Source organism: Xyrauchen texanus, chromosome 16 (assembly GCF_025860055.1).
Source record: "Xyrauchen texanus isolate HMW12.3.18 chromosome 16, RBS_HiC_50CHRs, whole genome shotgun sequence".
NCBI lineage: Eukaryota > Metazoa > Chordata > Actinopteri > Cypriniformes > Catostomidae > Xyrauchen > Xyrauchen texanus.
In genome coordinates this window covers 23,415,227-23,559,405 of record NC_068291.1, presented here as the reverse complement: position 1 = coordinate 23,559,405, position 144,179 = coordinate 23,415,227, and the positions used below count along the sequence as shown (strand labels likewise).

At 36.9% G+C, this 144,179-nt stretch overlaps 4 protein-coding genes across 4 annotated transcripts; all 4 read right to left on the bottom strand.

Moving 5' to 3' along the window:
* Positions 1 to 43,738: 43,738 nt before the first annotated feature.
* On the bottom strand, positions 43,739 to 45,121 carry foxg1a (forkhead box G1a). The gene has a single exon (XM_052145891.1). The coding sequence runs from the start codon at positions 44,993 to 44,995 to the stop codon at positions 43,739 to 43,741; it is 1,257 nt and encodes a 418-aa protein (XP_052001851.1). The 5' UTR covers positions 44,996 to 45,121.
* Positions 45,122 to 48,424: 3,303 nt separating this feature from the next.
* On the bottom strand, positions 48,425 to 95,025 carry sptbn5 (spectrin, beta, non-erythrocytic 5). Its single transcript, XM_052145220.1, has 70 exons — positions 94,903 to 95,025; positions 89,986 to 90,153; positions 89,644 to 89,760; positions 89,052 to 89,209; positions 88,622 to 88,850; positions 83,643 to 84,277; positions 82,426 to 82,564; positions 82,031 to 82,254; positions 81,524 to 81,677; positions 81,173 to 81,373; positions 80,869 to 81,075; positions 80,046 to 80,187; positions 79,812 to 79,948; positions 79,494 to 79,697; positions 79,222 to 79,374; positions 78,892 to 79,022; positions 78,481 to 78,732; positions 77,973 to 78,260; positions 77,656 to 77,899; positions 77,413 to 77,552; positions 77,185 to 77,284; positions 76,827 to 76,997; positions 75,657 to 75,821; positions 75,264 to 75,490; positions 74,883 to 75,069; positions 74,172 to 74,372; positions 73,955 to 74,068; positions 73,713 to 73,870; positions 73,275 to 73,407; positions 72,826 to 72,971; positions 72,525 to 72,639; positions 71,233 to 71,343; positions 68,659 to 68,838; positions 68,288 to 68,491; positions 67,825 to 67,974; positions 67,346 to 67,450; positions 67,070 to 67,261; positions 66,839 to 66,994; positions 66,510 to 66,701; positions 66,167 to 66,262; positions 65,602 to 65,720; positions 65,385 to 65,499; positions 64,965 to 65,078; positions 63,989 to 64,110; positions 63,622 to 63,784; positions 63,305 to 63,493; positions 63,097 to 63,174; positions 62,807 to 62,979; positions 62,629 to 62,719; positions 62,360 to 62,506; positions 62,087 to 62,224; positions 61,630 to 61,886; positions 61,220 to 61,406; positions 59,104 to 59,316; positions 58,760 to 58,956; positions 58,318 to 58,522; positions 57,307 to 57,483; positions 56,721 to 56,876; positions 56,336 to 56,553; positions 56,053 to 56,242; positions 55,357 to 55,533; positions 53,851 to 53,958; positions 52,407 to 53,176; positions 52,245 to 52,305; positions 52,017 to 52,100; positions 50,682 to 50,773; positions 50,478 to 50,591; positions 50,256 to 50,359; positions 50,046 to 50,153; positions 48,425 to 49,806 (listed from the first exon to the last, which is right to left on the bottom strand). The coding sequence occupies exons 1-70, from the start codon at positions 95,023 to 95,025 to the stop codon at positions 49,661 to 49,663; spliced, it is 12,162 nt and encodes a 4,053-aa protein (XP_052001180.1). The 3' UTR covers positions 48,425 to 49,660.
* A 2,096-nt stretch (positions 95,026 to 97,121) lies between these two features.
* LOC127656884 (EH domain-containing protein 4-like) lies at positions 97,122 to 120,000 on the bottom strand. The gene is made up of 6 exons (XM_052145410.1): positions 119,605 to 120,000; positions 117,050 to 117,226; positions 115,176 to 115,273; positions 107,074 to 107,486; positions 102,374 to 102,538; positions 97,122 to 100,078 (listed from the first exon to the last, which is right to left on the bottom strand). The coding sequence occupies exons 1-6, from the start codon at positions 119,832 to 119,834 to the stop codon at positions 99,521 to 99,523; spliced, it is 1,641 nt and encodes a 546-aa protein (XP_052001370.1). The 5' UTR covers positions 119,835 to 120,000; the 3' UTR covers positions 97,122 to 99,520.
* Positions 120,001 to 120,874: 874 nt separating this feature from the next.
* Positions 120,875 to 143,962, bottom strand: LOC127656883 (TNF receptor-associated factor 3-like). The gene is made up of 11 exons (XM_052145409.1): positions 143,695 to 143,962; positions 128,376 to 128,632; positions 127,409 to 127,460; positions 127,170 to 127,274; positions 126,480 to 126,644; positions 125,973 to 126,053; positions 125,764 to 125,838; positions 124,779 to 124,871; positions 124,406 to 124,546; positions 122,891 to 123,074; positions 120,875 to 122,528 (listed from the first exon to the last, which is right to left on the bottom strand). Exons 2-11 carry the CDS (start codon positions 128,627 to 128,629, stop codon positions 121,957 to 121,959), a joined length of 1,722 nt encoding a protein of 573 aa, XP_052001369.1. The 5' UTR covers positions 128,630 to 128,632; positions 143,695 to 143,962; the 3' UTR covers positions 120,875 to 121,956.
* Between the last annotated feature and the right edge of the window lie 217 nt (positions 143,963 to 144,179).

The following is a 144,179-nucleotide window of genomic DNA, read 5'->3' as shown; positions in this document are numbered from 1 at the left end:
AGTGTATATACACTCCCCCCAGTTTTTGTATCCACACGCCTCCGCTTTCTACACTAAGGATGATTAAACATGTAATTTAGAGAAGGACCATAGCTTCTTATGTAGCAGAGGAGGCTGAGAATCAGAAAGACATCTTTTCATTGAATCACTTGACCACCAGCTAAATGAGGGCACCATAGGTTACTCTATATGACAGCATGTTATATTTATATTTTCAGATAATAAAGAGAGTACACTGAACAAGTCTGGAAATGTGTGCATTTATATGTACTGTACATGAATTAAAGTGACAAGGAATCACATCTCCCACCTCTCTGCTATATCTGTGGTCTGTATGATGATCACATATTATCTAGTTAGTAAAGAAGAAGAATGAGTGATTAATTGGTTAAGCTTTGAACTGGCAGACATTACCTGCATATTGATACTATGGAATAGAATGTCATAAATAACATGAATATTCATTGACTGAAGGAACTGTAAAAAGAATGTGGGTGCTAAAATAATTGTATTCTTTGATATTCTCATTATCGATATGTTCATTAAATTCATATCATATCATATCATATAAATGATTTATTAGAAAGGCTATATATAAATACATGAAGCCTTTTCTTTACAGTGAACAGTGTGTAGGCCTTTCCAATGTGTTCTATGTTAAAATATTACAGTATTAAAAACTTCCCATTAAAAAAAGCACAATGTACACAATTTGTTCACTTTTGAATGCAAATCTGTGGTGTGAGAGACTGGAAATGCCAGGGAGATGAAGATTTGTTAGTGATAATGCTTTAAAAGTATAATATTGTGCATAATCTGAGTTTCCACTCCTACTCTGTCACTATCAAAAGGGCACACATGCGCTGTCAACCTCTGAAACGTACTGACATCTACCTGAAATAAACTAACTCTGGAACAAAATCTACTCCGGAGCAGGTTATGTTCAGAGATCAAGTTGCTATGGCGACTAACATACCCTGAAAGTTACCTCAGTGTTTGGAACCGAAAGTTGAGGTTATCCACTTACTCTGAGTAAATTTACCCAGGTAAGTCGCTTAACCTGCTTTCTGGAATACCCCCAACCCCCGAGCTTTCTCTTGGACCTTTTGTTATTGCTTAGACTTAATTGCATTTGCTTATCATTATATTCCCATTGAAAACACATATTCTATAGTAACTAAAACATTAAACCTTGCTAAACTAGTACTTAAAAAAAAAAACAAGTTTATTTGTCTTTAAAAGATAAAAAAAAAAAACTGCAAAGTGAAGTTATCACATCCCTCTTAATCTGGAAGCACTGCTGGCCTTTTTGCACAGACATTAGATCCCTTGCTTTTACGGATAAGGATTATGAATGCTTTGCCAGGTTTTTTTTCCTGAATCTCTTGTATTTTTGAGCAGGAGAGATTGAGCATTAGACAGAGTGACAATTCCTGCAGGTGAAATGTGTGTCAATTCTCCAATGCTCGTGTGTCTCCCTTCACTCTCTATCCTCTCTACAACCCCTCTCCCAAAGGTAACAGGTATCAGTAAGAGATCTCTACATATTCCCCTGTAGGCTTTACTTTAAAGTGCATCCTCTTCAAACGCCTCTCCTATTCAGACAAATCTTTCATCTAAAGCATCCACTGCAGGCTATTATGAACCTTGACACTTACAAAAGATGTTTTTTTTCTTATCACATCCACCTGTGTGTCAAAGAAATGTGACACACATTAGGGACTGCATCTCTCTCCATATCTGGGTTCCTGTCTCAAAGGGTGAAGGGAACACTTAGACAGAATTCAGAGGTGAATTTTGCAAGGTAGTGTGTCTGGATGATTCATTGCTATTCTGAAAGTGCTGCTGTTTGTTGGAGGGTTAGTTTCTTTTCCTTCCGAATCTTATTCCATCTGTCAGCGTGTCTGTGAGTGTAGGCAGGTACACATATAACCAAGGTCGCCTCGAAACTCTCAGAATGTATGAAATCTCTCTACTTTCTGGCAATTTGGTGTTCTTTTCTTTTTTTGTTGCAGAGAGTGTGAGATCCATAACACGATATGAAATACAGTCTGCGGTCACTTGCCTGAACTCTCGCATTCCAGGTGGCCCCTACGCACTTTTCGGCTCAGCAGTACGAGGCTTTTTAGAGGCATTGTCTTCCCCCAGACACAGATTCAATGTTCAAAGCATTATGAAGAGGCATGAGTGAGATCTCACTGTTATCGCCTAACACTCTTGCTACCGTAATTAAATAGAAACGCAAAGCACAGTGCAATTTGGGACCCAGTGAAGGCTGGATAGCCTATTTCCTTTAACAGTTACAATTTAATTGGACCATATCAATTTATTTCACATTTTAAAATGTCATAGCTTTGCAAGAACTAACAAAATTTGCATCCCGCACAGAATGTTATTGCACAAGAGCGAAATAAATATATAAGTCTAAATGCCAGTGTAAATGCCAAGTATTTCGAAAGCCGCTAAAGTAGGCTTGTAAAAGCACAGCATCCACTCTCCTGTGTCTGCTCTCTGCAAAGTTTGCCAAATGCTTTCAGTGCAAGCAGTCAAGCTGGCTTAAAAGGATAGCAAACCAAGTCATGCCATTGTTAATGTTTTGACATCTGTTTTCAAACTCAAAGAATTACTCATCCACACAAGCAAGGAGCTACAACTTTGACACACAGCCAATGAGGACAAAGGACTACCAATTTGTCACATAACAAATTATAAAATACACCAGAAGCCACACTGTAAATTAGCCAAGGTCTTTACATGGCTCTCCAATAATGAGATAAAATGTGCTGGAGTAATTTTAAGAGGATTTTAGATCATATGCTTTCTGTTGCTGTCATTAAACTGTAACCCCTTGTGTGTGTTAGACAGAATTCTCTATTACAAACTGTTAAACTAATTTAAAATGAACATTTCGGCAGTCTTTCTCAGTCACTTTCACTTTAAAAATGTAATCTTAATCCTGTACATGTTTAATAATTCAGATAACCTAAAATAATAATAATACAAATAAATGTATTAACCGGCTTTATTCAAGCAATACAAATAAATGTTAAACATTTATTTTTTTAATTTTCTCTCCAATATGGAATGCCCAATTCCCAATGTAGTTAAGGCCTTGTGGTTGCGTAGTGACTCGCCTCAATCCGGGTGGCGGAGGATGAATCTCAGTTTCCTCCGCATCTGAGACGTCAATCCACGCATCTTATCTTGTGGCTTGTTGAGTGTTACCGCCGATATGTAGCGCATGTGGAGGCCCACGCTGTTCCCTGCGGCATCCACGCACAACTCACCACGTGCCAAACCGAGAGCAAAACCACACATTATAGCGACCACAAGGAGGTTACCCTATGTGACTCTAACCTCCCTAGTAACCAGGCCAATTTGGTTGCTTTGGAGACCTGGCTGGAGTCACTCAGCACGCACTGGATTCGAACTCTCAACTCCAGGGGTGGCAGTCAGCGTCAGTGGGGCTGAGCTACCCAGGCCCCAATGTTTAAAATTTCTGATTAACCTGACTACATTAGGTTACACCAACAAAACTAATATTTAAGGATTAGTTCCAGTAGACGTAGCTCCTTAAAGTGATAGTTTACCCAAATAAGAAGATTTACTCAGAGACGTCATAAGTGTGTGTGAAAAACAGATCAATATTTAAGTAATTTTTTACCATAAATATGCACTTTCACATTCAGAATGTGAAAGTGAAAATGGAGATTTATGTGAAAAAAAGGAGTTGAATATTGATCTGTTTCTAACCCACACCTATCATATCCATACCTGTCAACACTCCCGTTTTTCCCGGGAGTCTCCCATATTTCACACCCATCTCCCGCATCCCCTCCCGTTTTGTTATTTCTCCCTGGAAACTCCAGTAATTTGTATAGCCCAAACCTAGTTATATGAATAAGCACATCAATATATTATTTCAAGGTTGTCCAGTTGCCAGATCTTGTATGAAACGCATCCTACTCACAAAATTGACACATCATACAAATTTCAACCCATTTGTGACCTCAACCTGGCAACCTATATCCCAGTTGCGCTGTTGATATCTGCGCAGGTAGTAGACACAGTAATTTGAATCAAGCATCACTGGTAGATGAGATGAGAAAACTCAGGTGGTGCTCCGGCAATTTTTTTTTTATAAATATAAATGTAAAGTTAACAACAGCTGGACAGAAGAATTCAATTTCATATCTCGTAGCCATATCGACAATGCCCAAGCCTATTGCAAAGTGTGTCGCACTGATTTTAATATCGTACACGTTGTGAAAATTTATGTTACTCAGTACATTAAATCACAACGGCACAATTTGTATTTATTTAGCCTGCCTCTGCCATCCAGCAAACTTAACTCCATGTTACTCCTGGGGAATTGTCCCTGTAATAAGTGCACTGTAAGTCGCTTTGGATAAAAGCGTCTGCCAAATGCATAAATGTAAATGAACGGGCACGGCTCCTTCCGTTCCCGGCGGACAGCAGTGGTGAGGACTCCACAACAGCGTGTCCCTTCTACTTCCGTAATGGGTAAATGATGGGTAAGGAGATTTTTATTTTAATTTTTTTTATTTCAAAAAGTCTGGTCATCATTTACTTGCATTGTAAGGATCAAAAGAGCTAATATATTCTTCTAAAAAGTTTCATTTTTAGAAAGAAAGTCATACACATCTGGGATGGCATGAGGGTGAGTAAATAAAGATAATTTTCATTTTTGGGTGAACTCTCCCTTTTAGATAACATTTGCAGGTTAGCACTTTTTACACTCTGTAATTCTAATCTTCTATATATCTTTTTCATGCGTTTACAACATTATTACTATTAATAATAATAGATCCTCAGCATTTAAAAAAACATGATGCTATTTTTGTAATGCTAACATAAAATGCACAAAAAAACTTCATAAGCTTCATGTGGTAAGATTTATATGAACTGATTTATTCAAGTAAAACATATTTAATATCACTACATCAACCTGAATGCATTAGTGTTTACCAGCAAAAGTCATTCTTAAGGGTCACATCAAGAAGAAATATCATCTCACGGTAACACACAGTGTAAGACAGGTTCATATTTGGTAAATAGCCTTAGATACAGTATGTTCCTTACAATTTACAACTCTTGACCACAAGACTCTCTTTCAGTCAAGCCTAATGAATTGCTCTCTGACTCACTCCTTTCTCATATTCCATCTGTTTAGAGCACTCTCGTGCCTTCTCTTAGTTTGTTTAGTCAGTTTGACAATTTCATCATCTGTGACCCCAACTTTTCGGCAATATTTCAAAATCTTTGTGGCAAAGAAGTCCTTGACAAAAAGCAATGTTGTAGACTAGAGGAATGTTCCAGGTTCAATACACGTTAAACTCAATTGACAGCACTTGTAGGATAATGTTGATTTTTGGATGCCTCTTTTTTTTGTTTTTTGTCTATGTATTGGCAATGACTTTTATGTATATGCACTTACATTTATACAAGTGTTAACCTTTTTTGCATTCCCAGTAATTCCCAGTTGCAAGGACGCATCCTTCCAACGTGACACAGCACAGTCAGCAATTACCAACAGGTGAGGACAATTAGATCATGACAGAAGTTCTAGATTGGCTAGCATGTCAGTTTTTTAAACTTCATTTAAAGCTTAAAATATAGTCAAAAAGAATAATCACATTGCACATAGCAAGAAACACAAATTAAAACACTGTAGAGTTGCATATAAATGAAGCAAGTAAAATGTCATATTTCATTGAAAAAGTAGGGAAATCTGATGAGAAATTACTCCAAACAGCTTTTTGTGATCAAATAGTTGCTTTAGGGCCCTTATGAGGTGTTTCCTGAAGTTTGCACAGATCTGTGTTGACATTCAGAATTCTTCATTAAAATATTTGTTTATCTCTTATAATGTGTGAAAACATGTTGTTGTGATGCATTCTGACTTTTAATTCTCTCTTTTGCCATGCATAGCTTCATTTGAGTGATGACATGCTTCATTGAAAAATAAGTTAATTCTAGTGAGATGTGACTACAAACAGCTTTTTGAGGTCAAATGTAGCTGTTTCAGGATGTTTGCACAGTTCTGTGTGGCTAGTAAGAATTTACAACACAATAGTGAAATTTCAGTACCAACATTTTAGCTCATGCGCCATCATTTGTTCAAGACACCCAATAAAACAATTCAAAGACAGACATTAGCATCAATGAATGATATCCACAATACAACAAAAATCACAATTTTAACATGTTTTTTTTTAAACATTCACCATCACTAATTCAAGACATAAAAACTGCAGAAACAGTTTAATTCAAAATCAACATTTACGTTTTTAATGTGGGTGCTAAAATAATTGTATTCTTTGATATTCTCATTATCGATATGTTCATTAAAATGAATGGTTTACGTGGAACCAGTTTTTAATAGATGTATCGAAATGGATTCTCGTTTTAGTAAGATTTTATCTAAATCTTGTTGATTTCCACAAAAAAAATTTTTTTTTTACTTACAATGGAAGTGAATTGGGCCAGTCCATAAACATTCAAATGCATACTGTTACAAAAGTATGGCCGTAAGATGTAAACATTTTACGTGTTAACATGTTTTTAGAGTGAAAAAAGGGATTTACCAGTGTTTACCATATTACAAGGTTTACGGTGGTACACCATCATGACAACGAAGTTGTATTGTTGGATATAACTTTACACATAAGATTTGTAAGCAATTTTATCACACTAAAACCATGTTAACCTGTATAACGTTTATGTTTTGTGGCTATAGTTTTGAAATAGTGTTTATTGTAATGTTAATGGCATGGCCCCACCCACTTCCATTGTAAGTGCCTTGCTGCAATGTTTACTGTTTTTGAAATAAGCAAGGGACTAGTTCAAATTATTTTTATGGTGATCAACATTATGCCACAAATGTTGTTGATTGAGGTTAACTTGTATTGAACCTGGAACAGATTCTGGAACTAGTTTGTTGTTGTTTTTTACTCCCCTTCTGGTGTCTTTTTTTAGTTTAATTATGAATCCAGATTAATTTATTTCAGTCCCGACTATGCTATTTTAAATGGGTTAAAAGAGTCACATTGGCCTACTCTGGACAAGGAGACAAACCTGCCTGGGAAAAAAAACTGCCTGTTCAATGAGGCCTCAAATTCCAAAACAATTTATCACCAGATTAAATATCCCTGAAGAGGAGAAGGACTTGTCCATGGGCTGTTTGTAATTCAATGCAGCAGCAACATTGTCAAGTGCCAAGGCTGAACTAAGAGACTTATTACTCCTCTGTGACAAGTTTAGCCCCCGGGTGTCTGCAGAAAGCCTCTTGTTTCACGTAAAAAAAAGTACCCCCCTTGTAAAAGTGTTGTCTTTGAGTATTTAAAGTCATTATCACACAGTATTTACAAAACATCCCATCAGAACAGTTTGACATTTGACCAGCTATTTTGCTGTTTGTGTACAATAGAGGTGTCATGGCTCTCAAAAATGCCCTTTGGAATGTGTACAAACTTTGGGAAAAGTTTAGGTTATCATGTAGCTCTCAACAGAAATGAAGACGTGCTAAAAGAGAGATAACACAGAAAGCAAGTACATTCTCTCCCACATTCCTTACCTGCACATTGTGGTAAGGAACCAGTTCACTGACACATGATGAATTAGCTAGCTCATTACCAAGGACAGGAGTTTTTATTTCTAAACAGAGGAAAGGGCTCAGAGCATCAGTTTTTCAGGCCTTTGTCACTGGCTTAATGACTCTGTTGAAATGTGGAAGTACATACTGGTAAAACAAATAAGCTAGCACAGGCAACAAAATACCAATACGAATGAAATCCCATGTTATTGTTTGCATTTCACCATCATATTAATGTGTGTATATGTGTGTGTTTAGATGTGAGTATATACACACTATGGCCTCACAATTTGGACACTTATGACTTTTATCAAACCGAGTGACATTAAAGAAGCACACTTTTCAACCAAAACAAAGTGTGTACGGTTTTAATTAATAGACGCACTGTGCAAAACGAAGGCAAAAAAAGGTAATTACTAAACTTTAGTAGAACAAAATATGGTCAACAAAATATCAACATGATCTTTAAGGATATTTGTCTTCATTTGAAACAAATCTTTCTGTAGACTTCAGACTGGACTGTTTTATAAGAGACTGCACGATAGCTATGAATGGAACCCATTGTCTTGAATAATGGCAAATAACACTTGCAACTCAGCGTCTTATCAGTTTTGGTAGTCATCTCAAAGCTGTGTTTAGCAACAATGGCGTGTCAGGATCATGCAAGAAAGGAAGAAACAGTTCAAATATACCCTGCATCTGTGAAATCCATCTGTTTAGAATTAGGCTTGGGATTTAGGAGGCAGTCAGTCATAATATTTGGCTATCTTGGGTCTTTTTCGCTGGAAGACCTCCCCCACTCTGTCCTGGGAATCACCCTCCATTTGCTACTACAAATAAACTTTGGATTCATTCACCAAGTTTGGTGACAATTGGATGTAAACTGTTTTCATCACTTTGAAAGAGAGATTTGCCTCCTCGCTCTCTAGTGAAAACACCTTTTGACTTGAACCAACAGTGCAAATTATCATGGAAAAACAAACAATATGGGAGGGAGCCGACCTCTTTGTTTTGCTGATAGATACGGATGAAAAGCCCCTGTTTTGGCAGATAAAGGGATGTGGTCACGGACATGGTGTACACACCTGTTATTCCGTCTCTCATCCATTATGAACACCTTCACGACAACAAAGGTGCTCTGAGCAAAAGACACCGCCCATTCTTTCATCCACTGTAGTGTTTTCTCTACAAGACTGAAAACCCCATTAGCACCTTTAGCGTAATTATATCCTATCGGGTGTCGTTTAATGCCTACACCTGATGGGTATTCAAGTCTCGCTGTCAAGTTTTGGAAGGTCAAAACCCTTCATCTGACGTCAAAGAATGGGGCATTTGCATTTCGATGAGAAAGTAAATAATAGTGACAGCAATAATTTCAGTGTTTTAATTTGGGTGCAGCCAAGGAACACATGTATTATCATACGCACACGTATACAGACATGCACATACATTGTGAACCTGATCCCAGTCCTTGTTGTCATCTTTGTTTCCCTCTCTCTGACAAAGAGCTCCTACAAACCATGTTTCACCTCCAGAAACACAATGTAAACAAGCGACTGATGTCTTCTAATAATGAATGTAAAGAGCCATTGTTCTGTGTGGAGTCATTGCCTCATGTAAAGATTTAGTGTCATGCCTCAGGGTAGCTTGTCTCACTTTTCCTCATAAACATCAAAGTGAGGTTGTCTTCAAAAGTCACAATAAAGCATATAGCTAGAGCCCCTGAATTTGCAGTGCTCATTCATCAGACACCCACTCATGTCATTGTGCCGATGGGTAGATATCTTAGATGTCAGGGGATGCCCTGCATGGTTTGTTTGAAACAAACTCTTGAGCAATGCCAAATCCCTACAGGACAAGAAAAGGTTGTGTGTTTGTTGATGCAAAGAGGGTTTGCCTTTTGTGGAGGTAATTATCCAGTGTACAAACAAACTCTTTCAGATGCTGTTTGAACACAGATGTGTGTTTTGTGTGCGTCTTATTGGTGAATATACAGGTATGTAAGGATTTCCGGAAGGTAGACCAAGACACAGACCTGAAGTTCAGAAGTTCATGATTTTTAAAGGTTACTGTAACCTTACAATTTTGCTCTTTATTAGTTCTCCTAATTATAGATAAACACACAATTTTATCGTCATGGTTAATTTTGGTGCACTACACGGTCATATTAAAGTGAGTGGATTATATTTAAAGGGTTTTCTTCTCCATTTATAGAGAATAGGTGAGGACTTTAAATGCTGTGAAGGCAAAAACGGAGGTTGTGAGAGCTCACCTCTAATATGTGCTTTTGAGGACAGTTGGCTGTGGGGGCTACTGGTTTCCATGGCAACCACTGATAAGGATCGTTAGTGGGGTCACTGGTTACTAAGGAAACCCATGAGGTTGTCAGCAGGCAGGGGGCAATTGGTCAGATTCATGCTTCGGGAGCAAAGCACATTCTGCTAGAGGTTAAACATGGCAGAGAATGTGATTGTTGGGGGTCAGAGATACTGTCAGTGGTGAAACTGCACCCCTCTTTGCAAAAGTGCCAAAAGAAAAGCTCTGATAAATAAGCCCCAACAAGCAGCACACTTGATACCACTCTTTGTGGTGGTCTATACCTGTCTAGACATGTAGATCACAACAGGGGTCTGATGCTAACTCATGAGCAACCTTAAAAGTTAGCATTTTTTAAATCTGTATATCCTTTTGTGCAGGTTATCACTGGGGCTTATACAGTAGACATTTTCATATTTCTTAGAGAGGTTTTAACTTAATCTCCCTTAATTTAATCAATACTTAAAGGGATAGTTCACCCAAATGTTTTATTACCTTACAGTATGTCATCCCAAACTCGTATGTCTTTATTTTATAGAGTGTATGAGTTTTTTGTCCATATGATCGAGTTGAGTGAGAAACGGATATAATTGTATGTCTTTATTCACTATATATCTAAAAAGTTTGCCCAATTGGAACACATTGCAGGCTTTAAGAAGGAAATTCTGTGATGCTGCAGGCTGTTGTCAGGGACTCGGTATCCTTGTACATCAATGAGTCAAGAACCTTTTGGTGAACACGGTACATTTGAAAAGTAGTCCAAAAACAGAGCATTTCTACATATTCGAAATAGCCCAAATGGGCATGAAAATCAAGTACATGGCAATACTATGTCTGGTTTGTGTACAGCACTCTTCACATGCGTCAAGCACGAAGAAGTGTGTGAACGAGCTTCTCTCATGCCAAGGAGACTATGGATATCAAAATTTATAATGAATGGAACTTACATTTTGGTCTGTTTAAACCATTTGAGTTATATGGATTACATTTATGCTGTCTTTATGTCCTTTTCACAGCTTGAAATTGACTTACATTTTATGGGCAAAAATATCGAATGCATTCTTAAAATAAAAAATTTTGTTTGATACGCAATGAGTTTGGTATGCAATGGGGTAAGTAAATAATGAGAGAATTTATATTTTTGGGTGACCTCGTTTTTTAACAGTTTTGTGCTTTTTAATGTGTTTGCTTTGAGAAAATTATCTTGAGCTGAATTTATAGTCTCACAGTCTTTCCCTTAGAGTTGAATAATGTTGCACTGAATAAATATTTGTCCAATCAAATGCTATCTAGTATGAGAAGATCCAGTGTTCAAACTTCAAGTTGTGCCCTGACACAATGCAAAATTTGGAGTTAGATTTTTTTCAAAAATTCTGAACACGCCGGTTTAAAGTCCTCAGACACAATTCGAACACTGAGAATATCCTTACCTGACCCCAATAGATCATCAAGTAGTAAATCAAGGTTCATGGCTGTGATGAAACTTAAGACAATTGGCTGATTTTAAAAAGAAAGCATGTTAACACAGGGCAGAAAACTGTGTTTGTCAAGTCATTATATGGGTTCTTTAAATTCACAGCAATACCTATATTATATAGAGGAAATATTAGCATAATTATTGTTATACCACTGCTTTAATGTAATATAATTTTCTTTCTGTGTAAATAATTGCTATTTTATTGTTAATGTAAAAATGGAAGATGTGAGGTTTTGTGCAGAACTCAAATGCACGGAGGACAAAATTGTTTGCACATGTACAGAATATTGTCTCAACATTTAATACTCTGTACTAACTATAATGTACTACCAGTGTTGTAGTTTTTGTCAGTATAAAAAAGCATTCATCAAACCCTTTTTTTCTATTAATTTGAACCATAAATGGATTTTCTCATGACACAGAGCATGCAAAGTTTCCATGGTGACGGAAGTCACTGCTCAGCATCTCCTTAGTAAAAAGCTACCATGATTGACATGCGGTGAATGCTACTAGAATATGCACATAGCATTTACCCTGTGACAGCTCCCTGATGTGTTAAACCACAATTTGCCTCAAGTTGGGAAAGAAACAGACTATGTTTTTAAAACATGCACCCACCAAACTAGCCATACGTGATAAGAAAACTGATTAAACATAGTTAAGCCCCTGTTTAGAATAGCTACAATCCACCAAGACATTTGAAAGCTTTTGGAAGCACACATTACAATGCAGCAGCTAATAATCATGTTTATTCATTGTTGACAAATAGATATGAAGTGTTTGAACTGACAGCATTACCATAGATTTGTGACACTCCTTCAGAGGATTTGTAACGGACTGCATTGTGAAAAGTGTTATGTCCTATTGTGAATAGCGGGAAATGCAGATAGTCAGTTAGTATACCATAGATGTAGAATAAATCACGGAGCTTTGTGCAATCACTATCATGACAACACCAGAGCATGTGGCCATGATGGAGAAATGGCCCCTGCTGACTGCCATCTTGTCTTTTTTTCCTGGGGGACAAAGACTGTTGTAACTTTCAAGGGTGATTTTAAATATATCCCGTTTCACCAAGCGCTCTCTCCCACCCATTTGTAAAGCCAAAGATCATTTGCCTCTTAAATTACGTTCCTCCTTTACTTCTTTTTTCAACAGCACAGTTTTTCTCCTCTCGGTGACACCTAGACAAATTAAAACATGCTGCAAATGAGATGCTGTCTCACCATCCACACCTTCTCGTAGTGTTTATTTTCATTCAATAGCAGGGATTATTCTGAGGTCTCTTTCTCAGGCAATCTTTTAAATGGTTGCTTGTCTTTCAAATCCGGTTTGATATAGCCCTCTGAAATGCCACCCACGTAAGGAAACAATATCAGCATTTGAGTGATCTGCTTGAGTTGTAAACAATGTTGCGTTGATAATCGGATAAGAACCCATTTGATTACCAGCAGTGTAGTTTGGGCATGATACTTCATGAATGGTAGCTAAACTAAATATTTCAAAATGTCACTTGCAGGGCCGTTGCCAAAGCACAACATGACCAAAACAATGTCCACACCACAATAAAAGACAACATCTCTAATGAAACCATCTCTGAACACCATAGCACCATACAAACAAGGTGGTCCTGCCTTCAATAATTGCGATAAAATAACAAAGGACACCACAGTCTATTTGAATTTATGTAAGCCTTTACACTTTGTAAACATAAATCGCCACATCTAAAGCTCCTCAATTCCAACAACATAATATTAAAACAACAATAACCGGGGGAAAAAAATCAAATCAACACCACTATTGTTAGTGTTCGTGATAGCATGCCCACATGCTGCTCTGTGAAGGAGTGTGTTTACATGCACGTTCTTACACAGATTATGGTTAATAAGTCGAAAACACGTGTGGTCATGTAAATGCAATAAATAGCGTTCCTTTATCGGTGTACGGTCATAAACGGTGTAAGAATAACCGGTCGACACGGGTACATTTTTGTCCATTATACCGATTTCGTGTGGCATGTAAACGCCTTTACCGGTGTTCTCACTGCCTTATCCAATGTGCGCACGTGTTGAGTGCATGTCACAGTTTGACATTAAAAGCAGAGATAACGCGATTATTCCAAATCTCATGTAAACACGGTTTCTTTTATCAGATTTTTTTAATATGCTGTTTTTTGGGGGCAATCAGCATATTGGTGTCAGCATGTAAATGTGTTCAATGACGATGTCTTGAGTCTCGTTAGGACTATTTCCTCCTCCTGCTGCCATGTCTCCACTCTGATTCACACACTGTTGATGTTGGTTGAAGTTGATGGTGGCTCTTTAAACCACGTTTTAATACCCATACTGCTGCTACGCAGGGGTGCATTTCATTGTTAGCCAACAATGGTTGCAAGTTCCATCGTTACCAATATAGTTTAACGATTTGGTGTTTCCCGAAACCAGTTCATACGAACATTCGCTAACAACATTTCTTTACCGGTGGTTAGAAGCATAGTTCCTTGTTAGTTTGTTGTGTGGACATCATATCTTTCATTACATATATTGTATCTCCTACCTTCTGTCAAGACTCTGACTACGTTTACATGTATGTAAGAAAACGAGATATTCCAATGTTTTTCAGAAAGCGACGTTCTGAAACGTCTCTTAACTTGTTAAGAGAAAGTGCTTTATTACACATGGTTTCTGTCAGAGAACACAGCTATTATGTGCTTATGTTAACACATAAGTGGCATTAATATGATTTTTAAAAGTATGTGTGTGCATATAGGAACACCAATGTCCAATATCCAAGGGTCTAAGGGAAAGCCCTCTATTACAGCGCAATGCATCTGTCACATTACAAAGTGCATGCCACTTTCGTGATTTCAGCAGCATGAAAATGCTTTCTGGTGTACGTGTCGATGAGCTAATATAATAAAAAAAAAAAAAACATTTATTATTTTTTTTTAATTTGCGGAAGTTATTACTCCACTCCGTGAGTAACGTCAATAACAACAGCTCTACCAATGTAGTTCGAACAATGGATGTGCAACATAGTTACTAAGGTTTCGGGAAAAAGTCATGACAAGCTAGTTAATTTCTACAGTGATGCATCAAACTATGGTGGTTACACAGTGAGTTACGTTGTTGTATGGCAAACGCTCCCCAGAATCGTTGCACAGCATAGCCAAAAGTAGATCTTGAGACTGCAGCTTGCACAGAAATCACGGAAACAGGAAATAAACTTATTATAAGGCCTGCTGCTGTTGATTATGCTTTGGGGCTAGCCATTGGCTGTTGTATTTGAATCATTAATGAGGCAGGTATGTGCAAGGTTTGGGGACTATTTGGGAAATATATTAATTGTCATGTAGAAGTAATTTGTCAAGTTCCATTAAATGTTAAAAATTCAATTTTATATTAAATGACAATGTGTTAGTTTAAGTTACCCTTGGGGAGATCATTGTTCCTTTGAGTTATGTGTAAAACTGTTGCTGCAAAGTGAATGTTTAATCTGTAAATATTAGCATGTCAAAGCAAAGAGAGGAAAAAGCTTCCAAAGACTAACTTGCCTATTGATCATGTCTTGTTTTGGGCACGGTGTCACCTGGGGGAGAGGGCACTGCCCCTAAAGCCCGCCCAGTTGGCAATGAGCCTGTGTGGCAGGGCGGAGGGCGGGGCCGGGTCGTGATCCTACGCACCCGGTCCCGTATTAGGCTAATCAAACCTTGATTAGCCTAATACGGGACCGGGTGCGTAGGATCACGACCCGGCCCCGCCCTCCACCCTGCCACAGCCTGGTCACATGCTTTTACTGTGTTTCTCCGAGTATTTGCGCATAGCAAATGTGTAAGTCTAGTAAGTCAAAATTAAGTAACTAGTATTAGTTACTCCATGTTATATTTATGACCATAATTCTTTTATTAGCTTGTGCAGAAAAAAAAAAATAAATAAAGTTGGGTAGCTCTTTTCAACTTCAAGGTATATATATATATATATAAAAAGAAATGTAAGCGCAGCATAGTTCTGGCGGGAAGACTAGCAGCTGTACATCTTTACACCATTAGCTGGGTAATTCCCAGCCAATCACATGTAAGCCGTTGCTTTATAAGTCTGTTCACAATCTATGACATTGGCATTTCAGAGTGCTAACACGGCAGCCTCCACCACCCCACCACCACCAGTTGAGTCCTGTCCTGCATGGGGGTAGGCTCCTCACCCCTGCCTCCTATCTCCGGCAGGATATGACGTTCCGAGTAACTTCTTCGGACCGCCAGACGGGGCCTATGCCAAAGAGAGACATTACTTTTCTGTTTTATATTCATCAAATAAATGTCATCTTAAATCTCACTGAAGTCTGCAAGTCTTCCTGATAGAAAGTAGTTCCCTGCGATAAAATTGTACTTGTTTTAAAAAAAACAACAAAAAAAAAAACAGAGTCAACTGAATAACAGAGTTAATTATTTGGTTATTACTAAGACATCTATTACACGTTCCCACATGAACTATGTCCAGGAAAGAATAGAACATAAAGAATGCACATTTTTTAAAAGCAGAGACATTCTTCATAAAATGCAGTGCATACTCTGACCGTATGCAAATTCAGACACAACTTTGGTCTGCCTTGTAATGTCCAGTCTTAATATGATATAAGTGAGATTCAAACCTGCTGTATGTGCTGCTGTAACTTGCTGCATTGCTTTGGCTCCCATACGTCCAACTCTAGACCAAACTAATGCTGTAATTTTTTTAATCATACCAATTTAGGTCTTTCATTTCACAGAGGTGAAGTTCAATTAGTGACTTGTTTGGCCCATAGAGGAGCCATTATACTTGTTTACTGTGCCTGTGCCAGTCCTAGGGTCAAGTTGTTTTCAGTTGTTGGTGCCAAGGCAGGTGCTAAAGATTAGTGCTGCCAGGTTTCTATACTTTGAAGAGGCAGTGTTTTATTTGCAAACTGAATTGTACTAAGTCTTATTCAACACAAACAATCGGACATTGCAGTAATACTAAGAGGAATTTTTTGTTTATATTTAAAGCCATAATCTAGACCATTATGAAACCAGCCGTAGCTGTGAAATCATTTTGCTTTTCAAAACAAAATCTAAAATAACATGATGGATGCAAACATGCTTTGTAAAACTAAATAAGAAATGATTTGCACTATTCATAAATTGCATGACCTTATTTGCTGTGATTTTAAGTTCTGGAATAAAAACAAATAATGCAAGATATATTTTTTTATGAGGAATCTGAGGACCTAAGGTAGACCGTGGTAAAATGTAAACATGTAAATATATTACCAAGTGGCATATTCTCAGAACTAACTATTTTCAATTTCTGTTAACCAACTGATCTATATATGATTTCAACAGATAAACAGTATGAAGCCGTTCCCACAGGTGTCCTAACAAAATAACAACACGTGTAGTTCATAACATTAATAATGGACATTTCCCACAAAGTTTGACAACCAAAATGAGTCTAAATACCAAAACAATATATTGTTTAATAATTAGAAATATAACAAACTTTTGGCTCCTTTTTGAAAGTTAAGTCACTTGTTTTGATATTTTGTTATAAAATGCAAAGACCTTTTATAGACATAGAATCGTGTTGCCTATGTGTCCACATACTTTATGGTGCCACTGTGTGTATGTTGCAACATAAAACGCCACTTCACCTCAGTGAGTTTGTGGGCTCTCTAAGGGTAGAGAGAGAGCCAGGTGTTCTTCTCTGATCAGATACTGTATTTCTCAGTGAGACCTGAGGGACTAAGGCTAGCCTTTGACTCTCCACATGGGACAATTATAATGAGCAGCCAGTTATGTTCTCTTGATTTGTGATGTCTAAATTAGTTGTGCCAATCTCTGCTGTATCCAATACTCACCTGTATAATGTGGACAGACACTCTGATGTTCCCCCAAGTGGAGATTACTTAAGCTTTCTATTTAATCTCTTCGGTTCTTTGTTTATGCAGCTGTACACATACACTGACTAATAAAAACAAGGTCTCATTATAAGGCCAATGTTTAATGAAATCAGTGAGCTCTGATTAAAATGCCATACATTTGCTTATTAGTATGATTTTCTGTTCTGTATTTTGTCAATAAATTATATTCAAATTAAAGGACTACACTGAAATAAAAGTTAATATAAAAATGTGCTTTGTGTGGTAACATCTAAATTAATTGATCAAAATAGTATTTACCATGTCTGAATCAACCTGACTGCATTAGGTTACACAGACAAAACAAATTTGAAGGGATAGACCAGGTAAACAATTGTTCCTAAAGGTACAAATTAAAGCAATAGTTCACCCAAAAATGAAAATTCTCTCAAAATTGACTCACCCTCATGCCATCCCTTTCATTCTGCTGAACACAAATGACAATTTTTAGAAGAATATCTCAGTTCTGTAGGTCCATACAATGGAAGTGAATGGTGGCCATAAATTTGAAAGTCCAAAAAGCACATAAAGACAGCATAAAAGTAATCCATATGACTCTAGTGGTTAAATCTGTCTTTGGAAGGTATATGATAGGTGAGGTTGAGAAACAGATCAATATTTAAGTCCATTTTTACTATAAATCTCTTTATAAAACTATACAAAAAACAAATCTTTTGTTTTTGGCAATTCACATTATTTGTACATGTCACAACTTAATGAGCAGGGAGGAGAATTTATAGTAAAAAAAAAAAGGGTTTAAATATTGATCAGTTTCTCAACCACATCTATCATACAACTTCTGAAGAGATGGATTAATTTGATGCTGCCTTTATGAGCTTTTTGGACCTTCAAAATTCCAGCCACCATTAATTTGCCTTGTACGGACCTACAGTGCTGAGATATTCTTCAAAAAATATTTGTTTGTGTTCAGCAGAAGAAAGAAATTCATACACATCTGAGTAAATATTAGGGGTGAACTATCCCTTAGTTACCACTTTTTACAGAGAAGATTATTAATGCATCTTATTACTAATTGCAAGTTATTAAATGGAAAATTCTCTTAAAAATGAATTTCTATCATCATTTGCTCACATGTTTTTACAAACCCTTGTGGCTTCCTTCCTTCTGTGAAACACCAAAGGAGATCTTAGGTTGTTTTGGTCACCATTCACTTTTGCTGGATTTGTTTTTCCATATACTAAAAGTTAAAGTTGACTTATACTGTAGGTTTGCATTTACTGTTTTACTGAGTACATTTTAAAAATAATTAATAAAATGTTGGTGAACAAAACCTTTGAGAGAATCTTTAGCCCTTACACTGTTTATTTTCATCTTTTTCCTTTTCTTTTTTTGAGAGAATGGCCCATTCTCATATCACATGCCTAAAGGATTTGTGGGATTTGCCATCATGGTTTTGCTAATGAGCACAGAAGGAACTGAAAAGTGAGAGCAATAGATAGGGCTAGTGCCCTCAAGCCATTCTGTAGAGGTGGGGGGAAAGACTGCCTCCTTGAGGGAAGTGTGTGCTCATTGGAGTAGATCTATCCTTTGCTCTCGCTGTCCTTTCACCCATACTCAGGGTAGACAGGCTCAGACCTCGGCTGCTTCATGGCCCTGAATGACAGTGTCCCTCTCACTCTCACAAAGCCAACAAAGCTCCCGTCTGCCCTTACCACCCCTCCTGACCTAGACAATTCAGGTAAGGATAACGTCACACATTCATCGGGCCAGCCTTTACCCCCATAGGTCAAGCCCTCTTAAGCCACATGTTCCTCCTGTGTTAACAGCAATTAACTTGCAATGAACCAATTTACAAACAAAATGGACTGATCGTAAAGGAAATGTCCTATCGGAGTGCAAAGGGTTGGTAGTTTGGATCACACCACCATCCCACCTCTTTGCTCTCACTTTCCTCAAAAAGAAAGGACTCCTCAAGCTGTAGAGGAGTGTAAATTAGTTTTCCCTTTCTCCTTCCTGGTTTTTTCAAAAAGCCAACAGAACACCTCTCACCCCATTCCTGCTGTAATGAGGCAGGCTATACAAAGCTTTCAAAGTCTGTAAAGGTGCCATGTGCTGTTTAATAGTAAAAAGAAAAAGGAAATGTGAATTTTTTTATTTCACAATTTTGTGTGTTTTAATTTTAAAGTCATTTAATTATTTGAAAATAGTAAACTTATTATAAATCTATTTTGTCATGTTGTAAATCTAATCACAACTGACTAAATTAAATCATTAACTGCTTACTGTGCACTATATTATGGCTTTTAAATGTGAAATAAAATAAAAATACAAAATAAAAGCATATTTTGTGTCACAAAACCTGCTTTGCTTCACATTTGTGCACTTTGTGAGTGTTTTGAAACATCATTAATTGTTGTCACCTTTTCTGATTCAGTGTTCACCTGTTGTAGAGATTCTGCTCTCAAAATAGTGGTCTGTTTCTTTCTTTGTGTGTTTTATTGAACGATTTCCATCTTGTCTTTATCCCAGAGGGGGGGATCCATACAACTAGCATCAGGGGTGTTGCCAAAACACCTATCTAGATTGACAGCTAAAACAAGTGAGGCAAGCGACTTGATGCAGTGACCGGAAAGATGTGTTGAAGGGAGAAAGAGTGGGTGATATCTTTAAAAGGAGAAAGTGTGGACTGTGGAAAATAGAGAGAGAAGGACTAGATCCTGAAAGATTTGAAGTGTGAATGTGATCTTAGCTCGAGTTGAAGGCAGTTCACTGATGTCATATTCAGATGCTAACCACTAAATAACTCCAGCTTGTTGTGGTAAGGGGACATCTCCGGAGAGGCTATTAATTTTTTACCTCCTGGTTTCCTCTGTCTGCAGGGCTGAATATAGCATATGCAACTGAAATGTTCACTTTATAAGAGTTAAGAGGCTAATTATTAGATTTTTAATGTCATTCAAATAAACCACTCATTCATTTTCCATGGAGTATGGTATTCCATGGCGACACATGTTGAAGCAAAAAACTCTTAACTCGTGTTAAACATGCATAACATTAGGACATGATAATGCCCGTTCAACTCATGTTTGAAACTCAAGCCCAAGATGACTTGCAAAAATCATGTTAACATTAAAACCTATATATGTTTCCCTAAAATAGGTAGCTGTTCATGATATAAAGTTAACTTATCATGAATTAACTGACTAAAGAAAGGGAATTGCCCTATGGATCTTATTCACACACTGAGAATGATGACGCATTTCTGCATTAATTTAGTAGTGTAAATCTAGCAAACTTTTGTAAAATTATTAATCCTTTTATGTAATTTATAACATTATTATTTGTGTTGTATTACCCTGGCATTATTTAAAAAAAGAAGAAGAAAACTAGTCACACTGCTGCGATCGGCTTTCTCAAACAATTCATATTATGTGATGGCGACATCATAGGAAATCATACCAGGTGGCTCATACAAAAATGTATATCCACGAAATGTATTTTTCATAGAGAAAAATAAACGAACCAGTGAACAATTTATTTACATTTTTTCCTCAGTTTAACCCTAAACCTAACCCTAAAGTCTAACCCCTGACCCAAACCCTAAAACTATCCATGATTTTAATAGGAACATCGCTGTTGTGTACAATGGAAAAATTTTAAACATCAAAGATTTGACTGAGCCTTCTAATAATATTTCATAAGATTATCCCTAACCCAAAACCTAAAACCTAACCAGTATTTTAACAGAAAAATAACCATGAAAAAAAAAAAAACAAGACAAGGGAACGTTATTGACATGCATTTGTCATTTGCATTGCATAAATATGGAATTAGTTACACAGACACAGATTTGTACACAGACGTTTCCTTTCTTAAAATACAGCGTTGGATAGGGGGTTAGTTCAAATTAGATGACTGTAGTGTATTGATTTTAAATTATTTCTGTTGATTAGGTGGTCACTATGGGGATAAAAGACATATCTTTTCGTACAAGCTATAAGTTGTACTTTATTTTTTGATTTCGCCATCTTTTCATGAGTTTTCATGAGACTATGTTGGCATCTTTCTCTATTCTAACTGCCACTTTTTATTTTTGCTCTCTTTTGGAAAGTCACAGTAACGTAATAGTGGAAATGTCTATATTTTCCCACTAAAGTTTAGTACAATGTTTCAAATCCAGAAATGCAAAAAGGGTCAATTCTTGTGTTTGTGCAACTTTCTAGAACATTTGAATTGGGAATACTAGTGTGTAATATCAGATAGTTAAACGCTTAAAAATAGCAATATTGTTGAAAATGTAATATTCTGTCATAATCAATTCTGTCGTTAGCAATACAACATTTCAAACACTATGCTAGAAATCACCTTCAGAACAACTAGATAACATCCTTCTCGTTCCGAATGTGTGCGTACAAACTAGGAATAGTTATTTTCAGGATTAAAAAATGTGTGCAAATATTAAAAATGGAAAATGGCACACATTCATCCTTCCAGTTCCTATGGGGGCAGGGTGATATTGGACACACCACTCTTGTGTCAATTCATGCAGTCCATGCTTCTGTTGCCTCAATTCATTATGATGATTCACTCTGCTGAAATGTTGTAAGGAAAGAGACAAAGTGCAACAGGGAAACATTAATGTCATGTGACTTCATTGTCCATACAGACATCCAAAGTAGAGCATGTTTTAAGCTTAGACAGGTGTCTTAAATGAACACAAAGAGACAAATAATGATTGTAAGGTGTTTGTGTGTATCATAACCCATTTAGAGGCTCCATAAGGACCTTAAAAACAATATTTTACAAATGTACTGGTTTGCTTTAGACTAGATGTCTGCAGGGATTGCTCTGTAAAAGACAAACAGTGCTGGGGAAATCAATGCAAAACCATTTGAAAAGAGTTCATAAAAGAGGAGTTTCTCAGAATACAGTGGAGAATCTAATTAAAACCTAATAAACACAGTGTCTCAAAGCCCACCACAAAGAGAGCAGTGCAAATGGAGCTGGAATTCATACTAAGCCACTCAGACCAATGAGCTCTGATCAATGAAAACAAACATCAGGAGGAGTCATTAGCTTAGCAATATCTCAGCTTCAGATAAAAAGCCCAAGACACCGTCTAACACAAGTATTTTAGCCATTTGTCCATTTAGAGTTTGTTTTGCAATCTGATCAGGTTACAGTCTTTGCTCATCTTATTTTTTATGTGGTAACCAGTGCTGCATGAGCATTTTCGGTTGTTTTCTTTGGTTGAATAATAAAAAAGTATGTCCATGAGCAAAATGTTTTGTAAGTTTTGTGCAACCCCGCGTACACATGCATGGACATTGTATTTTGGCTTCGCTATACGCAGTGCATAATTTTAATTAATTTAAACTGACTGATCTCAGTTCAGAAGAGTAAACTTTCAGTGTACAGATTCATGTGACAAAACAACATGGCGCTGATCACAGCGGAGTTTGTCTTTGAAACAAATGCCAACAAAACTACATCTGGTAAGAAACCTAATTAAGTTTTTACATTGAAACATGTTTGAGTGGAAAGAGTCTTTAATCATTTCGATGTGCCTTTTTTTTATTTGAGGGATTTATCACGAAACACCACACTGTTAAAGACAATGTACATACACTAAAGCTTAGAAGTCCTACTTTGCATTATTACATTGAGAATCAATGGGTTCATCCAAAAGCTGAACATTTTTGCTTTCAGAAGCTTTATATGGAGTTGGGATGGAAATAAGGTGCATGTGAACTGTTCTGAGATCAATGCAGACAGACAGCACACTGGAGGCTGAGTCATTCTGTAATTGCATTCACTACAAAAATCTGACCAAAAGTTCAGTTTCAGGCTGAAGATGATGTTTGGACCACTCAAGATGTTTGGCAGACATGGGACAATGGTAATCAGTATATACATTTAGAATATATAATATACAATTTTATTTTATAGTGGTTGGCAGTGATTGGATGATGCTGGCCATTACTTTGAATCAGAAATTATATAATTATGATAATTTCTGATGTAATGTCTGTAACGTCTCAAAAACATTTACTGAACATAGCCAACACTTCTGGAAACATAATAAACAAATTGATTAAATCAATCAATAGCTTGGTATTATTTAAAATTTCACAACTTAGTCCCATTGTCCACAAATGTTGCCATAACGTTTTAGGAAAACGACATACTATTTGCTAGTTTTTTTTTTGTTTGTTTGATTTTGTTTTTTTAGTTTTATTTGCTGCTAGTTGTTACAAATCAAAAAAGGGAAATGGAAAATGCACACAGCAGTCACGCTTGGGTCTCAGGAGGATAGAGAGAGAAATTTCTCATGTTAGTTGATGGGTCCTTGAGATGTCTTTGAGACTATGTTCTCTCTGACAAAGTCTCAGGAAGTGTTTGTCCTTGCCGAAATTGGTGCAGTGTCATCATAATTGCGAATAATTGCCTAAATATTTTTCTCCTGATCTCAGAATAGTCTGTGACTTAACTCTCTTGACCTTGTCTTCCTCAGTCATTACTTTATCACAAGTAACAATGTTTTGCAATGTTTGGTATCATCCTTCTTCTGTTGCATGATAAATTCCTCCCCGGGGATTTCAAGCGAATACTCTCAAGCACCAGTCCACTCCCCGGCCTGCTCTACTCTATCAACAGCCACTTGTTCAAGTAATTAGAGAGTAATATCTCACTTTACCTCCATCTTCTCTTTCAAAACGACTGTTGTTCAGTGTCAGTCTAAAGTCCAAACCCTGCATTGGCCTAAGTGTGCCCATCCATTGTTTCTTCCATTAGTGTTTATGCTAGAAGTGTACGTTGAGGACTGGATGGTTAGCAACACTGTCTCTGGTCTCTCTGTGATGTTTAAACCCCAAATGCCTGTCATAAGTACTAGTGGAAACAATAAGTGCTCAAAATCTGACCATCATCCTAAATATGTCATCCTATAACTTCAACATAGATTTCTCAATATTTCTTTTAAAAATGAAAGAAAGAAGACTGTTAAGGTGTCATCTAACTGGAATTTCTCTCCAACTCTGTGTTCTTGCTGGACTTTGCACCCTCACACTCTTCACCTCTCCAATCAGCCAAACCAATTGCTCATTGCCTTGTATATAACATCTGGCTTCTAAGGCTAGAGTTGATAACCATCAATTGTACTGAGGTCCAATCTATGTTTAGAAGTGAAACTTAGTGGAATAATTCTTTGAATGCAAGAAGCATACTTGTTTTTTTGGCATTCTGTTGGAAAGTAAAGGAGTTTTTAGTCAGAAATCCGCCAAGGCCCATCCAAAATAATAACAAATATTATTTCTTGACTGGATGCACATTTTAGTCTGTAGAAGATCTATTTATGTCCACTAGATTAATCCAAGTATACGTAGTATTCTTGGATTTTAAGAATAATTTTCATCACTACTATGACATTATATCAGCATAGTCAGTATTGATCAGTGAGGACATGCCCTGAAGAAGAGGCTTTAGAAATATTCAATAATAATTAAGAGCCACAACAACACTATTATATTGACATTTAACAATAACAACTTGAACAGATGAGTCATAAATGGCTACAGTCTTTTTAAAAATCTATATGGAATTATTCAAATACTTTTATTCAATGAACTGAACATTACAAAACAATCCACATCATATATGCATGATAATGTTATGTATGTTTCACTGCTCTAAGCCGTTTCCCCCTGGAAAATGCAGAAAAAACATCAATCCTTTGGCACTTTATGAAAGCAAGTAAATCTGTTCCACTTAACAAACTGCCTGATTGTTCAACTACCACTATTGTCCTTATACTTGTAGGCTTAATTCTGCACCGGTTAACTGTGTACCATTTCAGATCTTTGACTTCTAAAACATTGTAAAATTATATCTTTCAATAGCTGTACTAGAGAAATTCTCAACTCTCTCCTACAATTCCTGATTTTAAAAGCTTAAATGATGCTAATGTGTGCCCTCCCGCGCCATCTGAAACCTATAAAATGGAATGTTACAAAGCAAAACATGTTACGCTCACAGAGGATTCTCACAGTACTTCTGAATTAAGAATAATGTCTCACATCACATTTTTCCTTGTAAAAGAGTCTCTGGTCTGCAAAGGAACATTGGCATAAAATGAAGCTACTAGAAGACACTTGTTCATGTGAAATCTCTCAGAGCTAATGTATATTTAAAACAAGAAGAATTTTCAACATCTTTTGAAACAGAATTATTTTGTGGTGAAAATGCAGAAAAGATACTAAAACATTGCATAAGTTTAAGAGTGAACTTGAAAATATTAAGTATATTCTACATTCAAACATGTAAAAATGAATGCTCTTATTAATAAATATGATTTATGACTGTTTGTTATCTTTTCAATGTGTCATTATGTATCAATCCACAAGTTATTTTTTTTTCTTATTTATTTGCATTATTTTCGAAATTTTCATTAAATGGCATGCTTTCACTTTTTGCCAGTTTATATACACCATTTATGTTGTTGATTTTGTTGTTAGGTTTGGTAACTTCTTTTTTTGTGCAGTCGAATGTTAATTTTCTACACAAATTTGTTCATGATCAAAAAAATTATCAATTGATTGTCAACGTCATCTTGTTTTGTGCACCAAGTGTTGAGGTCTGTATGTGCAGCTCTGAATCTTGTTTCTAGCGCCAGTAATGCAAAGTGATGTTGTCTCATTGACTACATAACATGCATTAAGCTTCCCTGTAGGAGGCTTCCATGTGAAATGTGTTACATGATTAAACGTGATTGTAAAGAAAGTTCAAAATGTGACCAAATTTGACTGTTTATTTAAGTACCATGTAAATCACATTTCTAAGGAAATGTTACAGTATTTACTCAAATGTTTAAGTAAAATTTACGCACTCACTTTAATCAATATTATGTCATGTTAAGTAGGTTTTAGTTCATTTAATACCATTAAGATTTACTTAGAAAAAATGTGTGCACAAACATAAGAATTTAAGTAAATCTTATGCTTTTGTTCAAACTAAAAATATAAAGTACACTGAAAGAAATGAGTATTACATAAATCTTCAACATGACTCACATTAACTCTTAATCTCACAATCTTTCTCAAGCATTGTTTGCTTCAATACCTGGTGGATTACACTAATGGACAAAGCAGTCTGTCAGTGATATCTTTATCTCACAGCTGTTCCCAGGTCAGTCAGGGCACCCAGTCGAGTGGTCAGTGATACACCATTCATGCAAGCTGCAAGGGACATGAGCCCCAGGACATGAGTCCTAAAACTGTGTAAGGCTCGAATATCACCCTTTCCAACTGCCTTTTCGGACGCAAAAGTGTATGAATTTGGACACACAGCCAAAAGCACACCTGTGAGCCAAGTGCAGGTTTTTGCATTTTTTGTTTGTGTCCTTTTGCAGTTTCGTTGTCGCTTTGATGTATTTGCGACATTACTGAAGCAGGCTACATGTTCGTCAGCTTGTTTGTAACTGAGTGCTAGCCTATGGATTACCTCAGTAATGCACAATATTTTTTACAGTGGATTTACATAGCAAAATAATAAGTAAATAAACAGACACATCACATTCAACAGTTGCAATACATTCTATTTTATTGCATAACAACACAATGATGCTTAACTGTACTTTCAAGGTGGGTACCAGAAAGGTTGAAACAGATGAAAACAAATGTTAGTCTAAATTGCACCACAGTTAATATAGTGATACTAACGGGAAATGTACCTTAATTAACAAATATATGTCAAGACCAGGTAACTTGTGTGGGTATGGACATTTATTCACCATTATTCATTTAATTGAAAATTTTCAGTCTGGATGAAAAAAGGGGTTTTATGCATGAATTTTGGTCAACTGAAGAAACAAAATCCACATCCCATAAAGAAAACAATCACCTACGTTGCCCTATAAAGCCAATATGCTGTAACTACGTCAACACTGAAACTAAGAACATTTTCATTTTTTGTCAGTAGTTTTCTCTGAATCTGAGCATAGTTGAGCCAAATCCATCTGTCACAGGACAGAGACTTGATTTCTGTCATAACTCAATTTTGACAAAAATATAGTGTATATTTACTGCATTTTATTATTTATTTGTTTGCACGCCAGTATGGTTAACCCTTCTGTGGATACTCTTGGTAGAATGTCATGTAAGCAGTAATGATTCATCCTTATATTTAATACATGAATGAACCATTTAAATTTAGGAAAATACATGTAATAGTGTGTAGTCAGTGTATATACTCATAGGAGTGTGAGAACCTTTAATGTACAGTCTGTTATTTTAACCTCAAACATGTTCTACAACTTTTCAAGTACTCAGTCTGAAGACAAGCCCTGCTATTATTTGATGGCCCATTTTAGATTCCTTTTTTTTTTTTTTTTTTGCAGTTACAGGCTATTGTTGCTTATTTGGTCTGTTTATTTCTGAACTGTTGGTAATAGTAGACCTAAGTGTAACTGTCAATGTTGTTTTCAGTTTTCATAAATATTCTTATCCTCAGTAAAGACACTCATGGAAAAAAATTCAGTTACACCTCCAAGATGTCAGGTATGTATTAATCTGTCACATTTGGCTTAGAAGGTCCCTTAATTACTCTCTAATCAGTTGTATTTCAGTGGGTGAATGACAGATGTACACCATTCTTACTGATGTGATTCCATTAGTGGTCTTTGTGACATACTGGTCCCTCCCTCCATTACATGCACTAAATGATTGTCATCCCATGATAACCGAACAGGTGCTTTGCTGCAGCAGCGCAGGTGCTTCTTGTGATGATCAGCTAGGGCCATGTAAAAATTGTTGACTGTTGACAACACAGCATCAGTTCACATATAGATAAAATTTATTCTACATTCATAAAAGCAAAGCTTACTGAAATGAAGAAGTTTTGATAACGTTCCACAGTTTGACAACGTTCCACTGGCCACATGTCTTCTATCTGTACCAACCCACACCCCCTGAATAGATCTCCCCCTCATGACCTCACAAAAACTCCAAATGCAATTGATTTATTATTTGTCTCTCCTATTCACAGATTAGCTGTCAGAAAACAGAAACACGTTAAAATGGGATTGTGTATTCCAGCACATCTGTTTTGAATAAAGACTTCTCCTGTGGTCTTGCCCTTACTTAGCAAGACTCTCTGGTTGAATCCAAGTCTAATTTTCTGTATGACACCCTGAGGTATCGCTTACCAGACTTCAGTGGTGCAGCGGCAGCTCTGTGTGGCCAGCAGGTCGATATATGAGAGTGTTCCTGCTGGAGCTGGGCACAGGTGAAAGCAGTAGATTACGATAATGAGAAGAGTGAGGCTAGTCTTTGTGTCCCCTGCACACATTCTGTGGAGAGAGCACGTGAGAAGATGGTATGTGTAGTTTTGCTGTTCTGTCAGAAAGATGTAACATGGGAACAGATCAACGTGTACATTTGCAGGAGATGAATAGATGGGAAAGATTTAGTGTGAGAGGAAAGAGTATTACCAGGCCTACACTATAAAAATGTCTGTAATTTTAACGATAAAAGACTTAAAATGCTAAAAACTTTAATTGATTAACGAGTATTAACTGTAAAATATACAGTAAAAGTTTGTCATATATTTTAAAAGAATAAACGGTAGTTTTTATAATAAAATGTAGTATAAATAAAAATTTTAGATGTAAAAAGTATGATTTTCTTGTATAATTAATGGTAAAAATTGACTTTATGTTTAACAAGAGAGTACATGTACTTTTACAGTAAATGTTTGTTAAAATTACAGTAAAACTATAATCCGGCATTCCCACAATTCCCTGCATGATCCATCATATTTCATTATATTTTATGGGAATAGTTTTGTTTCTTCTTATTTCTAATATCAGTTATGTACATTGGGGTATTCTGTTTTATATTTAATGTAGTTTAATTCATGTTTACCGCATTATTTAAATTTCACAGGTGTTACTCTGATGGTGTTTAGTGTTTGTGTCTCCACATGTTTATTGGTCATTGCTCCTGGTAGAGCCACTATTGGGGAATTTCATGTCATCATGTGCTCACCTGTATATTTACAGTGATTAACAATACCTTATAAAGTAAAAGGCAGATGTTTATAGTTTCAGAAGGTTAATATCAAGTTTATTATTATTTATTTAATAGATTTATTTTTTTTACAGTGCCAGCGTGGTCATGTAAATTTCACCAGTTTTACTGTAAAATGTACAGGTTGTTCTGCTATGTTGTTTACATTTTTACTGTATTTTTACCTAATTATTCTGGCTACCACAGCTGCCTTTTTGTAAAAACAACAGGATTTTTTTTTACAGAGTATGGAGAGCCAATTGAGGATATCATGAAGGCCTTATACATGGATATCAGGTATTAGCCTATATGAGGGTCCATTCTTCCACATCAAAAATACACTAAATTTCAAATGTAATTGATTTTCTCTAATATGCAGTTTGGTTAATAGGTATAAATCCCGTTTTATGCACCACTGACTCAAACTCCACCGCCACCTGCACCACCCGATGCGTCAACCAGGTTAGACTGTTGTCAGTGTAGGCTACGTCTCGCCATCTGAAATAGGGTTGGAAATAGCAGTGGTGTAAGGCCATTTCTATTTCAGCCGAGCACGACGAAAGCCAGTTCAGTGGAAAACAGCTCTCCCTCGTTTTCCGTGAGTCGACAATCATCGGAAGCGCGCGCAACTTCTTAAGTGATGGGCTGCCAGCTGCCGCAACGGGTAAGAGCAGGTTGCCATGGCAGCCGCGTTCGGAGGAGAGCTGCAGATTGGCAGGCAAAAGCGTGTCAACAATTGCCATGTTGCAGCACGTGAGAGGAGTCGCTTCGTTGCCCTGCACTCCTAACACGGCCCCGTGCCTCGCGCCTCAGCCACCCCATGCTGTTTAATAATATCCATTCGCAGAATATGATCGATCTTGGACTGGCTGTGTGGTAAAGATCAACAGTCGGAGACTTTCCATTTTCTTTCCTCAAAATTCTCCAAACAAACATAACTGCCGCAATTAGTAAACAAAGGTCTGTCTCTGGCTATGAAAGCGATTTTAACAGATTTTTAAACTGTGTGTGTGTGTGTGTGTGTGTGTGTGTGTGTGTGTGTGTGTGTGTGTGTGTGTGTGTGTGTGTGTGTGTGTGTGTGTGTGTGTTTACCACGTAGCTAGACTATCTTATATAATATAAAATATAAAGAATTGTGTCTGACATATTTGGTAACAAAAATTGGTTATTTTATCGACTTTTGAATCGAAATTATCCCGCCTTTTTCAGAGTAGCGCCATATTTCATTTTTGACGGAAATGAAAGCGAGTCCGTGCTCTGTAGAATATATAAAAGCTGTTTGTCAACTAAAATTGGTTTTGAAAGATATTTTTCAATGCTTTGTCAGAGCAACACCAGTTTAAAGCAGGCTCGGACTGGCCATTGGGAGAACCGGGACTTTTCCTGGTGGGCTGTCCGCGAAAGGAGGCTGCATGAAGGACATGCCACCAAACGGCGCCGCCATATACGGAATTGGGCAGCGATATGCAGAAAAGGACAGCAACAAATAAGCTCAAATAATACAAAGAAATTAACTTAACTGAAGAATTACTGAAAGTGCTTTTATAAAATGATAAGCTTCACATTTCTGCATTTAAACCAAAACATTTCCACATTCACTTCCATTGTAAGCACCTTGATGCCTGATTTTGCATTTTTTTTATACAAGAAAATGAGGGACCATTTAAAATTATTTTGTGGTAATGAACATTGTGCCACAAATGCTGTTGATTGAGCTCAACTTGTATTGAACCAGGAATCATCAGAAAATATAATTTAAATTATATCTAATTTTTTTGTGTCTAAATTGTCCCCATTTAAATAATTTTCTATTTTGTCATGAGATAGGCCTACAATGCCATCTTCTTTCCTTTTTTCTTTCTGTCTTAATTTTGTTTTATGGGTTCCCAGAGCAACAAAGTCAAACCTGTTGGCTAATGTGGGCCTAGTCAGTGGCACAATACACAACTGCTTTAAACTAGGCCAAAACATATTTAGCAAAAAGTTCTGGCGACAAACCTCCCCGGAATCTGCGCCCCTGCTTACAATCATTCTGGATTTTAACACCTTATAAACAAATTTGACGGAGGATTTGTCCTTTGTGTGCAGACAAGTGCGACTTATTTGCCATACACCTCGTCTCTTCCTGAACACTCTCGGATGAAACTGTGAATTTGCTGTCATCGGTCTAATAACGGTGTCATTGATTTTGCGGGCTCTGGAGCCATTTAGGCAATGCCCCAATAGCCGCACAAGTGCAATTGACTGTGGTCGGAGTATGACAGACTGCTGGTTTATTTTAAGGTAAAAGAGTATGAATAATAATTGTATAAACAACAGCAGCATTGCATAAACTGTTCGGGTGAGTAATTAAGACTAAGAAAATGGCATAGGCAGTGCTAACAGATATTTAAATGGACACCTGTTTTAAGACACAAAAATAATAGATACGTATAGGTGATGAGAGTGTAGTGTGATCATCTATGGCGATTTGTGATGTAGAATTGATCTGTGCCGCAGCCTGAGAGGGACGCTGCGGGGCTGCCGTTTGTTTAGTAAACTAATATGAGTCCAAGTAGATAATTGCTCTCTTTGTGGCAATGGCAGCTTAGGTTCCGTGTTCCGCCCATCAAGAGTAGCGAATGCTGTTTGCATCTCTATTTTTCTAAATGTGTCAGAAACCATCGCAGCATGGGTACAAGGAGAGAGGTGTTTTTATTTGTTGCATGAGGAAGGCCGTTGTGTTGAAATTGGGACTCCCCTCTTTCGCATTGTTAGGGCTTGGAAATCAACAACGACTTTGGGAAGAAGTTACTGATGATGATGCAGTTGTGGGATTTAAAACTTTAGTTTAGGTACAACACGTCATGGGCTATAGATGATTATGTCATCAATTGTTCAGAAAATCATCTCCAATGTGTTTCATACTTGATTTTTTTTATTTTGTATTAATCATGCACGAATAGCGATTTCGCTTTTAAAAATTTATTTAATACATTTCCCACCCAGCCTACTTATTTTAACAGTTTTTCATTGTCTTACAGTGCTGTTGAATCTTCAGTGCTTGTTATTAATTTTTTCAGATTAATAACAATGGTGGTGGTGTTAACATCCTGTAAACATTTAGGCCTACATTGATATTAACAAGATATTATATTTCAATGCATGATAAATTACGTTTTAGACTCAGCATTGTGTTTATTTCATATTGTATATATGTAGTTTGAATTTTAGGACATGACTGTTTTTCCCAACATCTCCATCTATGAAAGCTACGAAAAGCTCTCATTATCTCTTCCATGATATATTTGTTGTCTTTGAATGAGACATGTGTTGTTTACTTTCAAAACTGTAGACAATAAAATACACCCTCAAGATGATATCTCTGGAGACCTGTAATGTCTACAGTTAGTCAAGCCTTTGGGTGTTGAAAGTGTGCTAGCTCAAACCTCTCACATCACATAGGAAAATGTGTCATGGCTGGATACACTTTTCTTTTTCTCAATAAATACACAAGATCTCACATTAATATAGCTGCTGTGAAATTGATCCACTGCATCTCCTGTGTGTGTTTGTATATGTCTATGGACACATTTGTTCAAGGTTTCCTTTAGTTCACAAGCTGCCACACACACACACACACACACACACATCAGACATGATTTAGGCAGCAGTTTCCCTTCTGTTAGCAAACTGGCCAAATATTGGGAATAATTTCAAGAAATACAGAAATTAACTTTATGGTCATGCAAAGACTTTCCTCCATTATGAAATGAACAAAAACAAATACATTTTAATCTCATAAAATAAAATTTACTGCCACTGTCAACATGTATTCTCCTTTACAGCAAAAACATTAGCAAAAAGGGAATACTGTCTCAGCAACAAACAAAATGTCACAAAACATTGCTTGTAAAATATAGAAAATATACAGATCTTCGTATGCAAAGTAAATTGTTGCACAAACACAATGCCAAGGTATTCATATTTAATTTAAATTATAAGATTGTTTAAAGGGAGAAAAATAAAGGGATGCAAAATAACAGTCTTGTTTTTGTTCAATGCCTTTGTTTTCTTTTTCCTTTCTTTTTTGTACTGACAGCAATTTAATCAAACTGTGACTTCATACCCTACTATTTGCAAATTGTATAGCACCTCTAAAACATAAAGGCAAAACATTTCACAAACAAGTTACATGGACCTTGATTACAACTGTAAACATTCTCAGCATGGGTGAGTAACGCATCACAGGGTGGATTCAGGCTACTGCAGCACACACTGCCAGACATCTAGGAGGAAGACAATGACAAATTTAAGACTGTTATTTCTTTTTTCAATTTATGCACATCCCTCTATCTCCCTCCCCCCTCCTTCTTCTTTGGCACTAAAAGAAATGGTGACACAGTAACACTAACAGATGCCAGATCATTCATCATAAGGCAAAATAACAGTAATATTGCTACATTTGCCATATATATATTTAAAAAAGGAAAAGCATATGCCACTAAAAGGAGAATGATAGCATAGTGATAATAGCAAGCAACGGCAAAACATCTTTAATATTTAACATCTGTAAAGTAGGATCACAATGCAAATTAAATTGGACACTTATTTAGTATAAAAAATATACAAAGTATTTTGTATTCAGAAATCAATAAGACATTTACTAGCTTTGCTATATTTTCAATAGATTTAATGCAATTTTATTAACTCTATTCTGGCATTATTCTGTCTTGTCTCCTATAACTGAAGGACATTCTACAACCAATCTCCTTTGTATTATTTAAAAAATATATATTTATTATTTTGTCTTTCAGAAAGCAGGTCTGATTACCTTGAATATGTGATGAAGACCTCACCATGGACACATCCTAATTGTTTTTAGAATGGAAGTCTGCCTTGAATTATAAAAAATGCAATATCGATTCTCAGTGAATTTTAAACTATAGTTACAATTGCTAATTTTTTTATTAATATTGCATCATTTTGAAATAATGACCCATTTGTTTGATGATGCACAAAAAATATTTGCACACATATAGCACCAAAAACATTTGACGTAATGGTAGTTTAAATAAGGTTATGTCTTTCACTATTTCAGATACATTGGAGATTAGCTGACATTACCAAAAAGTAGACCATGTAGACTCATACATAAATAGAATGTGCTTATATAATTTGTCACAGATATATATTATATATATAACAATAAGGCTTAATGGCCTGTATGCAACATATTCTGGTTACACTGAAATTTATTCTGATAAATACATGACAAAGCTGTCTACATTAATAAAAACCTAATGCAAATATACTGAATTACACCATATGCCATAATCTTCATAACAACAACATCTTCATATTAGTCACATCCAAATAATGAGTGTGACTTAATCTCTATTCCTTATTTTTCTCTGTCCTCCTCCCTTCCTTTGGTCCTCCTTGAAGTGCAGTCAATCTGACGAGGATGAATAGTGAAAACTATTCAGTGTGTCACGGGCTTGTGCACAGAACATCAGAGGGACAGAGTTGAGGTCAGTTGGAGGCACCTTAAACACCCTTATTTCTTCCCAGCCTTAAAATCCCAGACACATGGGCTCAGACTTGGACAACCTGTATTATAAAACTCTTCACACATCTCAATGCAGCTAACAACATTGTCCTACCAGACACAAAAAGTGAAACTTAAGCACATATTTTCTCACCTTCCCCATATTTCATATTTCTTTGCAAAATCTTCATTCATTTAAAAACCTCAGCATGCAATACAGGCATTATTGTTTCTTCAAAAGAAGATCTCTTGCACCTCAAAGCAAAAAGCCAGATTTTCTCACAATATCAATACTCTCATTTCCCCCACCTTTATTTAACCTGAAAACTCTTAGAGAACAGTTTCTCTTTTGCGGCAGTGCCCTGGATGGAGAAGGGGTTAAGGGGACCAGAGTAACACGATGCAGCACTCAACTTGGGGTTAAGTGCTTTGCTCAGGTGCACAATGGCAGTACTATACACTAGGACCCTTCTGTTACCCATTCATTCTCTTTGGTGCCCCACTAGGGAATCAAACCCACAGACCCCCAGTTTGTAGTTGGTAGCCCTGTGTGCTCAGCTAGCTACCCTATATAGACAAGCATGCTCCCTCAGATCTTAGCATCTTGCCTCGCAATCCATCCTGCCGAATTCCCCCTTGATCTCAGTCAACAATGCCTTCCGAATTAGAGCGCCATTGGTTTGCAATCTCATCTCAAGTCCTTGTGCCCAAATGCTTTGGGCATGCCTCTGTAACATCCTCAAACAATCAGACATCTTAACACATCTTCCTGTATGCAATCTCCTGCAGGCTGGCAGTAGAAAAGTTTGGCTTGTTTGTTGAGCAGCCAAAGTCTAGCTCAGAAACCGATGCACTGATGAGATAGTCCATGGGCATGAATGACACACATCTATCTACAATCTTTGGAATGATGCCACAACCACCATTTGGGGTATTGTCCATTCATAGTATTTCACAGGTGTAAGGATGATCATCAAGAGCAGTATTACAACACATTTGCATTGCAACTAGGATATCAAACACACCCTTTCCTCAAGAAACCCGAAAAGAAAAATGTTTGTAGGTGCAAAACCAGAACAGACACGAATTGTATTTATTGTTTGTTTGCATTCATATTTGTTTGTTGAATTTTTTTTTTTTAGAATCAAACAAGGAAAAGGAAAATGATCAAGAAAGAAAAGGTGGATACTTATATTTAATGATTGCCATCTGCTTTACAATCGATGAGCAATGCCCTCTCAATTCAGATGTTAACTCTATAAACTATGATTGGAAAGCGAAACACAATAAACGGACAGGTCGAAATGTAGACCTGTATCAAAATGTGCAATCCAACACAATTTCTTAAGTTATCTAAACACTATAATTTGTGTTGCTTGGCGATATATTTGCATGTTGTTTGTTAATATTTATGGATATCGTACGAATTAGCTCAATATAGAAAAGTCGTACGAAACCTGACGATTTAGCCGTGAGAGTGTGTTGCCAAAGCATGTGTTGAGCACTACATGGGTTTGGCACCTGTTTGTTCCATACAGACTCATAGATATCGGTGTAATATATGTGAGAATATGTGTGTGTGGGGGGGGGATTGTTCATTTGCATCTGAGATGATGCCCTATTAACAAAGGAATCAAATTAGTGAGTGCAACATTTTCTTCTCTGGCTGTTGGCCGTCTGTCAGCAGCACCGTGTTCAAGAGGTGGGCCGCGCAGGGTTGTATGAATGAATCTGTGCGACACCATTGCAGACATAGCATATAGTTGTACAAGATCAGAAAGTAATCTTGATATGTTTAACAAGCAGCCCAAAGCGAAGTCTGATAAATAATAAAGAAGCTTTTAGTGGATCCAATTTATGAAACATTAACTGGAGGGGGTATAATGGAGTAATTAGTTTTATCTCACGTCGGATGTTATTGGACACTGCCACACTGAATGACAACTTTATTTTCTGGCCTAACTTTAAAGACAACGGGGAGCAATTTTCTGCACCGGGAGAGAAGGGTGGTCTCTTATGCTTCTGGTGAGATCTGGATGTTGAGGTACAACACTGTGTTTATGTAGTACTCCCAAAAGTGTATCGAAGTTCGGATCCATGGAAATAAAAGAAATGTCAAACAAAACAAGCATTAGACTGCATAAAATAAAGTATGGACAAGGGAAACAGGTGAGGCTTTGTTTAGGTGGCTGAGGTAGATCAATATCTCGGCTTGCAGGCCAGGAATCTTGCCCGTTTTCCTCTAGCACTCTTCAGATCAGCTTACGGCATGTAGACAGACTGTCGCCTACACCTCACTGACAGACAACCTGCCTCACCCCAAAAGACGGAATAAGGGAGACGTCTTCATTCTTTATGGAAAGCGCTGGTGGGATTAGCGCGTCAGTCAAAAATAATTAAGAAATGTACCATAATCGAGAGAAATCAACAAAAAACATAACCTGGAAACTGTCAGGCACGATGTGGCTTCTTCGAGGCTTATTCCAACCTACGCCTGTTTTGACGGGCCATCTTCCTCCGCCTCCCACATAGCATCTTCAATATTTGCTAAATGTTGGTTTTAACATAACAAACATATGAGTTATACGTACTGATATATATTTGAATTCAAGACACCATGTCATGTGATGGTGTAGCTACACTTGTCTGCGCGGAAGTCTAAGGAATCGATAGAAGCATTTGTGCATTTGGTCAAACTGACAGCAAAAGATGATCTATCTCTTTCTTTCACATTGATAATAATAATTAATAATATTATTAGTATCATCGTTGTTGTTTTATATTGATCACCATCTTATTCATCACCCTTCTGCCTTATCATCATTATCTGTGCTCATTCATTTTGTTTTTTGCTGCTCGTTAACAATTCCAGTCAGTTTTAGAATGATGAAAACGGAAATGGCACTATGAGTTCATAGATCTAGTGGCTTCATAAAACCACAAGGGTGTAGGCATACCCTACGTGTTTACTTTGAGAAGTGGGATTGCTCATGACATCTCTAAATAACAATAGATCTAATTCAACAAGTTGACTAGAGTTGCTATTGCATAATAATGTGAAGCACAGTTACACATTAGTAACGTTATTACACACATATGTACATAAAAAATACGGGCTAGTCTACCAGTCGTTTCAGGCGCTTGTTGGTTCCGTTTCGGACACCCAACCCGCACTGGGAGTTTGCAATCTGATAGCACGAATGCTGTGATTCCAGGCTTGTCTCGAGGCTGCTTTTGATAGATAGTCCTTTACAACCGAATGAGTGATGTCAGGCAACAAGAATAATTTTAGCACCTTTTAGTAACGTTTAAGCCTAAAGAAAACTGTTGTTTATTAAATAATACAGTGGAGAAAAAAAACAGGCATAAATAAATAAATAAACAAAAAACACAGGCCATAGTATTTACATACAGAATAATAACTAAATAATAATAATAATAATTATTATTATTATTATTATTATTATTAATAGTAGTAGTAGTAGTAGTAGTAGTAGAGTTTTTGTTCATTAGCCTGAATGAAAGTTATTACATCATGCATCTCAGGTGTAGTCTCCTTGAGACTAAATACACCAGATTAAACATATTGGTTAAGCGCATGTCTTTTATGTGTCACTCAACTCTCCAAAAATGGCATTTGGGTCTGCTATAAGGTCAAACTATCTTGATTTATTTAAATTATTTATTTAGTTGGTTAAAGTTCAGAATGATAGATGGACAGATAAATAAATAAATATTTTTCCCAGACGGAAAATGCAGGTGCAAATAGCTGTAACGTTAAACATGAAGGGCCTGATGCGAAACATAAATGTGCTGGGGCATTTTTACACTTTAGTAGTACCAGGAAGTATGCAAATATATAAATGCATAAATTAAGAAACAAATACATAAATATAATCACTTATATCACACGTACATCAACCAAACGTCTATATGTGTGTTTACGTCTGGAAGACGTATTTTTTAGGTTGTTTGTTCATCGGCAATGTATAGACGCTTCCTCTCAGATGTCCATGCGACATTCAGCAGATGTATTGGAGACGTTTCTGATTTTAATGTGTGGGAAATCTGATCTTTTTAAGGTGTTTAGCAGATGTTAAGAAAGTGATGCTTTCCAGATTAAACGCTCTTAAACAGACATGTCGGAGATGTGCGTGTGCTATCTGGGATGCAGCTGATCAGAAATGGACTTCACCCATCAAAAGACGAGAGCATGAAGTGAAATGGCCGCACATAAATGACTGTTTTCGTTGATTTTTTTTAAAATAATTTACTTAAGCTGGGACACTAATACACTTCGAGAGAGAGAGAGAGAGAGAGAGAGAGAGAGAGGTGAATAAAAGGAAGCATTTCATAATTTTACAGATGCTAAACATGTATGGCATCCTGTGTTTATTTGTGGAAGAATTCTCCTTCGGGGTTACCGTCCATATGGCCTGGGGGGAAAAAAGTCTTTGTCACCTAATTTTATCACTTCATTGAGGTTTAAAAAAAAAAGAATAAATCAAAAAGATATTTTAGACCAAATAATTGAAACAATTATTTAAAAAGGACTGATATTGCTCTTCTTATTACGGGCACCTGTGCCGTAAGCAACACCAGTCACATTTTCGTCACAATACTCAACATAAGCACCAGTTTGATATAACATATTTGATATCAGACTGATAATAGTATACTATTTTAATTCTTAACATGTAAAAAGTGGCTAATTACTCCAATTATTTATTTATTATCTCCACCAATAATTAAATAGGCCTATAGACATAAAGTCTATTTTTAATTTGCGCTATTGTGACAGATATAAAACTCTGCTTTAAGACTGATTGTCATAAACCTACATACACCTTTTAACAATATGGTTAGGCCTACTTTTAAGTAACTGAAAAAAATGAATTCCTTATATGACATATTTATTTTCAGAAAGACCATAGATCAAAAGAATATATTTTTTTTTTTTTTTTTTTTTTTTTGCTGTTTGTTTAACCCGACAGCTCCCTTCACTAAATCGGGAGCGTTACACACTCTCATTAAAACGATTATTCACGATCTGTCGAATGTTTTCTTTCATTAGCAAATCTTTTACTATACAGTATAGGCAGGGGACTGCACTATAGCCTACTACAACCCCTTTTCAAACATCCTTTTGACCCAAAGACAAAGAAGATAAATTGGGATAAACATTTTTGAAGCAGGTATATTGAAGAAGTCTTTTTCGATTTCAAAGGTTTTCAATAAAACTTATGCCCATTTTATGTTAAAAGTAACAGTGCTACTGGTGTTAAAAATATGTATTAATAGCATTAATAGTTTAATGCTAATAAAAATCGTTTACTGCTTCATGCAGTTTATTATATATATATATATATATATATATATATATATATATATATATATATATATATATATATATATATATATATATATATAATATGAGGCAGTAGAATTGTTTGGTGGCAGCAACCTAATTGCTTGATATATATTTCACAGCTTGTAAAGGATGTTACAGTTCTACTTGCCACGGGGAAAACTAAGTATCCGGGTGACAATGTATTTTATAAAGATATGAAGTTAATGTCACTACAGTTCTGCGTCATTCTAGCGCCCTCACTCTGCTTGGCTCGTATTACTTTCAGAGAGGAAACGTCTTTGCATTTAAAGGTTCAAACGTGGATCAGCTTTGTTATTGCTTCGTTTTAAATTATCATGGCGACAGTTATTTCTAAAAAATGACCCTAGTCATAAAATCATGCCAAGGTGATTTATCCGTAATTTGGCGAGAGAGAATGAGCATTATAACAGTGATTTAGATCACTTATTCTGACTTGACCTCTTATAGGCCTGTAGTCACATATTTGATAAGACAACTGATAACAAGCAGCAAGATTAGGCTACATACGCAAGACTGTCATAGGTCCCATGGCAGGACTCTTAAGATTTTTAACATGCGCATTTCATGTGCAAACAGCACAAAACAAAATACGGCGCAAATGTCGCACACTAGACATGCATAAGAAATTGGACAATTTGTTAGTAGGCCTTGCAAACAGCTTAGATATTTTATAGTTCATGTATACCAAATAATTGTTTCAGTGTCATTCGGTTAACAAAACACTTTATTCTCAATTCTCAATTTTATAATAATTATAGACTACTCGCAACCAAATACATTAAAGATGATTATTTATACATTATTATTTGTGTAGGCTACGTGTTTTATTGAACTTTCAATTGGAGAAATACACTAATTGTACCAATTTACAACTGTAATATTATTAATACGATGTGCTTGTTTAACTCTCCTGAGATATATACGTTATATATTCGCATAAACTCTAAAATGATTCTTGTGATTTGATATCTTTGCGGCTGAAAGGTTGTCCCCAATTCCCCTCACACACTCCCTGTGCATCGGGGTAAGCAGAAACCACGCCTTTCGTGGCTAAACCCCGCTTGCAAGATCTTGTGAAAAGAAAAAAAAAAAGGAAAAATAACTATAATTTGCATAGCTTTATTAACGCTGCACAAATGTCTGTGAAATTCAATACACTCGTTTCTTGGGTCCACGGCGTCGAATCGCAAAAGATTTCCAAGCAAATTTCAATTATCAGTGCGATAGGCCTCATTTTATGATTCAGGTATTGTTAATCGATGTGGATTGAAAACTGTAGACCGGAAGCACAATTAAATAAGCACAAAGCAAACAATCACTGCCTGAAACGATAATAATTATGCTGGTTCAGAATCGCTATGAAAAACATGAAAAATAATGCATCATGAAGCTACTTGCGATTACAATCCACCACATGATTTCACTGCTTTCGAAATACAATCTGTTAGTATCAATTATTTTATTGTGAGGGTCTTCAGCCAAACAGCTGAATAAAGTAGAAGTGTAGAAATTTAAAGTACAAAAATTTTAATTAAATGTCAAAATTTAATTTTCAATATTTCTGCGTACAATACACCTCTGTTGTAATTCTATTGTATATAAATTATTATAGGCTAATTATTTTGCATCCGTACTTATATATATATATATATATTTATATATAGGTGACCATATATATGTAGGTGGGCGGAAAATACATTAACTCCTTTACAGATATCTCCAAATGTAGGCTACACCAAAATATTATTATTTATAAATATATATATATTCTTTACTTGTATTTCTACTACAAATAAAATAACCTGCTTCTAAATTCCAAATGCTCTTTTTGCTTTTGTTTTTGAGTGGTCACCCCATTTAACATTTGAGCGATAACATCTTGCGAGGAGATATTGAGTTCCACCGGTCTATTGTATATAGTACAGAGGTTATTGCATCACGGTTGGACACAATTACCACAAAGTCTACTTAAAAAAAAAACAGTACAAATTACTGGACTTAAAGTGTTGAAAGCTAATTTGTTGCTATGTACTGCAACTAATGGCTATTGTTGGCCGAAATACAAGAGCTGATAGTGATTATCAGGCGTTATGCATTAGTGTGTAGGGCCTCTACAACAAGCAGACGTTCGTAATAAATGTGTAATAGCTAAGCTACAGCTAAATATTTCAGAAAATAAATATTTAACACAAAACAACCGTAACAAAGTAGCCCACTGAAACGATCAGTACAAGGGATAATTAAATTTTCTGAAATGTGGCGACAGGAATACCACTGTACAATGTCGAATACATTTATATTATTATTATTAATAATAATAATAATATTTATTGCCCAAAATATTATTTTGTGTCTCTCTGTTTTTGTCTGTTAATTCACCCTCCAAAGATCAATTTGTAAGTTTAGGATTGCAAAACATTAGAAGGGCCTTCAGATACCCGCAAACTGTCGTTTACATGTTTTATAGTTTATAAAATACATAAACATACACTCATATTCAATATATTTTCAGACAGCTAAATGATAGTTCTTCAAAAAAGACAAAATGTTCTTAATAAATGTACTTAACCTACTTTTTTATTTTGTTTGGTGAACATTTTAAGCGACAAAATCACAACCATGGAATTTAAAGACGACATAAACAATCACTCAATATTTTATGAGGCATTTACTCAACACGGGTTACATGTTCGCAAAGTTAACCTAAAGTACAACAGGTATTGACATTTCACTAATTACAAAAATAATGTGACCTGCATGGTGGTGACACAAGCTAAAAGCATTCATTACGTCTGTCCCCAGAACTGTCTGTAAAGTTATGAATACTGAACAAAAAAAAAACTATATTTTGTTATTTGATACCCATTCTTTGGTCTACAAAGAAACTTGTTAATATAAATGCATTATAAATGGATTTATACAGTCTGTATAATTAAAATAACAAAATAACAAGGAGTCACGGATTTGAACGGGTATTGTGCACTTATAGAACATATATATTTAAAAATGAAAATAAATTTGTGAAGAAAATCTCACCCCATATGTGCGCTCATAACAAGTGATAATACTGCAAACATGATGCCTGGATGTTTTGTAATGGTATTAGATATTTTAACATTTAAAATTAGACAAAACTGCAACCACTATTTAAATAAACATTCTAAAGTAATCATACTACCTTATAAAACCCCCTATACTTTCATCCTTTTTACTCTGGTCACATTGCACGTTGTTAACAGTGGAACAGTTCCCCGACACTTGACGCTTGTATACAGAAATAAATGCACGATAATAATAATAATAATAATAATAATAATAATAATAATAATAATAATACAAAATACCTGGAATTCGGCTTGCATTGTCCTTTCTCATTTTTTTTCTCTCATTTATATATATTACAGTGTAAATTGGTGTAAAATGTTCACTTACAGTCTGATCCTGTGGATGTTAGTTAGTGTATAAGTGGATTTGATGTTGACCCTTGATTCTGATGTGTAAAGTAGTCAGAAAGTCCGCTGGAAAGTCCGGAGGAGAAACTGGGTAGGGAAGGCCTTAACGAGTCACACTGGAGAGAGGAGACCGTTTGCGGGGAGGAGGAAGAAACAGCTCGGGAGCTCATGGACGTGGTGCTCTGGGAGCTCATGGATGGGTGAGGAACGTGGGGGAAGAAATAGCTGGTCTGGCCCGCGAGCAGGTTCACTGAACACGGATTCAAAGAGTAAGTCCCGGAGCAGGGTACGGAGAGCCCACATGGCACTGAAGCGGCCAAAGCGGCCGCTGTGAGGTGGTGTGTGGCGTAAGGAATGTCTCCATTCACCAGTCTGTCAACACTCAAGCCATTGGAGGCTGGGAAAGAGTGATTGTTCGCCAAACTGTTTTGAGTCAACATGGTGCTATAGGACATTGGGTGACTAGGGTAACCCGACGATGTGCCGTTGTAACTCAGCGCGCTGCTCGCCCTTGGATGGTGCAGTGAGAGGAACGGTGACATTGGCCAGTATAAAGAGCCGGCTCTATCCATAAATGTCAGCCCAGTGGAAGTTAACCGTGCGCCCCTTTTAAAAGCCAGTTTTGCCCGAGAGGTGGTCGATCTCCGCCGAAGTTTGCCCGTCGTACCGCCAATAAACACATCATCACTAGAGGGGTCAAGCATCCAGTAGTTCCCCTTCCCGGGGTCATCGTAATGCCGGGGCACTTTAACAAAACATTTGTTCAGACTCAAGTTGTGTCTGATGGAATTCTGCCATCCCTGTTTGTTTTCCCGGTAGTACGGGAAATTTTTCATAATGAACTCGTAAATGCCGTTAAGGGTTAATCGTTTCTCCGGACTCTGCCGGATAGCCATCATAATCAAAGCATTATAGCTAAAAGGCGGTTTCTCGTACTTGCCGTTTTTCTTTTCGCCTTCTTTGCCGCCTTCTCCTTCTTTGGAGTCCCTTTTCTCTTCCTGTTTCTGCTTCTCATCCGTGCACGAAGAGTCGTGGGATGAATTCTCACTTTTCGCGCAAGTGTTCTCTGACTTTTGCTCCTGGATTGGGGCAGGTAAAGGAGTCTTTTCCTCTTCCTCATGCACCGTTCTGTGGTGGTGATGGTGGTGGTGGTGCCGGTTGTGGTTGTCGCTTTCGACGGCTTCGGGAACCAGACTGTTTATACTGAACGATGATTTAGGAATCATTTTGACTTCTTTCCTTTCTCCCATATCCAACATCACAAGTAAGATAGAGTAGCAACAACCACCAGCACCAGCAGCAGCACAGTTGGACTTCAAATCTCTTGCTCTGGCAACTCCTCTAATAAAAAAAACCGCACAACTATTTCATGTTCCTGAATAACACGTCGATATGAGACAGCTAGCTACAATTAATTACGGAGCCACAGACACTAAGCTGTAAAAAAAAAATTGGTTGAACCTTTTTAGAGACTGCAGCCAACCACAGCAGCATAAGTATTAACCGTGCAGCCAATCACTGAGCACTTCTTAGAGCCTGTTCCAGTGCGTAAAGATACACAAGATCCACCAATGCTCATGCCCAGTCAACAATGGCTTTCATTACACCTTGCAAAGTCCTACCAAGATTACAGACCACATAACCTCAATCAATTTATATATATATATATATATAATTGTAGAGTGCTGTTTCAACATATCCATGCGTCCTCCATTTGTTTTCATATCGCATAGGGAAAACAAAAGGGACTCCAAGGTTGCCACAAAAACAGGTACTACTTCCTGTATCGAAAAAAATGCCTTTTAATAGGCTACATGCAGCTATATAGAGCATGCATAATCCATAGCTAAATTGCACGGCATTTGCATTGAATGTAGAACGTATATAATATCCATTATAAGATTCATTCGTTCTCGAGTACTATTTATAACAATTTAAGTATTTTTTCTGAAACGTCACGTACGGACATGTAGCAACATAGCTACTGGGTTGCAAGTTTATGTGAAGGATTATAAACATGTATGACATTAATTCATGTTGTTTTAAGACGCTAGCATAATTATTTCTGACGTCATCTTGATATGTTACTATTATTACTCCTACCACGCGATGATGATGATGATGATAATAATAATAAAGAAATAAATAATGACAATAATAATAAAGCGTGTTATTAACTATTAGCTATTTTTGGGCGTGTGTGTGTATATATATAGATGGAGTTATTCATTTAACGACAAAAACCAAGATATGTGTAGTTTCCCTGTTGCTGTATAGCCTAGTTATTCACCAGGCATAGAAGACAGCGTATGTTAAATACAAAAGGTACAAAGTTTAAAAGGTAAATCAGTATATGATATTTTTTTTACAAATGCTCCCTTCCTCCTAAGTGGACAAATCAAAGTACTGATAGTATGTATATGGGATGGGGAGCATATACTCTGGAGTTGGCTCCCAAAACACAAAACGAGGACCATATAGACCAGTGTACTGGTTAAGACTAATAATAATCTTAAAGAAATTCCGAATATGCAATACATTTCTTATTGTTACATTCTATAATGTCAAAGAATGACCTCATTGATGCTGGCATCAGTCATCTGCTTTATATTTACTGTTGAAGTTTCGGAAGGGGTTTATTTGTGCTGGGGATGTTGTAGGGGGCTTGACTGAACAACAGACACACGCACGGCACACACGCATTCATATGTGCAAACAAATACACACGCTCAAGCAAACACACGCAAGCAAACAAACAAACAAACAGACCTACTTGAGTCCCACAAGGTGGAATTTTAATATTAAACACAGGCCTGCATAAGCATCTTAAGTTCTAAGATCAATTGTTATATTGTCTGGAGTTCTTTTTTACTTTTTTTTAAATGATTGCTTATGTCGTTGTCGTTGTTTACTTTATTTATTAATGTAAAGGTTTAATTTATCTTATGAACTCTACCATTAGACTAAATGAATGACTTCATACTTTCTGTGCGTTTGCTATAATCAAACTAATATGTGACATTATTTCCCGTCAAAATGGGGAATGGAGACATTTAGTGGAAAAGAGAACATGTTTGAGGTTTATTGAGTGACCTCTTCCTTTTGCAGTTGTGGTAGCTACAGGCTGTATTAGCTCACTGTTGCCTTACACACATTTTTATTGCATGGCATATATAGAGACTACATTCAATTTGAAATCGAACAAAACTATACAAAATAGTGCACCAGTTGCACAGGCGTATTTCAATTTCTTTCTTTTTTAACTTTTATTTATAACATTAATAATAGCATATTTTCATGATAATTATGTCAACGCACAACGACAGCCCACATGTTGCTTTTAATATTATTTTACTGGATGAAGCTCTTGAACCTTCCACTGGAAATTAATAAAATATGACTGGTTAAGACTTTGACTCAATTATGAAAGTTTATTTTTTTTAAATGGCACATGTTTATAAACCACCATCAGTAAAAAAGTTGCATCATGTGTGCGTAATTAATGTAGATATATTCGTCATTGCAGAACTGTAGATGCAATAATAATAATAATAATAACAATAATAATATTTTGTGTTGCTGAAAATTCAGGCTTTTTTCCGGAGGTCAAACAGACCAGAAATAATAATAATAAAAGTCACAATAACAGTTGTTCAAATATGTTAATTTTAAATCAATGCATTTAATACACGCGTTACAGCATAAACACATTCCTCTTTTGAAAATGTGTTCTGGTCCATTTCAGGCATTGGACTGCATTACTGCAAAGTTACATTTCATTTGCGCGTGTTTGTATTTGTTGTGGTATATTTGACAAATCATTATAAGAAATAAACATTTATTACTGTTGCTCATTAACGCTGGATTATAGGCTATCGATACTCCTGCCCCGTCCATGGGCATATGGATTGTAAAATATAATAAAATATGGGTTTATATAATTTGTTTTTATTTATCTAATTTTAGCAACCTGTATGCATACTGACGTGCAGGGAAAAATGTAGTTTAAGGTTAATGTTAATGGTTGCATAAATAGTACGGCCGTGTTTCATCACCACTGAATAATATTGCAGTACGGTATTCATTTATAACTTCACCTCTCTGTCTGTCTACCAGCAGAAGAACATTTATGCTGAAAACAATACATTAATGACTGTATCTTTGCGCGAGGAATCTCCCTGAAAATCCAGAAACGTTCATGAACGTCGCTTAAATAATCATGTTGTCACTAACCTCAACAAGCATACGCTTGTGTTGAAATGAAAACCGCAAACAGGGAGAAGTTCATTCTGGACTAAGTCAGTCCTGTTAGTCTGTTGTCTTTATTAGTGTGCCCTCTAGCGGCGAGAAACATGCAAGCAACTCATCTTCTGCGCTTACAATTTATTCACAAATTTGGGAAAGCGTCCCAAAAACAGATGTTCTTATTGAAAAATAATACATGGACTTTGAGCATTTTTATTCTTCTTCTTCAATAGACTATTAAACGATTTAAACACAGTGTCGACATTTCAAGACCTACGCACATACTGTGTAGCTCGTAAAACTTGGGCGATTTTTTGTGAAACTTCCAAGCCAAAACACTTTTTAAAAGTCAAATAATTAACTAAACACACATAGCCTACATATAAACCACATTTAAACACAGTTTACATTTAATACTTTTTTATTTGTAGCTATCTGTTCCACAAGAGTCATGTTTTATTTCATACAACAGAGAAGGGTGTAATATTTCAGTCTTCTGTGCCACTGAAAACTTTAATGCTGAAGAAGTTTCTGATAGATTAGGTAAACACAACGTGACATGCACAATTAATATCATATGATTATTTGCTCAACAAACCGTTGCCTAAAATCTGAAGAATTACATTTTGACTTACTCATTCAAAATCAATCATTATTGTGTTGTCTTGCACTGTTTACATTGTTCGTAACGTAAACTTATGGCGAATGAATAGATTTTGCAATTTAGGCCTATAATTTGCCTTTCTATACGATATAAAAAGATATAGAAAAGAATGCTGTGTTTATAGTCTTTACTCTTGTTACCACAAAAGGCGACCACAATAACACGTTTTTACATCGAGATAAAAATACAAACAAAAGATAATTACGTGTTTGTGCGTTATTGGGAGTTTCAGTAGCCTGCATCCTATAACTAATCGTCATATGTTGACTCGAACAATAATGATAATAATTATTATTATTATACATACTCAACAGTAAGTTTTGTTATAATAGTTTAAAGCGGTAAATATGCGCGAGGACCGTGTGGCAATCCTTATTTGTAAATCTTTCACGTGCCCTTTTTTTTATTTTTATTCACAAATGAGGGTTCACTTTTTTCTTCATTAAAATAAGCATCGATTTTTTTTTTTAATAAATACGAACACGACTGCTTAACCATTTTTCTCAATGACTGAGAAATAATCCCAAGTTTTATAGTCTGTAGCGCCATCATGTGGCTCAACTTGTCTTAACACTACTGAATTACTTGACATTTACAATGTATCTTTTTTATTTATTAACTGTTTACATGATCTAAAAAATACATACAACAGCAGCATTTTAGAACGTTTTAACATTATATAATCAGAGGTAAGCATGTGAATTTAATAAATATACTTTTAAGAAATAGATCTAACAGATTTCAGTTTTTAACTTCAGCATTTTAACATTTACCATAGTTGTGAAATGTACTTATTTATATTTTCAAATCCTGTGCACACGTTATTATGAGGTGTTGATTTAAGCCAGGAGTTACAGAAGCAGACTTTATATTTGTAGCATTACTTTAAGAAAATGCAGATGCTAGAATTACAGAGTATAACAACAATAATAATACATTATATTCGATTAACTGAAATAACTCAACTGTCAACTACTCCAACAGTAAGCAAAATATAGCTACCATTACATAAAATTTATTTTTTGAAAAATTTCTTGAAGACACTCTTGTTTTTGGACTTGTCTTTGGTTTCATTCTCTGTCTGGTATTCTGGTGGAGGTGGTGGGGGGAAAAGAGGAGGCTGGTTCCTCAGTAGACTTCTTACATTTTGTGCCCCAGTCACTGAAAAAAAAAAAAAAAAAAGGTTTAAAATGTAATAAAACATGGATAATAAATGTTTATCTGACACTTAAACATTGAACTGATATTTTATTTGGTAGAAACGCCTAGTTGCATTTGAAAATAATTTGTACTTACAAACTGTTCTACCCCAGATACCAGTTTGGACAAATTACATTTAGTTCTTTGGTCTGCGGCAACACTTTTCAAATACATGACTTATAACAGGTATCACATCTCACCCGAGTCTTGGCTCTCTCCTTCATCAGGGTAGCGGTGTTTGTTGTAATAAGTGTGGGGGGGTTTTGGTGGTGGTTCTGTCTCGGTCTCACAGCTCTCCGTGAAGTCTTCTGTTAATACGAATTCATGGTAAGTGTTGAACAGAAACACACATACTCACATTGGCACACACAAAACACACAGAAGCACTCAGGCTCTGTTTGTTCTCTCACCCTTTTCCTGGTTTGACTTTGTGGCAGAAACTTGTGTGTCAGATGTGTCGGCTGGCACAGAATCACACTGCTCTGTGCTTTCTCTACTTGCTTCTGCGTTAATTCTATTTGTAGGAAAATATCATTGCAAGCCTATTAGAGCATTTAATAAATAACATCTCTTCTATTAACTGACAATGCACTGACATAGTACTATCATTACTGTTGTTTGTTTGGTTTTACCCAGGACTGTCTGAAGACACTGCTTGATTTGTGCAAATTTGAAGCTCCTTCAACCACTTTTGCTGTTCCCCTTGAGAGGAGGCGGCAAACAGATAGTGACTGCCGTCACTGAGTCTAAACCAGAGAATGAAATGGAATCATAGATTTCTTAGATGTTCCAGTGAAGACACTTTACGATGGCAGGTGAAAAAAATCATAACTCACATCAGTTTGAAGGTGTGGTTCTTTCTTCTGTAGTAAGGATTATCTTTGCAGATTGCTCCAGCCAAGTTGATAGGTGGCCAACGTGTACAGTTCTGTATTAAATTATAGTTCAACTTGAATGCATTACAATATATGTTTTTGCTATTATTAGGTTGTTATATATATATATATATATATATATATATATATATATATATATATATATATATATATATATATATATATATATATTGATAACACTTTACAATAAGGTTATATTTGTTAACATTAGCTAATGCATTAGGTATCATGAACACACAATGAACTAATATATAAAATATATATATATATTTTCTTTTTTAAAGCCGCACTATGTAAGATTTTTGGTTACAAAAGTTCCTTATTGAGTGAGTACATAAAAAAAATCTATGTTCAAAACCATGTCCTTGTCTTACCCCGATTCACTATGATAAAGCTACAATAATGATTTTTATTTTGAGCTGTCGGCATTTCTAGGAGACAGAATGCATCTCCTTCCTGAGCAGTATGATGGCTGCGTGGTCCCATTGTGTTTATGCTTGAGTACTATTGTTTGTACAGTTGAATGGGGTACCTTCAGGCATTTGGAAATTGCTTCCAAGGATGAACCAGACTTGTGGAGATCCACAATGTTTTTTCTGAGGTCTTTGCTGATTTCTTTTGGTTAAAGCAAAGAGGCACTGAGTTTGAAGGTAGGTCTTAAAATACATCCACAGGTTAACCTCCAATTCAGTACACCTCCTATCAGAAGCTAACTGGCTAATTGTCTAAAGGCTTGACATCATTTTCAGGAATTTTACAAGATGCTTAAAGGCAGAGTTAACTTGGTGCATGTAAACTTCTGACCCACTGGAATTGTGATAGTTAAACAATCTGTCTGTAAACTACTGTTGGAAAAAAATGACTCATGTCATGCACAAAGTAGATGTCCTGAACGACTTGCCAAAACTATACTTTGCTAATATTAAATCTGTGGAGTGGTTAAAAAATGAGTTAATGAATTCAACCTAAGTGTATGTAAACTTCTGACTTCAACTGTATAAATATATATATATATACAGCTTTAATCCAAGAAGTCACCATAGAAACAATGTCTTATTCTTTCTTGTAATATTACTTAATTGTTGTCATCATGTGGTTGACTCACTGATATATGGTTGTCTGCAGAAATAACTGCCCTGACTTTCTAGACATACAGTTTATTAAATATAAATGACCCTCTCATTATGTCTATCATTTTAAAACCTGTCTTTCCCCTTGTTGCGACTAGTGTGTATGGATAAGTGTGTGTGACACTGTGTGTCAGTGTAGTCATACTTCACTGGCAGCATCTTGGTCTTTAAACAGATTGAGTGTCTCTTCTTCCAGTAGTGCATAGACAGTTTCCCAGTGATCCAAGCCCTGTTCCAAGCCAACAGATCAATGTTCCACCATTAAGTGCTCTTATAGAAACAAAACCACACTACAAACAAATAGGTGAAGCTAAATATGTTGGAGAGAGCTTTTTAATTGACATCACCCTTTGGTGTTGGTTAAAAAGCTTACTTGATTTCCTCCTTGTTTCAGTTTAATCTCCAAGGTACCCTCCATTTTTGCATGCTCTCCTCTGATCTAGATATGTACACAAATTATAGACCAAAATATGGTTAAAAAAATAAATAAAAAAAAACTACAGAAAAAAGCAACAGCGAGATGAGCAGTGTTTACCTTGGTGGCAACAGCTGTCTGTACTGGAGTGTCAGTGGAAGACTCCTCAGGTAGTTCTTCTTGCTCTGAAAGGGAAGATGGAGGAGATGAGTGAAGGACTTCTGGAGGAGTAGATGGGGGAAGGTTCTTCTCCTCTGTGTTCTGGTTGTTGATAGAGAGCATCTCTGTGTTGATTTTAGAGGGTTGCTCAGGGGGTATGGATGTAGGTGGGCCCCACTTCTCAGTTTCAAGACTTGATGGTCTCTGACGCCTGGGGAAGGACCTTGGTTTAGGAACAACACCGAGGAGGGTTTGTTAGCTGCATCGATCTGTCTCAAAGAGTCTGCCTCATCTTCTGATGTGGAGGCATGGTCAGTCTTGAAGGGAGTACGTTGATAATGGGATCTGTAAACAGCACTGAAGTTTTCAGGTGAAGGATTTTCAACAGAGGAGGTGGGACTCTTCAGAACGGAGGTGGATGGTTTGTTAGGGGAAGTTACTGTCTCATTACCACTGCTGCTGTCCCTCCTCTTGAGGCCTGATGCCACACGTAATACCGCATAGGAATCCATTTTACCACTACTGTTACTATTCAGGATGGCTGTGGACACTCGAGAGGCTGTGGATGAATTATCAATCCTGCCACTTCTCAGGACAGGATTGCTCAATGAGGGTCGAGGAGGCAAAGCAGGATGCTCAGATGGTTTTCTCTTGAGGGAGGTAACACGAACAGGCTTGTCACTGCTGTCTGTATTGTCACCACTTTGAGTTTCTTTCATCTTCTGTTGTCTCTGAGGGGCCAAAGACAGAGCAGAAAAATCAGTTATTATGAGGTGAATGAAAACTCAGATAAACATGGTTGTTTGTACTCACTCTTCTGTCGTTTCAAACACATATGACTTCCTTTCTTCCATGAAAAGCAAAAGGAGATGTTAGGGACAAGCTCAGTCACCATACACTTTCATTATATGGGAAAAAGATGCAATGAAAGTGAATGGTGAATGAGGATAAAAATTTCCCTTCTTTTGCATTCCACTGCAGAAAAAAGGTCATAAGGGTTTGGAACGACATAAGGGTGAACAAATGATAACAGAATTTACTTTTTTTTTTTTTTAAGTGAACTATCCTTTTAGGCAATCACCTGAAAACACGTTTTGAGATTCGAATTTGAGATCTGTTCAAAGAGAATTTTTCCACAATGAAAATTAAAACAACTATTTATTTATTTATTTAAAAAATGTAACTGAAAATGATGACTGAGGCTAACATTCTGCCTATAATCATTTCTGTTAAACTGCAAAAAGGTCATAGATTTGGAAGACCAAATCATGACAGAATTTTTATTTTTGCCAATATACATGCACATTTTGAGAGCTCAACCAAAATGCCATTATGAGTTTCAGTACATATATGACACATATTCAGTTCAAGTACATTCAGTTCTTTGTATATAAATGCATTTTACCTGAATTCTCCTAGCTTGCAAGCTATTAAATCGCTCACTTTGGGCTTGAATCATGGCCTCCAGATCCTCCTGCTTCTTCATCAACTCCAGAACATCTGAAACGGAGTCCTGTCCAAGAGACAAATTTGATAAAACTTTAGATTTGATGAAGCCATTTTTGATATGAGAGTGAATGATGACTTCAAATTAAGCCTGTTATTCCTACACAGGGTTGGGAGGGTTACTTTTAAAATGTATTACACTACAGATTACATGCAGTAAAATGTTATTTGTAACGTATTTCAATAGATTACTCAAATTCAGTAACATATTCTAAATACTTTGGATTACTTCTTCAGCACTGGTAGATTTTTTCACTTGTTTTGACTATAAAAACTCTGTCAGTACAGTTAGACAAAATACACATGTTAAAAATACATTCTCTGAAAAACTAAATATCTTATGCAGTGTTGTTTCTAAAACACGATCAATCAAATAGATCTTGTTTTAAGGATTTTTAGATATTTTTACAGGAAAACAATACAAAACTTATTATCAAAAATATAATTTTTGCCCTAATATCAAAGTTCTTAATAGAAAAAATAAATTATGCTCTAACGTGAATTTTCTTGATAAAATAATATGATCATGTCTGTTAACATGTGCATGTAAAATGGCTTGAAAAAGCATTTTATCTTAGCGTAAAGCTGACAATTTACACAAGATTTATTTCTATTTCTTCTGCTCCAAACTTACTTCAAACCTTCTTCTCTGTCTGCTCGTATGAATGTAACACATCATAAGAAAGTGTTTCACCACTGTTCAAATGCACTTTTGATCACATAATTTATATGTATAAATGTTTTCCATCTGAAAGGACTAAATATTAAATGAAACAAATGACAATAAAATGTATTGTAACTGTAATACAGTTCAGATTGAAGGGTTATTTCCTTTTAAAGCCGCTCGTAACCGGCAAACTTAAACTCTTGTTTTAGCGCAGCGTGACCGGTGAGGGGTGGTTCTTCACTGCTGCTGGGACGCATACATGACTGATTAGCATTTACACCTCAAATGTGATCTGGTCACAAGCGTTTTTGGCAACATTCATATGTGGTTTTTGTGGTCCGATCACAAAACAATTTAGACCCCGTTTAGACGTGTTTCGGGTGATCCAATCACATGTGGTCAGCCCTAAATACAGATCATAATACTAGGTGGGAACGGGGCCAAAGTGAGTCACTATCAACTGCTTTTGTATGGAAATTAGCAATTGCAACATTCTTTAAAATTTCTGCTTTTGTGTTCTGTAGAAGAAAGACAAATGGGTTTGCAATGACTTGAGGGTGCATAAATAATGACAGATTTTTTATTTTGGGTAAAATTTTCCTTGAAATTTAAAGAGCAATTAAACAATCGTTATTCTGTAAAAATACATAAAGCAATACCACCAAACATCTGCATTTGGATTTTAAGTGTGCTTAGCTTCTGCGGTGTTTGCGTGTGCACATGTGTGAACAGCGTTACCCCATAGTCCTCTGCTCTGAGTGCAGTCTCATAGGTGTGGAGCCAGTGCTCGGCCTGCTCCAGCTCCCTCTGCAGTTGCTGTAGTTCCAAGTCTTCCTGATACTGAGCTCTCCTTTCTGCCCAGATCTGCAGAACCCGCACCTCCAGCTCCTGAAGCTCTGTAAGATGCTCTTCCAGCTGCACAAACATACACATACATAACAATGACATTAAGTAACAAAACAGTGCAAATGCACAGTTTACCTTTAAAATGTTTATTTGTATCTGCTTTGACCTAAAAAATAAAAACACATTTTAGCACTTTTTTTTTTATTATTTTGATTCAGGCTGATTTGCTAATCATTAGATAATTTAGTCTGATTTGTGACACTTTTCAGCCAAATTAACTGAAAAGAACCTACTCAAGATGGATTCACTCACAAATTTGCAAGCAAGTTCTACTCTACACAAACCCTTACCAAGATTAAATATTTTAGAGCAGAGCAGAACTAGAACAATTTATATTCTCTATAGAAATCAATTTCAAATTTTTTATGGTTTGTTAATTTCCATGACATCAAGCATGGAAACCCATCATGCAAGAAGCAAATGTTAAAATCAGCTAGATTTGGAAAGGTGGTAGTCAACTCAGCCAAATATTTCAATATTAAGCAAATGTCACAGGTAAAAAGTTGCAATATGAGCTGAGTGCCATACCTCCTGACTCATGAAGTTCCCCTCTTCCATCAGATGCCTCCCATCATTTTTAACAACTTCTGATTTGTCCAGTTGTCTGTCAATCTGAGTGCGGTACTCATCGTGCCTTTTAATTAGCTGCTCCAAGTCTTTAACCTCACCTCCAACCCCCTCTCCTGTCACTAGGGATAATGTCTCCTTAAGCCAGCCCCTGAGAAAACATTAACATCAATGTAAGACAGCAGAACAACACCTAACATACAGCAAAGAATCATTAGAAAGGCACAGTCAAACAGCAATTTACATCAGCTCTCTCCATTCGGTCAAGTATCTCTGAACGGCCTCTGCCTGTTGGAGTCTTTGCCTGCGCTGGTTGGCCTTCTCCAGCAGACTGCTCCACATGTCCTCAATGTCCTGAAGCCTCTTGCTCAGACTCTCCCTCACTTGTGGACACCTGCGGACCAAATCATTGCCCTCCTCCTTTCGACGAGAAACATCCTTTTCTATCACTGCAAGATCTCTCTGTTGAAACCAAGTGAGTGTTCAGAATTCAGTTGCAGTAGTTTAAAGATTTTAAAGTAGGTAATATATTTGTTTTGGTGATCGTAAATATTCAATAATGATTTTCATTTTAGCTTGGTTTTTACATTATATTTCACAAAGAACCAACGTTCATTAATATATGGTACCTCAAGGCCTTCATGTTGGCGAATGAGAGCTTGGACACTGAGCAGATCACTCTCCTGCTCCTCTGAGTCTAGAGCCACCTCCTTCTCACTCATCCAGCTCCTTAGCTCATCCAAGTCATGGTCAAACTGGTGAACCTCTCGAGCGGAACATAGATTCTGTCAAAAGCATTTGCTGATTACTCTGAGTAAATTCTCAGTCATTAATATCAGCTGCATATAAACAAAGAGCAGTGTTGCACTATTTGATTGATTTGTGGTGACTGGCTATGGTAGCTATTTTTCTATGTATGAGTGCAAAAGTACCCAGTTTTATAGGCATATTACATTTTCATGAAAAGAACTGCATTTTAGTCATGATAACTCCCAGAAATATTTAGCTTGTTAATGCTGGGGCGGTGGAGGGTTTCAGAGAAATTACTCGCAGCGTGCTGCAGTGAAACCGGCCTACTTCAAACTGAGAAAATGTAAATGTTAGGCAAAGAGAGAGTATGCAAGTTGATTGGCTACCTGATTACACATCAAAGGATCTATCAGCTTGCTCCATTCATAGTTGCATGCCTGAAATAAGTCATTTTTGTCCTGTTACCTTTGCTCTTGCTTTCATATTCTTGTTTAAATCCTCCCACAGCGTGAGCAGAGCCTCCTCTCTTTGCTGTGTCTCTGACAATAGCACGGTGTGCTTCAGCTTTTGGACCGTTCCCAGCTTACTTTGACCCAGGGTGCTGACCTCTTCTGCAAAATCATCAAACTTCTTCTGCAGTGCCTAAAAATCAAAAGGTAAGGTATTTCAGTGGCAATGGTATTGTCTGATAAGTACTTTAAACAACTCTTTTTATGAGAAACTATGGTTATTGCATGTGTGTAGACACCATTACTAAACAAACATAGATTTTAGTGCTGTCAGTCGATTATTTTAATCGCAATTAATCACATAATATTTTTGCAGTTAATCACAATTATTCACAGATTTTAAAAGTGCTGAAATATGACACTATATATACTTATTTTCTTGTCAGAATTCATTTATTTCCATCATGTTCATATTCATATTCTTTACAATTGGCATTAAATCCCTCAAACTGTCATTCGCCACAATATTAATCTGCCAGTAGACAGTGGGTATCCGCTTTGTTACAGCAATCGTGAAGCTGCGTTCATGATTCGCATCAGGCCGGCAACTAGAATGTCTATGAAACTGCCGTTTCATGCTATTTTTTGCAAACGCTTGTAGGCTAAACTTGGTAGGAGGGCTCTGGCGCTGTGTCTGTTTGTGGTGGGTGCATCAGTGTAATGACTTCAGGCGATCAAATTACAAAGATTCTGCCCTTCACATCAGTGTTTCTGCAGTATTAACAGTAAATGTTTTAATCGCGATTAAGAAAAATTAACTCATTCAACTTTTTAAATTAATTGCATGCGTTAACACGTTAAGGAAAATGCTCTTACAGATTTACATGATATATAAGAACTTCTAATATCTTATTGCAGTGTGCCATGTAGTGTGTCTTCTAACTCAACATTTCAAGATATTAAAATTGTGTTTACTATCTTAGCATGTTACAGATCTCTTGGCAAAATACATTTGAGTCAATCTTACCTCAACCCCCTCCAGGTCTTTTCCACAATCGTCAGATTCTGCGATGGTCTTGCAGGACAGAATCCAGTTCTGAAGATCTCTAGCTTCTCTCTCAAATACATAGAGATTGTACTGGTTCTCCAGCTTGGTACGACGTTCAGCTGACAACTTCAACAAGGTCTCAAACTCACTCTGCACATCTTTAAGGCTTTTACTCACTAAATGGCTGCAAAGGCAAAGTGTAATGTCAAAAACATTCCATTCTTTTGCTTTCCAACTTTCAACAAGACCATTCCACGGAATCTACAATTCTACCTTCAATTAATTTTAGATTTTAAAGCCTTCTTTAATCAAAATGACCACAGTCATTACAAAAATATGATTTAGTGTATTAGTATTTAATTAATTAATCAATGCCATCTGTTCTTGTAATCTTGCAATGAATCTGTCCTTATGGCTGCACCTGTTGGGATGTCCACACTTTTCTAGATGAGTTCCAGTTTTCAGGAGTGACTCTACTTTCCCATTCTGGTTCTCAAACTCAAGGTCAACTGTGTCCAGTTTCCTGAGGAAAGCTTCAGTGGCTTCTTCGCTCTTTCCGTAGTCTCTGGATTCTACTACAGGTCTCTGCTCATCCATCCACTGCTCCAGGTGGGAGACCTGGGAAGGGTCAAAATAGGGACAAATTTTAGACTTTATTGTAATGTGCAATTTTATCTCTATACATATTATTTTATATGCATATGAATCACATTAAAGAGGTTTTGGAATATCTACTGATGTCAAAGATATGAATTGGTAACCCACCTCTGAGAGGAAGGTCTGAATTTTCAGTGCTTCATGAAGCAGGCGATTTTTCTTTTCTGACTCCTTCTTCAAAGTTTCAAAGTTCTTCTTTAGCTCAGCAAGTCTCTCACTGATCTCATGTGATGCAAAGTGCCGTCCCCGCACCAGGTTCTGTCCTGCCTCCATTACAGCCAATATCAGAGGGGTTCGGCTCTCAATTTCCTGCATCACAACCTGTGAGGGAAGGTAGGGAAAGTTTGCTGTAAATTAATGTGAATATCAAACAAAAATCCTCAACTCATTCAAAGAATAAAGCTAAAGCATACTCAACATGAAGCACTGTGGTGGTACCATAGCACAGTGATGGTAGAAGATGGTAAAATCATGGTAGGTTAATTTTTTTCCCATGTACAGAATTATTAAAATATTTGTGTACCATGATATTTACAGTACCTGGTACTCAAAAGTACTTCAATGAATACCATGTTATTTAAATGGTACATGTCCATAAAACATTATAATACCAAAGTACATGAAAAAGCTTTTTACTGTTCTAAAAATAAATAATTTCCATTTAACATGTATTGGCTCTAACTAAATATCAAAGCATGATGATTTATGTGAAAAAAGGTTATTTTGTACTTCTAAAACATTTTTGCACAACTTAGGGTTGGGGAGTAACAAAATACATATTTAAAATACAAAATATAAGTAACTTTATTCCACTACAGTTTGAATTTAAATAATTGTCATTTAAAATACAGTTACATTCAAAGAGTTTTTTTTTTTTATTACTGAAGAGATTCATTTGCATTTTATTGTCATTTGTTTCATTTAATATTTAGTCCTTTCAGATGGAAAACATTTATACATATAAATGATGCGATCCAAAGTGCATTTGAAGAGCGGTGAAACACTTTCTTATGATGTGTCACATTCATACGAGCAGACAGAGAAGAAGGTTTGAAGTAAGTTTGGAGCAGAAAAAATGGAAATAAACCTTGTGTAAATTGTCAGCTTTACACCAAGCTAAAATTATATTTCAAGCCATTTTACATGCACACGTTACCAATCATAATATTTTATTAAGAAAATTCACATTAGATCATGATCTCTTTATTTCTAGTAAGACCTTTGATATTAGGGTAAACATTTTATTCTTGATAATATATTTTTTTTGTTTTCCTGTAAAAATATCAAAAAATTTGATTTATCTTGTTTTAGAAACAACACTGCATAAGATATTTAGTTTTTCAGAGAATGTATTTTTAACATGTGTATTTTGTCTTACTGTACTGACAGAGTTTTTATAGTCAAAACAAGTGAAAAAAACCAGTGCTGAAGAAGTAATCCAAAGTATTTAGAATATGTTACTGACCTTGAGTAATCTAATGGAATACTTTACAAATTACATGTATTCTGTAATATTTAGTGGAATATATTTCAAAAGTAACCCTCCCAACCCTGAAACAACAGAACTCACATTTTACATGTTTGTACTGTATATTATTAGAGCCTCACAAATTCATATTATGCATATTTTGGGCAATTCCTCGGAAATGTCAACAACATCATGGAAAAATTAAATGTTTTAACTAAAGGAACAAAACCCCCTTTTGCCGTCCAGACTTCTAGAGGGCGCCACTTGCTTACACAGTGCTGATTGCAGTCTATTTTTAAATGCAGTGTTTCAAGCTTTAGCCATATAGGAACAGGACAAGACCATATTGAGATTTAAATCTTAACTCAATTAATAATGCAGCCTTAATGGATACCATATAATGTCTCAGAAGTCAAAGTTTAATGGTTTCAAAGCGTTTTTGATAGTTTTACCTTATCATATATAGATAAGTCCCACTTTCACAATGGTCATGTCTGTAACAACAGTTTTCTCTCATTATTGTGAAAACGAGATTGATAAAAATTTTCATATTTCATGTTTTTACTATAAATTAACCACTGGTTTTTCATATTGGCATTTTCATGCTTAAAACCAATTTGGAGATGGATAAATATCATCCATTAAATATCGGTGTCAGATGAATCGGTGCTTCTCTAGTTTGATTCCCTTTTGATCGTCTCATCACCTATTAATAAGCATAATAAGTATAGTGACAGATTTCTACACTGGACTAACCATAAGTTTTTTGACTATGATTTGTGTAGTCTCCAGGGAGGTGCCCCAGTCTTTTGTAGCTGTGGCTTGCAACTTGTCCTGAATCCACTCCAACTCATCCTCCAAGTCCCTGTAGAACTGGAACAGCAGCTGCCATGACTCCAGAGTTTCTCTGCGGGCCTGCAGTGGCTCAACAAGGCCATTATACCTGAGATAAATGTTGAAATATCAATGTTTTCTGTACATTCTTCAGTAAAGATAGCCTGCCAGTCAGATTATTTAAAGTATGCTACAACCATAATGTTTGTTGTGTAACATCACTTCCAGTAAAAGACAAATGTCAAGGCTGAATTAGAACTGAATTAATAATCTATAGTAGGTCCACCTATGAGCTTTTTTCCTGGGAAAATGAGGGCTGAACAAAAACTTACCTGTTGACGACCTCCCAGACCCTCTCCTGGATATTTTCTGCAAGGAAGTTGCCTTGAGAGCTGAAGTCTTTGGCTGTGTCCACTAGCCCCTGAACCTTCTCCATGTGCGCATCTACCATTTCCTCCAGACCCTGCAGGGCCTTAAGCAGTTGGCTAACTGAGGCCAAATCGCTGCCATAGTCTTCATTTGCCAACTCTGCCTCCACTGACCCAAGCCAATCCTCGATGTCATCCAAAGAGCGCTGGAACTGCAATGCCTAGAAAACCCGATACAAACAACAACAATATAACATGCAGTAAGATGATATTTTAGACTAGTGTGTTCTTAGTGACGATAAATCAGAATCTCAATTATTTATCACCAGAGAACAAAGTGTAAATTGTGCATTTACATGATATCAGTCATCTAGAATCAGGAAGAATGTGTACATTGTTGCAAAGGGTTATAATTCTGTACCTGATATGCTTGCTGTAAACGTGACTTCTTCTCTTTACAGTTGCTCAAAAGTTGCTCCCAGCTGTCACTGACATCTTTTATTCTTGGTTTTATCTTACTTTTAGCAGGATGACCGGATACCAGCATCTTATCACCCTCCTGAGGAAAAATTTCCTGTTTTAGTCCAAACTCTGTTGATTCTAATCCTAGTCTCATTTAAGTTTGAACTTCATTCAAATGGAGAAAGATAAAGGGATATTCAGAGCAATAGTCTTAACATTCTTAATGCCATACTTTTATGAGGGCATCCACTCTGTTGCGGTTGGCCAGTGTCTCAGCCTCAAAGCTCTGGTGTTTCAGTAGCTTAGCCTGCAGGTTGATAGGATCTCTCCAGCACTCATCAACAGCCACAGAGTTCTTCTCATACAGCCAGGAAGATACCTTAATAAGCAAGGACACATTGCCTTTATTTTGTGAAAGGACAGAGGTATTAATGTGTAACAAACCTGACTAAAATGAAAGGCATCTCTTGACTTATTTGCGAGTTTTTTTGCTTTACACACCTCATAGCTTCCTTCTAGGAACTTATGCAGCTGTAGAGATTCTTCCAAAGCTTTTTGTCGAGCTTTGCTCATCTCAAGTACTTTGTGCTTTCTTTAATAAAGAAATTAAATGATGGATTTTACTTTATTTATTTTGATCTATGCTGTTGATTAATTATTTATATTGCTTCCTGCATACCGGATCAGAATAGCTGTAGTCTTCTTCTTGATGTTTTCAGAGTCATAGTGTTTGGCCTGTATGAGCTGCTGAGCATATCTGTCAACTTCTTTCACCTGCTCCATTTGAGCTTCTAAAGAGTTTTCAAACAGAGCATGCTTCCTCTGAAGAGCCTCCACCTCTGACAAGGATCCCTATAATGCCAATTAGATACATCTATCAGCATCCACTTCCAAAGTTACAAAAGACTTCAAAGATTATTTTGTAGTTTGTTGAGCAAAATTATGCTATGACTAAATTGGAGCACGTACCCCAAGATCTTCATTGATCAAGAATACCTCCCTGTTACTCATCCAGTTCTCACTTTGCTCAGCATAGCCCAGGAATATCTGCAAACAATAAAAGTCCCATTATGCCCCACATCCATCACCAAACAAATGTCATTGGCTTGAGTTAATCTAGTATAAACAGTAAAAAAACCTCAATGAATCAAAGTCATCTACTGTCATTGTATTTTACCTGAAGCTTCAGTGCTTGATCCAGAGTTTTCTTTCTGTCCTCCCAAGCTTGAGCTAGCTTTGCCTTGGCATCCTCAAGATTGCGTAGGGCGTCTTTAATTTCTGCTGAATCGCTGTGTCCAGATTTAACAAGATTCTGTCCAAAACTCTTAACTGAGTCTACACGCTCAGTGCGGGCATCAATCTCAGCCTAAAATAATTAGAGCCACATTAGTATGTATGTTAGCTTTGTATTTTGTGACAGGGTTAGACAATCTGGCAAACTACTAGCAATAACATTCAGCGGCAGGAGGACAGGAGCTGAGAAGTTCATATTACCTTCCAGTCCTGGTGCTCTAGTATGAAGCTCTCAGCCTCAGTCTTATTCTTAGGCAGGCCCTTCTTATCAATCTCATCACTCTGCTTCAAGGTCCAGTCCAGATGGAGGCGCTGGTTAGCTTTAAACAGCTGCAGCTGGTGAGATTCCTGCAACCGTTCCTTCCTACCAAAACACATTTAAGAAATAGTAAAATAGTTTAACATTGTTGTGTGAACTATCACTTTAAAGTAAGTCACTGTTAACCTGTTCTCCAGTCTGATCAACCATAAGGTTTATTTGAACTGTTACATTATGACTATTACTTTGATGTACATATTAATGTTATTATTGTTCAATTCAATAACATCGCAACTAATGGATTCATACCTTCGTTTGACCTCCTTGTCCAGCTTCACTAAAGCAATGTTAACCTCTTCCTGCTTCTTCTTAAGATTTTCAGACAGGTCAGAGTGCCTCCTTAACCTGTCTTTTGTCTCCTTCTCCAGGTCCTGTTTGTACAAATTCGAGACATTGTTTCCCATGTAACCCTTCCCTTAAGCGGAATAGCTTTAGTGATTTACATAAACCATTACTCTACAACATTTAATACACCATAAATGCTTTATTTAAAGGGCTAGTTCACCCAAAAATTTAATGATCTCATCATTTACTCACCCTTAAGCCATTCCAGATGAGAATGACTAACTTTCTACAGCAGAACACAAACAGATTTTTAGAAGAATATTTCAGCTCTGTAGGTCCATACAAGCAAGTGAATGGTGGCCAGAACTTTCAAGCTCCAAATATAACATAAAGGCAGCATAAAAGTAATCTGTATGACTCCAGGGGTTAAATCTGTCTTTAGAAGCAATATGATAGGTGTGGGTGAGAAACAGATCAATATTTAAGTCCTTTTTTACTATAAATCTCCAATTTCATGTTCGCATTCTGAAAGTGATAGTGGAGCTTTATAGTAAAAAAGAATTTAATTATTGATCCTAAAGTGATCGCATAACTTCGGATGAAATATATTAAACCACTAGAGTTGTATGAATTACTTTTATGCATCCTTTATGTGAGTTTTAGAGTTTCACTTGCATTGAAAGGACCTACAGAGCGGAATTTCCGTTTGTGTTCAGCAGAAGAAAGTCATACACATCTGGGATATCCTGAGGATGAGAAAATGATGAGAGAATTTTATTTTTGTGTGAACTATCCCTTTAAAGGCTTTTGTACATACAACTGTTACACTACATTGGAATGTGCCAAGACATTCCTATAATGCATTTAAAAACAAAGATAAGTACACAATATACACTGTATATGAAGTGCTCTGTGTAGAACCGTTGTCCAGTCTACTCACAGTTCCTCTCTCTTGGATGACTCGAGCCTCCCTTTCCATCTCCTCGTGTCTGCGAATGAGGTTCTCCACACTCTCTACATCCACTCCACAGCCTTGGCCCTGCAGCAACAGCATCTACACCCCAGAGACCAACATTGCTTTGTTTGACTATCCTGGTTCTTTTTTTCTTCAGAATTATGATTCTGGACCATAGAGATGGAGCACCCCCCCCACCCACACACACAGGCACACACAAACCCAGCTGGTTCTATAAATTCTGAAATAAGCAATGCACCTTTTCCTGAACTCTCATGTTGGGTAAGAAGTATCCAAGCCACAATATAAATAAATATATCACATTCGATTTTCCAGCACAATTTATCAGTGTAGAAATGATTTCAGATTTAAATATTTTCAGATTTAAATACCCCACTTTCTCACCTTTTCTCCAGCTCTGTCTCTGACTTCCTCTAACTCTCGGATCAAAGCATGGACCTCTAGTGCTGCCTCTAGCTTCCGCTTATAGCTACTCAGGTTTCCATGGAAATTACTCCATCTGTTATAAGTGCAATAATAAAGTCAAATGAAAATGTGCTAGACAAAATGTATTGTCTAAAAATAAACAATGTGGATCTCAATAAAAACAAATATAATGGACCGTTCATTGAGCTGCTGTCTACGCTTCCTCACAGTCACCAGCTCATCACTGTTCTTTCTTTCTAGCCGAGCAGCCAGAGTGTTGATGGTCTTGATGTGAGCATCATCCACAGTCACATCCTAAGGGATAAAAGCTGCTTAGTGATAGAATAAAGTACTGTGCTAAGCTATATGCGGTTACAGTGGAATACAATTTCAATGTCGACTGAGTTAACACACACTAATGTTTACAAATGTGCTTTTTCTTTGCTGTTTTAAGTTGATGTGTTTAAAAAAAATTATCGTATCCTAGTTTAATATGTAGAATCAATTATAAGACATTTGTAGGTTGATTTTACCTAAAACTGTAACACTGTTGAGCTAAACATTGCTCTGTCTCTGAGTGGCCTACTCAGCCCAACACAGCAACATTGGCTCGGCCTCGGCCAATGGTGCGAGTTTATGGCAGTACGATCAGTTTGTACAACCAATGGAGGGCACCGCATTCCATATGGCAGCGTTGGTAGTGCCGAATTTACACATTTCAGATTTAAAATGTTCTAGATCAAGCAGAACACAAGACTTACTCCAGAGCCCGAGCCTCTAAATTCACTGAGCTTCTTCAACAGCTGCTGACCGTGTTCATAATCCTCCCCAACATCACCAACATTTATCATCACCTCCTTTACACCAAAGAAACAGAGGCCAATTAAACCAAACATTAAATCAATCAATTCTTGTGGGATAACCACAGAGAGTAAAGCAATGTCGCTGATGTGTATGTAATAAAATAGAGGAAAAAAACAATAAATATCAGTGTGCAAATGTTTTACTATTAAATATAAAAATATTAAATATCAGCATGTGGATACCCAATTTAGGTTCTTCTAAAATGTCTACAATGGAATGGAATAGCTTCATTTTCTTTACCTTTTGTCTTATCCAAACTTCAACCTGTTCCACTTTCTGCAGGAACTCAAGAAAATCACGGTTATCCTCCAGAACTTTTCCACGAACCACAACGGCTTGCTTTAGAGCCTCCCAATGAGAGACCAGAGCTGAAACAGTCTGCCGTACTTCCTTTGATTTTGGGTGACGTGTGGTCACCAGCTCATTTCCAGCCTGGCAATCAGCGTTGTGACAAGTCAAAACTATGTTAAGTATATTAATGAAGACCAAAAGGTATAACACAGTGATTAAAATAGGATAATCTCTGATGGACTACTAAACCACTTTGCTTCTTCAATGCAGGGGCTCACCTTCTGGACAGAATCAATGATCTTTCCATGGGCCAGAATCTCTGCCTCAAACACCTGATGCTTCTGCAGTATTTTCATTTTGGCCTGAAGGTTGCTAAGGTCCATCTTTGAGTCTTCTTGAATCTTATTCATACGGTCTGTGATCCATTCCTCTGCCTAAAATAGAAATAAACCAATTCATTTATTGACTTCTGGGTTTATAAAATCACCTAGATTTGATCTGACAGGTACCTCAGACACATCCCGGTTGAAGATACATAGAAGCCTAGAGATCTCAAGATCCTCCTGGCGTTTAGCAGACAGATCCTTGATGCGTTCCCTCCTGTCCTGGAGAGCTTTCAGTTTGTTCTTAATGTTGCTGCTTTTTTCTCGGTTCAAACCTTCTGCCTTTAAACGCTCTGCTGACTCCTGAAGAGCCATCATCTGCAATACATTCATTGAGTTTTTCTTAGTCTGAGTACATCAGTGCATTTTTAATACTTCAGGCCATTCTATAGGCTAGCCCACCTTGTCTTCCTGAGAATTAAGAAGTTTGTCAAAGGCTTCATGGCGTTTGATCAACGTTTCTGCATCATCCACTGTTGTTCCCAAAGCACTGTTCTTAAGCTGGATCTGCAAAATAACAGATGTTGTTAGCTTTAATAATATGAATGTCTGATGACAAACTTGAATGAGCTTGTGAACTTTTAGTCCAGTCATTGTTTGTAACTAAATGGGTGATAAGTAACGCTGCCTTCAATTAATGCAAGCTTTCCACAAGCTTTACTTTTGTAACTGTGGATATGCAAACAAATATGTTATAATTTCATATAAACTAATTCAAGTTTTGGTTGACAATTCTTGACCCTAACCTAACTGTTAAAATGAAATTAACTGTTAACCTAAACATCTAACACTATAGGGATATTTTAAACATTTAATAAGTCATCAGTTACATGTCGCAATATAAACAAATGTCACATTTGCTAATTTACAGGAGCACAAACCTCTTGGGAGTTAGTGATCTTTTCCATGTATTCTGCATCTCTATAAAACATCTGCTCAAGATAAGTGTTCTCCAGCCATTTCTGCTTGGTCTGCCAGTTATCAGTCAGCTTCTCTCTTGCTTCTTGCAGAGCTTTGAGTTTCTCCTGGATCTGATGGTCACACAAAATGTTTATTAAATATAATTTATATTTAATGTTTATATATGTGTCATTCTTTTCCACTGTAATTGCACCTTAGATGATGTCCTCAAAGTTCCGAGCCTATATACTAGTGACACAAGTTATTTTAAGATCAGATGCCCCAAAAATAATAAAATCACATGTTGTCTTTGATGTACATTTTTGGAAAAATATTACAGTTTGCAGTGTTGTAGTTTATGCATCACATCTTAGTTGTGTGGTATAAATTACATTGCAGTTTCTTTGAATTTTTCTCTTTACTGATTACACAGTTTTTTTTTACCTCTCTAGCATTAGATATGTCCTGCTCCAGCAAGTCCTGGCCCATGGCTACAGCCTGGGCATATGTCTCCTCACGCGCCACAATCTCAGCCCAAAGCTGCTGGTGCTGGAACAACTGCAGATCACAGGTGGCAACATCTCGAATGGACTCCTCTGCCTTCATCCCACTCAGCACCTGGCCACACCAGAGAGAGTAGTCCTGTGCCTAGAAATCAGAGCAATGCATAATGGTGTTAAAATAGTTCCTACCATCAATATTTAACCAAGAAGTAAAAGTTTAACTTCTTAATCCAGGTTCTTTCTTGAATTGCTACCTTCATTGTAAATTTGCAACTCTAAGCATTATAATCTGTGTGTTGATGTCAGGTGTACCGTATTGAGGAACATGTAACGGTCCTTAGCTGACCGTAGCTCCTCCTCTCTCTGCTCCATGTGCATACGGAGCTTCTCCCAGTTCTCCACCACCTCCTGCTGCTGCTCCTGCAACTCCACCCGTAGCTCTGGAGAGCACATGTCCAAAATGTCATCAGCTCCATCCAACAGCTCCTGCAGCTGTAACAGGCAATAGATAAAACAGTCTAAAACACTGCAAACTGAGAATAATTTAAGTAAATGACAAGTGTGTGGAAGTGCTTATGCTTAATTGCATTGAATTGAGGGTTTTTAATTGCATACACAATTACATTTAGATGATAGCATGTGCAGTTTCTAATTTATTTATCCATTTATAAGAAATGTACATCCATAATTTATAAATAGAGAATACTTTGAATATAAAATTTTCATTAATTAATTCAATCATGCATTTGTTTATTTATTCATCAATTTATAACAAAGGTTTATTAAGAATTTATAAATAAATAGAATACTTAGAATATATGTAGAATTTAAAACAAAATTACCACAGCAGATAGAAATGCTGTTGTCAATATTATGCAACAGATGAAAAAGAGATGGGTGCATGAATACGAAGAAAAATAATTATATAGTTGTCGAAAAATTATTAGAAATTTGTATTTTGGCAGTATTCTGGATGTAGAATGGACGATATGTCACAGAGTCAGGTACATTTCACAAAATCTATACAATAGTTCTGTAATTTCGAGTAACACCACAAACTTTATCCAGCGCCACCGAGAATACTAATAAATGGCTAACAGAACTGAAAGGAATCACTTAATGAATTAACCACTTGTCTGCTAATCTTGAACATGTTTAACACTAAATAATCCTTTAGGATTAAATTATGTGTGGGGTTTACTACGATAAAATAAAATCAGTTTTATAAGAGAAGATATGGACAATTTTGCGACAGGTAGGGGTCTGTTTACGGCTCCTCCCATTCGTGTGAATGGTATCCTCAAATGGTAACTTACTGTCATAACACAATAGTTGACTGTTACGCTTTCTCCTATGGTAAAAACACGGAAGTTATCTCAGTATAAAAGATCTCTATACCAACTAGCATCCCGCAGATTTGTATTTAAAATTAAAATATATACCCTCATATACACTCACCTAAAGGATTATTAGGAACACCATACTAATACTGTGTTTGACCCCCTTTCGCCTTCAGAACTGCCTTAATTCTACGTGGCATTGATCCAACAAGGTGCTGAAAGCATTCTTTAGAAATGTTGGCCCATATTGATAGGATAGCATCTTGCAGTTGATGGAGATTTGTGGGATGCACATCCAGGGCACGAAGCTCCTGTTCCACCACATCCCAAAGATGCTCTATTGGGTTGAGATCTGGTGACTGTGAGGGCCATTTTAGTACAGTGAACTCATTGTCATGTTCAAGAAACCAATTTGAAATGATTCGAGCTTTGTGACATGGTGCATTATCCTGCTGGAAGTAGCCATCAGAGGATGGGTACATGGTGGCCATAAAGGGATGGACATGGTTAGAAACAATGCTCAGGTAGGCCGTGGCATTTAAACGATGCCCAATTGGCACTAAGGGGCCTAAAGTGTGCCAAGAAAACATCCCCCACACCATTACACCACCACCACCAGCCTGCACAGTGGTAACAAGGCATGATGGATCCATGTTCTCATTCTGTTTACGCCAAATTCTGACTCTACCATCTGAATGTCTCAACAGAAATCGAGACTCATCAGACCAGGCAACATTTTTCCAGTCTTCAACTGTCCAATTTTGGTGAGCTATTGCAAATTGTAGCCTCTTTTTCCTATTTGTAGTGGAGATGAGTGGTACCCGGTGGGGTCTTCTGCTGTTGTAGCCCATCCGCCTCAAGGTTGTGCATGTTATGGCTTCACAAATGCTTTGCTGCATACCTCGGTTGTAACGAGTGGTTATTTCAGGCAAAGTTACTCTTCTATCAGCTTGAATCAGTCGGCCCATTGTCCTCTGACCTCTAGCATCAACAAGGCATTTTCGCCCACAGGACTGCCGCATACTGGATGTTTTTCCCTTTTCGCACCAAACCCTTCTTTGTAAACCCTAGAAATGGTTGTGCGTGAAAATCCCAGTAACTGAGCAGATTGTGAAATACTCAGACCGGCCCGTCTGGCACCAACAACCATGCCACGCTCAAAATTGCTTAAATCACCTTTCTTTCCCATTCTGACATTCAGTTTGGAGTTCAGGAGATTGTCTTGACCAGAACCACACCCCTAAATGCATTGAAGCAACTGCCATGTGATTGGTTGATTAGATAATTTCATTAATGAGAAATTGAACAGGTGTTCCTAATAATCCTTTAGGTGAGTGTATATTAAAAACCTTTGAATAAACCAGGGCTACTGTATCACTCATTGTCTAACACATTTACAAATAATAAAAAAAAACTTCTGCTGATAAAGCACAATTTTACTAAAGTAAAATATATATATATAGCATCTATCTTCCAAGTAGTTTCTGAACCAAAACCTGCCCTACATACTATGTGGTGTGTGAATGAATGCTGTCATTCTCAGTACCTGTTGCTCTGTTCCAGCCAGTTCATGTACAAGAGCTTCATGTTTCCGTAGTTGTGACAGCACCCCCTTAAGATCTTTAGCTATATCATCTGGAATGCTTTTGTTCCTCTCCTGTTAGGTAAATGACACGTGAGCACCAGCGCAGTTATGTTTTATATAATATTTCAGTGTTTCCCCAAGGATTATTTTCAGCAGCGGTGCTGTTGTGCGTGCATCCACAAGCCCTCAATGCTGGACCCGTGTTAACACGTGTTGGTCGAGGAATAGCTTAAAACAAGTGTGTCAAACTCAATTTCATCCTGGGCCACATCAGGATTTATTTGTACCCTCAAAGGGCCTGTTGAAAATGTGGCACCAGGACATGCTTTGGTTTGGTAGCACCCATGCAATTACCAATAATATTACATATTATGTGCATTGAAATCCACATTTTTATATGGCTATATTGAAATATTCTGATAGTGTGTCTAAGTTGGGTCTCCATTACAGATTCCTTTTATCAAGCTCCTACTGATTAAACTACAGTCATCTCTTGGAATATCTCAAGACAAACAAAACAATCAGAGAGCATTACACAAGAGAACACATTTTATACAGTTGGAAAAATGATAGCATGGTCCGTAATAATTATGAACATTTACCATAATACTCATAGTTTTAATAATGATATTTGTAATAATTCCATGGTAACCATAGGTAAAACCATGCACGGCTCGTCACTACATGATTAGTAACTATGGTTTCTATATAAAGAACTTTGGCATTTTTGTAATGAAAAAAACGGCAGTCTAAATACATTTAGAAATCTTTTCTGCCACAGTACAGTAAATGCAGTACAGTTAGTGTTACTACAGTAAATCCATGTAACATTTTTGTAAGTGTTGTGATTTCAGAATTTAAAAGCTTTCTAATTTATGTTAGAAAGCTCTTTGTCAGTGCTGTTTAGAATATGTGGCTGTTTGTTTTAAACTAGTTTCATCACTGAGACATACAAGTTTTGCAACAGACAACTCTGTACCACATTCAAAAGGGTTTTGTGATCCCCGCCATTCATCTAACTGGTATACAAGCCCATTTAATATAGTCTTTAAGGTTGAGGCCAGTCCACAAATTACCTCACCTGCTATGCACTCGTGCTGCTTTATCCATGATTGAGCCTATTGATAATTGACCCATGTAGCACTGTTTCATTCTGCTTTTGAAGCGAGCACAATGCGGCGGCGCTGCTGCAAAATGCATATAGGGGAAACACTGTATCTGCTAGACTTTGAAGCATGCCTGGACTCCAATACCTTTATCTGTTCAAGTGAATCAGTCAGGTCTTTGTAAAATTTGTGACATTTTTCAGATTTTCGTAGCTTCTCCTTCCGATCTTTGGATAAATCCTGCAGCTCTTCCCATGATTTTCTGCCATAAAACAATAGGCTTAATATAAGTATGAACTAACAATGCTATACTCAGCTGTAAATTTATGTAACACAAGGAACTGATGCATCATAAACACAATCCTAGCTATTGAATTATAATTTATACAAACATAACATTTCTCTATTTATTATTTTATAATATTTTATGATTTGAACATGCTGCTACCTGAGTTGATTCTGTGTTTCTTTAATGAAGCGGCTCTCAGGGTGATTATTTTTGATGAGTTTGTCAGCCAGCCCATAACAAGTGTGCATCCTCTCCAGTCCCATCTCCAGCTGCTTTAGGAATACCTCAAATCTCCCACACAGTTGCTATCATAAAACAAGAGGAGCTTAGGACCAATCCTAATCACAGAATGCTTACACAGTGGTTTATATTATACTGCATAATGCAAGATTAACTTTTAAAATTATTAAAACATTTTAAAAACATTTTAAGGCATGATACAAATGACAAATTTTTTTTTTTTTATAATAATCTTACTCAGCCCAATAAAGTGTAATTATAATATTGTATTTAATTTAAATATTTTAACATTTAAATGGTAAATATATATAAAAAAAAATGGTGACAAATCTTTGGATAGATGGTCTGCCACAGATCACCAGTCTTACCAATACATTTTCATTATCACTCCCAAAGTCATTTGAGGCGGCAATCTGTGTCTGCTGAGCAATCCATTCCACCAATTCTGAAGACTCACGCTTGAATTCATGCAAGTGTAGAGTCTCTCGAAGCCTCTGCTCTCTGTTGTAATGAGACATTTAGAAATTGAGAGTTTTTGTATGTATGTGTTTGTGTACTCTGATCTATACTGCTATGTGAAAACAAAATACTTTGAAAATACTTTATTCTCTAAAGCAAAAACGCTGTAACTATGTGAAATATCAAATATACATAGTCGATAAATCTGAGCATAGGCGTGCCAAAGCCATCTGTCACAGGACAGATCATAGTCTAATTACAACCCATTCCAGTCATTATACAACTCATATGCAGTTACTGTGTTTTGCCTTGGTATGGTAGTAATGTTTATGTTATTATTCATTTACCTGACTGTTGCTGACTGCTGAACCTCACATAGCTTAGATTTAATGTGGTTGTAGGACCTATTCAACTCCTCTAAACCCCACGCACGTACAGCCTGCTTTACGTTGGACTTGAGTTCATCTACCTGGGCAGTAAGTACCTCAATCTGCCCTTCCACTGCCTGGAAAAACAATCATTAAAAAAACATGTGAGTGTTAATGTTTACCTTAACCTACTGCATTAGCCGACTCCAAAGATTATTTACCTGGTGTTGCTTCATTAGACTTTGAGTGGCTAATTCATTCTTGCCATAATCAGTGCTGACCAAAGCAGATGTTTCTGACAGTTGGGTCTCCAGATCCGTGCAGTCAAGCAAAATCTGAAATTAGAAAAAATAGAAGAAAAAAAGAAAAAAATAACTATTCATTGCATGCATAATTACTGGGTCAAAAAAAATAAATGCAAACACTGCAATGTTTTACCTGCTCCCGTGTAACTGCCTTGTTTAGTTCGGCTGACCGTTTCTCACAAGTCTCCTCTAGCCCCTCCCACTCCGTAATCAGTTGCTCACACCTTTGCTCCACCTCCTGACCATTCCACTGATTGGAGTGGGCCATGACTCTTCCTCTGTCCAGTATTCGTTGCAGGTACTGATTGTGGGCATTCACCTCTGCCAGTAGGTCCTAGAGGGGGGTTTGGGAAGGATTAACAGCTATACTGTTCACCAATACATGTACAGTTATTATTAGATTAAAGCAGTGGTGTAATGGTGACTGAAGTGGTGGGCATGCTGTGAATTTATCAGAAATACCTGCGCTGCTCTGTGCGCATATAGATAAAATCTCTGTACACTTTTTAAGATTAAAAAAAAAAATGACAATTCACTCAATGGTGCTGTGGCTTCACACCAGTAGATTGAAAAGTTATGGGTCAAAAGCCTATTCATTGTTCTGCCGATGATATGTATTATCTCTCATTTTAGGTAAGCATAGGCAAAATCCTTAGAAAGATAGGTGGGCATACCGCATATGATTGTGTATGCACTTGACTACACTACTGGTTTAAAGGTATGATGAGCAATTAAGTAACAATGTGCAACACTATGAGACCTGTAAATTACAGGCCTCAGAGAACACCGACACCTTTTTGAATAGATGTTTTCATTACAAGCACACACTTAAATCTGACCCTACCTTGTGTTTCTGAAGCAGATTAACTGCCCCAGCCAGGGATCTTTCATAATTTGTAGTATCAGATACAGGGTGATGCTCTGATATCCAACTTAGCTCTAAGTCTACATCATGGTAAAAGCTATATAGTGCAACATCTGCCTCTAGCTGGCTTCGGCGATGATCAAGAGGTTTTTGTAGAGACTTAAATCTGGGAAATAGAACAGAGGCAAAGGCTTTTTAAAACGTTAAGAGTTGCAGCACCTTATAATTATTTACCGATTTATGCTTGCATATACATATTACTGATAATCCATTTATTGGCCATTCTGTTTCCTTAAAAACAATTGAAAAACATTTGGAAAATATGGAGAAGCCTTTTTGTGAAACAAAATGGGTGCTAACAGTTTCAGGTAAGTGTCAGTCTCCCTGAGAATGCGATGAGAGTCGAAATGGTTGGTGGCCAGGTGTTTGGCATGGGTGACAATGGAATTTATTTTTTCAGCGAGCTCCTGTGCTTCCTCCTCCAGCTGCTTGTGTTCCTTGAAGAGCTGTCGGCTTGAGCGGAGGTCATGACCCCTTATAGCATTCTGTAACATTCTCTCAATAGCCTCAATCTTCAATTTTGCATCCTGAAAAGGAGCACATACTTTTAAGTATACAAAAATGAAAGCATACTTAATTTTTTGTGTGCGTGAGCAACAGACAAAAGTTTACAAAGTGGTGAAGTAGATTCAATCCTTCTTCCAGTGCTATCCTACAGTAGTCAAAAGTATAACAGAGCTTGAATATAAGTACCTGGAGCAGCTCCATGAGTTGCTCCTGCTGGCCAGCCTGTCGTAGCTTGTCCCCTCTTTCTGCCATCTTTCTCTGGAGCTCAGTCCACCTATTGCGCACCTCTCGAGATTTCCTCTGAATACTTTGGCTGTTGTAGTGATCATCTGCTAACATATCCTCTCCAGCCTAACCACATGAAATCCAAAATTGACAAATTCATGCAAAAACACACTTGAAGAATAGTTGCAGAGACACAATTTTGACTATGGACATAAAGTGAATTTTTTTTAGGGGTGTAAAGGAATTTCCATTTCGAAGGACCATGTTAAACATTTGGGGGATGTCAGGGAATTTTGGATTGTAGGGGGATTTTTGCAATGGGTCAATCAAAACACCATGATACGTGCCTCTATTTGCATAATTTATTTAATGGCCAATGCCAGTAACTTCACAGATTGAATCATTGCATGTTCAATTGGTGGAACAGTTTAATATTTCTGTGAAGTTATTGCTGTGTGGTTGTTAATGGTTGTGGCTAAAGATGAGTGGCTGGGACTTCCAAGGAGGCTAAGGAATGAGTGGCTGGGACTACCAAGGAGGAGGCTATATGCTGAATGGCCAGGACTATGGAGAAAGCCAAGGGCTGAGGTCTAATGGCCGGGACTACTGAGGAGGAGGACAATGAATGAGCAGTCGGCACTACAAAGGTATGCGTGGACAGGACTACAGAGGAATCCGAGGACTGACCGTGGAGACATAGCGCATGAGGAGGCTTCATGTCTTCCACCACAGCATCCACACACAACTCACTTCGTGCACCACCGAGAGCAAACTACATTATAGCATCCACAAGGAGGTTACCCCATGTGACTCTATCCTCCCTAGCAACCGGGCAAATTTGGTTGCTTAGGAGACCTGGCTGGAGTCACTCAGCACACCCTGGGATTCAAACTTGCACACTCCAGGGGTGGAAGTCAGGGTCTTTACTCACTGAGCTACCCAGGCCCCCAAACAAATTCACTTTTAAGGCTGCCATCTCAGTAGTGGCAATGCCTAATAGCTGTTCATAGTGGATGGGGCTGATTTTCTACATAATGTCTGGTCTACATTGTAGCTTTTTCTGTCAAAGAGCCACCCAATTTAGAACTGAATTACAATGAAATGGTAAACAATACATATGTGGCCCTGTACCTCAATCAGTCTATCTATGCGAACTTGATTGGCATGCATCTCTTTTTCTGCTGCCTCATGTTTTTTGAGCTTGCGAAGAATGTTGTTTGGATCTCTGTACGATTCATCTTCAGCAATCTCAAACTTCTCCTCCATCCACAGCATCATCTCCTCTGCATCCCTCAAAAATTCCTATGAAAGGGAAAATAAAATATTTGAAACCTGCCCTTTGTATTGAGCATATTTAAGTTTTCTTTTTTTTAGTCTGGTACCTAAACATTTTTACTTTCATCAGCATTTGACATGGTACTACATACTGTACAAAAACTAAAGGTCCATCAATCAGGCCACCACATTGCAAAATAAACTAAATGCCTACCTGATATTTATTGGAAGCAAGTAACTCAAGTCGCCTTAATTTACAACTTTCTTTCAGGCTCATGTATCGATCTTGAATGACATTTGATTGCTTTTGAATCCTGGAAAGGTGAATACCAGTTAAATACCTTTTCTTATCAAGACAAAATCATATGTAAGAAACTAGCTATTATAATTATCCAATAATGCATTTACAATATGGATAAACAAGTAGAAAGGGTGTACTCACTCTTTGGAAGCAAAGTTACGCTTGCTGATGAGCTCCTGACTCTTGTCTTGAAAGAGAATGATGGATCGTTCAAGAGCCCCAAGCAAAGCCTCAAGCTCTTCTTGTCGGCCCAGTAAACTGTGAACACTGTCCACAGAGTCCTGCACAAGAAATACTTATCTCTTACTGTCAGACCAAATTGTTCTTAGAGGCAAGAAAATAATAAATGGAATTTATTGTAACAGCATCATCTCTATTATTTACCCCCAAGTCTCTGACTTTCAGCCTGGCTTCATGACCAGAGATTGTGGCTTCCAAGCGATCTGCTTCCTTATTCAGCTTTTGAAACTCCAGTGCTTGCTCAAGTCTTCTGTTTCGACTAGACCACAGATTGTTCAGCTGGCTCCAATGAAGATCCAACTTTGTGACCATCTGCTGAACATCTATAGCCCCTTTCTTTCCAGATGGCATCTCCAAAGACTCACCAAGCTTCTTTATATCTTTTAATCTGAAATAATATTATTATCAATCCTAGGCACTAATTAATTACTATAGCAAGATAAAGACGAAACGCAACTAACTTTTCTGTCTGCTGCTCAATATCCAGCTTCAGATCCTGATTCTCCTTCAGCAGGGCTTGAACAGATGCTACATCAGACCCGGTCTCCTCTTCCAGAAGGCGCTCCTGTATTGCCTCTGCCCACAGCAACAGGTCTCTAGTCTCTTTCTGAAAGAACTGTAGACGCCGTGCTTCATCCAGTTTTTGTTGTCTCTGAATGGCTTGGGCCTTCACCTGCTGCAAGAGTTGCTCCAGAGAATGTACTTCTTCCATAATAGCGGCACTCTCTGCAGGATTGCAGTCCTGTTTCCTGTATCACAGCCATGAGAATCATAGTCAATAGGCTAATTATGAAGGATGGTAGAATTACTGTAATAAGTGGCGATAATGCCATTTAAACCAAAACAGAAATTCTCCTGCATTTTTTGTAAGTAACTTCAGATGTGCCAGGAATAAGCAGTCCTAATTACCAAAGCATATAGACAATCAAAGAAATCTGGTGTTGTAATATTATTTTGTAGCAAACTCACATTTTGGCCACACTTTTAAGGTAACCTATTTTTCTTTCCAAGGCATCTATGTCCCTCTCAGCTTGGGCTTGTCTTTGTTCCTCAGCCTGCAGGGCTGATGGTGAGTTGCCCACATCAGGTGTGTCAAGTTGGGCTAGCTTGTCCTGGAGCTGAGCCTGGACATCCTGGCAGGTCTGCAGAAAGGACTTCACATCAGCAGAGCTTAGCAGCTCGTGAGCTATCTCATCCTTCAGTTTCTGAATGTGTTCCCACCTGGTGATGCAAATTAATACCTTTAAGCATAACAAGTACATATAATTTTTTTAAGAGGCATACACATGTTTGGCCATTTTTGGTATTTTGGCCTAATTATGCTTTAAACTCAAGCTGTTTTAACAGCCCTACAGTATGGTGGTATGACAGCCCTCATACCTGCGTGTTATATTCCCATGTCGGAGTTGAATCTCTCTCTTCTTGCTGTGTTGGTTTTTGACAAGCTCCTCTCTGAGCTTGGTGATATCATCAAGCTGCCCTCTACCACTGGCTAGCTCGGTAAGAAAGTTCTGTGTGGAATTGAGAAACATGCCTTTAAATCAAAACACCAATGTGTCAGACAAAGAACATGAGCACATTTATTCCACTAAACAATACTGCATAATATGTCAAATAATATCATTATGATATGGTCTGCAGGTGATTTATGTTGACTTGCAGAATATTTGTAGGTCTGCTCAACATGTGTTTTCAGAATGGTGGACTGACCTCATATTTGGCTTGAACAACCTCTAAGTTGTTGGAGTTGGAGCTGAAAGTATTGAGGACATTCTCCTTGTCTCCCATCCAGGACTCAAACTCCTCACAGGCATTATAGAACCTATGTAGTCGTGCAGTCTCATCCAAGATTTTATTTTTTGACTGGTAGGAGAAAATACAACTTACAAGTATGGAATACCTTTAAAATCCTCTTAAAGATAATGAATAGAGCTCTTCACAAGTTCATTAGAGCAATGCCAGGTGAAGGCTTGAATGTTTACCTGTGCTAACAGATAAAGGCTGTTGAAGTCCTGTTCCAGACTGCTCTGTGTGCTCTCTATGGTGTCTTTTTGGAAATGTGGGTCAGGCAATGATGAGGTTGAGATTTCAGCTGTACCACGGCGCATGGAACGAGCGCGGCGAGGACGACTCACATTTCTTTCCGGACTCTCGGATACTCCATTTGTTGGTTCTGGTGGTGCTTCCTGCATTTGGTTGAATCAAATCAAAAAGGTTTTATGGCTCATGAGTTGACCCGAGATTTGAAATTTAAATGGATTATTTGAAGTTAGGCATTGTCTCATAATGGAGAGTCTTACAGAAGGCAGCAGCTCCTTGATGTACGTGGAAGACACTAGTTGCTCATTTCCTTTGTTGTCTCTAAGAAGCATCGTACCACCTTTCTCCCTGCTGACAATTGTCAATATTTCTCCTCGGTCCCAGGTTAATTTTTCACCTGCAAACCAGTCAAAATAATGAGCAAAACCAATTGTATTCACAAAACCAGACCAGCAGCATTTATACATTTTTAGCACTAGAGGATTCTTGTGTACCTCTATATTTAAACCTGATCATTGCTTTTTCTTGTTGTATAGCCTTGGTAAGGACTTTGCTCCGATTGTCAGCTCTTTTTTTCTCATCTTCACCATCTGATGAATCACTGTAGTGGACCATTCTACTCTGCTGGAGTTCAGTCTTAAATAGGTAAAACATAGTGTTAGTGCAATTTATTAATCTTACTATAATAGGGGCCTTGGTAGCTCAGCGAGTATTGATGCTGACTACCACCCCTGAAGTCACGAGTTTGAATGCAGGGTGTGCCGAGTGACTCCAGCCAGGTCTTCTAAGCAACCAAAATGGCCTGGATGCTAGGGAGGGTAGAGTCACATGGGGTAACCTCCTCGTGGTCACGATTAGTGGTTCTCGCTGTCAATGGGGCACATGGTAAGTTGTGTGTGGATCGCGGAGAGTGGCATGAGCCTCCACATGCGGAGTCTCTGCAGTGCCATGCACAACAAGCCACATGATAAGATGTGCAGTTTGACTGTCTCAGAAGCGGAGGTTTGAGGTGAGTAACCGCACCCCCATGAGCAGCTGCTAAGAAGTGGGAATTGGGCATTCCAAATTGGGCGAAAAGGGGATAAAAACAATAAAATCTTACAATAATAATAATAAACGTACAAGCTGAGGATTCACATTTATTGGATGGATACATGGAACTATGACATTTCTTCACTATTACCCTACACAAAGCAATATTAAAAGATGATTCAGATAGACTTAAGAGTTTAATTTCTGTATATTGTTAAAATAATCTTTATATTTTACATAACAAGCTCTGTATGTAAATAATGTTATGTTTTGATGGTTACCCACAGTAAGAGGAGCAAGTTGTGCAGCACTCTTGGCCTGCTCCCCCAGTCGTTTCACTTCTGAGGCGTAAGCTTCCATTTCCTTCTCTAGTCTCTGGTTACGCTGGAGCAGAGCAGTAGTGCTGGCATCATCCTTTCCATAATCCTCATCAATTAAAAGGGGCTTGCGGTCAGCAAGCCATGAAATGGCTTCAGTAACATCAGCAAAATACTGAGAGAAAGGAAGAATCCTGTTTAAAACAAATTTTTATGGAAACCTATGCTGGGATCTACAGTACACCAAGTTCTCCTGGCTACTGATAGTAAACCTGTTTAATGACGTTGGCTGCATGCAGTCTGTTCTTTCGGATAGAGACTTGGTCTTTAAGTTGCTGCCATTGCTTCTGAAGAGTCCGAATCCACTTTTGGATGTCTCTCTCATTGGGATGTCTTCCTCTGCATAGTTCTTGACCTCTGGATAAAACCCCAGAGCACAGAGATTCCTGTGATTGTATCTCTGCCTCCAAAGCCTGCCACAGACATGAAATGTTTGCAAATATTAGTAGCTTTGATAGTTTAAATATTTGCAATAGATTGTTCTGAAAAAAATTGGACAGTAATGGGTTTGTTCAATAATACAGTTTGGTATTTTTATCTTCTGTTGTATGATGGCTGTATACCTTGTGTTTCTGAATGGCCTGCTGAATCTGACTGAGGTCTCTCCCAAGAGGTGCTGCCTGTAAGAGGACCCATGTTTCATAGATCCATGCCTCTACTTCTTCACAGTCATGGAAAAACTCAAAGAGCTTCAGCTGTCCCTCAAGGGATTTTCTCCTTTTATGACAAAAAGCAGACAGTATTATTCTTGTATGTTTCTACAGTGTTTTTTTTTATACCTCTATAAACCTAGTATTTACTGTAAATTCAGCTATATACAAATACTGTCTGCATTTCTTGAAGATCACATTTAAAACACAATGAGAAGCACTTAAATTATATGAAAGATAATTATATGATACTTTCTGAATTCATATTTGCAACCGCTTTTACTATAGTCTTGCAATCTACTGTCTAGCTAAATCTGTGTCTTAGTGCAGAGGTCTTGCCACAAGTGAGGTCAAAAGTTTAATTTTTTGCCATGTGAAAAAGGGCTAACACATTTGTACAAAGAAAATGGAAGAGTTTACCTGTTCCTGCTGAGAGACAGTAGGGAGTTGTACTGGGCATTGAGACCTTGAAGTTCTCTCTGGACTTTTGTGGCACCTTTGTGTTTACACTTTAAGGCACTGCTGCTGATAGCGTTTAAGGTTTCCCCTAGTGAAATGATCTGAGTGTCTAGCAGGTCCTGCTTTTGCAGAAGAGCCACTACCTCTGGCAGCTGTTTTCCAATGTCAGATGAAACTTCCTGTGCCTAAGAGCAGGGACATTAGACTGTTACGGCCTGCATTTTTTATACATTCTGAATTCATAATGCTCATAATATCAATGTCTACTTGGTGAATTGTGTCTTTCTGTGCAAAGACCATTTACTGGATTTATAATTTTTTAAACTGCTGATTTTTGTGAAATGATCCGTGTTCACCTGTAATTCCTTAAGGTCCTGGGAGATTAACTCAATGTCTCTAAGGACAGTGAATGTATTTACAAAATCTTCAACAAGCTCTCTGCGCTGCTGCAGCAGCTGAAGTAAATCTTTCCATCGGTTCATGATATCCACCTGCCTGTCACACACAAGATAACAATGAAACAATAATGAGATAATCACTAAATACGTCCACATCTGAGATTAACAGTGAGTTTTTACTCTGAAAACTTTGAAGACTGTTTCGACACACACTTTCCTAAGGACTAACAGATGTTTAAATTCAGTTTCACCAATGGCTCAAGCCCTTTATGCTTAACCCTTGTGTTCATTAAAAACATTTTATATAAATATCCAAAGAGCTGGCACATTCAGTTGAAAGTTACCTTCAAATACTTTTCTCTCAGAATTGAATCAGTAAGAAACCACAACGCTCAGAGGGGAGTGGAAAACATTATGTCTCAAACTTATATTTGACACGTCTCTACTAATACTAATGTAATATACAAAAAAGTAGTACGGGAGAACAGGGCTAGTTTTCACTTTTTGTACTCTAATTCCCCCCATCACAACCACTAAAACTATAACTTCACCTATTATTGGCTTTTCAGCTAAATTTAAAAAGTAAAGTAATTGATGCACAAAACAATTCATGAAACAACAAAATAGAAACGGTAACGTACAAAACAATATCAAAACATTGTTTTGGCCAACAAATTGTAAATTATGAATTGCGTACATTTATGACATTTAAAAAAACATGGGACAACCTGCCCTTTTAAAAATGTGACCACATGCCTCAACCTGACTTTCATAAAAAATACATTTGTCCTAAGATCACTTTTAAACCTTTAAATCTGAATACTCTCATAATATACAGGTAGGTGTCCCTTGCCTAAATGCATGCCAGTGTTGTTTGATTATGTTCGCTTATTTACCCAAGAGCTATAAAAAACAAATATGAAAGTGAAAATATACTTTGGAGGGTAATTGTCACAAAAATTATTCTAATTTACAAGGGCTTTTAACTAGCTGTTTAAAACCAACATACAAAACCACTGTTAGAGAAAACTCACATTTGGACTTGTGACTCAAAGTTGTATTGTTGCAGAGATATAGCCCTCGTGATAACTTCCCTGTGTGGCAGCTAGCTTCAGTCTTCCCTATATCAGTCAACTAATTATATATTATTACCTGCAACTCCTTTTCCCCCTCACCTGTGAATCACTTGCGCCTTGCTGTGGTAGTTCCCCCTATCAATGACAGCAGCCATTTCACTTAAAGCACGGAAACGTGGCTCACGAGCAAGCACATCCGTCCCCAGGGCCTCCAGTCTGTGAACTGTAGTGTCTGCCTGCTCTAGGCTCTGCAGGTCTCCCAGGTCTTGCTGTTGGATCAGTTGAAGAGTGTCCTCTAGGTAGCTCTCCCTCAGCGTAGCCTTGCGGCCAAACTTATGGGCCAGCTGTTCCAGCTGCTCCAGCCTCATCAACGCACTCTGTAGGTCCCGATCTCGATGGTGCTCCGCTCGCTCCAGCAAGGTCCAGTTTCTTTCGATGTCCCCCAAGGTCTTGAATTCCGGAGGAATGTAGTCCCACTGGTTGTTTGCCCTCAGCTTCGTTCGCAAGTTGAATAGGTGGGCCTCGATGGCTCCTCGCTCCTGGTATTTGGGAGGCTTCTCAACAGTGCGGTATGTCTTAAAGGCAGCCACCAGATGCTGCATGTCTCTCAGGGAGTTGGGGAAAGAGCGGTCATTGAGCTCCACCACTTTGGTCTTGATCCAGCGCAGTAAGTCTGACACCATGCTCTCATACTGGCCCTTCATATCATCCAGCTCTTTCAGAAGGCCAACAATCTGCATACAATGGGGAAGCTTTTTAATATAAACAATCTTGGTTGAGGATGAGGGTTGATCATAGATAGCTATGTATGTTACCCAACCACAGCAGATGATGGAAATTCATACTGCAGCACACAGTACTTTTAACAGGAGGTTAGTTCAGCATTAAAGTAATAGATTTTGTCCTGAACTTTATTCTTAACACCTGCTACTTTTGTATATGGAACAGTTGTGAATGTAGAAGTCATTGACGTTGCAAATAAATCATAAAATCCTTTTGTAATTACAGTAAATGTGTGACTAAATGTGTACTTTATTTCTGCACATGCAAAACTTTCATATTTTAAATCACAACTATGAATTTCTACTTCCTATTTGATGAAATGTTGTTGTTGTTAATTATCATAATAATAACTATAAAAAACAGTATTACTAATAAATAATAATAACAGTAAAATACTGAGTGAATATTAATAATGAATTCCATTGAATTCCTCCATCTGCTCACCAGAATCACACACAGTAATGTCCTTCTACAGTTTGGTAGCAAACCTTTGATAGGTTCTCCACAACAAATAATATCTATAGCAAATTAACAGTTCATCACAACTGACACTAGGTGCAGAAAAACATCCAGTCATATGTGAATGCTGAATGCAATGCAAAGGCAGCTTCAGGAAATACATGAGGGTAAATAAATTATGACAGAATTTTTATTTTGGGGTGAACTATTTGCAGCAGCATGAATTTATTTTAAATTATTTATTTATTTATTTATATATTTTTTTTTTTTTTTAAATAGCACAACTGGAGGTTACAAATCAAAAAAGCAAAATATATGAATATTTAACAAACATTTTTTTATTTTAGTCAACAGTGGCTGCGCTTTTTGGCTCCTGACCGGGATCTCCACATATCAGCACACATTGTAAAAAAACATAATTGAATTTCAGTTGTTGATATTTGAATACAAAATGTTCCTACAGTATGTCATATATCACTGCGCATTTATTGTTACATATAAAAAGGATCTTTACAATTCAACTGAAACACTCTCAAATGGCCCAAGATGCATACTGACACAATAACACAAATAGTAAGCTATACTGTATATAGTGTAATGAGAAATGACAATAAGTACCTATTTATTGTAGGATAGGTGACTTGGGAGCACCTGTTTTTCTTGAACTACACTAACTGTCAACATTTAGCTACACGTATATCTACCTACTTAATACACACCTTTCCCGCAGCTAGCACACTCCTTTGTGGCGTAATTATTGTGTGTCTCATGTTCTGCCATCTCAGCCACTGACTACTGAAATGGCCACTGAAAGACATTGTCATCTGGTAGCCCAGTAGCGTCACACCTGAGAGCTGGAGGTCTTAACACAAAGTCTCACCATCTCACAGCCTTGATGAGTTCTATCTATCCGCTGCTCCCAAAGAGATGTCTGTCATTGTTTAATGCACTTTTGTGACAGCTAACAATGTTCCACATATGTGACCCATTCAAAACACACTTGCAGTTCAATTCACACATGTGGAAATGGTGAGTGAAAGTGTAGTACTGCACAAGCAGAACAGGACAGTTCACTCTGCTGTCTCTCCAGGTATTCCTTGCAACCATGTTAATGGCCTCGATTCATCTCTGACTGAATCTCTCATCTCTGCTGGATCAACACATATTCTTCCTCCATAATGCCAACATACTCCAAAAGCTGTTTCCTCACTATGAAATGCAGCTAGCGAACTTTCTTATTAAGCAGCATTTACAGCAACAGAGTTTACTCTGATCTGATTAAGGCCAGGGCTCCTCCTTTTGCCCACTGCAAAATCCAGTAATCCCACGGAGTCATTTTCCAGATTAGAACAAGCATAGGCTACCTGGCTGCAGTTTGTAGAACAGGCTGGGGCAACATATGGGGCGGGGCTACTCGTGTCGCTCCGCCCAGAACTTACTCTCATTGGCTCGGTCATATTTTATATGCGTATATGACTGGAATAGCGTTTTAAAATAGTTCATCCCGATCATTTTGATTATAGTGCTGTGGCTCGTAAGTGATATGAAATTGTTTTGTACCTCACAGTTATTTGCAAACAAATGTAGTTAGAGTCAGACTGAGCATGCAGCATGTTGTTGTTTTAGTCTGGTTGAAAACACGAGCGGAGGGCAAAATTACTAACCCTACTATGGTGAAGATTCAACTATAATATTAATGCGGTCGTAGTCAGTGTTACAATTATTTAGCATGATAATTTAGATTTTAGTGCTATATCTTTAGTGTATTAGAATTTTTGTAATATAAACATTTAAATATATATGACACATACGCACACAATTGTTATTGCGTTGTTATTATTTCTGATGCAAATGTACCCGACATATGGGTTATAAAAACCAACAGTAGGCCTACCATCTTCTGCAAATTAAAAAAAAAAAAAAACTTTTAAAGATGTAATGATTCTTAATATAAACGTTTTTTCAAATATCGTAATATTGAGGGATAGAACACAAATACACATGTTGCTCGTTCATTCATTCGTTCGTTCGTTCATAAGGCACGTGCTTGTATGCAATTGGCTATTCTCGAAAAAACCGAGAGCAGTTTTACATGCACTTTTACTCTCCCGGATTCTGCCACAACAGCTCATTATCATGAGGGATTATTTTGCATAATTATTAATAGATTCATTCAGGGACAGTTTGCTTTAAGAACGCCGTCTGTATCTGCTCGATCTATTACGCTGTATTTTAGGAATTTAGACATTTACATTTCTGCCCTCAACAATAGTAAACAAGAGGCTGATGAATTATTGTAAATTGTCCATTCTTGAGATAGTTTCGGTGCTTTCGCTCGTATTCTATATTGATTCATATTAATTTATTTAAAGGGTTGTAAACTATTATCTCTCCTTCTCGCTCCAAAAATGTGTGCTCCGTTATCTCGTCAGTCTAAAAATAACTTTCTAATTGACATGCACACATAAACCAACAGCGTGAATGCAGTCTGCTACAGCAGAAAATAAGGCATACTGCATGAGGCATAAATACTGTTTATACTGTACTGACGGTGCATGAGCTCAAAAAACACATGCGTCATACATGCTTCTCAGTTGGCATTTTTTAAGAATATTTTCACGTCAGCTTCAGCCTTTAAATCCCGATTTGTACGAGACATTTAACGTATGATACAATTCATAACATTTAGGATTTAATATCACATACAAGTAAGCAGTAGCCTATAATCAATTTGTTTGACTCAACTATTACATTTCTCTCAAACAACGATAACACCGGCAACGATGACATCTCCTATCATGTATATCTATGAAAGATGAACGAGCCAATGAGAGTATGTTGTGGGCGGGGAGACATTTGTAACTCCGCCCCATATGCAGCCCCGCCTCATGATGTCTATGGCTGCTGCCAGGTGCTTCTCGATTAGAGTCCTCATTCAACATTGCAGTATCGGCAGTTCATACTTTCACAGACAGAGGGTGCCCATGCGTCACACATGCCCTATGTGGGCGTGTAAATGTGTCTTCAGGAACATGCTCAGGTGACATTGGCTTGTCCCAGTGGACTAAAGAAAAGTGGATATCTTTGTACATAATCACGTTTATTACCAGCCCAGTATTCAAGAGACTGGAAAAGGCCTTAGCGAACAAATCTTAAACCACTGATGCTATATAGGCTCTAAAAAAGGTCTAATCACTAGCCACTATAATTATAGTTGTTTGCGGTCACAATTTCATGGCACTCTGGAAACCTTTTTGCGCGGTGTGTATGAACTCTGTGTGTTTTTCAGAAGAAAAGTGGTGCTTTCCCATACATAAGTTTCCTTAACGATAATAGGATGTTGTCAGTAGCTGCAAGGGCGTTACTACAGTGTGCGGTTGCTAGGCTGTTCTGAGTGTTTTTTTGTTTGTTACACATTGCAATGCAGTTTCTAAGGTGTTGTGGGTGGTTTCTTAGTCAAAAGAGCTCACACCATTGTCTGTAAGATATTCTGGTCCGTAGCTATGGATTTGGTCACTTCTTCAGTTAAGTCTATGTTTTGCCTATTTTATCATACACCAGGTTAAAATTGTATGTCCAGTTGCTAAGAAAGTAATTGACTATACACTCAACAAGCTGCATGATTTGCATGAACTCTATGAATGAGCAATGGTAATAGTGATGCTTGCCTTAGCACCACTGACAATAATTATAATATTACAAATTTTATATTTCCATCATTGACCATTGTCAATATTGCTTAACTACCATTTTTTTTTTCATGTAGTGGCAGTTTTATCATTGCGACTGCTGATGTTTTACCATTTTACATTCTCTAAAAGTTTTGGCTAACTGACCTTAGCTATCCTTTTCTGGATGGTCTGGCCCTGCTTCATTTTGGAGAAGTAGTGGTAGTACAGAGAGACATAAGTCATGATGGACTTCTCATCAGGATGGGGCACCATGACATCTTCCACATCCAGGAGCTGCATAATTCCAAACTCGTCCTCCGCCAGACTGAAAGCATGGGTTAGGTTTCTCTTTGGATCATCCTGCCGTAGTCGGTTGTAGTCGAAAAGATCAGGCCTGCACAAAAAAAAAAAAAAAAACACGATGAGAAGCATTGTAAAGGGAACAAGACACTTGTTGAAAGTATTTAGGTTTAAGTCCTAAACTACAATACACTTTGAATAATTGACTTCTGCAAATTTCTTCTGATTTTTAAAAGAGGTCTATCCAGTCAAAATACTCTGTACAAGAATAACTTAATACACAAAAGATACCTACCGGTGAGCATGAATTAGAGCATTGAAGGCCAGTCCATCTCTCCAGCTGCCTGAGAAGTCTTGCACATCTACATTGGCATAACCAGCAGTCTTACGCTGACACCAGATCAGTAGAGCTTCTTTGGCCGAGCGCCGAGCACCACTGGCATCACCACCAGCCTGAAACAAAGCACACTCTGGCATTATCTCTTAACGGTGGCAACACACCTTATGCCATTAAGGGTATCTACAGGGGCCACAAAACCTATTTTCCACCATCGGGCCGAACATGCTACCGTTGATGACTTCGGCCATTCTGTATTGTTCCAGGTCTTTTGGCATGGTTACAGTTATTTATTTCAATGCAAATCAGGATAAAAATGAAATGGCTGGGTGATTGACCAATCATGAGTCGCCACCTCACTACAGCCGCTCCACATGCACAGTTCCCTGTCCTAAGAAAACCAGACTGGGAACATTTTGTAATCATAATGTACCAAACCGTGCTCAAATGGAAATGCAGCTGAATTCTTTAACATGCTCAGAACCATTTGGCCCAATGGTTAAAAAGAGGTATAACGTTTACTCCATGTTGTATTTAAGACCTTAATTACTACCTCAAGATTGATGACTCCGATCTGAAAGCGAAGAATAATGATCCAAATGAGGCCCAGGATCAGGGTTCGGTCTCCATCCACAACATTTTCTGGACCAATCAAATCTACCCGGATCTATGGGAAGATAAACAGACTGAAAGTACCTAACTTATTATCATTATACGTAAAGTATACCACCAGTTTCTAGTTTCCATTCAGTTTATTTGAATCACTTTGAAAATATGGAAGTATTAGAGGAAGTTGCATTGTTGTAACAAGCAGTTTTAATAAGCTTTACATATTGTTCTCTACTTTCAGCTGTATTTCTGTCCTTCCATTAATTTATTGTTTTAAGTGTACCTTAGTTTTAAGGAAGGTAATGGCAATGCTGTTGTTTTCCAAACAGTGAACTCTTAGGGTGCGTCGACTTGGGGTGGGCAGTTTCTCCCCAGAGATGTGTTCCAAGAGTCGTACCAGATGCACACCAGTTCTCAGGTCAGTAAATATATCAGTCAAGGCAACCTTCTCCTTTAATGTGAATGAACATTGAGCAGTTACACACATTTCCATACACTCTCACACAATCCACCCCACCCAGTTTATACAATAAAATAATCATAAATTGGGAATAAAGTGCAATGGCTATGCAGTATGTAAACATCTGTGCCAGGTGACTGAATTTTATTTCTTTCTTCATTTTTTGCAATTCATATTCTAAAACTTGCATTCGTTTTATTCATTATATAGTTTGGGTTGAGCAGGAAACCAGCAGCTGGCTTTGTTTTAACGTTGTGCTTGGCTAATAGCCACTGTATTTCTCTATGGGGTGACTCATTCGCACTGCTCTCCATAAAGCAGTCCTGCTCTCAGCTTTCAAACTAGAGCCTTGCAGCCACTCCCTAATCCATGTGCTGTGGGAATCTAATGTCTCTGAACAGATCTGTATTCTGCCTCCAATAGGCTCTGCTTACCCGGGGAACAAACTGAGGGAGTTTACACTGCTCCTCTCTTAGGTCTTCAGAGATGTAGTTCCCATGCACATTTATCACACAAGAGCAATGATAAAAATCTGCCTGCACTTATTGCATAACTATTTTTTTAGAAACTAAAAAGACTGATTGTCTACTGCTGGACCATTAACAACATATAACTGATAAAGGACAAAGGGGTACATCAGTTAAATCATGAATGATGAAGAATATTAATTTTTGGGTGAACTATCCCTGTGTTTCCCAATCTTTTTTGCTTTAAGTACCTCCACAACACCATCAGTATGGCTCAAGTACCCCTTCATCAATACAAAACCAAAGATGTGTACCAAAGAATAAATATAATTTAATGTTATATTAATATTATTATTCATCACTCAGTATTGGTTTGATCTATTGGCATCCCTAATTGGGCTTGGTATTGATAAACATTTCCTGATTTAATTCTGATTTACAAGCTCTCAATTTCGATTCACTTTTTTGGGTGTATTTCAGTTATATTGTCCATTTTGTTTATATATGTAACAATTATATTTCAGGTAATGCTGTGAGGCTAATTGTACAGATGGCAACTTAACTTGGTATACAACTTCATATAAAGTATACATTAATATATTTGTAGTATTTAAAAGTATTTACATTGATGTCCAGAACACTTGCTAAAACGGTGCTGTCTCTTTAAGAATGGTGGCAGTTCTGCGGTTTGTAGCGTATCTCACAGTGTTTTGGTTGAGCTAACCATAGTGGAGTCCCATGACTTATTCCATGCTTTGTGATTAGAATTAAATGTTTCTCTTTAATTTTATTTTTTGATTAACAACTGAATAATGTCTCTTAATTTTTTTTGTTTTTGTTCTTTACTGTCAAAGACAAATGGATTGAGTGAATCTCATATTTGGACTCGCAATTAGTTTTTTGCTGGTTTTACATATGCCCAATATCTGTAATAAATGAGACCGTGTCTTATGGCAGGGGTATTCAATGTCTTAAACAGTAAGTCTGACCCCCCCCATCTGACTTTGATAACCTTAAATTCAGTCTAACAGAATTGTACGTCAATGCGTCCGTCATACTGGTGCATGATTAACGACTATAAAATATGAAACCTAATTTGTTCATTTTTTCTAATGACATTGGGATTTACATATCTTTACATAAGATTTACATTTACATACCATTTATTATGCTGCAGTTCCTAAAAAAGTTACCAGCCAAATGACAAGTTGATTCCTCAAACTCAGGTATTGTTTCTCCCTTAATAAACCACGTACACAAGTCAGAATATTGATAGAAATTAACAGATGCAGAGCTATACGCCATTATAATAGATTTGCGTGTGCACAGGACACATTTTGAGCACTCTGCGAAAGCAGGGACCAGTTTTGTGCGAGAGCAAAGGAAATTTGATTGAGAGTGGAGAGATTCGTGCAACTGGCATGTGGATGTATATTTAGTATTATATGCCATAGAACTACAGCCTATTAAACTGAACTATGGTCTGTTAATATATTACTTTTCACTTATTTTCACTGTTGCCCCCATTGGCTAAAGCGGGAAATGTTTTTAAAGGTAAAGGAACATGTGAGTTCCAGTTTCTGAGTGAAATACCCACAGATGGGCACTAGAGTTGTTTTATCTGTAAAGGATGTAATACAGTGAAGAGGAATGTATATTTGATTAACTCTACACCCAACCCTAAACCTAACCATCAGTTGTGTACAAATGTATTCTTAGATGGAAAATGAAACCTCAGAATGGTGCTGGCCACTGATAATGCAAACGTGATTACTACCCAGTTTCAACATGGGAGGAGAACCCAGGTCTCATACAGAGCTGATGCTAAGCACTTCCAGTCGCACCACAGGAGAAGGTAAACACAGTGATGTCTGATGGGAGATGCCACTTGTCAGTAACTCTGCATAATGGGGTCAATTTCAAGGCACTGGAACATTCTGACTTCCCCTGTGATCATGTTGCACTGTGTAGTTTATTAAGTACTGTACATTTGCTATTTTAACAGATAACAATATTTAGTTATTTTTAATCAGTGTGACCTTTTTTAATAAACATGTTACGAACAATGCTGGTTTATACAGAACAATACACAGGAGCAAATGTGGAAGGGGAAAGGGAAAAGGAAATGTTTAAAACATTCTTTCGGTGAGTCGCTTGTACACAGCTATTATTTTTTATTTATTTATATATTTTTGCCTTAACAAGTTAAGGAAGGTTAATGTAGAACCACTTGTCTGTTTGAACATCTTCCTGCTGTAATGATTAGTGTTTATTATGTAAGTTTCTCAGAGGTTCACATAACATTGTTAGTACTTTATCGAGACTAGGATTCTTATGGCTTGGGTTATTTGTCATGCTGCCATGTTCTACCATTGTTAAACACACCTCACATATGGAAATGTATACAGTGGATATGTATCTGTCATAAAATACATTTTGTGTGATGGCATTCGAGGCGGTACCATTTCCTTCCTAAATCTAAATGTGATGTTGATGTAAGACCATACATTATGGTAAATCTTTCCTCCTGTGCTCAACCACCAATGGTTTGTATAACAGTGTCTGAAAATTAACTATTGAGTTCCTGTGTTCCAATGCAGTGTTCATGGATTATTACTCAGTCTGTGAGTGCCTGAATTGCATGAGAAAGCAACTTAGTATGTTTGTCAGCTTATCATAAGATTGGCACATAAAGAATATAGATGGTAATAAACAATGATAAAAATAATAATGGCCATAACTGGGGTCAAGGATTCACATCTAAAGGCAATTATGCTTGACGGAGCACATTCCATTGGGAAACTAAAGTAAATCACAAGACAGGATTCAGGGTAGCTAACATTATATTATACTAGATATCACCATAAGTTATTGTGACAAAGTGAATGTTTGTTTAAACTGATTACTGCACTGTCGACAGTTATCCATCTATCTATCTACCTACCTATATCTACATATTTAACTACACATCTACCCATCAAATTACCAGTCTATAAACATAACTAACTACCAATCAACTTATCTATTGATCTGCATTCCTATCTACATATTTAACTACCAACCCACCTATTACCTACTGTACCTACCTACCTTGCTACATACCTACTTAACCTATATATCTACCTGTTAAACTACATACCAACATATATACCCAAATACCGACGACCAACTATAAAATAAATTATCTAAAGTGGATTTTCTTGAAAAAAGAAAACTAAAAACGCAAAATGGCTAAAAATAGCATTTTAGCTTAGCATAAAGGTAAATGTTCACAGGTTTATTATTTCTATTTCTTTTGCTTCAGACTTACTTCAAACTTCTCAGTCTGCATGTATGAATGTAACACATCATAAGAAAGTGTTTCACCGCTGTTCAAATGCACTTTGAATCGCATCATTTATATATATAAATGTTTTCCATCTGAAAGGACTAAATATTATATTAAACATATTACAATAAAATGCTAATTAATCTCTTCAGTAATTAAAATACTTTTTTAACATAACTGTATTCTGATATTTAAAATATAACTGTAGTGGAATACGGTTACTAATATTTTGTATTTTAAATATGTAATCCCGTTACATGTATTCCGTTACTCCCCAACCTTGCCTATATATCTACCTTCCTATCTACCTATTTAACTACATAACTACCTACCTATCTATCCATCTACCTACCCAGCAACATACCCATCTGTCTACCTACCTATCTACATATTTACCCATCAACCTAACTATAGTACATACATACGTACATAAAGTTCCAGTCCTCTAATATGATTGGACAGTAATATAGTTCTCATATTTACTGTAACCTGAGTTTTCAGTGTTCTAGACAGGCTGCCAACTGTTGATTCCATTTTGCACTTCATTTAAAACCATTTATGCATTAACAGAACAAATCAGACATGCAGTATTAACTGCATATGGTGGCAGCTTATGTACTGAAAATATACAATAAATTGTAAATAAGCCAATAACTAAGAGTTGTTGGTGCTTTGTGATGTGCGAATGTAACCGGTCATATTCGACCCGCTCAGAGCGGGATTCGAACCAGCATCTCTGGCACAGGAGGCGGCTGCACTAACGAGGAGGCTAAAGGCTACAGCCTGTAGCGTGAGGCCAGAGAAGTGAGGTTTACACACTGCATAGCTACCTACCAGCTGGTTACCATTACATAAACAATGTTTTGAAGCAAATATTTTTTCTCTGAGCTTGTTGCCTGAACAAGCACTGTAGTTCAACAATGTTTTGGAAGGATTTGTTCATACCCCATTCTTTGAGAAGACACTGTTCATCCATTTAGTGTAGGTCTTCTTCTGCACCCCCATCCGTTGCTCCTGGAGCTCTCGGAATCGGCCATCCGACTCCTCTCCATCTCCATGTCTAAACATCTCTTGACTGTGTTAGCTCCTTATAACAATGCATGGACGTAAATGTACTAGATCAAACCAACATGTACAATCAATTTATAACTAATGTGATTGGCTTTAGTGCAAAGTTTAAAGTAGAATCTCCTATTTAAGCACCTGGTGGTCTCATACCCTTTGGCTTGTTCGTTTACAATAAATACCCACACAAAATGGGCTTAAACATTAAGCCACACACATGATTGGTGGGGCCTGTGCTGGATTTTTGAGAATTGTATTTATCTTCTGGAAAGCTAAAATAAAAGAGGATACTACTAGAGGAAATGTCATTGTAAAAGTGCAAAATATATTATCTGAAAGATGTAATTTTCAATTAATTAAACTTCTACTTTATTCTCTGGCATTCATAAGGAACTGAAAGTATAAGGGCAATCACGCCTCACATGCTGACAGAGTAATTATGTACAAGTCTGATTATACAGACATAAAACTTTAAATTGTAAGGCATCGTAAAAATTCCAAACATTTCCAAATCATTGAATCAACCAAATTAAAATATAGTTTTTATACTGTAATCTACAGATTAAATTGTGATCAAGCATGACATAAACAAAGGTAGTGAATGGGCTATTTTAATACTTTTCAGATCTTATCCACTGTGTAACAACATCTTAGTAGCATTTTTTGTGCTATAATATACAGTACTCTATATAGGACCAAATTTGAACTATAGATCCATTGACACCTTGTTTAATGTTGTTTAAACCAGTAAAAGCATGTGTACTGTGATATTTCACATCTTTGCAGGCAAATCAAACATGTGAAACTAGAATCAAATAAACTCTCCATTTTATATTTGTATAACAATTGTATTCCATAACAAGTACTAGCACTTTTCTTTTACACATTTTAGTGATTTCGTCATTTGTCACAGCTGTTACAAATGCATCAACAAAGTATGCAATTATATTATGTATGTTTAAGTTGACTATTTACTTTGAATCAAGTCACAGCACATACAAGAACACAACATACAAGAACACAACATACAATAAACTTTGAATTCACTTACCCTTTCCGATTTTTAGTTTCAGCTCTAAAACAGTCAGTGTGGAATTGGCATTACGGAGTGAACTGAACTTTGAAGCTGTTGTAAGTAACAGAATGAAAGGGAGGGTAACACTCACTCACCTTACAGTGTGCTACTAGAAGGTTAAAGGTTGCAGTTATATTCAAGATTTCATGCAATTCAGCAGCACACACCTCTCAACAGCCCAATCCAGGTACATCCGTGCCAGAATTGTAATCGATTCAGGGTTAAAAACTGCTCTGATTCAGTCCAGATTAAAGTCATGCCCACTTACTTGTTTTTCATATCACACAAAGTTTTAGAGGCAAAAAAAAAAAAAAAAAAAGAATTTGAAAGAGTATTTATTTAATTCCCTTAATTGCATACAAAATGTTGAAGAAAATTGTCATCTTTTTACAATGAATTATACATTAACAGGTGGCATAAACTTCCACATACTTTAAAGGCTTGTTAAAGCAAATGTGGAAAACACCTTAAAGCAAAGCAAAGTCTAACATCATTTATATAAATGTAATGCCCCAAGAACGTGAACAGTATGGCTGTAATAACTTTTTAGATTAAGATTAATTTAACCAGTTTCTTGCTATAGCACAAAAACACACTGATCATTCTGCGGATTAATAATGACCTAATCAAAAAGTCACAGCCTAGTTCTTGTATTTCACCTCTGAGCTGACAGAAGCAATCTATAGTAGTTTAAATTTACATATGGTTACAGTGACAATGATTAGCATACAATTACATTCCTCACCATTAAAGTATATACAGCATACAATGTTCATACTGAAAACTATTTGCATCATACAATAAAAACTTTTTTGCACCCCAGTTATATAAAGCATTATGTAACAAGCCTCCTTTAATTTTATCTTATCAAGGAAAATACCTCCATTACTGTCAATGCATACATTTTCTCTAAACAAAAATTCTTATATTAAAAAGGCAGAAAATACATTTAGTAGTTTGATTTAGTTGGGTTAGTTTGAGACTAATGAAGAGACCAATGCCTGAATACTATGTATGTGTGATATATATACACACACACACACACACACACACACACACACACACACACACACACACACACCCCCATCCATCCATCCATCCATACACACACACACGGCCAAAAGTTTGGAATAATTTAGAGATTTCGCTGTTTTGTAAGGGAATTGGCATTCAACTGATCACAACAGCGCAATCACTATTTGAAAAAAGTCATTTTTGACAGCAGCCATCACTCCAACACCTTATCCTTGAGTAATCATTGATAATTTGGTACTATAAAGTCAGGCCACAGTTGGAAGCTATTTGGTTCATTAAATGAAGCTTAACATTGTTTTTGTTTTTGAGTTGCCACAGTATGCAAAAGACTGGCATGTCTTAAGGACAATATTAGGTCAAAAATGGCAAAAAGAAACTCTCTCTAGAAACTCATCAGTCAATCATTGTTTTGAGGAATGAAGGACACACAATGCTTGAAATTGCCAAAAAACTAAAGATTTCATACAAATGTGTACACTACAGTCTTCAAAGACAAAGGTCAACTGGCTCTAACAAGGACAGAAAGAGATTTTGGGAGGCCAGATGTACAACTAAACTAAAGTGCTGGACAAGAGTCTCTAGTTTGAGAAATAGACGCCTCACATGTCCACAAATTCATTGAATTCTACCTGCTCAACACCAGTTTAATGTACAAAAGTAAAGAAAAGTCTCAGGGGGGCAGGCCTTATGGGAAGAATTGCAAAGAAAAAGACACTTTTGAGTTGAGTTTCATTTTTAGAGTGTTATGGATCTTAACCCCATTGAGATTTTGTGGGATCAGTTAGACTGTAAGGTGTGTGAGAAGTGCCCGACAAGACATTCACATCTATGGCAAGTGCTACAGGAAGTGTGGGGTGAAATGACACCTGAGTATCTGGACAAACTGACAGCTAGAATGGCAAGGGTCTGCAAAGCTGTCATTGCTGCATGAGGAGGATTTTATTGAAGAAATATTTGAAGTAGTTTAAGAAGTTCTGAACATGGTTTCAAATTGTAATATTCATTTTTTACATTATTAATGTGTTGACTATACATTGTGATCAGTTGAATGCCACTTTGGTGAACACAAGTATACATTTCTTTGCATAAGAGAAAAATCTGTACATTATTCCAAACTTTTGGCCACCAGTATATGTGTGTGTGTGTGTGTGTGTGTGTGTGTGTGTGTGTGTGTGTGTATATATATATATATATATATATATATATATAAAATGGTTTTTTAAGATGTTTTTATTGTAAGTGTTTGCTGACATAAACCATTATAATCCTTCACAACCTATAAATGGAGTGCTTGGCAGTGTCAGACATAAATATTATACAGACGATAACAGACGATATACATATACTGATGGTAATTTAATGTTATTTCAGTCAGTGTCATGAAATTCAATTCAGTCCATAAAATATGTAGCTAAAAAAAAAACATATCTAAAACTTATAATATTAATTGGATCATATAAAACATATTCGTTCTCGATTTCCCTGCATAACAAAATATTAATAAAAGGGGTCAAAAACGCCCAATTCAAAATTATGATAATGCAATTATTTTTCCACTTCAAACAAGAAGTTTTAATCACAATTTAGACAAAAATAAACTATATTGTGCTGCAAAATTAACAATTATATATTAGGTAAATCAGATACTGATTTACATTTATACTGTGTCAAACTGAGTAAAATGGATGCTAAATTTGTCAGTGCCCTTTGTGATAGTGTGTCATGTACAGAAGTAGATTTCACGTTTGGTTGTTTTTACACATTATCAATCACCTGAAAAAGGTTATATTTGTTGAAATGTTACCTTAAAAATTCTAAGCATTGCACAATGATCTACAACTGCAACAAACTAGCTGCAAACATAGTCAAATAACAAAAAAACAGGAAATAAAACATAGAAGTAACCCTTTAATTTTTTGGCCTGCAATATGAATTTGTATAAATTGTCTGTCATAAATCTGTGTCGTTCTCCAACTTAAGCAATGTCCATTTCTTTGAAAATGTTCATTTTCAGTTTCCAAATGTCATAACTTTCCTAAATATAGGCTATGCAGTTATAGAAAGCATTTTCGAAAGTCTCCATTTATGGTGAAGTAAAATGCCTTTTTCAGTGTGGATGAGAGGCGTAAATGCAGAAAAAAAATGCGTTTTTAAACTAAAACATATTAATGTGAAGTTGGGCATATTTGATTGTGTGAGAGCTACACTTAATTTCAACAGTCAAATGCATTGTGGAATGTGAAAGATGGCTTAACCAATAAAACTTGACCCCTTTCAACAGTTTCTTTAGAATTTAATATTCTAACTGCAAGGCCACTCTGTGCTGCTGGATGATAACAATGCAGATATGAAGGAACCTCTATAAATGGTCACAGGTGGGTAAAGTGATCAATCCTCCTGGTGGTTGTATAATATGTCTCCAGTGGGGTTCTTCCTGTGGGATGGAGGCACTAGGTGAATTGGTAGGTCAGTTGGAAGCTCAAATCCTTCTAGCTTGAGCTTAATAAGGTGCTGAGCTAGAGCAAATTCTTCATCATCCAGCATTCCGTCCTTATCACAGTCTGCAAGCTTCCAGATCTTTCCTAGTACAGTGTTGGGCAAGTGGGAATTCATCATCTCCTTTTTGGCATTGATGCCAGTAACCTTCCCATTAATCGGCATCAAGGTGTAAAAGATCTCGTCATAACGATGCTTGTCGCAGCTTACGATCCAGTCCTCAGTGTCAGCCCCTGCACTGATACCCTCACCATAGCCATGGCCGAAAGGCCCTTCAGAAGAGTCCTCAAAGGCTCCACCCATTACCATCTGAGTTGGCCGTTTGCTTTCTTCCTCTCGGATCATGTTCAACAAACTTGAGATCTTGGTGGACAACATCTTGTCCACAGATTCAATCAACTTCACCTTCAATGAAGGGAACTTACTGAAGTCGTAGTGTTGGAGTTGCTCCTGCATGGATAGATCCAGTGACAGAGTGAGACATTTTACAAATTAATGTCTGTTATATGTCTGTTATTGATATAAATCTCTGTATTAATATTGCAATAACAGCTGAAACATATCGGGTAATATATTTGTTCATTATTATTACTTTAAAGGATTTGTGTTGATTATTTATAACAGACATTTAATTAAAATGTAGGGCTGAAAAAGGATGCATCAAAGCCCTGACATGGTTATTTTGGTGATATGTTGTCTAAAGCAGGAGCTAATCAATGTTCCCTGTTGTGTCTAGAGTCTATTTAAAAGCATAGCATTTATCTTTATAAAGTGCTGCCGGGAAGCAGTCCAGTCTGAAAGGCAAGTGTAAGTACATGTGCAGCACGATTTAAATTTGTGTTATCTCATTCATTTATGTAATTGTACAGAACAGTTATCCGAGTTACCGTATAAACTGTCAATTCGAACCAGTCTGGCTATTCTCAGTTGATCTCTCTCAAATCTGATTATTTTAACTCGTACTGTTTGTGACACAGATCTGTTAATGGGATGAGTGTGAATGGCCACAATCTAACATTTTCAAATCTGATCTGGGCCACTTTCACATGTAGATATAAATGGGATACGTATATGAATTTTTCTGTGCCTTCAGTGTAAACAGCCGGTGGGACTTGATGTGATTTTAACATCAATCTAACCCGACATTCGTCATTTGCCTGCTTAATTTACCACGTAAATAGGCCTTTATTGTTTAAAACTTAATTGTGAGTCATATATTTTCTAGTTAAAACATTGTTCCATTTTAAGGAAATAAAATACAATTATAGGCTTCAACAGTTGGGTTCAAATATTTGTTTGGATTACGCATAAAAAAAATATTTGCGTTAAAAAAAGAGGTCGATTTATGTTACAGCACTCTTTGCTCATGTCACTTGCACTGAAAAACACAGGTTCTATATTTCTTAACTCTTACCTTACATAAATGTTAAGCCGTTTTGCCTGTTCTTCTATTTTATGGTTTGTTTTGCTCATAAGTATACCTAATATTACATTCTCAAGCTTTGATGAGAATTATATTCCACCATACGAATACAAATTACTTTATTTAAAAATGATTTATCCATCAAGATGGTCTTTCTCAATCACTTGCTGATATATTATTAGATTGTTAGTCTGCATTAAAAATAAAAATAATGGCCAATTACAATTTTAATAATAATTTCATTCAATATACAGAATATAATGATGAACATGCCAGGGTTTATGCGCATGATCAGGGAGTGATAAACGCATCCGAGTCAGTTTAGGAGCATCGGCTGTTCAGACCAGTATCTAATATGGGCTGCATTTAAGACAAGATACGGACGAGATGGATTTGAGCAGAAAAATCCGATTTTGGACACATTCAGCTGTGGTGTGAATATAGCCTATGCCTATTTTTTTATAAGATCTACATACAGTACTATGCAGAAATTTTAGGCACTTGTGAAATATGTTGCATAGTGAGGAAGTCTATAAAAATAATGACATAAATAGTTTCATTTATCAGTTAATGTCATACAAAGTCCAGTAAACATAAAAAAAAGCTAAATTAATATTCTGTGTGACCATCTTTGCCTTTAAAACAGCCCCAATTCTCCTATAGGTACACCTGGACACAGTTTTTCTTAGTTGTTGGCAGATAGGATGTTCCGAGCATCTTAGAGAATTTGCCACAGTTCTTCTATCTATTTAGGCTGTCTCGATTGCTTCTGTCTCTTTATATAATCGCAGACAGACACAATGTTTGTGGGGGCCATGCCATCTGTTGCAGGGCTCCCTGTTCTTCTCGTCTAATCTTTTCTATTTGCAAAAGTTATGTTTGGGAGTCTAAAATGTATTTGCTGAAAATATAAATAACCATCTTAAGACAAATGTTTTTGTGAAACATCTGTGATGACACAAAAAAAAGTGCCTAAAACTACTCACACTACTGTGTGAGTCATGCTTGGTAAACATCCTCAGGCAAGACCTAGAGAAAGTAAAAGTACCAACCCTGCTTTACAAACAATAAAAGGGCTAGGAATAATAGTTGTACTCAGGGACCACGAGACCATGCCATTACATTAGTTTATATTAATTCTTAAAAAGAAGGAATGAAAATAATGCAGCCGTTACAAATCCACAGATTAATGAATGGTAAGGGAAGCTGTATAAACATTCTCTCTCAAAATAAAAGATAAATCCTAGCTAGTTTTGAACACATATATAGCAGTCATAATACTGCATCTTAAGTTTGCCCATGATCAACAGTCCTGGCCTTACCTGCATTTTGATGACATTAGGGAAATCTCCAGGTGAGATGTGGTGCTCCCTCTGCAGAATCTGATAGATCTCAGGCAGGTGGGCAATCAACTCTTCCTTCTTCTTCTCTTTCCCAAACAGGGATGGCATCTCCTTTTTCAAGTAGCTAATGATGTAAGCATGCACCTAAAAGACACGCAGCGGATTAGGAGTATGGAGAAACAATGTTTATGGAATAAGAGTTGTCTATTGGAAATGTATATCTTTCTACTGTATTTATAAATACTTTCCTTGACTCTTTACTACACAACATATTTTTCAAGGTAAAAACATTTAACAAATATCATGAATTTTTGAGTCACCAATATCAAGAAGTTCCAAGTTACTCCATTTGACCTGAACAACATTTTCATAAAAATGTCTAAAAATATATATTTTTTTACTTCACATACAGTCTTGCAGGTCTAAAGTGGTCTTCTCTGATTTAGCCTATGTTTTTTTGGTCACATGAGAGCAAAATTGCTACCCATGTTGGTCAAATCACCTGACTTTGAATTGGTGGACAAACTTGTTTCACTTCTTCTTTTAAAGTAATTATAATAAAAGATAGTTTCAAACTACTAAAGCTAAAAAAAAAAGTAAGCTTTTTTATGTCTTTGGACAGTTACACAAAGAAAGTTTATCAAAATGACTCAGAAATAGTATGCATGTTTATCATAGCAGAGGACTATTCACATAACTGTTTTGTGTGAATTGCATTTTTATTGTACTTTTGAATAACTTCGATCCAGACAAAAAAAAAAAAAAAGGAGCTGTCACTGACCAATATACATGTACAATGTATGTTTGTTTGTTTGAGCATTCCGACAAGCCTGACATCCTGGAGCAACATTGTCTCAACCAATGGCACAAAACTATCTGTTTACCAGACCAATGGCAGTCAGGAAGTGTTTGGAAAATACACCGATCTGCCACAACATTAAAAACACCTGCCTAATATTGTGTAGGTCCCTCTTTCGTCACCAAAACAGCACCAACCCGCATCTCAGAATGGCATTCTGCGATGATATTCTTCTTACCGCAATTGTACAGTCCGGTTATCAGAGTTACCGTAGACTTTGCTAGTTCGAACCAGTCTGGCCATTCTCAGTTGATCTCTCTCTAATCAACAAAGGCATTTCCATCTGCATAACTGCCACTCACTGGATGTTTTTTGTTTTTGGCACCATTAGGTACTAAAATGCATTAACTCTAGAGATGGTTGTGAGTGAAAATTCCAGGACATCAGCAATTACAAAAATACTCAAACCAGCCCACCTGGCACCAACAATCATGCCACGGTCCAAATCACTGAGATCACATTTTCCCCCTTTCTGATGGCTGATGTGAACATTAACTGAAGCTCCTGCCCCATATCTGCAGCTCCTGACCCATATCTGCATGATTGTATGCACTGCAGCCACATGATTGGCTGATTAGATAATCGCATGGATGATTGTTGGTGCCAGATGGGCTGGTTTGAGTATTTCTGCAACTGCTGATCTCCTGGGATTCAAACACACACACACACACACACACACACACACACACACACACACACACACACACACACACACACACACACACACACACAAAAAAAAAATCCAGAGAGCGGTGAGAAGAACAGCTTCTCAGAATAGGGTAGGCAGCGTTTTTGGCAGCACGAGGGGGACCTACACAATATTAGGCAGGTGGTTTTAATGTTGTGGCTGATCGGTGTATGTTTGTAAACAATCATTATTTTTGCAATTCTGTTAATTGTCGCTAGAGCCCCAAAAATGTGTGGAGCACAATTAGATAATCCCTCCTAATAAAATTCAATACAAATGTTCCATTATTCAAATAAAGTACAAGGATCAATAGTGGGGGCAGTCTTGCCGTTTAATGCAGGCAATTTCTCTCACATCTGCAAAACCTCCACCTCCTGATTCTCTAGGCCGGTTACATAATCAAACTCTGTGTTTACACCATGGTAACGACCTTGCCAAAGGAGCATCCAGAAGCATCTGTATTTACAAAAACCTTTTCCTCAATATAGAGGAAGTACACAGCAAGAGATCCAAAATAATGCTGGCCTTTTCCCCTCTAATCCTAGTTTATTCCTCTGACGGGCAGAGGAGGACAGGAAAGGCGTAAACACGACGAGTGGCAAGACTGAGTGAGGTGGAGAGGTTAGGATAAATAAGGGTTGTGCACAAAAACAATAGTGGTTGAACTAAGGTCAAGCACAAGACATAACAATGAGCAGTGTTGCTGGAAAGTTTCAGCATAGGTTTAAATGCATGAATCAGTAAGTTTAATCAGAAATTAAACACATTTGTTTTGTTTTTTAGCCATTATTGTTATTAATTACAGGCTATAAAACAGACATTACTAGTAGTGCTGTCAGTCGATACATTTGCTTTAAATCACGATTAATCGCTTAATTTTATTAAATCGTATATATGCGATTATACATACATACACACACACACACACACACTTCTTTTCTCATCAGAATGCACCCATTTAGGAAAGAAAACAAAACTATATATTGCTTTATTAACATTTGCCAAACAAAGCCTTTAATATATGTATAAAGTATATGTATAAAGTATATATATATATATATATACACATACACACACACTCACCTAAAGGATTATTAGGAACACCTGTTCAATTTCTCATTAATGAAATTATCTAATCAACCAATCACATGGCAGTTGCTTCAATGCATTTAGGGGTGTGGTCCTGGTCAAGACAATCTCCTGAACTCCAAACTGAATGTCAGAATGGGAAAGAAAGGTGATTTAAGCAATTTTGAGCGTGGCATGGTTGTTGGTGCCAGACGGGCCGGTCTGAGTATTTCACAATCTGCTCAGTTACTGGGATTTTCACGCACAACCATTTCTAGGGTTTACAAAGAATGGTGTGAAAAGGAAAAACATCCAGTATGCAGCAGTCCTGTGGGCTGAAAATGCCTTGTTGATGCTAGAGGTCAGAGGAGAATGGGCCGACTGATTCAAGCTGATAGAAGAGCAACTTTGCCTGAAATAACCACTCGTTACAACCGAGGTATGCAGCAAAGCATTTGTGAAGCCACAACACGCACAACCTTGAGGCGGATGGGCTACAACAGCAGAAGACCCCACCGGGTACCACTCATCTCCACTACAAATAGGAAAAAGAGGCTACAATTTGCAAGAGCTCACCAAAATTGGACAGTTGAAGACTGGAAAAATGTTGCCTGGTCTGATGAGTCTCTATTTCTGTTGAGACATTCAGATGGTAGAGTCAGAATTTGGCGTAAACAGAATGAGAACATGGATCCATCATGCCTTGTTACCACTGTGCAGGCTGGTGGTGGTGGTGTAATGGTGTGGGGGATGTTTTCTTGGCACACTTTAGGCCCCTTAGTGCCAATTGGGCATCGTTTAAATGCCACGGCCTACCTGAGCATTGTTTCTGACCATGTCCATCCCTTTATGGCCACCATGTACACATCCTCTGATGGCTACTTCCAGCAGGATAATGCACCATGTCACAAAGCTCGAATCATTTCAAATTGGTTTCTTGAACATGACAATGAGTTTACTGTACTAAAATGGCCCCCACAGTCACCAGATCTCAACCCAATAGAGCATCTTTGGGATGTGGTGGAACGGGAGCTTCGTGCCCTGGATGTGCATCCCACAAATCTCCATCAACTGCAAGATGCTATCCTATCAATATGGGCCAACATTTCTAAAGAATGCTTTCAGCACCTTGTTGAATCAATGCCACGTAGAATTAAGGCAGTTCTGAAGGCGAAAGGGGTCAAACACAGTATTAGTATGGTGTTCCTAATAATCCTTTAGGTGAGTGTATATATATATATATATATATATATATATGTATACTACTCTATAAAAGGTATAAAATATCACCAATTCAAGTAACATTAAACATTACCCAAAGTCTAAGTGGGAGTTTGACTAATTGAAAGAACTAGTCCTCACATAGGTTGCATATTCATTGCAATAGGCATTAAATCTCTTAAACATTCATTCTCCACAAATTAATCAGATGCCAGACTGTGGCTATCCGCTATGTTACAGCAATCATGCAACAGCATTTATGATACACGTCAGGGCGTCAATGCCAGCATCAAGCACTGCTCCACATGCTTCACTCCACATGAAAAGCGCTTGCAGACAAAAAATTTAAAAAATGTCAATCTCTATAATTTTCATGGTAGTGATGTGCTTCTGTGGTAATAAAATGGTGCATTACAAAGTGATTTTAAATCACAAGTCACATCAGGGCTTGTTTTTGTAGAACAAAAAATATTAAGAACTCCTTTCATCATCACTTGATCACTGACATGGAATCACTGCTGTGTGTGTTTGTGGCGCGATAAGGAATGACTCCGGTCGGACACATCGCAAAAGGTTCCACTCTACTCAGACCAGTGTCCTGGGGCAGGACAGTTAAGCTGGTTAATAATGTATTGTAAATGCCTTAATTGTAATAAAGAAAAATATACACGTTAAACCATTTAAATGTGTCACGTGCATTAACATGTTAACTTTGACAGCTCTATACTATATAAAACTATAGAAATATAATATATAAATGCATTTTCAAGCATGAAGAGCAGGATTGTGGACCACTAAGATAGGGCAACTATCACATCTACCAACTACTTCTAGAAAGCCTACCTTGGCAAGACGAGCTCTTTTGATGAGGTCATTAAGTTTGCGCAGGGCAGCGTTTCGAGGCAGATTTTGAATGTCTCTGAAGAGATCCTGTGTTTCAGCTTCAAACAGGCGGCGGTTGTCTGAGTTCTGGAGAGGCTTGGGCCAAAAGGAGCCGAGATAGACCCTCACCACCTCTGGTGTGTTGATCACCTTTCCCAATGACCACATCAGAGCACCATAAACCCGCATCAACTGCTGAGTGTCCACTTGGTCAGCCTTGTTCAGCACCACACGGATTTTGTCATCCTGTCCACGGAAAGCTCTGATCGCTTCAGAAAACTCATCAGATATGTCCAGCTTGTGAGCATCAAAGAGGAGGATGATACGGTCCACTCGCTCTCCAAACCAGCGCAGGACTTCAGAGAAATCATAGCCTGTGGTGGAAAAATAGAAGATTATGCTGTCAAATAATTAGAATAGAATATACACTCACTGAGCACATTATAAGGTACACCTGTACACCTACTTATTCATGTAATTATCTAATCAGCCAATCATCTGTCAGCAGTGCAAAACATAAAATCATGTAGCTACGGATCAGGAGCTTCAGTTAATATTCACGTCAACCATAAGAATGGGATTTATTTTTATTTTGACTCTAGCATGATTGTTGGTGCCAGACGGGCTGGTTTAGAAGACCATGTCGGGGCACTTTATTAGGACCAGTGTTCCTAATAAAGTGCTCAGTGAGTATTTAATTGTCACAGTAAGGGAAAAGTGTCTTGACTCTTGTGAACAGCAGCCTTTTAACTTTGGACTTTGTGAAAACTATGGACGTCAACATGATCACAAAGGGAAATTGAAATGTTGTTTCCGGAAGTTCATGTACCCCAAAATCAAATTTTTGATAAGCGTCTTACCCCATAAGATAATTTTGCATAACTTCAAATGTGATAGCATGTCCTTATAGCAACCTCCGAGACACAGGTTCAGGTCCCATGACAACCAGGAATTAATTGCATTCATTTAAACAATCGTAAGCATGATCCAAAGGTTGCATTTTCATTTTTACTCAAGTTTATTGTTTAGATGAGGGGGATGCATTACATTATTTACACAATTTTAACTTCGGCCACTAGGGGGCAGTGATTTGAATTTCGGTAAGCACAGGCTGATTTCAACAGATAATTTTTGCTGACTTCACAGTGCAGTTAGTCTTGACATGAACAAGCATACACAAATAACAATAGTTTACCATTGTCAATATCAAAGACAATGACACAATAGAAAAATATTGTGAAAACAGCATAAAATATTGATTATAAAAGGGATAGTTCAGACTCTAAATTCTGATTTGATAAGCCACGTTCAAAGCTGTTGTAAAATTGTATAAATGACTCTTCTTTGCTCTGTGCCACCCGTGGTAAAATCACTATGAGGCATGGGAAATCATGGCTTATTGTTTTAATATAATATTTAATAAATAAAAATTCTAAAATAAATTAGATTTTATACTCAAAAATAGCCTCTGTGAAAATAATCATGGAAATATGCTCAAATGAGTGATCAGGACCCTTCATAGCACACACACGCACACACACTTAAATCCACTTAATATACATATGTATTTGTTTTCTTCTTGTGGTTCTTTTCTGACATTATTTACATTATGTTTTGTCTATAATATGCTTTGTACACATTATCTATTTAAATATTTATTGTGATTAAATATTCTACTCTGATTTGAGGAATCTTTACTTGTTTATCTTCAACTTATATGATTTTAAATTGTTATTAGCCAATGAATAACATATGGGAGTCATGTGACATACTCTACCCTACAAATGTCTGTTTGTTCTTTTTAATGTATACACTGATGAAGGCTTTTTAGCCACAATGTGTCAGTGGTAATCTTTTAAAATGTAGTAGCCCCATTTTTAATAAAGGCTTTTCATCCCTATACCATACCCCACGTTCATACATAATTGTATTTGAATTTACACTTTAGTATTTGCACATGTTTCACCCTTTGAGAGAAATTTAATGATTGGAAAATATGTTGATAAAATACAATGTTCTCATTTTTCCCCTGTGTAGAAACAGATAACATCTGGTTACACCTTTTCTGTGACTGAAAGAAACGGGTATAGAAGAGAGACGGATGTAACAGATCAGATTTCAAGCTGTGTTTTAGTGCGCATGTCCCTGAACTAGCATGGCCATTAGAACCTCATAGAGAAAGGGACTGCATATCAGTCCTCATTCAGTGGTTGATACATATACCTCCTTATAATAAACTCATTATAAACCTCATTACTGGAGTGTTGGATGAGATTCAGCACATGTTCTGATAAATTCAGCTTTTAACGTTATGAGATGCTTTTTCAGCCACCCAACAGACTCTCCAACAGAGCTACTACAAAAACAATACAGTGGATTACACATTACATAAAAAAAAAGAAAATCCAAGATTTTTTACTAAGGAGGAGCTCAGAGCTTAAGAGTGTGGGAACCATTAATGCTATTCCATATACATGAACTTACTACAGTTTATAAGAAGGAAAGGCTTTTTCTCACTCTAAATTAGCTTTTAATTACAACCTTAATTTGAAGTCTGAAACCTTAATATAAAAATATGTTGCCCTCATTTATAGCATCTGCAGATTGCAACATGTTTCAGAATTTCTAATCTATAAATTTAACAGGCTGTGCACAACAGAAATAGCCAGGTGTAAAATTCAGTTCATTTCAAATTCTAAGTCATATTAGACATCAATGCACAAGCCCAATATGTATCATGAGAAGTGTTAAAAAAGGCTAGCCTTGGAGGAATAAAACCTCAGCTGAGTGGAGCTTAAGGAGGAACAGACGTGTGGAACGCCCATGTGTCTTATCACTTATTGCCAAAGCAGCATCCGTACATCTGTGGTGTTCTAACGCTCCACCAACAGGTCTAATCTGAAATCTGCAGGTCCTCTATGTACACTCACGCTGCACCTCTGCTGCATTGCATTTTCAAAGAAAAGACTTGCACTACATAAACAGACATGTCTCACTGTTTCAGACCTGCACCCTACCATCTTTGCTACAAAAATATACAAGTATGCTGCTGTATCAGAGTGCTGATGTACATCCTGATGCGTATTTTGCAAGCGAAACCCAAGCTTGTGAAATGAGGCAAAGTGAGAAATGCTGACAAAATGACAGAGACATCAGGGTATCCAACATGCCTGTTGTTGCAATGTACTTGGAGACAGGGGCGGAAACTATAGAAGAAGTTTACAAAGAAACAGGCCTGCATCTGGTGGCTGAAATGAAAACTAATGACTAAAGCATTTACACTGAAACACTCCCAGAGTCCTAAAGGAGTGCTGGCCTTCAGTGAGGGAGTGAGTGAACCAGCCTGGCTGCAGTAATGCATCACACCAAATCTATTTTCAATGGGAATTAGCCCATGCTGTGCTGGTCATGTGGCATTTCTTACCCTCCACTAAGCCATCCAATCCACATAATAAGGGGTTAATTCGCTCAAAAAATGAAAATTCTTCACGTCTTTCCAAAAGTGTATAACTTTCTTCCATAGAACATAAGTGGAGAAATTTTGAAGAATGATTATGCTGGTGCTTTGTCAAGAAAATAATCTCCTTTTGTGTTTTACAGAAGAAAGCAAGTCATTGTAAGGGATAGGAATGAGATGAGAGTGAGCAAATAATGACAGAACTTTCATTTTTGGTTGAACTATCTTGTTAACTACCTGCAAGTTTTTTCTTTCCTCCTTTTGTCCCGTTATATTTTGGCTGAGGTTGCTGGTAGGATTCACAGAGTAAGAAATTAATTGTACTGTGTAACGGTTTCTTGTACTTATGACAATAAACTCTTAACTTAATTTATCAATCCAGTATTTAAGTAGCTCTAAAAAAACATCTTTGGAGGGGCACTTAAGACTATCTTAAGACTTAAGAATAATGGGGTATATTTGAAGACGTCTACATTGTCATTTGATATCCCATGTACTCTTTGACCACTGCAGCATGTGACTGGCCATGTGACTGAGTCAGTGTGTACCTCCCAGTTTTTGTTTACCATACATCACAGCTAGCTAACAATAATATTGGGTAATAATAATGATATGATGGCTAACAAGCTTATAATGTATGCATTTGTGCCATTTTGAAATTTGGCAGTGGCATTCACAATACTTACACTAATGGCTCAGTAGCCCAGTGCTCACACTCACATATTTTGTACACCACACACACACACGCACACACACACACACACACACACACGATCATGATCACACACACAGAACAATCATATAGACCATAAATTACATTCAAAGTCTTTTTTTATATAGATGTATATACATTTTAGTTTTTTTTAGTAGTATTCCAGACAAAGTTTTCTTGCTTTGTATTTCCCTAAACTATTTGATGTTCAAATATGGCAGATTCATAGTCATGATATATCCTTTAACAGGCTAATTAACCCCAAAATAAAAATCCTGACATTATTTACTCACCCTTATGTATTCCAAACACCATAACTTTTTCCCCATCTTCAGAAAAGTAATTAAAGGGGTCATGACTTAATACATTTTCCCCCTGAGGACCACCTTTAATGATAGTAATGGGTTTTTTTCACCAAAAACTGTCATAATTTAGAAATACAATACTACCATAATACACTGCCAAATGCATTTTCTAGAAAACATTTTCTATCCAGTTTTTGACCCTCTGTTTAAAAAGCTTAGTTATGCAGATGAATCCCCTTTAAGGCTTCTTTGTAACCACCCACTGTTCTGATCAACTCACTTCATCACCTGTGTGCAAAGTGGGCAAAGACATAATGTCTTTGTTGTGTGTTTGACTTGTCTTGAAGCAGTGTATGGTGGTTACAAATTCTGTTAAACTTTTTGGTCTGCACCTACACAACGTCACAGTAACATGTGTTCTCAACACACCGCAAGAGCAATTGGAGTGCAGCCACCTGGCTCAGCCTCTGAAGATTATCCATCTCATTTCATGTAACATTAATCTTATATTGTATCATGTTTACCAAAATAAAAAAGAATGATAAAATTATCACTCCACTTTGATGGTGTTGAAATAATAGAGATTTACACAAAATACATGATGATACATAATGATAAATAATAAATGAATGCACATTAAGGTAAAACAATCGGATATAATAATATAAGTGATAGGAGTACATAACATTTCAGCACAATTATAAGAAAGCACAGGGTCTTGAAGTTATAACTGTTTGTGTATAATTTAATTTATACTTGAAAATGTTAATCTCCATGTCATGACCCCTTTAAGATAACTGAAAAATGTCTCCATATAATGAAAGGCAATGTATTTAAGTTCTAAAAAGGGCATAAAAGCATTGTAAAAGTTATCCATGTGACAAGTTGTATATCCCAAATCTTCTATTTCGATACGATCACTTTGGGTGATGAACAGATACAAATTCAAGTCATTATTCACTCTCAAATCAAATCAAATTGATGTTCAACTTGTGCATACACAGCCAAAATAAAAAATGGCAGCATGCTATTTTACATCAAACCTCATTGGTTCTTAGATGTCAATCTCATTTGAGAACCAACGCTGGTGATGTTAGTTTTTGAATTGGGCTGTGTATGCTATGTTATGATTTGATTGGAGAGTAAATAACTTTAATTACATTACATTATTCATACAGAATATTGGAATATACAACTCAAGACACATTAATAACTTTTAAACCTTTATTGTCTTTTTTGAAGGTTGAAAGTTTTGGTCACCATTGCATTTTATTATACAGACAAAAACATTCTTCCATTATTTTATTTTTTTGTCTGAAGAGGAACAAAAGTCGCAAAGGTTTGGAACTACATGTGGGTGAGTACATAATGACAATTTTAAATTTGGGGGTGAACTATCCCTTTAACACTTTAAAATAAATAAAAGGTACTGAGGCACCAAAACTTGTTTCACCTTAATTTTCCAAAAAAGTCCCAGTTTATGTGAAAGTGTGTGTTCTATCTCCCCTCCCTCTACTTTTTGAAGCATATCCGATTGTCTAGTCTGAGGAAGAAGAAAGAACAGGTAGAGAGAAGATGATTTATTTCTATTTAAATTGGTCATGAATTCATAAAGATACCTTATTACTTATTATATTAAAAGTATGTTTGCTTTTGTTTTACTTATGTAGTTATTCTGAACAGTCAGCATGCCATTACTATGGCAATTTTGTTTCATCTTCCAGTACATGGAGAGAAAGTAGAGGAAGAAAAACTCAAGCGTAATCACATGTGAAGACAGGGAAGGAAGAACAGTTTGGTTCACAGAAAAGTTCCTTTCAACCAAATTAGTTCCAAAGTTTTATGTTGAAACAACTGTTCATATTGCGTTTTTGGTAGAAACCTGAAACATATTGTGCATGGTGACTAAATAAAAATGGAAAAAAGCTGACCTCTGTGATGTGATTCTCTTAAGGTGAAACGCAGTGATGCCAGCGCTGCAGATTTCCATGAAAGAACATTGGCCATATGCAGTGATAATCAGATTTCAGTGGAAGGGCAATCCTCTGGTCATAAGAGAAAAATTAAGGGAATGGATGTGGTCCAATCACCTTGTGGATCAGGAGGTTAATCATAGTGATTCAGAGCCAAGTTATAACTCACTGTTAACTGTTATTTCCTTGCCTGGACAGAATGATTGCGGAGCTAGAGAGATGATTTTCTGATTTAAGTTTTGAGATGATCAACGGTATTCAGGCGTGTAGTCTGACCTCTCAAAATGTCCTGTCTGACCCTGATTTGGAAGTACTGGCACGGCATTACAAAATTGAAGCCAGAGGATGTTGTGGTAGTCAGAAACTTACTGAAGTGAAAGACTCAGGCTGGTGGTGGCCCTAATGGCATGATCACGGTGTATAACCAACTGGATGGGGACATGTTTGCATGCCTGAAAGCTCTTAACTACACCCATCAGTAGTTGTTACTGTGAATAGTAATTTAGTGCACTACGTCACCTCCACACCTGGCTCAGGGGAACAATTGTTCAAAACAGGCTTCAACACTTGGCTGTGATATCTTTGGTTGCACAGACCAGGACAAACTTTGATCAATTTTGAAATTGAAAAGATATTTAAATTAGCCCACCACAGTAGTTCTCCTTATTTAAAGAGCGACATTCCTTTTAAAAATGATGTATTGCGAGTATTTGTGAGGTTGTGTTTTATTTTTTAAAGGTTGTTGGAGGTAATAAAAAGTTACATCTTACAGTAGAATCTTCGCATATTACCTTTTCAAAGTGTAGTATTGCTGTGTGAGAATTTTCAAGTTTCTCCCATAGGTGTGATTAACGTACAATGGTATGTGTGTGGTTTTAATATAGTATATGTTGTGGCACAATGCCAAAATTTCAGTAGTCGTACAAATACTTGTGAAATTATATGATTAAAATCAATTTTGGTCCTACTGAAAAAAAATATTAATATAAATAATGAATTCATAAATAAATTAATTAATAAATGATAAAAAATTTGGCATTGGTTAAAAAAAAAAAAAACATTATAAGTCAGTAATACAATGAAGAAAAAACATTAGAAGCAATAAACCAAAGAGTGCTATGTTTTTCATCTAAAGTGTTTAAGCTAAAGTAATCCAACCACGAGCACCGATTTTGTCTTTATCTTGTGAATATTGCTTTATTATTGACTGCATTCATACTGTAACTGCAACATACTGTATAATGCACAGAGATTATGTTGGTTCTTCACATATGTGATTTTTTTCATTTAAATTTGTGCCATCGACATGCTGCAATAAACAGCCACAACACTAGTTGCCGGAATCAGCAACAGTAGCGAAGCAAGCACAGCATGTGCACACACTGTTAGGAAAGAAAGCACACACTAGGGATGGATGATACCACTTATTTTCTTTTCGATCAGATACCAAGTACTTTTAGGCCAATATTGCAGATATCTGTACCAATACCTCTATTCAAATTGTATTTGTATGAATATTTAGGATAAAATGACTTTAAATATTACTTACAAATTTTTTTGCTGGTACCATGCAACTATTTGCTAATATAATGTAAATGCTCACTGTAACCACTGACCTCTGCTTAGGCGTTGCTTCTCACCAGACAAGATCCCCGGGGTGTCAATGATGCTAATGCTCTGCAGGACTTGGTTGGGCATTTGCGAGCAGATGAACCTGGTGAAACAGATGGAGGGAGTTCATCACCTTATGGTATGACAGCAAACACTGGTAGTACATCAGAGTCATGAGAAAGCAAATAGGCGGAGATAAGTTGTTTAAATTTTTTAAGCTTGAAACATGATGTGTTTAAATGGGCAAATCGAGTAATGCAGTAGTAAATAGTTCCAAATGAGATAAATCAACAAATATACAGTTGTGTACAATTAGATGCATGGGGTCCACTACAGTAGACCGATATTTAAATTACATTTTCAGTTCAATTCAATCAACACAACTATAGGCAATTACGTTTATCCCTTATCGATAATAATATATGACCATCCTGTGGATGGTCATATTATTACGTTTTTAATTAAATGACAGCATAAATTCAACATGACATTGACAGTGATGCACCAAGTCATTTTGAATATTTACCATTGTGTTTTATTGTAATGGACAGATGTGTATCGAAATACAGAATTTTGGAAAATAAACAATTGGGAAGGATTATATTCTTGTTTTGAAGTAAAATAAAACATTTATAATTCATGCATCAGATAATTAATGAATGTGGTTTTTACAAATCTTCATGTTAAGATTGGATAGAATATATAGGGTTTAAAATAAGTTTATTTTCAACACTCAAGTGAGTTTCAAGATTTGTCTTAATTTTAATAAAACCTAAGAGGAAATTGCAAAATCTGTGACCAAACATCATCTGTAATTTGAAAAAACGGAAGGATAGACTGAGAAATAGAGGAAGATAAATAAGTTTCATTTTCAAGAAAATTGTATATACCCATTTACTCATAAAGCCAGTAGGATAGAAAGGGAGAGACAACAAGAAAAGAAACTGATGTGCCATCATGTCATCACATGATGCACGATGAGGTCCACAGGAAACATAGTGCATTGTTTTAAATTCTTCTGTAGGAGAGAAGCATGTTCTGTCAAGCATGTCTTTGACCTTTATAGTGGTCACTGTTAAAGAGTACTTACTCATTTCCCCTCCACATAAATATCTAGCAAACAGGGGAAAAAAACTTTTGTCCAACTGTCTAGGTGCTAAAATTAAACATTAAAACTTGTGGATGCTCATGCAACGGCTATAGTTACCTAAAATGAGAAGTGACAAAGACACTTTACAGTTTGTGTGACACTTTGTGGAAAATATTAGCCTTTTATTGAAAATCAGATTGCATGGGATAAGAAAAACCAAATGGTTGTCTGAATGAGCTGTGTTTTTCATGAAAATTTTACCTAATTGAATGGAAATTACAAAACTGCACCAGCAAAGTGTATTTACAGTTCATGCATGGTCTTCAGATTTATATCCGTAGTTGAACTGTAATTGTGCACTTGTGTCATTCTAGACAGTTTTTCCTTGTCCTAAACCACAGCTCAGACGTGTGGAAATGGAAAATCCTTGTTTTGACAATGGCACGAGCGAGAGGGAAGCCTGTTACAACATCTACTGAGAGAGAACTTGTGCTTACAGCCCAGATCTCCCAGCCTGTATGACATGGGACATGGTGTTTTACGACCAGTCTCATGGATCCTATTTTACAAACATCTTATAAACAATGGAATGATAATCTGACCTCATCAGCAATTCTATAACATCAAACATGATCAGTTTGAGCAGAGATTTTTCTCCCATGAGCAAGTAAAGATCCTTTGAGTCAATAAATAGTTTTAGAAATTTTATTGAAATACTGTCACTCTTAAAACAGTTAAAATCATCAATCTTGATCTAAAAATAGGAGTGTGTGTGCACCTGATCATTACCTGTTTAAGAAGGCATTTCCAAAGGCATTGAGTTTCCGGAAAGGTTTCTTGGGGTCTACAACCAAGGCATTTCCAGGAACAATTCCCTCGTTCTCATTATACATAACAGCAATGAATCCATCTGTCGTTGGTTCGGGGCCAATTCGCATCCCTGGAAAATCCTGCTCCAGAAGATACCTGCAGGAGGAAGATGTTAAGCATTAACTTTAAACCACTACTTAGTGGAGAAGCATGTGACAGCACAAGCAAACACCAAAATGTCTAGGCTGAATGTGAAGAAAATTAATGGAATTAATCAATAGCTTTTAGGTTGAGACAATGCAATCACAAAAAAGAAATGAATGCCGACCAACCATCAAAGCTAGTGGTCAACAGAGTTTATTTTTCAATGGCCGATAGAGATATTTATAAATGCAGATAAACATAATGCAGTTTAACAGCAACAAATCAAATACACACAAAATGTATTAAGTTAAACATTTATTGTATGCAATGAAAAGAAAAAACCTTGATAACAGAAAGTGTTGACTGTCCATTGACAAATCTATTGGTAAATTTTTATACTGAAACCAAGGGTAGCTAAAACTTCTACCAAACTATTGGGAAATACATAATTAACATCATTTATATTGGCTCGTCATAATATATTTTTAATGCTATACAAGCAAGAACTTTAAACAATGTTTAGGGTACGACAGCTTGTTTCTGGTCACAAAATGCATCAAGATCGAAAAAAGATATTTCTTATATACAACAGTTAGTTCCGGTCCTCAAATCTGATGATCTCACACCATTATCACTCGGACACTTCACTGTGTATACGTGTCTTTTTAAATTACATGTAATTTTTTGACTACATATGTTAGCCAGACCATTTTTGTCTGTATTATGAGCCAGTTAGGTGATGTGAAGTCAGCATTAGTCAGTGTTTACATACAACAGCACTTCGTGATCGCTTGTATTACTACTACATGACTAAAGCTAGGAAATAGATTTAAACGAACAACTTTAGCACTACGGCTCATCACAGCTGAGACATAACAGACTGTTAATTCTCAAGGCGCTTACCACTTACCAGACTTTCCACATTTGAGAGGACATATAGTTTAATAAAAGGTTTCTATAGTGAATGACTCTTGCACTCCGGCTACCGTGAAATAGGGAGACATCAGAAAGCTGACAGCATCTCTGCTTGGGTGTGGCACATGATCCACCCCTCCCTCTCTCTCTCTCTCTCTCTCTCTCTCTCTCTCTCTCTCTCTCTCTCTCTCTCTCACACTCACACACACACACACATCCATCCTTGTTTATCCAATAACTTGGTAGAAACAGCACAAGCAGTGATACATCATTTGTTTTAAATCAGCAATGGCAGATTCTGATCTGTCACGTAAGAATGTAGTTCCATGCACAAATGAGTTTTTTATGACCGTACTCAGTTTTTACAAATTTTACAAATGTATTTGTTCATTGAACTGTTGTATAAAAGAAATATCCCACACGCTATATGGCCCTAAATCAGCACTGCTGTAATTACCTGCAGCCAAATCACAGCAGTGCTGATATAAGGGCCATGTAGCACGATTGAGTGTGTGATATTGCTTAATTATTGAATACTGATGGAGCAACATCCAGATAATGCTTACTCAAAATAACTACTTCAGTAAAGGGTGCACAATTTCCCATTAATTTCAAACACATTTGGCATTTTATGACATCTGAAGTATTCTACAAACAAATGAATATCAATAGTGATGGGATAAGTCAATATGAGCCCACTTTGAACATGGGGGGGGTGGCATCCTTTCACTTATTGGGCAGTTATTAAAAAACTTTTGATTTAATGACCTTGAACAAAACTGAAAATACGTATGTTGTTTCATAATAAATTTGGTAATTAAAAAATATATATATTAAATTACCCCAAAATCAAACATTAGACGCAATAATATCATGGATCAGGTATATTTTACAGTGCATTGTGACAAACAGCTGTTTAGGAAAGTACAGTGATAGATTTTGTTGCCATTTAGAGTTTTGGGAGAAAACAACATGTTACGCTACATGTGTAAAATAGTGGTCCTTTTCATTAATAAAGATTATTTTGACTTTACAAGCAGATGTGGGGTGTTAAAACCGAAATGTGCAGTGCAATATGAGCTACTGGATTTTCGCATTAATTTTGAGACTCCCTGTCTATATTGTCCTGATGCGACTCGACACAGAGACATCAAAGTGGGTTGGCATTGACTAACAGTGAAAAATCAATAAGAAGGATGATTCTGTCATTTATGAGTTGTTTGCATACTCTCCAGCCATCTGAATCTCTGATTGTGAGCTGGTACAAGCGGTTTTTCCACTCTCCCATCTGAGCGTTTGCAGTAACCACAAAGAGCTGACTGTACTACATTTCACACGCGCATAAGCTGCTATTGCGTAGTTAAAATATTTAATATGGAAAAGCCTTTATCTACTTGCAAGACATTAACTTACATTTATTTTACCAACTGTTGGCGTTTTAGAACAGAAGGTAGAACACCAAAAGAGTGTATTACCTTATAAATGTGGTTTTCCCAGTGGAATACTGTCCGACCAGGAGGACCATGGGTTTGCTATGGAAGTCTGCCTCCTCCAGCGCCGGTGAGTGGAAGTCGTGAAAGAGGTACGTCTCCTCTAACGGCAGCAGTTTCTTGGAATAAAGACTCTGAAGTCCTTCTGTCACTGTCTGAAACATGTCGCCCTCCTTGGTCCTTCCACCCTGTTCCTTATTTGCCCAAGTGAACATGTTACCGTTCCTCTCGAAGCTCTTTTATATGTAGTGTAAACTTAGTTCCCACTTTCTACTCTCAAGGAATTTTAAACGGCCAAATGTTTTTTTTTTCTTAAATATGTCTATAAGGACGTGACACCAGCCCGTCTTCTGCCAGCTGCGGGTGCTGTCCAGTTGTGAGGCTGTGACTTCACCTGTTTACACTTAAGAGACGCTCGTTCTCATTAATATTCATGAAGTGACGCACGGTTTTCACAGTGCATCGCTCCCTAGCGAAGGCGGGTTGTTGGGTGGAGTTGAATACATTCAGCTCTTAAAGCCCTTGAACCGTTTGAATAGACACCTTAGGATATTTTAAAGAGTGTGTGGCTTTTTGACAAAGCAGGCATGCATATTATCAGTATATGTTGTGTAAATCCTGGCTAAGGACTAGCATACTCTCTACGGTGTTTAAAAAAGACTGAAATTCTCCGCCATATAAATTGAGGTTGTGCATTTACGCCACCTAGTGGCCAGTAATGATGACAAAGTATGGTATTTAATCACAGAATATTTTGAAATTGAATAGGCTTTTATAAGGGTATGCCTTCACGGGTCAACTTTTTGTCTGTAATTTTTCATGTAATGAGGGTGTCTAAACAATAATTGTCTTATTTTAACCATTCGTTGTGTATTTTCAATTCAGTGGTTATAAAGCTTCTCAGCGTCATCATTTAGGTGTAAATTGTCCAGACTGTTGTCACCAGGTCACGTGTTACATTTCTCAGCGCTTGCTAGAGATTAAGGTATAACTGAATGTCATAAAAAAAAAATATTTTTTAAATTCTGGGGTGGGTTTTTGTTTGCATTTCAGATACTAATTCTTTGGAATTTATTGATTTAAACGAATATTTATTATTATTAAAAAATTTTTTTTTTTAGTTTTTAAAAGCTAAATAGCTGCAACACATGCAAAAATAAATGTTGTTTTCAAAACAGCTTTCAGTGAAACACTCAAAGAGTAAATGTTTTTCAACAATTTTATATTGATATATTTATACATATATTATACACATTCAAACAATACTTGTGCAAAAACCATCCCTACCATGAAAAATGATCTGGATTATTGTATGTGTCTCCGGAAGCATGGCTGGAGACAAAGGCATTATTTCAAACGGTTTTAAAAAATAAAATACAAAAACACAAAATAAGGACAATATATTCCGATGCATAGCATCCATTAAATATGACATTACAAAAAATAATGTGTCAAAGTGTTAAACGCAGGGAAGGTGAAGTCATGTAAGAATAGGTTTTACATGCATAAAAATCTGAGGTTTTGATTCTTGACAATGGAACCCCTTCTGCAGGGTCATTGTTTAGTGCCAATGTAGTCCTTCATGAACGCTCCATAGTCAGGTCCTTTATAATTAATACACAACACAGAAACACATCCACCCCTGCCCACAAAAACTAAATTTCTAGTCACAAAACTCCTCTCGATATTAACTGAACACCACCACACAACACTTACAACAGATGTTCGCTCAAGTACTTATTTGCATATTGTGCAAAACCACCGGATACAACCAAATACAAAACTTGTCATTATTACCAAACATGAAGGGTTATCTTACAATATAACCAACTATAAGAGAGATGACTATTAGCCTCAAAATACATTCATACTTATTTAAGGCTAACACAATGACAAAGAGTAAACAGTTTCCTCTCACTTTGGGCTGGTCATTAGTTCCCAAACAAATTACACACCGTTTTCTTTTCCATTTCTCCTGTTTTTTTTTTTTTAAGCTCCAGAGACATTACCATTCTCTTGTTTATTTAGAGTTGAAGGATCTTTACTCTCTTAATGAGGTTGGCACTGGAGATCTCATCTAATTAAACAGTGTAAACACTGTCCGGTCAAACCTCCTCTTAAATTCGTTAAAAATCTAGCCCAGCAAGGCACTACTGTTTCCCGAAGAGCGCACCATCTCGTAAGCACAAGCATACAACTCTGACCGTTATGATCGCTCTGTTAAAAACCCACACTTGTCATGGGTTCCTCCTCTCTCAGCCCAGCTCTTTGAAGCCTCATAGTCTTGGCTGGGATGGCTGTGTGACTTTGTATTAGTTGGACCCAATGAAATTGCAATCAGGGATCTGGCAGATCGGAGGTATCAACTGTCACCTTGATGAAAATGGTGTCGTCTTTTATGTAGGTTCCATTCTCCAGGACAGTCTGAGCCACAAAGAGCGGACAGCCCGAGGCAATGTTCATCTCACCAGTGGGCCGGCGAAAGCTACTGCTAATGGGGTCTGGTTTGAAGGCATCACCTAAGTGTTTCCTTGCCGGCCCCTGGTCCATTAGCATCAACGTTACTTTCTGTTTGAATGGCCACGGCAACAAGGCATCATATTCGCCACGCATGACCACAAAGAAGAGGGAGAGATGTGTGCCTTTACCCATACCATCCCCATTTAGATAGACACGGGCGCACATCTTGTAGCCGAAATAGCCTGTGTAGAAGGGCTGGCTGTAGAGCGAGAGGGTTTTGGAGGCAACGGCTTCCTGTTTCCGCCTCTTGTAGTCACGGATCTTCCAAATGAGCGTACCATTGAAGCTGGCCGTCTCTAGCACCTGCAGCTTCAAGTCCATCTCTGCCAGGCGGATGTCATGGACACTCAACATTTCATCGTGCCTTGAGAGCTGCTGATCTAAAGAGCCTGTGACAGTATTGAAAAGGGTTACAAGTCATTCAGTAGATATTATTGCTTAAAGATACAACAATGATAAGATGTAACACTCTAACTCTCCAGTTAATAGCTTATTTAATGATTACAACCACTCCCGTTAACCACTCAAAACATAATATAGCAATATAAACCAAAAATGTAAAACAAAGGCAATGTGAGCTTAATAAAAAGAATATGAAGGCTCTCAATATCCGTACAATCTGTACAATATGTGTATGTGCAGTTATGCATAGTGGGACTACAATTTTGGAAGTACAATCTAGTGTGTTGGGACCAAAAATCACCCATAAATTGAGGTGTTTTTAAAAATGGTACAAAAACGTTTGCCTTACCCAGGGTGTGAGAACCAGAACTGGATCCGACATGACCAGAGTCCAGAGATGATACAACTGAACGCATGCTCTCCACTGATCCTCTGAGAGCTTCCACCTCCTCCCTTATAGCTCGCAGTGGACGAAGCTCCCGCAGCTCCATCTCAACCTCGAGCAGTTTCTCTGAGTGAGAACTCATCAATTTCTACAAAATAAAATAAAACACACAAACATATACACCACAAAATGGTCAAATTACAATCGAACTGCACGGCTAAAGACATAATCAGACAGAATAATTTATAAATAACATGTCCTGTGACCCCATAATTCTATATTGGGCGAATAGATGAATTCGATTGCAAACTGGATTTCTACAGAATCTAGGCCAGTGATAGACTTTTGTTCAATGATATGGAAATAAAACAATATATTGACTTCTAAGGCCACATTTTGTATTGCTTTGCTTGTCAGCCACAATATAATCTTATTTTGGAGATTTTCCCAGCAAATATTGATGTCTGTGAATTAACCTGCATATATGGCATTAATTCTTAATACAGTTTTTAAATTGATTGACAGCCCTAAAAACAAATAACACACTCACTAAGCATTTTATTAGGAACACCTGTACACCTTCTTATTAGTGCGATTTTATAATCAGCCAATTGTGTGGCAGCAGTGAAATGTATAAAATCATGCAGATACAGGCCAGGAGCTTTAAATAATGTTCACATCAACCATCAGAATGGGGAAAAATATTATTTCGACCATGGCATGATTGTCATGGCATATGGGCTGGTTTGAGTATTTCTGTTACTGCTGATCTCCTGTGATTTTCACACAACAGTCTCTAGAGTGTACTCGGAATGGTGCCAGAAACAAAAGACATCAAGTGAGTGGCAGTTCTGCAGATGAAAATGCCTTGTTGATGAGAGAGGTCAATGGAGAATTGCCAGACTGGTTCATAATGACAGAAAGGCTATGGTAACTCAGATAATAACAATTATAGTGAGCAGAATAGCGTCTCAGAATGCACACAACATGTCGAACATTGAGGTGGATGGGCTACAACAGAGGAAGACCACATCGGTACTTTATTATGACCGTAGTGTTCCTAATAAAGTGCTCAGTGAGTGTATAAATCAATCGGCAAACGTATTGCACAATACTTTTGATAATAGCAATTATGTTATGCAGTTCACCCAAAAATCATTTAGTCACAACTTAAGTTGTTCCAAACCCATATGACTTTCTTCTGAGAAACACAAAAGGAAATGTTACGTACTATGTTAGTCTCAGTCACCATTCACATTCATTGCATCTTTTGTCCATACAATGAATGTGGATGGTGACTGAGGCTGTCATTCTGTATAACATCTCTGTTTGTGTTCCACATAAGAAAGAAAGTCATGAGTAAATGATGAATCATAATTTTTGGGTGAAATATTCCTTTAAGTAGAGCGGTATTACATAAGTGGAATTTATTTTTAGCTACACCAAATGACTCAACCACTACATTCTGATGGCTCTCACCTGCATGCTGACAAGCTTCTGTTCCAGCTGTCGGTTTTTTTCTCTCATCTCCTCATATTGTGTTTCTACCTCCGCCAGACGACTGCTGAGGCTGGGCAGAACCTTATAACGCTCCATCAGCTCACTCTTAATATCTTCTACCTACACACATACACAGATTGCATTTATGAATGCAAAAACTGGTAACATTAATAAATGTACAGTATATGATGTATGATTTCACTACATGCATGGTGGAAAAATAAACTGGGAAAAAAGGATTCATTTTCACACAGGAAACAACTAAAGTTATCAAAAGAAAAAACAGTCTTTTGCTTCTGATATGTAAATACATTAATAAAATCTATGAGATGCAGTTGGTGTTGACTCGAACCTTGGCCTCTAGTGTGGTGTTCCTGACTGCCATTAGTCTCAGGTGTTCAGAGGCATAACTGGCCTCATGTTCCCTCATTTCTTGATTCAGCCCCTTTAAAATAACCAGACACATTATTTAGAAGAAATCAGTCAACACTTTAAAAAAATCTTTGTTTAACAATTCCAATGTATATGTGATATTATACATATTTATATACATATAAAGTATTATTTTATTTCAATTATGACTTTTCAAATAAACTTTGGTCATTGCACATTTAACACTTAGTTTATTCTATATTAAACAATTTAATAAGTGGGACATTTTCTAAATTTAAATAATAAAAAAAAAAAAATTGCATTTAGAACTAAATTCTAAATTCTATGCATTCATTTTTGTTTTCAAATACATTTTTAACATTAAACATTAAAGTAATTTTCCATTAAGTTAAGCTCAATCAACAGCATTTGTGGCATAGTGTTGATTAACTCATTAAATAAAAAACAAAAACAAGAATTGCAGTTACAGTAAGGTATGTACAATGGATGTGAATGGGGCCAGTCACAAACGTCCAAAATACACATAGTTTAAAAAGTTTAGTCACAAAATGTGAACTATATGTATGTTAACATGATTTTAATGTAATAAAATCACTTTCTAACCTTATCCTTGTAAAGTTATATCCAATATTACAACTTTGTTGCTATAACGATGCAATGCAGCTAAACCCTAGGAGTGATTTTATCACACTAAAATCATGTTAACTAGTATAATTTTTACATCTCATGTCTATATTTTTGAAACAGTGTGTATTGTAATGTTTATGGAGTGGCTCTTTGCACTTCCATTATAAAAAGAAAAGCCTTATTGTAACCGTGATATTTAAACAAATAAGAGATGAGTTGAAAAGACAATTTCCGTGGTAATAAACATTATGCTACAAATGCTGTCTATTAAGTCTAACTTGTTAATTTAGTTAGTAAATTTCAAATGTGAAAGTCACCTTGTAGGAACATCCATAGCGAATTAAGGGGCAGGTCACCTGGGCCTTTGGACAGTCGTTCTGGTGACTGGACAGCTATAGGAGACATGTTGATCCTCATGAGTATATCACAATTAAAAAAAACATCTGCCTTTACCATTCATTAACAATTCAAGTAATCTGTCATGCATTATTAAAACAAAGTACTGTTCTGCGCACTCCAAGCCTACCTCGCTTCTTAAAATGGAAGAAAATGAGCAGTGATTAGGACATGCTACAGGAAATGCAGGACAGACAGTTTCTTTGTGTTTCTGTGAAGAGAGATGGCTATTAGACTAGATTGCACCAAGAAACATATTGTATACTGATACTTTCATGGTTTATGACAATCAAGGCTAAACGATGATTAGTGCATTGAGTAATAATGACAGGTTTAACGAGGTGGAAAGACAGCAAGCATTCTTGAATTGAAAACATACATCAATCACTCTCTAAATGACAGTCAACATAACGGAGATTCCCCGAAGTTCCTTCTACAAATGTGAAACTAAAGGTCATGGGACATTAATGACAGCACACAAGGGGAATACTTCTCATAGAGGAACTGAGAGGTTCAAAAATTACAATCAAGGAAAAAGACTCAAAAGACTGTCATGATTTTCTTAGTACTTTCCATTAGATTTCAGGTCCCTTTTATGGGAACTGGGGGGGGGGGTATTTTGGGAAATATGCGTTACCTGTAACTCGGTGAGGGCCATCTTGTGATTGCAGAATTCACAGGTGATCTCTCTGTGTTTGCATTTGCGGCTCAAGTGCTCAGGCATGTCTTTCCTCATCATCTTCTCCTTACACTTTCCCAAGGGGCACGGCACCTCGAAGTACGGACAAACTTCCAAGTGATCCTGTTCAAAAGCAACAAAATCGGATTAACTTTGAAAAAGGTTATAAACTTTATTTTTATAAACTAATTTATAATAAATAAAAGTGCAAATTGACCGATATTTGAAGAACCAGTTAAAGCCTTTCAGCAAGTTTTAATTACATACACACACACATAACATATATACATACATATTACAATACACTGTATTTCTTTGTAGTAAATCTATTAATTCAATTTGTTATTAGAATATTGTACATACATCCAAACCTTTCAAAGTTGACACAAGGATCACAGGCGTTTCTTAGGACAATAGGAGGGTTAACTGAACATGCTCTGATCTTACATTACATACAATGGCATTTAATCTCAGCATAAATCTATTACACAATTCACATTCTACATGAAGGACACAACTGTAAAAAGAAAGTTAGTTTAAATCTTGTCTCCTCTTTCTTTGTGCATGGACAACTCCTGCAGATTCTAGATGGGAGGAATTCATGAATGATATATGTAGACTATTGTGGCTAAGAATCATATGACTTACCATGACCCGTTGTAAATTCATTTGTTCTTTACATCCATTTTTCTCACTCCGGCAGTAGACCTTCAGAGCCATAATTTCCCTATAGCAGCAAACATCCCGGAAAATCTGACAAAGAAATAAAGAAATCCATTATTGGCCTTATTTATGGCCCACATTACTTTCACTTGGAGCTGTGTGAGTGAGATTTAATATCAAACAGAGTGGGTGTGGCCTTGACCGTTTTGAATTCATTTTCTTACCTTATCTTCAAAGAGTGGTTCTAAATCAGCTGGACACACTGGGCCAGGCTTACTGAAAAAGAAATTCAGATCCAACTGTAAGCATACTGTATCCGTAGATCAAAAAACCTACATTATGAAATAAATAAAAAAAAAGAAATACTGGAAATACCCAACATTATTTTGCTACGACATCTGAATGGAACATATCCAGCAACGCTGGATATGTTAATTTGTAACCACATTAAATAATGTTGGCTTTGTAAGACGAAGCATTCTTTGATGGTTTTGACCAACATGCATGAGATGAGTTCATTGTAAGCTGTTCATGTATCAGATTTGTGACAAAATATCTACATTAATTCCCCACACTTATTGAAGTTTGAATTTCCATGAATTTTTATTACCTTTAAAGTTGTTAATGATTATTGGATTATGATTTTTTTTAAATATTTGTATAAAGATTGCCCTCATAAAAAGCAATTTATAGCCAAATTCCCATTATTTAAAAAAAAAAAGAAAAAAAAAAGTGCACTCAGTAATTTCTTTGCGATTAACTAAATAAGAATGCAATGTATTTTGTATGTAAAAACAAAACGTTTAAAAAGATGTGCACCCACATAAGATAAAGACTCTGGTTAAATCAATCTTAGATAAAAAGCTGCTATATTCGACCAATGGTGCGGGGCGCACATTCATGCACGCTGCCATATTGAGATCATATGAACCACCAAATATTGCTCTCTTTATGTCAATAATCCCTTGTAATTAGACACTTTCACTCGCAGAATTAATTTTACATTTTAACAATGACATCAGAAATGGACAACTCTTTTTTTTTTTTTTTTTTTTTGTGTGATGCTGAATCAACACCGCCATATGTCAATGTAACACAAACAAACATTTTACTGAGTGCACCTAATTTCCATGACTGTAAAACCCCATTTCATTCATGCCTTATTATAACTACTAGAGAACCCTTGCCCACCTAAGCAGATCTTTGATGCAGCTCTCGCAGAAGCGATGTCCACATTCAGTCTGCCAAGGGCTACACAGCACTAGCCTGCAGGACTCGCAGCAGTACTTGGGCTCAGGTGTCGTCACAAAGTGGTCCCTGAAGCCACCATGCAGGGGCAGGAAGCCTGGTTCGGGCCTAGGCCGCTGGGCCATGGAGGGCATGGCAAGAGAGGGAGCACGCTGCTGCAGGGGAATCTGCTGTTCCACATTACGCCCTGCGGACATGACCTGAAGAAACAAACAGATCAATTAGGGTCAAAACGTAAAAGAAATTACACAAACATCTCCTGACATGAATATGTTGCATATCTTTGCTTGTTGACAACATTTACAAATATAAAAAAAATAGATCCTGTTTTCATAACAGGAGATCATTCATAACAGATTCCACACATTTACATACACAAACAAAATTGAGATAATACATGGAAACAGGCATACATAGAGAGTGCTCTACTGTCATCTTTGGCATATTAAATTCCCTCCTCATCCAGATTGTAGCGGTCATGAATTCTGCTTTGTCTGAAAACAGAACTGAAACTAAAGCAGAATGGACTGTTGTCTGATTGGGTCCAGACTCCCTTGGCAGAAACAAATGAGTAGCAGCCGGGCTGCCATTTTTTCAAAACACAAGCGGTGTTAAAAGGAATATTCCAGGGTCAATACAAGTTAAGCTCAATCGACAGCATTTGTAGCATAATATTGATTACCACAAAATGTAATTTCATCTCATGCCTACTTTTCTTAAAATTAAAAAAAAAAAAAAAGCAAAAATCTGGGTTACAGTGAGGCACTTATGATGGAATACATTACTTAAAAAAAACAAAAAAGCCAAATGAGGGAAAAGTTTATATTAATTTATGTAGTAATCAACATTATCCCACAAATGCTGTCAGGTAAGCTCAACTTGTATTGAACCTAGAATATTCCTTTAAGTGATTAGCGAGAATTATTTTCAGAACTAAATCAGGCAAAAGAGTTTGATAGATGGATTTAAGTTATGACTACTTATACCATACCATATTATATATAAACTGATCAGCCACAACATTAAAACCACCTGCGTAATATTGTGTAGGTCCCCCTCGTCCCGCCAAAACAGCTCTGTTCCGGCAATGCATGGACTCCACAAGTCCTCTGAAGGTGTTGTGTGGTATCTGGCACCAAGACATTAGCAGCAGATCCTTTAAGTCCTGTTAGTTGTGAGGTGGGGCCTCCGTGGATTGGACTAGTTGGTCCAGCACATCATATAGATGCTCAATCGGATTGAGATCTGGGGAATTTGGAGACCAAGTCAACATCTTAAACTCTTTGTCATGTTCCTCAAACCATTCCTGAACAGGTTTTGCAGTGTGGGAGGGTGTATTATCCTGCTGAAAGAGGCCACTGCCATTAGGGAATACCGTTGCCATGAAGGGGTGCACATGGTCTGCAACTGCAACAATATTTAGGTAGGTGGTGCGTGTCAAAGTAACATACACATGAATGCCAGGACCCAAGGTTTCCCAGCAGAACATTGCCCAGAGCATCACACTGCCTCCACCGGACTACCTTCTTCCCATGGTGCATCCTGCTGCCATATCTTCCCCAGTACCAGCCCGTCTGGCACCAACAATGATACCATGGTCCAAATCATTTAGATCAAACGTTTTCCCCATTCTGATGGTTGATGTGAACATTAACTGAAGCTCCTGACCCATATCAGCATGATTTTATTCACCGCAGTCACACGATTGGCTGATTAGATAATCGTATGGATGATTGTTGGTGCCAGACGGGCTAGTTTGAGTATTTCTTTAACTTCTGATCTCCTGGGATTTTCACGCACAACAGTCTCTAGAGTTTACTCTGAATGGTGCCAAAAACTAAAAACATCCAGTGAGTGGCAGTTCTGTGGACGGAAATGCCTTGTTGAAGAGAGAGACTGGTTCGAATCGACAAAGTCTACGGTAACTCAGATAACTGCTCTGTACAATTGTGGTAAGAAGTATAGCATCCCATAATGCTATTCTGAGATATGGGTTGGAGAAGTTTTGGAGGCACGAGGGGACCTATACACTAATAGGCAGGTGGTTTTACTGTTGTGACTGATCAATGTAAGCAGTGTTAAGCAAGTTATTTAAAATAGTAAGTAATCCACTAAAAATTACTAATTATTTCACAAAAATTGTAATCCGATTACTTCACTAATTACTTAATTTTAAAAGAAATCGCATTACTAATTACTTTAATTTAAAATAACTTTCTATAACACTTTTCCACTCAACAAATTCAAAATAATGTCTATATTTCTTCCTTTTGTTACACACAAATCATGCACACAGCACCTCACATTCACAATGACTTGTTATGGGGTCATTCTACATGAATGATATATAAAAAAATAAGCATAACCCTATAATGTACTTAAAAGTAATTAAATTAATAACCCTGACCCCAAGTCAGTAACTGTAATCTGATTACAATAATGTAAAATGTAAAGCATTACACTACTTTTTTGACTAAAGGTATTTAGATTACAGTAAATAATTACTTTGTAATTGGATTACACAAAACACTGTATAAAATTTATATATTCATTATACTGCATAACCACTAAAGTTTGGAAACATTGACATTTTTATATTTGTTCAATTAATTGACCATTTTATTCACAGAGGATGCTTTATCTGATCAAGAATTATAGTATAGATGTTTATAAATATTAAAATTACCATTTCTATTTAAATAAATGCTGTATTCTTCAAACTTTGTTCATCCAAGAGTCCTCCACTTGCAGCAGACACTTTAGGCATTCTATTCTAGCAGTTATTTTATTGAGATAATCAGGTCAAGTTTCATCCCATACGTTCTGCGGCTCTTCTTAAAGTAATAGGCTTGTAGGGTACTTCTCATGGCACTTCACAAGCTTTTCTATCAATAGCTCAACACCTCAAACTTTTTTCATCCATCAATAATACCAATTTCTACACATTTACCACTTATTTTGCACATTATACTCTTTTCTTTTTATTTACCAGATTCAGATGTTTTTTTCTTTAATGGTATACCTAAAATGTCAATATCCCAGAGTCTTCTTTCCACTGTTGCAAGTGAAACTGCTATTTGGCATCTACTGGTCATTGCACCTGTCAGTACGTGGGAGGGGTCAATTTCTCAAACTAGAGTCTCTGATGCACCTGTCTGCATCTGTGCTGTCCTGATTAGATTCCATTAGATTTTTTTTCTTTCAAGACAGTAGTGCATGTTACAGCCTTCATCTCTCAAAAAGAACACTTGACTGATGAACTGATTGGCCACTTTTAAAATCAAAATTTTACTTGCAAGGGTAAAGTGACTTGCAAGAAATGAGGATTATATGGCACATAATTTTCTTATCAGACTTGAGTAATACTGACAATGCATTTTAAAATAAATAACAAATCTAAAACTGTAATAATAATAATAATTTGCAGCATATCTATTATTTAGGTGAAAAGAAAAAAATATATATTTAAAGAACAAACATTTGTGTAAAAATATTTGTAATTCTTTTTTTTTACCACTGGTCCCAAGGTAATTTATAGTTGATGTATGAGGTCAGATCCCTTCTAGTCTCACACACCAAAATCTTTGACTTAAACCACAAACGTTGTGTACGCATTAAACAGACCATTGCAAAGACTAGTGGTTTGCTGTCTGGATAGGTCTCATCAGAAATATACGGAGCAACATGCATAAAATGTCTACCGGTAATCCTGATGCAAAATGCAATGACAACCCCATTTGTGATACTGAAAAACATTATGAAAAATGCCATAGCCCTATAAAACAAAAAATGCTTACACAACACATATATTTACTTTTAATTATCAATAAAAACATCCTAAAAATTATTTTTACAAATGTACATAAGTTAGGTTAGGTTTATGCTTAATATACTCTAAAATAATTTCCCAATGGTGTAAGTATAAGACATTTAAATAATATAGGCTAGTCTAATAATAAGATGCACAATTACGTTTCTCAGGTAAATGGATCTTGTTTAAATCATGTTTAGATATTTTTACACAAATACAAGAAAGATATTTAGAAATTATTTTAAGATGCTGCGTCTATTCACATGCAACCTGTAGGCGGGGTGGGGAATGAATCACGTTTAATATGAAATGTATGCAAAGTTTTATACATGAGGACCCTGGCCTGTAATGCATCTTAAATTTGCCAAGAACTGCCCACTAAGAAAGGAAGAGTCATCTAAATTATAAGTAAAGTGATCAATCACAATCGGTTTTGTCATTACGTGCTGTTAGGGGGCGGGGTTACCAAAGATATAATTTACAAAAATATAAGACCGGCCTGGGAAAATGTATTAAAATAATGGTGTGGCAGTGTCCAATGAGTGCACAGAAAACACAGACAAATAGAACTGTTCAGCCAAGATGTCCGTTTGTAGGTCAACCCGGAAGACTAATTCACTATGGATTATTGGTTTTTATAATAAAATAAGGTCTAATAAACATTACTTGATGCGTGGGCGTTTTATTTTTCAACATAAATTACAGTCATATCTCAACGTGAATTTAAGCTGCTGTGTTTTTGAAAAATGTTGCTAACAAGTTGCTGAATAAGGGCTACAACTACCACAAGCATGAGCGTACATGCCTGGTATAACAAAAACGTTGTGGTCCATATCAAGCAACATTTTAGCAAAATTCTTAAAAAAAATAAAATGCGGTTTAAAAATTCACTTTGGGGTATGACTGTGTAATTTCTGTTGTAGAACAGAACGTCCAAGTATCTTCAAGTAATATTTACCACAAAGCTTATTTTACTCAAAACTTGCATTATAAAAATCCATAGGAAAATTCTGAAGAAAACCATTGCTCAAAAATGCTCATTTACTTCTGTTTTTTTGGACTACAACCTTAACAGCTCTATAGTGGAAAGTCTCAAGTACAGCACAGAAAACCTCAGTAAAGACTATTCCAGGGAATATAAAGTTTGCTCGTGGATGTCCACTTTACTTGCTACTATGAGCCTCAAACGAAACTCTAAACACCTTTAAGGGTGCGTTCACACTTGTAGTTCGTTTCTCTTTGTCCAGAAGAAAAAAGAAAAAGATACATTTAGTCCTGGTTCACTTAGCGTTCACACTGGCATTTTTAACACAGAACCTAAAGAGACAAAACAAAAGGCATCAGTATAAGGTCACAACCTGATTGGACAGCTTTTATGTATATTTTGCGATGGAACTTGCCAAACATCCAAAACAATTCTCATTGTGCTCATTGGACCCATTTTCCCTTAACCCATCACTGAACATTTTGAACACAAGCAGTATACTGGAAATATGCTCGTCGGACCAAATGTTAATAAGGAACTTTACCTCCTCAAAGGTAAAGGAAACTCTGTATTTTCTTCGAGCCTTGACTTTCCGAGTTGGGGCATCAATTTAAAAATCATGGCAGAAGCAAATTCTTATTGGTAATAATTAGGGGTGGGTAAAAATATTGATTTCCCGATGCATCACAATATCGATTGTGAGAGTGAATCGATTCTTAAATCCAAGATCAATCCTTTACTCTATATGTGGAATCCTCCACTACAATGAGAGGAGCTCACTTGCATTTGCAACTTCCGTGCTATGCTAATTAAAATGCATGTATTTGGCAACTGGCTGATAAATGTTCAGATTTCACTCACCAGTGACTGAACTGTGTAGTATAGTGGAGGAGTATACAGCTGCGAGTTCCTTTCACTGCGTGTTGAAAGTAAACGTTTTTCAGTGTAGTGTGTGTGAGTGTGTCCAAAGACGAGATCCATGCAACTGATTGAATAATGAAATTGAATAATGAAATAATTTCCATGAAATTATTGAATAATGTCTCATAAATTCTGTTCTCTACAGTCGGTTGTTGATCCAAAAATAATTCTAATCATTCATGGCTCAGATGAGATAAAGCCATTCATGTCTCTCTCGTTAATATGTGCTAATTTAAAGACACTGTTTACAGAAATACCTGATTTTCTTAGAGACAGTACTGGTTTTTAGCATGTGTTCAACAAATCAATGTAAACTGTAAAATAATTATGCAATTAAACAATAAATATTTAACAAAATATATGCAATATGATATGTTTCTTGATTAAATACATTGATTTGTTCAGTTTTAAAATGCTTAAATGTGACCAAATTGATGAAAACTATTCTAAATTAATACTTTTATATTGTACCTAGTTAGAAGGTCCGCTGTATAATTAACAGCATAAGCTGGGAGAGATTTTTTTTTATATGTAAGCAAAAGGGACATTATAACTAAAATATACCCATATGAAGCGAAATGGAATCGAAACTGAATCAAAAGCTTGTGAAACATAATCAAAACGGGAAATCTGTATCAATACCCAGCTCTAGTAATAATTCAGTTTTACTTGAGGAATTTGATTGTGCAGTTCAGTTTGAATGCATGATTTATACTGTGAATGAAGACTAGCGATACAACTTGCCAGGAATTAAGCCTCATTTAGCTGGTTAATGCAGTGACAATCATTTGAAACAAAACTACATTTCCCATCATTATATGTGGCCACACAAGAATGATAAAATAGGTAGATAATGCATTTATTACACAATTAATGCATGACTTTGCTCTTCATTTAGTTGTACTGGTGCTAAAAAGCTTCCTGCCTACAGAGTTAAGTAAAAAAGAGAGAAAGAAATATTAAATTGCAAAACGGGTCTGTTTTTTTAGAGTAAAATCACTTGAACGCACATCACATTGTATTTACAATTTCTTAATATAACTTCTCAGGTGAATTTGAATGTACCATGAGACTAGTTCTACTTATGTTCACACAGGTGTAAGCCTAGTTCATCCCATATACTATGAACATTTCAAATACTTTAAGTTATTTTTGTAGTCGCATACCTGTATATCAGAGTTACACTAACAAATTTTGGTGCCGGCCAAAGTGTCCAGCAATGATAAAGTTTGTCCAGTCATATAATTTTGGTGTTTATTTTGCACTGTAAATGTGATGGACTATGCATAATAATGCAATATAGGCTAATGACACAATCAAGTCAAATGAATGATAAATGTTTGCTTTTTCATAAAAAAAACTTTATTGCTTTTAAAAAAAACAAAATTTCTTACAAATATAAATTTTAATTTGGGGGAAAAACAAATTTCTGAAATGAGTTGGCCTGGAGAGTAAGCCAAAAAAAAAAAAAACAAGTGCACTGTATGGAACTCCCTCAAAAGTGCTTCACATGAAGTTAATTGGGAAAATGCCAAGAGTTGAAGAAACTGATATCAAGGCAAAGGGTGGCTACTTTGAAGAGGCTAAAATAAAAGATGATTTTGGACAAGTTTTGATTTGTTTAACATTATTTAGTCACAATTCCCATATTTCCATTTGTGTTATTTCTTTGCTTTGATGACTTAAATATTATTGTAAATTGTGAAAACAGAACTAATCAAAGAAAGAATGGGAGAAAAATCCCTTTCCCTTCATAAAAAAAAATATTTAAATATAATATAATATAGCCACTTTATTGCGGAACATATTTAAATTAAGTCATTAAAACTTAAAAAAAAAAAAAAAAAAAAGAAAAATTATCCACTCCACAGATTTAATATTAGCAAACTATAGTTTTGGCAAGTCATTTAGGACATCTAATTTGTGCATGACACAAGTCATTTTTCCAACAATTGTTTCACTTTTAATTGACTATATCACAATTCCAGTGGGTCAGAAGTTTACATCCACCAAGTTAACCGCATTTAAGCATCTTGGAAAATTCCAGAAAATTATGTCATGCCTTTAGCCAATTAGCTTCTGATAAGGGGTGTACTGAATTGAACCTGTGGATGTATTTTAAGGCCTACTTTCAAACCCAGTTCCTCTTTGCTTGACATCCCATGATCATGGGAAAATCAAATGAAATCAAACAAGACCTCATAAAAAAACAATGTGGACCTCCACAAGTCTCGTTCATCCTTGGGAGCAATTTCCGAATGCCTGAAGGTACCACGTTCATCTGTACAAACAATAGAACTCCAGTATAAAGATGATGGGACCACATAGCCACCATACCGCTCAGGAAGGAGATGCATTCAGTCTCTTAGAGATGAACATAGTTTGGTGCGAAAAGTGCAAATCAATCCCAGAACATCAGCAAAAGACCTTGTGAAGATGCTGGAGGAAACAGGTAGACAAGTATCTATATCCACAGTAAAACGAGTCCTATATTTACATAACCTGAAAGGCAGCTCAGCAAGGAAGAAGCCACTGCTCCAAAACTGCCATAAAAGAGCCACACTACAGTTTGCAAGTGCACATGGGGACAAAAATCTTACTTTTTGGCCACAATGACCATCGTTATGTTTTTGAGGAAAAAGGGTGAGGCTTGCAAGCCAAAGAACACCATGCCAACTGTGAAACATAGGGGTGGAAGCATCATGTTGTGGGGGTGCTTTGCTGCAGGAGGGACTGGTGCACTTACAGATGGCATCATGAGGAAGGAAAATTTTGTTGATCGCAACATCTCAAGACGTTAGCCAGGAAATTAAAGCTTGGTCGCAAATGGGTCTTCCAAATGGACAATGACCCCAAGCATACCTCCAAAGTCGTGGCAAAATTGCTTAAGGACAACAAAGTCAAGGTATTGGAGTGGCCATCATAAAGCTCTAACCTCAATTAGAAAGAAAATTTGTGGGCAGAACTGAAAAGCATGGAGGCCTACAAACCTGACAGTTACACCAGTTCTGTCTGAAGGAATGGGCCAAAATTCCAGTAACTAATTGAGAAAAGCTTGTGGAAAGCTACCCAAAACATTTGACCCAAGTTAAACAATTCAAAGGCAATACAACCAAAACTAACAAAGTGGATGAAAACTTCTGACCCACTGGGAATGTAATGAAAGAAATAAAAGCTGAAATAAATAATTCTCTCTACTATTATCCTGACTTTACACATTTTTAAAATAAAGTAGTGATCTGTGAATAGTGAACTGACCCAAGACCCAAGTTTTCTACGATTAAATGTCAGGAATTGTGAAAAACTGAGTTTAAATGTATTGGGCTAAGGTGTATGTAAACTTCTGACTTCAACTGTACTTATAATTCAATTTTTCATGTTATATTATCTTGTATCATTCTACTATTACTAATCTATAAATGATAATAAATGATTTGATAAATACATTTTTGGAAGTGGATTTTTTAAATTTCAGCTTCCTTCATTTGGACTGCGAGTACTTCACGAGGGCAACAGTGAGTATTTTTTTTCACTCTCAAACACTACTGATATCAGAACTGCTAGACTTCTGTCTTTCTATCTGTCAGTCTTACAGCAAACAATCTCAAGTCAAGTTTAGACAGATATAAGTTAGTCATCTCCTCTTACATTTTCATATGCTGATGCCTGGCATCGAAGCAACACTTTACCATTGTGCTTGCATTGCCACATCAACAGCTCCAGACCGGCAGCTCTCAGGCTGGGAAATCCCTTCATAACATGCATAGTTCTCTAGCTCTAATAATATCTCGCCTATGAGCCAACTACACATTAACCACACATGCAGGAATAGTCCAGGTTCTGCCACTGACTGCTGCTAGACTCCCTTCAGTGCAGTGGATATTACAATTATTCCACAAGAGCACCCACCGCAGATGTCTTTTCTTCAGCATGGAGATGTTGACACCATAGGAAACTCAAATGATATCCACTTATGGTACATTTTTATGAATGTAGTCAAACCTCAAAAAAAAAAAAATCTCAAAAGGGAAATTAGCAGAGTGCATAAACCAATCGAAACTGTCAAAAGGCTGGAGTCAGTATGCCATACCTTCTTTGACAAGTGAGAATTAGATCTAGCATCCAAGGTAAAGGGGTAAATCTCCCGTAACCTGTCAAGAACATGTCTGTGTCACATTGCACCACAAAATCAGATGGGGAAATAAAAAAATATTTCCATGACAATTTTTTTTTTTTTTTTTTTGCATATTCACATTATTCTTTAATGATAATCAGTCATATTTTCCCTAAAATCTCATCCATATCTCAATAACGATATATTATTAAAATTGTAACATACTTCCACAGTAGTATTTGTTGTACTGCCTTTCATTTGTGCTGATTTAAAAAAAAAAAAAAAAAAAAATTATATATGTTTATTATATTAGATTTTTGTTTTGCAATAATAAAGTTAAAATAAACTATAATATAGTAAGAAGAATGTAACGATAATCACCTGAAAAATGTAAATGTCTGGACACATAATGGTAAATGGTAAAAGAGAATTTGGGGGAAAATGTCATTTACTAAAAATAATGTGACGTTGCATAAAATCTTTTTTGTTTAGATTTTGGAATGAATTGGGCCTGGACATTTTTTTCGAGAGATTCATCTAAAGGCAGCTGGTTCATAACAAGAACTATTTGAATTGGAAATCTAATTTGACCCTCCTGTCCTTATCACAACCATTAACAGTGTCTGTGTCATCAGCATTTTATTTATTTTTTTGCAACTAAGAAATGAATTAGTATACAGTAATCACTATTGCTATTGCCTACACTTCAAGGTTAGGGTTTTGTTCAAATCCATAACCCTAAGAATTAAACTTCGGCACATAAGGGGCAGTTCACACCAAACACGTTTGTGTGTCCATCTGCACTGTTCAATAATTGTTTTTATTTGTAAACATGCACTAGACAGACATCTATGATCATTGCATCATGTCTTGGTGATTTTTAGACTATTGTGCAGGAGTGCCAACTTTTAAAAGCACATGTCTAGCATTTTTTTATGTGTTCAGTCCGACCAGCCCCTAACTTTTCCTGAACTGTTTGTGCTACAGACATGAATGACACACCTTTTTGTGGCTTAATAAGGATAGATGTGTTCTTACATTTCTAGGTGATCTGACTTAATTTTAAAGGGCATACAAAAAGGTGCAAAAATCCTATAGTATAGACTAGAGGTCGACCGATATATCGGTTTTGCCAATTAATCGGCACCGATAACGATTTCTGGAACTATTGGTTATCGGCAAAAATCCACACTGATAATTTTCCCCCTTTGTGTCCAGTGCTGGAGCAGCTGGGATGGGCGTGCTGTCATTATACAGTATGAGAGTGCCCTCTAGAGGTGAAATAAAAACTATCACTGATGCCTCGTGGTGGTTGTTTTGACACGTGAGACTGCACGTTGAATGCAGCACAACACTGCACGGAGCTGAACAATGCAGATTTAAAACACCAACAACTAAAATGTATACAGTACATGTTGTCATATCATTATAAAGTAATTAATTTCTTGAATAGATGCTGCATTAATAGAGAACAGCAGTATGTTTGCAGACCAGGCTGGGAGGACGCCAACATTAAAGCTAACCTCAAGCGGTTAGAACAATGTGACAAAAAACACGCAAGTCCTAGCCAAATGTTTAAATAAAATGTATTACCATCTATTTGCATTAGTTTATATCCAGTCACGTTTATGCTTTAGCCAGCTAAGTTGAATATTTAAAGGTAGTGAGAGACTTCAGAAAACTATCATCCAGGAATATTTAAGGGGCTTTTCCATTTGCTGCCTCATCCCTCTCTGTCACTGCTGACAATACACAAACACACCCATGCCTGTAGTCTCTCACTCGCTCGCTCGCTCGCATGCACGCACGCACTTCGTGAACTATCTATATGTATGAATCTATAATGTCATGAAACTAGATGAAATACAGAAAATAAAATAAAAATCGCATTAAAAAATTATAATTCAATCCAATGGAACATAAATTAAAATGTAAAAATTTAAACTCATCACTCAAGGAGAGACTGAAAATAACAAGACTTAGAACATAAAGCCAACATCCAAGTCATATAGAATTTAATACCAGTAAGAGCTGCAGGTGAAAAGTGTAACACAATACATGTCCGACTGTAAGTTTTGCGCAGAGAAGCATCAAGGTAATACAGCATCTTTGAATGTATTTGCACTGCAGGAGATCTCATAACAAAAATGAAAAGAAGAAAGAAGGGGAATATCGCTTCATTCTCATCTGACCTTTAACCAGAGGAAGACATACGAGACTACCATAGGTCACTTAAAGGAATAAAAAGCCATTTCACATATGAACGTATGGCAAGTTTGATGGGTAAAATGCATTGTTGAGGGGTAACAAAGGAATAGTTCACCCAAAAATTACTTTCATTATTTACTCAACCTTATGCCATGCCAGATGTATATGACTTTCTTCTGATGAACACAAAGATTGTTTTTGTATTTCTTCAGCTCTGTAGGGCAATACTTTAAAGCTCCAATAGACACATAAAGGCAGCATTAAAGTAATCCAAATGATTACAGTGGTTTAATCCAAGTCTTCTTAAGTGATCTAATAAATCTTGGGTGAGAACAGACCAAATTGTAACTCCTTTTTCACTATGAATCATCTACAGTCTCCTTGGCGATCATGATTTCAAGCTTGATTACACACACTAGTGCCATCTAATGCTATGAGCATGCGTCAAGCACTAGGAAGTGTAATTGATCTTGAAATCGTGATCGTGCCTAGAGACTGCAATGAGTTTCAAAGGTATGCCATCATGGCGTTTTACATTTGGTCTGTTCTCAACCAAAACCAATTGGATCCAAGAAGACATGGCTTAAACTAAAGAATCAAATGAATTACTTTTATGCTGCCTTTATGTGTTTCTTGGTGCTTAAAAGTTCTGGCCACCATTCACTTGCATTGTGTGGACCTGCAGAGCTGAGATACTTAACTAAAAAATTTATTTTGTGTTCTGCAGAAGAAAGAAAGTCAAACACGTCTGTGATGGCATAAGGGTGAGTAAATAATGTGAGAATTAAACATTTTGGGCGAACTATTTCTTTACATGAGAAAACGCAAAGACAGAAGTCTGGCTTTTTTCATTCTCTTATTCAACTTTTTCCATCAGGAGAATGTATACAATCTGCATGGTCCAACTTCTGATTAAATCAATCCCCCAAATGTGTGTTCCCTGTAGCATATCGGAGCACTTTACTGTGTTATTCTGAGAGTGAAACTAAACTGGATTCAAGCAGTCTCAGTTTTGATCTGCACAGAGCAGCACATGTTGAACTATTTTAGAATTCAAAGTACTTTCCTCCCTGTCAATATGTTCAAACTGTATCAATACAGTAGCATCTATGTGTTAAAAATGAACAAAACAGATCAAAAGATATTTTTATATGAATAAAAACAGCAGCACACACATTTCGCTGTCTTAAAAACTGCATCCAACAGTGGAATACTGTATGCCATCATGGCGTTTTCCATCAGTAGCATACACACAGACCTAAATCATGTAAGACTTTTGCAAGTTAGGTATTGCCCCCAAGGAATAAGACCACAGAAGATTAAAGGGTGAAGAAAAAATTAAATATTGCACTGTATGAAGGTGTGTGTATGTGTGTGTGTATACATGCACACACACATAGCTTCATAGAGTGTGATATTTAATTTTATAGTCTAGAGGCTTCAGTTCCAAAGCCGGTGTAAAGTAAGAATACTTGAAAAGTCATAATCACAATTATGATCATAAGCGCACGCGCGCACACACACACACACACACACACACACATACAGCAACAGTGTAAAAAACAAACACACACACAAATATAGCAACAGTGTAACACACACACACACACACACACACACACACACACATACAGCAACAGTGTAAAAAACAAACACACACACAAATATAGCAACAGTGTAACACACACACACACACAAATATAGCAACAGTGTAACACACACACACAGCAAGTGTAACATACACACACAAATACAGCAACTATAACACACACACAAATACGGCAACAGTGTAAAACACACACACAAAGACACACACACACAAATACAGTGTAAAACACATACACACACACACACACACACACACAAATACAGTGTAAAAACACACACACACACACACACACACAGAAATACAGTAACAGTGTAAAACACACACATACACAAATACAGAAACCGTGTAAAACACACACACATACACAAATACAGAAACAGTGTAACACACACACACACACACATACACAAATACAGAAACCGTGTAAAACACACACACATACACAAATACAGTGTAAAACACACACACACACACACACACACAGAAATACAATAACAGTGTAAAACACACACATACACAAATACAGAAACCGTGTAAAACACACACACACACACACACACACAAATACAGAAACAGTGTAACACACACACACACACACACATACACAAATACAGAAACAGTGTAACACACACACACACACACACATACAGAAACAGTGTAACACACACACACACATACACAAATACAGAAACAGTGTAACACACACACACACACATACACAAATACAGAAACAGTGTAACACACACACACACACATACACAAATACAGAAACCGTGTAAAACACACACACATACACAAATACAGTGTAAAACACACACACACACACACACACACACACACACACACACACACACACACAGAAATACAGTAACAGTGTAAAACACACACATACACAAATACAGAAACCGTGTAAAACACACACACACACACACACAAATACAGAAACAGTGTAACACACACACACAAATACAGAAACAGTGTAACACACACACACACACACATACACAAATACAGAAACCGTGTAAAACACACACACATACACAAATACAGTGTAAAACACACACACACACACACACACACACACACACACACACACACAGAAATACAGTAACAGTGTAAAACACACACATACACAAATACAGAAACAGTGTAACACACACACACACATACACAAATACAGAAACCGTGTAAAACACACACACACACACACATACACAAATACAGCAACAGTGTAAAACACACAAAGACAAAGGTTAGAGGCTGCTTAAGGTCTTCTAATGGTAGCATTTCTTGCACATCTATCATGAATTTGTAAAGGAGCCGTTCAGGATTTAATCTGTAAACATGTTGATTGCTTTGTTTGTTTTACAACTTAAAGAATCAGAACCAAAAAAGCTCAATACTTGTCCTGGAGACAGCTGAGAGAGCAGGTGAACATCTCAGATGAGAGCAGAACATTAGACTGGAGTAAGATGTGACTTCGATCATAGAGGGTGAACCCAATAGACCTCAGCACAAAGTGCTTTGGGTTTGGGTTTGCCTAGCCATACCTTTCACTGATATGAGCTACATGACATTTTACATAAAGGCTAAATTAAATAGCAATCCACTTACATGAATCAGTTGGTCAACGATGTCGTCCGATGATCCAACCGTGTTTCTCTGAAGAATTTCACGAATGGAGCCACGGATGGTCCAAACATATGACAGACGCCGAGACAAATTCACGCGGCCACAGCTCCGTCTTCGCTTCTCAAATAGGCAACAACGGCCGTATGATCAAATCCTTTCATTTTTAAATCGGAATGTTTCAAAAACGGCTCGGTAAAGGTGAGCGAGAAGATAGAGAAGCCGCCACTGTGGCAGGTTACTGTTGATAGCAAGTCTAGTAACTGGAAAGCCCCCTTGGTCTGACTTCCTCAGGAAATCCCCGTCATGAAAAAAAAAAAAAATAGGTTGTAAATGGACGCCATAGAGAAAGGGCAGGCTGTAACGTGACGTGTGGTCGCAAGATGGCGCCAGAGCTCTCTTTAGAACCTTTTTTATTATGGCGGGAACTCAGTGCCAAAAACCAAGCGACCGAACGTCTAACACTGCGG

Excerpts from the sequence above, each read along its gene's own strand:
- sptbn5 (XM_052145220.1), bottom strand. The coding sequence starts at position 95,025 with ATGTTTAGACATGGAGATGGAGAGGAGTCGGATGGCCGATTCCGAGAG. Across the intron at positions 57,484-58,317 it reads AAGACCTGGAGGGGGTTGAG|GCACTGCAGAAGAAGTTTGA; the intron begins GTAAGATTGACT and ends TTTGATTTTTAG. Across the intron at positions 50,360-50,477 it reads GTGTCTTCAGACAGTCCTGG|AATTAACGCAGAAGCAAGTA; the intron begins GTAAAACCAAAC and ends TCCTACAAATAG.
- foxg1a (XM_052145891.1), bottom strand. The coding sequence starts at position 44,995 with ATGTTGGATATGGGAGAAAGGAAAGAAGTCAAAATGATTCCTAAATCA.
- LOC127656884 (XM_052145410.1), bottom strand. The coding sequence starts at position 119,834 with ATGTTCACTTGGGCAAATAAGGAACAGGGTGGAAGGACCAAGGAGGGC. Across the intron at positions 117,227-119,604 it reads GGGAAAACCACATTTATAAG|GTATCTTCTGGAGCAGGATT; the intron begins GTAATACACTCT and ends TTCCTCCTGCAG. Across the intron at positions 102,539-107,073 it reads AAAGAGCTCGTCTTGCCAAG|GTGCATGCTTACATCATTAG; the intron begins GTAGGCTTTCTA and ends CGTGTCTTTTAG.
- LOC127656883 (XM_052145409.1), bottom strand. The coding sequence starts at position 128,629 with ATGTCCGCAGGGCGTAATGTGGAACAGCAGATTCCCCTGCAGCAGCGT. Across the intron at positions 127,461-128,375 it reads TGCATCAAAGATCTGCTTAG|TAAGCCTGGCCCAGTGTGTC; the intron begins GTGGGCAAGGGT and ends TTTCTTTTTCAG. Across the intron at positions 123,075-124,405 it reads AGAAGCTTGTCAGCATGCAG|AAATTGATGAGTTCTCACTC; the intron begins GTGAGAGCCATC and ends TTTATTTTGTAG.